General features: G+C 44.7%; 3 protein-coding genes, 1 non-coding gene and 1 pseudogene across 4 annotated transcripts; 2 read left to right on the forward strand and 3 right to left on the reverse strand.

Annotated features, from left to right (window-relative positions):
- Positions 1-25,550: 25,550 nt before the first annotated feature.
- On the reverse strand, positions 25,551-42,255 carry SLC5A5 (solute carrier family 5 member 5). Its single transcript, XM_072601685.1, has 15 exons — positions 41,363-42,255; positions 40,471-40,536; positions 39,861-39,912; positions 39,471-39,538; positions 38,540-38,694; positions 34,653-34,793; positions 34,126-34,255; positions 31,353-31,441; positions 30,624-30,736; positions 30,273-30,343; positions 29,647-29,733; positions 29,086-29,291; positions 28,582-28,685; positions 27,804-27,925; positions 25,551-26,234 (listed from the first exon to the last, which is right to left on the reverse strand). The coding sequence occupies exons 1-15, from the start codon at positions 41,714-41,716 to the stop codon at positions 26,112-26,114; spliced, it is 1,881 nt and encodes a 626-aa protein (XP_072457786.1). The 5' UTR covers positions 41,717-42,255; the 3' UTR covers positions 25,551-26,111.
- A 6,637-nt stretch (positions 42,256-48,892) lies between these two features.
- Positions 48,893-56,013, reverse strand: RPL18A (ribosomal protein L18a). The gene is made up of 5 exons (XM_072601686.1): positions 55,859-56,013; positions 54,498-54,677; positions 54,156-54,285; positions 49,879-49,988; positions 48,893-49,053 (listed from the first exon to the last, which is right to left on the reverse strand). The coding sequence occupies exons 1-5, from the start codon at positions 55,874-55,876 to the stop codon at positions 48,961-48,963; spliced, it is 531 nt and encodes a 176-aa protein (XP_072457787.1). The 5' UTR covers positions 55,877-56,013; the 3' UTR covers positions 48,893-48,960.
- LOC140502907 (small nucleolar RNA SNORA68) lies at positions 50,738-50,873 on the reverse strand. The gene has a single exon (XR_011966630.1). It is a non-coding gene; the product is annotated as a small nucleolar RNA SNORA68 (small nucleolar RNA).
- A 1,585-nt stretch (positions 56,014-57,598) lies between the features above and the next one.
- Positions 57,599-65,911, forward strand: LOC140502229 (IST1 homolog pseudogene; annotated as a pseudogene).
- A 7,810-nt stretch (positions 65,912-73,721) lies between these two features.
- On the forward strand, positions 73,722-121,673 carry JAK3 (Janus kinase 3). Its single transcript, XM_072601687.1, has 25 exons — positions 73,722-73,944; positions 74,356-74,518; positions 75,431-75,627; positions 76,259-76,382; positions 77,160-77,271; positions 78,785-78,930; positions 96,246-96,540; positions 96,653-96,775; positions 99,335-99,492; positions 100,178-100,289; positions 100,826-101,012; positions 101,130-101,275; positions 101,612-101,743; positions 104,221-104,305; positions 104,508-104,635; positions 104,886-105,018; positions 105,208-105,359; positions 106,536-106,686; positions 107,941-108,080; positions 109,128-109,317; positions 110,718-110,842; positions 111,201-111,373; positions 114,698-114,815; positions 117,943-118,053; positions 118,258-121,673. Exons 3-25 carry the CDS (start codon positions 75,444-75,446, stop codon positions 118,363-118,365), a joined length of 3,333 nt encoding a protein of 1,110 aa, XP_072457788.1. The 5' UTR covers positions 73,722-73,944; positions 74,356-74,518; positions 75,431-75,443; the 3' UTR covers positions 118,366-121,673.
- The last annotated feature ends 223 nt before the right edge of the window (positions 121,674-121,896 follow it).

Consider the following 121,896-nt stretch of genomic DNA (forward strand, 5'->3'; position numbering starts at 1 on the left):
GGATGCCATCAATTGGCTCCACGATGGCCCCATTCCCCAACATTGTAACTTTCTGGGCCAAAGTGCCCCTCCTTCTGATTGTCTAGCCTTACTGGAATGCAAGGGACTCTCTGCTTTGGGATTTGTACCCCCGACACTTAGCACAGCGCTTGACACTTTGTGATTGTTAACCACTTTTCCATTCATTCATTTATTCATTCATCCTGAGTCTGGCATCTACTATGCTAACTATGCTTCCCAACTCTGCTGCAGCTACATATTTGATTGCTGTATTGCCCTTATCTTTACTCAAGTAATTGATTTTTTTAAGAAAAATCGACCAGCATAAGAGAAATGACCGAATGGGTCAGGATCCAACTAGGGATCTCCTTCCAAGCTGACATCAAACTATCAATATGACTTTTGAGGTATGTCTACTCAACACATTATGACTACACATAACCATATGCTGTCTCTCCATCTTGTCCCTGAGACACTAGAAAAGCATAAAAATCTCTGTCAGATGCTTTGCTCCAAAATCATGGTAAGCCATATCTATAACATTCCTTGGATCTACCAGTTAGAAAAGGAAAAGGGAGGCTAGCCTCAAATGCCTTGATAAAGCCGCACTGGCTTTTTGTAACCATTTTCTTTTCCAGAGGGTCTCACTAGCATTCTCATTAATAACACATTCTGGAATTTTTCTCAAAAATCAAAGTCAAATCCATCAGCAATAAGTTTTTGGATTATTTTCCCTTGTGGGTGGAGGTAAAAATTAGATGTATGTCTTTAGAATTTTAGCTAACAATTCTAGATAGGGGGAGGGTAAGAAAGTAGTAAATATTGTCAGTTGAGAAGAGAGGGAAGATTCTTGATCCTGAGATACAAGTAAGGCCAGAGAGAACCCAGGATACCATGTGGTCACTGCTAGGAAGGTCACTGCTGGGGCATGGAACCAATTAGATTAGAAAGAGCTCAAATTAGGTGCCACTATGGAGAGAAAGTATAGGTCATCTGGTCTAACTAACAGGTCTAACAGGTCATCCTGTTCTAACTGATTATTTTTTATTGAAAAAGCACTTGTCTTATTTGTTTCTACTGCAGAAGGTATAAAAAGACTGTCAGTATTCTCTGAATTTATGTGCTCTGGGATATAGCCCTAATCACCCCACCCTAGTTGCACCTCTGTTTGCTTTTCTCCAGTTCTGGAGAACCTCTCTCTCTGTGCTCTTTCAAAACTCAATGAGAGTGGCTTAATGGTTCTTTCAGTGTCCTGGAATGTTGCTCATCTAGTCCTGGTGATTTGTATTCATTAAGAGCAATTAGAGACTTTCTTTTTAACTCCTTACTTATCTTTGGTATCAATTCCCTGGTCATCATTTTTGGGGCAAGTCTTACTAATTTAAAGATTCTTCTTCACCTCAAAGGAAATAGAAGTGATGATGATGATCCCATTTGGGAATGGGGTAGGAGTGATTTGTATATAAGTATGGGTTTGACTAAAAGGTGGTCTATGGCAGTATTTGGAGTTGCAAGACCTGAGTTCAAGTCCTGAAATTCTGTATTCTAGCCAGCTCTGACATCCTGGGTTCTAAGGCCTTCCCAACTCTGATATCCTGGGTTCTAAGGACCCTCCCAGCTCTGACATTCTGGGTTCTAAGGGAAGTTAGGAGGTTCCATAGTGCACAGAGTGATTGACCTGTCATCGGGAAGTTTTTTGGTGTTTTCAGGAAGACCTGAAAATCTCAGACATTTATTTACTGTGTGACCCCAGGCATTTCACTTTATATCTCTTTGACTAAGCACCTTCATCTGTAAAATGGGGCTACCTGATGAGCTGTGAGAATCAAATGAGATAATATTTGTATAATGCTTTGCTCGTTTTAAAGTGTTTCATAGATACTAGTTATTGTTATCATCACCATAGTCATTATTGATGAGCTAATCAGCTCCCATGTGTTCAGTGATTGTCTCTACAGAGGAAGCTCCTCCAACCATAGATCCAGTTCAGGTTGCTCTCTTGAACTGGATCCATTTTCCCATTTCCTTCTCTATAGTCATGTCCTCAGTCTTACCTTGACTCACTCTCTGGAATCTTCTTTTCCTCCTGGTCAGCTGAGTATCCTCCCTGTATCAATGAGGATTTCTAACTTCCTTTCAGGGTTTGTCTTCCCCCATTAGAATATAATCCCTCTAAGGATAGGGAAAGTTATATTTGCTAGTATTTGTATCCCCAACATTTAGCACAGTGCCTGGCACATAGTAAGCATTGAACGAATGCTTTTGTAGTCAATATATTCAAATATTCCCCCTCTGCCTTGAATATATTGACTACAAAAGCATTTATTCAGTGTTTACTGTGTGCCAGGTCAGGTGCTGTGCTAAATGTTGCAGGGGGGTAGGTATGTTTTTGTATGCCTCTCCTTGCTATATCTTCTCAGTAAATATCCCTTGTAAAAGCAAAAAGATGTTAATTGTTAAATGATATTCAGCAATAAATAATGGTATTTGATGTTGGGGAAAACTTAAAATAATAATACCTAGTATTTATATGAAATTTTAAGGTTTGCAATGCAGTTTACACATAGTGACTTACTTTAAGCAATCCTGGGAGGTAGGTGAGCTGCTACTGCCAATATCATTAGAAAGATATATCCTTAACCCTTCAAAGGTATCATTAGAACCTTGAGGGAAAGAGAGAACCTTGCTCTGAAAATTCTACCTCTGTAGAGATCTACAGTCTCTGGAATAGACTCTAGGTCTTAGAGCCCTGGCATTCTCCTGGCATCTCCTGAGAAGTAGATGTGGTTACAGCCTAGTCCATTCTGTTTTCAATACTCTTTTGTCTAAAGCAGGAAAGAATAGATCTAACGGCAGCAGGTGTACTATCTGAGCCATGTGTTCATGGTTCTGTGCTGACCAAGGCTGGGAAAATAGACAATTGGTGCTTGCTTTTTCTGTCCACCCAAAGACTTCTAGTATTTGTTGCTTCCTCACCTCAAGTGCAGCCAGGCAGGAAAGAGAACAAGTCAAGTGACTGGAACCTTTTCCTCATTATACTTTCTCTCTCTCTCTCTCCCCTCTGGAACCACAGAGGTCAAGAACATTCCTCCAAAGTACCTTTGATTTCCAATTCCATTCAATAAATACCATAAGCTATAATGTAAATATGTGGAACACTTCATAGAAGAGAAACCAGAAGGGTGTAGAAGTATAGTAAACAATAGCTAAGTACTGAAATCAATGTTCTTATGTTTTTAGAACAAGACAAAGCAACTGTAAAAAATGAAAAGCAAAACACAAAACCCCTCACAATGGTAAATGGTTGAACAGAAAACCAGGAAATAAGCACTTAGGGACAAGAGAACTAAAGATTCTAAATAATTTAGGATTAAAAAAGAATGAGGAAGAATTGAACTGACATTTCATAGACTAACGTCCAAACTCCCCTGTAAGTAAATCACTAATTTGCGTGGAGGTGGGAGGTGGGGTGAGAGAAAAGTCACTCAAATAGGAAAGAAGGAAGGCAATAAAGGGAGTTGCGGGTTCACTTTCACTGGGTTCAACAGGAAAAAAAATAAAAAGGAAGTGACTTCTATCTCTTGCCCAGCCTGGGTATAAGAGAATACTCAAAGAGCAACAGGGGTAAGAGATTCAAAGGGGAAAAGAGGGTGGTGGGTGACCTATGGAGAGTCGTTGAGGTATTTCACTAATGTTGAGGTCATTTCTTTTTTCCTCATCTCATATCACTCATATACCTTCAGGCACTATCTCCTGTCTCACCTCTGTCTCACATGAAGGAATAGCCCCTCTTCTTGCTAAAGCAAACCCTTCTCCACGCACGAGTATGAGTGATTGATCCCCTTCCATCCTGTCTTCTCCAGCAGGTTGCCTCCTCCAACTTTTATGCTCTCTCACTAATTCTCCATGTCTCCTTGTCTACTAGTTACTTCCCTAACACCTACAAACAAGTCCTTGCTCCCCCACCACTAAAATACCTTCACTTGATATTCCTACCCCCACCAGCTATTCCTCTTCCCTTTCATACTTAAACTCTTCTGCCTTTCCTTAATTCTCCTTTTCTAAACTTTGATGTCTGACTGCTGTCTTCATCCTTCGACTGACACTGCTCTCTCCAAAAGGACCCATGATCTCTTACTCGTCAAATCCCATGGTCTTTTCTCAATAGAATGAGGCTGTGCCCTATGTGAAGCAGAGGGTATCATTGTGTGGCTTAGAGGGATGGGGATTAGATATTTTGAGTCTCTTCTCCCCCAACTCTTCTTCCAGGGACACAAATTCCTGCTGGGGGCAGGGGAAGTGGGAGGTTGGGACTGAAAGCTTGGTTATTCCATTCTGCCCAGAGAAGTGGGGAACTCAACTAGAATTCTATCTATCTATCTGCTCTCTTAAATATTATTAAGTATTATTGGTCTAGGCAGGGGTGGTAAACCTGCACCCTTGAGGCCCTCTAAGACCTCAGGTGTGGCCTTTTGGACTGAATCTAAACTTCACAGAAGACACTTACTCACTGTGTGACCCTGGACAAGTCACTTAACTCTGCTTGCCTCCATATCCTCATCTGTAAAAAGAAATGGTAAAACCACTGTAGTATCTTTGCCAAGAAAACCCCAAAAGAGTTGAACAAGACTGAACAGCAACAAAAATCCCACCTTCTGTAAGAAATCTTTCTACATCCTCTTTACTGGTAGTGCTTTCCCTCTGAGCTTACCTCTAATTTATCCTGTCTTTAGCTTGTGTGTCCATAGTTGTTTGCACATTGTCTCCCCCATTAGACTGTGCACTTAAAGGCACTTAATAGACTCATTGATTGGATGAAATAAAATATTTTCCAATTTTTTTTTTTTTTACTTAAGAACTTGTTGCTACATAGTCTGACATGGTTTTTTTCTTTCTTTCTAATTCCTTTTAGTTTGACTTTTGAGGGAATTGTGGGAACTGAGGGAACCGCACTGACTCTATCTTGTGACTCAGTTCTGGAGCTAGCTTAGTTCCCTTTCTATTCAGTTATGATTCTAGTCCAATTTCTGTCTTGTGAGAAAACTTTATTTAATTTTGGATTTGTGAGAAAAATAATCGCATTATTTGAGCCTAGCCCCAAGTGGCTGAGAAGCTGGTCACTCCTTTTTGTTCAGTTGTTTTCAGTCATGTCCAAGTCTTTGTGACCCTATTTGGGATTTTCTTGACAAAGATAACTGGAGTAGTTTTGACATTTCTTTCTCATTATACAGATGAGGAAACTGAGGCAAATAGGGTTAAGTGACTTGCACAAGGTCACACAGCTAGTAAATATCTGAGACCAGATTTGAACTCAGGAAGATGAGTTCCTGACTCCAGTCCCAACATTCTACCTGCTGTGCCACCTTGCTGCCCTACCTGTTCCTTAGAGACCTTTAACTAAGGACCTAGATTACACTGACCAGAAACCCAGTCAGATCCATAGATTGATGCAAGCAGTTTTCTCACAATTGTATATCTCAAGCAACCCATAAGTCTTATCTGAAATCTGGCCCCATCCTGGTCAATCAATATTGTTTCCATGTTCCTTTGATAGTTCACAGACATTTGTGGGGAGCGGGATACCTCTTTTTCTGATTTCAGGGAACTGGATTTTTTTGCTCTCTCCCTCCCAATGGAAAGTCCTTAATCTTTCTTCCAATTAGAAATCAGATTATCTAATTTTGTATCCTGACTAATTGTTTTCTTTTGATTTATTGGCCTTATTTGATTATCTTTAATGCATAAAAATCTGTCTGTCCCTGGGTTTGGGGTCCAGCCATAAGAGGAGGAGACCTGATCCCAATTTGTTATGGAATTGGCATGCATTGCTTAATTTATTGATATGCACAGAAGCTCCAACTTTTGTTTCCTGAGTCATCACAGTCAATTGACACATCGCGCTTTGTTTCTAAGATTCTAGTTAATTAAAAAATTATTCAACTTTGTGGAGAGACAGGTTCAAATCTTCTAAGACTGAAGTATTGCCTCTTCCACAAATGGTATTTCACTGAGTGTTTGCCTCAACTTTCCCGTACCTTAGACCATTTTCTAAGTTAAAAGATAAGTGTCCCTTTCCAAGTTGAAGACCAAAACAAAACAAAAATGAAAAAGCCAATATTTGCCAAGCAAATATCTTAATCACGAAATCTTCAAACTTTTTCCACTTCCGAAGTCACTAAAAATAAACCTTAAAAACCTTCAGTTCTTTTAGGGGCTTAAAACCTTTTAACCCCAGCACCACCACCACCTCGCCCCATTTTTTACCTGAACTGATTTCATTTTAGACATATAGAAAGGATATAAAAGAGTGTTTCTGTCCACAATCATTCATTTGCCCAATGCACTTCTGTTGAATATGCTATTTTTTTAATCAAAGAATTTATTTTGAGGACTTTTTAGCCTAGTGATACCTAGCATCCCAATTCTGTTTGTGCAAGGATTTTCAAGTTTTTGTTTCTGTAATATCTGGGTGTGTATAAAATGCTAACCTTTCTTGGATCACATAATGACAGTAGTGATAATAACTAGCATTTCTACAGTATGTTAAGGTTTGCAAAGCACTTTCCAGATGTGATCTCATTTGATCCCCACATCAGCCTTGGGAGGGAGGTGCTGTCATTATCATCCTCACTTTACAGATGAGGAAACTGAGGCACAGAGAGACTAAATGACTTGTCCAGCTATTACTGGAAGCTAGATTTGAAGGCATGTCTAACTGATTCCATGACCAGACAGAGCTATTCTGATCCTTAGATCCTCATTTCCCATCCTGTCAACTCTTACAACTTTTTCATTCTGACTTCATCTGAATAGTAGGGAGTGTAGCCTCAAAACTCACCAGCCCACAAGATCCTGATTCAGACCTCACCCACTTGGTAAATTTGGTTTTTGATCTATTTTAAAGACTGGAAACCTAATTCTTGACTTCACTGTGTAGCAGGAACCTGGTACCAACCTCACCTGAGTAACGGAACTGGTCCTTTGTACTCATTGAGGTTCTGCTGAATTTCTTGCAGAGTGTGCCAGCTCTTTGTGGGGACAGTCGTAATGCCCTTGCCATTATCTGTATCCGGACCCAGAGCAGGTGTACAGAGGCCAAACAAGCCATCAAAAACAGTGTGGGGAGAAAGGCAAGCTTGCCATTTCTGTGTCCATTGGGAAACCTTGGACAGAGAACCATGAATTTCATAGAATCCCCAGAAAAAATTGAAAGAAGTTATGCTCCTGATCACTGACTGTAGTCACTAACTCCAGGTTTGATCTCCATTCAATGCGGAGATAAAGAGGGGAAAGAGTCTCCATCACCTATTCATGAAGCTGGTCCAATCTCCCTTTGACTTCAGATTCAATCCTTACCCTAATGGTATCACAAATAGTCCAGTATGGCTGAAACTGTCTCAGTCTTGGATAGGTGAGCTATCACTTGGCATTACTTAGACCTTCCAATGTACGTACATAAGTCAAGCCAATCAGTCAAGAAATATTTTGTTAAGCGCCTACTATGTGCCAGACACTATTCTGAGCATGCAAAAAAGAGGCGAAAGGGAGTTCCTGCCCTCAAGAGAACGAGCAGTCTAATAGACAGCAAACAAATACATACAGAAAGCCAATAATAATAAGCAAATCAATATGTGCAAATAAGGAAATAATTAAGAGAATCTCATAAGGTGACTCCAGGTGCTGTCATGGACAGAAACATGGTCTGACAGCCCAGAGCCTCTGGGGAACTTGGCTTTTCTTTTTAGATTCACCAGATTCCCTGAGATTAAAGGAAAGGTCAGCAAGACAGGTATTTCTACTTGGAAATAAACTCCTTGGGGATCTTTAAAAAGATCCTTATTTCTATTCAGTTGGCTATGAAGTTTTTGAAGTTCAAGACCAGACTGACTCCCATCAAGCACTGGCATCCAGGTTGCAGGGCACTGCCATTTAACTGTGGGAGAAAAAGTCAGTACTCTGCATTTTAGCCATTCATTATCTGTCAGAGACCAATTATTCACACACTAGAAACTGCTTGGAAGGACATATAAAAATTTATATTTTTTATTATATATTTTTATTTATACATATTTAATATGTATATTTTTGTTATATATTTTTCAAGGCAAAAATTTCCCTTGATAATTGGAATTTTCTCCCTACTCAAGCCATGTCTTCTTGCATTTTACAGTGATCAAGAAACAAAAGACAAAACTCCCCCAGAAAGATAAAACAAAACATCAAGTTTAGAATTTCCGTGTTTAACAAACAGAACAATAATAAGTTAATGCTGGTGCATCCTTGCAGAAAATATTTCAACCAATCACTCCTGTAGGTAGTCAAATGAATAAAGTTCTGAATTTGGAGTCAGGAACAACTGAGCTCAAATCCTGCCTCAGATGCTTAGCAGCTATGGGACCCTAGGCATGTTACTTAATCTCTGTCTGATTCAATGTCCTCATTTGTAAAATGAGATTATAATAGCTCTTATCTTCCAGAGTTGTAATAAATATGATACGATATTTCTGAAGTATTTTACAAACTTTAATTTGCTGTTATTGACTAACTCCCTTGAAATACAGTCAAAGGTAAACAAAGAGAGCCTTCTCTTAGTTGAATTAAATGAAGGCATTTCTACTCCTAGTTTGGTCACCATAAATTAGACTAGCTCGTTGTTTCAGACAATCAGTGTCTCTTCCTGAACTTGACTGTCTTCTATTAGATTAAAAACAAAAACAAACTGATTGCATCTTTGATTCCATGGAAATCCAAACACTTCAGAGTAGGACATTATCTCCTTGGCAGTGATAGTATTTTTCAAAGATTACTAAGGGTTTTTTTTTATCTTTGAGATTAGATCAAACCTATGATATTGTCATCACTTCTACCCACGCCTGGAGAAGTTTCGATGAGGGACAAACCCATCAGACTGTATCCTGTTAATCCATAGGTGTAAGAGAACAGGATTCTTGATTGACTAAGAGAACTCTGAGGCCAAGATGCTATGTAACCTTGTGTGACAGAAATGTGAATTCAGATTGTTGTCAGACTTTAGAAGAGGTGACCAAGAAATGCCTCTAAAATGGCAGCCCTCCCCAGAACTTCGGGAAATCATCTTATACCATGTCCCTGTTTTTCAACACTTGCAACTCCCTCCACCCCCTCCCTCATCCCTAGATCCTTCTCTCCTTGGTTGAGTTCAGATTTTTATCTTGCTTCAGAGCTGAAGAGTTAATCGACACTGGTGCATTGATTCCTTACTCTGATTCGTATAACTTCTCTGATTTCTTTTCAATGTTTATTTTGACAAAGATGTTTGCTCACTTTTCATGATGATCTTTTGTATAACCACAGTGTTTAATCAGTCAACAAGCATTCATTAAGCTCCTGCTATGTGCCGGGACCTGACAAAGCCAACCCTAATCCCTGATCACATAGCTGGTGACAGGAAGTACAGTGCTCCCCTCCCCTTGAGAGTGATCAGAAAAAGTGCTTTTTATTCCAGACCTTAGCTAAAAATAGCTGATAGATGGAGGAGAGATACAATTCTTTCCCAACAACACTTTAGGAGACAGGAGATTTTAGGAGAGAGAGCCTGGCCAAGGCAATACCAGAGCCTGCTGCCTCTCCCTGTCTAAATGCAAGTTTGGCCATCCACTTGTTGCCCACAAGGCTGAAATTGCAGTCTTTGGAAATGCGGTGAGTCAGATCCCAAATTGGAGAGCCATCCATGCTTCACATGAGCCAGCCTTATCTATGTAGCAGAGAGCTACCCATACACAAGACTGTAATGATGCAACTCTGCAATGATAATTCTTAAGATTTTATAACACTGAACTTGGGTCAGAAATGACATAGATTCTAATGGCATACATTCAAACAGGGCAACAGGTAACTGGCTGACTGACTGTTCTTAGGTTAGAAGTTTATGGGGGAACATAATTGAGGAAGCAATGGTGAGGTCCTGCCTCATAGTAGGGCCAGTGAGCCATAAATTGCGTCTTGTAATGGTCTCAGTGTGTTTTGAATGTATTAGAGAAGTAGATATATAGCCTTCTTAATTGACTAACCAGGGGTGGGGAACCTGATGTGTCGAGGTCATATGTGGTCCTCTAGGTCCTCAAGTGCAGCCCTTTGATTGAATCCAAACATCACAGAACAAATCCCCTTAATAAAAGGATTTGTTCTGTAAAACTTGGACTCAGTCAAAAGGCCGCACCCAAGTTCCTGGAAGGTGAGGTCACAAGTTCCCTACTTCTGGACTAAGTAAAGTAGAAGATGACATAACTTCTATTGTCTCTAAAATGGTTAACCAAATGACGTATTGTCTCACTTTGGGAGTAAAAGAGTATTTCAGAAATGGAGAGCCAGTTGAATGATATAGGATGAACAAGGAAAATCACCTCAAGAGGTTGAGATCAGAGAGGTTCAAGCTCTGAGAAGTCACACCAAGGATAAAACCTAAAAGGTGGTGCATAATTTGCAGTCATCAGCATAGCACAATGTACCTCCTGGAAAGTACACTACCAAGGTAGGAGAATTTATCCACAGCATTCATTCTAGGTTTCTAGGAGGATGTGCCTGATGTTCTCTATGGACAATCAGTCAACATTTATTAAGCACCTCTTATGTTTCAGGCACCATGCTAAACCCTGAAGATACAAAATGAGGCAAAAGACAGTCTCTGCCTTTAAGGAGTTCACTGTTTTAAAGGGGAGACAATATGAAAACAAATTGGTTGCTTGGTTATTGTCTTTCATTCTAGAAGAGGACCAAAATGACATCACTATGCTAGAGTCAAGTTATAGTGTGCCCTACTGTGGCTGATCAGACCAATATGAGCTCGGGATGTTCTACCACAAGTCAGGCACAAATAGTCCATGTGAACATTTGGGGTGGATACTCTAAATTTGTTCATATCATGTTTCTTTTGAGCTACTTCAATTTTGCTTTGCTCATAGAGCACAACACCTTCTCTAAAGTTGGCATGCCATGTTGAGTGTCCTGTGCCAGCATCTGCCATCTCACGTAATCAAATCCAAAGTTCTTTAGAGAGACCTTGAGAGTGTCCTTGTTTCACTTCTTCTGACCACCATGTGAGCGCTTGCCCTGTGTGAGTTCTCTATAAAATAGTCTTTTTGGCAAGTGTATGTTTTGCATTTGAACAACAAGGCCAGCTACTTGGAGTTGTACTCTCTGAAGCAGAGTTTGAATGCTTGGCAGTTTAATTCCAGTAACAATCTCAGTGTCTGGTACCTTATCTTATCAATTGATCTTTAGAAGATTCCTAAGACAATTCAAAGGGAAGTGATTCAGTTTCCTGGCATGGCGCTGGTCCAGGTTTTGTAGGCATACAACAATGACATCAGCACAATGACTTTAGTCTAATACCTCTTCTCCCTCACATTTTCCTTCAGAGTCTCTCAAACACTGATGTAGCTCTGGCAATGCATGCATCAGTCTCATCATCTCTGTGTACATCCCTGAAAAGTACACTACTATTGTAAGTGAACTTATCCACAGCATTCAAAACTTCTCCATTTGTTGTAACCAGTGGTTCCACGTAGAGATGATGTGGTGGTGGCTGATGGAGCCCCTGGCAAGAATCATTAATCAATGTGACTCCATCAGCATTGAATAGTTGAAATGCAGCATAGGTCTTTAGCCCCTAAATAGCCTTGAGGGTATCATAAAAATGCTTTGGATTGTTACCATCAGTATAAAACTGAATTTTATCTGCCTTCTTACTGATCCAAGAATCCTGAATCTCTCTCACCTTTGCTTGCACCTTACTTTTGATGGAATTAAATGCCACCTTCTTAGAGATGGATGAACTATCCTGTTGGTAAACCCTGTGAAGTGCTCATTTTTCATTAAGCAGCTTCTGAATTTCCTCATCATTCTCATCAAACCGGTCTTGATGTTTGTGAGTGTTCTGACCCAGATGAGCAAATGCAGTGCTGTACACCAAATCTCTGAAAGCTGCCCACTGTTGCCAACTGTGTATTGGCTCAACTTTCCCTCCAAGTTAGCAACAAACTGTTTACACTCAGAGAAGAGCTCTAATTTGTTGACATTAATTCTTCTGATAGTCATTTTGCCATGAGGCTGCTGCTCTTGTTGAATGAGAATATTTAACCTGGAGAGGATAAGTCTGTGATCAGTCCATCACTCTGAACCACACATTGCCCTTGTCACTCTCACATCTTGTCTATCTCTTCTCTTTACAGTCACATAGTCTACTAAATGTCAATGTTTGCTGTGAGACTGTATCCATGAAGTTTTATTGTGTTTAGGAAAACAGAAGACAGTGTTAGTGATGAGAAGATGCACAAGTCTTTAGTAGTAAATGACCATTGCTGTTGCTGTTTCCAACTTCATCCTTCCCTAGGACACACTGCCAACAATATTTTTTTTTGCAGACAAATACATACAAAGTAAACTACATAGAAGATAAATAGGAGATAATTAATAGAAGAAAGGCGCTAGAAGTAAGAGGGAAGGCTTCCTGTAGAAGATTGGATTTTAATTGGGACTTGAAATCAGGGAGGTCTGAGTAATCTGAGTATAAAATCTGAGTAATCTGAAGATAAAAAGAAGAGCTTAGAAGGAAGGTAGGATTTCTAGGAGGTGAAACGATAGTGCATTCTAAGCTTGAGAAAAAACCTGGACAAAGGTACCAAGATGGGAAAGAAGATGGACTGTTACCTATGGGAGGGTAGCAGAATGAACCATGGAGTGTATAAAGGAGTATAGTATGAAAAGGTAGACTGAAGCCAGACTGTGAAAGACTTTAAAAGCCAAACAGAGAAGTTTGCATTTTATCCTAAAAGCAAGGAAGAGCTGCTGGATTTTTTCCAAAATTGAACCAAAGAAGGGCACAGTGTGAGCCACACTTTCATCAGTTCTCATGCTGTGGTCTATTCTTTCCTTCAGTTAGGATGCAAAATAGGAAGGAGGAGGGAACGAGCATTCATTAAGCTCCTACTATGTACCAGGCATTGTGCTCTTTGGTTTTCAATCATTATTTCTTTTGACCCTCACAACAGTTCTACGTGAGAGATGGTATTATTATCCACATTTTACAGTTGAAGAAACTGGAGCAAAACTAAGGTGAAGTGACTTTCCCAGAGTCACACAGCTAGTAAGTTTCCGAGGCCAGATTTGAAAATGGGTCTTTCTTGACTCCATGTCCATCTCTCTATCCACTGGGTCCCCTTGCTGCCTCTAAAAGGCGGAAAATAACCGTAACTCTCACATGTTAAAACAACTCTTCACCTTTCACTGGCCCAAGATGTTAGTAGTGGGAGTCTGACCTTATTATCACTTGTCATTGTACTGGTGTTCCTTTGCTGGAGGACCCCTTTCCTATCACCTGTGGCCTTCTAGTTGGCTTCTTCTGCAGTTCTGGGGTGGAAGAACTCAGTGACTATAGTTTCTTTTTGGATGCCATGACCATTCTGCAGCATGGTGTGATTTTGAGGTTTTTTGTGGAGTAGGGGAATGGGACCTGAATGGCCTGCTTTCCATTAAGGCAACCATCTTGGCCAGAAGTCTTGCTTAGTCATTTTCCATGCTGGGAACTCCTCACAGTATTTGAGAGGTAGTGTTTATTAGAAGGAAGTGGGACCCTCCAGACTCTGAATTACTGCTTGAATAGTTGTATTTTAAGTCCCACCCCCGTCCCCTGAACCAACTTATCAGTTTTAGACACCTGTCAGACATCTGAGATTAAAGGCAGTATATCATTATGAAATACACCCTTCCACATACATCTTTCCAGGAGCAAAGGTTTTTGCATGGATGCTGGAGTTCCTGGCATCTGTGGGGAACATGTTGTTCCCTGCAACAGTCGTGGGAAGGTATTGCTCTGGTAGCATTGAGTATTGCTCTGTACATGTAAGACACAGAAATTCTCTCCACAAGAGCAATTAATTGCCTTCCACGTCCACCAAGAACGATGATGTGAAGTGGAAGATAGAATGACCACTCAGTGTGATCTCAGCATCAACCACCAGGTGGTGCTTGAGCTGCTCCCACTCCCTGGTCCCCTACAATCCTTTTTGTACATGCAAGGTTATGGACTGCCTACCTGGATACCATTTGGGTCTCCATGACAAACTCAAGCTTCCTGCCTACCCATCTTCACTGGTGGGAATCTCAGCAACCTGGGTTCTCCATGGCTTCCAGACTCTGAGTACCTTGGCTCAGATTCTATTTCATTTCATTTAGTCTAGAACTTCTTAAACTGTGGGTTGCAACCCAGTATGGGGTCACAAAAAATTTGGCAACAGTAAAAGGTTTCTGAACACGCAATGACCAAAAATGAATTAAAAATCAAAGGGATAATGAATCTGAGGTGTTTTTGGTAGCACTTGTCCATGGTGCATTGCGCAACTTCATTGCAGCCTTGGTTCTGAACACAAAGCATGCATACTTTAGACTGCTCATGCCCTCTGGCCACATAATGCCAACTAAGCTGCCAGGTTGGGAGTAGAAAAAGATAAAATAACCCTGGTCTAGAACAGGAATTTAATAAGGCTGCTAGATGGCTCAGAGAGTAGCATGCCAGCCCTGGAGTCAGAAAGAACTAATCAGAAAGACCTCTGTTCTACTCTGGTCTCAGACACTTACTAGTTGTGTGACCCTGGGCAAGTCACGTCACCCTGCTTACCTCAGTTTCTTCATCTGTAAAATGAGATGGAGAAGGAAATTGTAAGCCACCCTAGTGTCTTTGCCAAGAAAACACTAAATGGGGTCACCAAGAGTCAGACAAGACTCAACACCAACAAGCCTTTCATACCAAGATTATAATAATTTATTTGTCCCTTTTTGCCCCCATTCTCTTTAAGATTCTTGGTGCCTTCCCATCCTACAAGGACTATACACACACACATTCCAGATTGGAGTACTCTACACTTAATGAATGGAACTAAAATTAAAGATACATTAACATTCCTGAGCGGCTGAAAAAAGAAGGGTCCCAGGGCCATGTAAAGTCTAAACTCCCAAATCCCCAGCACCTACAGCTGCTCCCTGAATCTCTGAGTTCTCAAATTCACTTTCACCAGTGGAACAGATGTGCCCAGAGGCTATTTGTACAGAAGAGAAATCAAGTATCCTCTCTCCATCAAAGTCACAAAGAAGGGAAAGAAAAGATTCAAGTCAATTGGATGACGAATCCCATCTCAATCTCAGGTAGCCCTAGCCACCATTTTCTTGTTTATGAACAGCTGCCGCAGGAGTCCCATAGTCACTTCAGAGTCTTGTTGATATCCCCAGCATGATCCTGTCCTGAGCTCATGATCTCAACCTCATTATCTCAAGCTGCAAGTTCACAGTCAGGTACGTTTCTCTCATTCATCCTCTGGGCTCCTTCTGATCGCTATAAAACGATCAACTGTATTCTTTTTTAACATCCCAAGAACTTTAGGATGTTTCTTTTAAGTGAAAATTCTCTGGACAATTTAACTACTACCCTTCAGTTCCTTTTCTGATGCCTAAAAGATCCAGGAAATTAAAGGGGAGAGAACTCAAGCTTCTTCCAACACAGACTACAGGTATCATTGTAATGGATCTTGTACACTCTTGGGACAAAGGAAGGGAGGCTCTCCAGATGTTGGAGCATTTCTCAAGATACTTATGAAGCATTGCATTCTACCTGGGTGTGGGCAGGTATGATCAGTAGCATGAGTGGAGTTTGACCCCCTCACTTTCAGAGAGGCAGTGTGGCACAGTAGATAGAGTACAAGATTCAAAGTCAGGAAGAACTGGGAGGTAGTGGAGAGAATCCTTACCATGGAGTCAGAAAGACCTGGGTTCAAATCTTGCCTCTAACTCTTACTAGCTGTGTGACTCTGGAAGAGTTACCTAACCTCTCTCAGTTTCAATTTCCTCATTCATAAAGTGGAGGTCATATTATTAGAGCCTACTTGTGTTGTGTCCCACTCTTTGTGACTTTATTTGGGTGAAGTATCTTGGTGAAGATACTGGAGTGATTTGCCATTTCCTTCTCCAGCTTATTTTACAGATGAGGAAACTGAGGCAAATAGGGTTAAGTGATATGTCCAGGGTCACACAGCTAGTAAGTGTCTGAGGCCAGATTTAAGCATAGGAAGATGAGTCATTCTGACTCTAGACCTGACACTCTATGCAGAATGGTGTCACCTAGCTGCCTAGCTTTGCTCATATTAAATGCTTCATATATGTTGATTTCTATTTCAGGCACCATTTCCTTTCCCCTCACCATGGATGACAACCTCAGAATCATCTTCAACTCTTCCTCCTCCCTTGACCCCCATTAGCTCATGATCTTGTCAATTCAGCCTCCGCAGTGTCTCCTGCCTCCATTGCCTTCTCTCCCTTTCCATATCTAATAAGTGTGCTAGTTCATGCACTCATCATTCCTCAACTCAACTGTTACAATAGTCTCAGAATGAGGAATTTGGAGTCATGGATTCCAATTCTGATACTATCCCTTTCCAGCTTGTGGGTGCTTGATTAAGTAATGTAGCCTCTTTGGGTTTCATTTTCCTTTTCTGTAAAATTAGGGAGATAGAAGAGAATTGGACCAGATGACTTCTAAGGTCACTTTTAGCTCTAAATCTATGATTTTATAATTATATGGGTGAGGGGAGGGCAGTTAGGTGGCAGTGGATAAGAGTTCTGTGCCTGGAGTCAGGAACACTCACTTCTCTTCCTGTGTTCAAATCCAGCTTCAGATGCTTACTAGCTGTGTAAACCTGGGCAAGTAACTTCACTCTGTTTGCCTCAGTTTCCTCATCTATAAAATGAGGTGGAGAAGGAAATAGCAAACTGCTCCAGTATCTCTGCCAAGAAAACGTCAAATGGGGTCATGAAAGAGTTGGATGCAGCTGAACAAACAACAGATAATTATTTGGTTTCCTTGCTTCCAATGTTTCTCCTCTTCCATTCATCCTCCACATGACTTCCAAAATAACCTTCCTAAAGCACAGGTGTGACTATGTCATTTCCCAGCTTAAGAATTTTTAGTGGTTCCCCTGCTGCCTCTAAACTCAGCTTACCAGTTCAAGTCTTTCCCAATCTGATTCCAGCCTGGCTTTCCAGATTTCTTTTGCATTAGTCCTCTTCCCAGGCCCTGTTTCAGCAAAATAAGTCTGGACATTGTCATAATCAATTTAAAGAAGGAATGAACCTTAGAGGAAATACAGTCCCAGCCCTTAGGTTTGTGGAGGAGGAAACAGAGACCTGCAAAGATGAGGTGCTTTGCCCAAGGTCACGCAACAGTAAATGCCAGAGTTGGAATTGAACTGAAGTCTCCTGTCTCCCACTCCAGTTTTCCCTAGCTCATCCCCACCCCTACCAGAACATGTTCCTTGCCATTTCCCAAACCCAAGGACATTTCCTGCCCACACACCTTTGCCCGGGCTGGCACTCCCTTCTCTCCTCTGCCTCTAAGAATGCATTGTCTTCCGAGGCTTACTTCTTACATGAAGCTCTTACTGATCCCCCATTTTAATATTTGTGGCCTCGTCAAATGATCTTGGTGTTACCTTTCAGCTTAAAGGACGAATGTAAGTTCTTTGACGGTAAAGACTGCAATTAATTTTTTGTATAGTATCCCCAATGCCCAGTACAGTGCCTGACTTGGATAGCAGCAGGTATTTGTAAATATGTGTTGAATTTAATCGAATGCAAAGTGTCAGAACTACAGGTGACCTCAGAGACCATTAAACCCAACTCTTTTGTTTATCAGAAGGGGAAACTGAGACCTTGAAAGGGGAAGGGACTTGAATAAGGTCACTCAAACAGTGTTAAGACAAAACCTGTTTTCCTTGTTTTGGGGCCTGGGGAGAAGAGGCCATCGGAGCAGAGCCTCTGAAGAGATCCCCGGGGTAGAAGAAGGAGCTCTTTTTCCAAACACCTGCACACTTTACTCTTTCTACTTCGAAAGCTGCCAGACTCCCAGGGGGGTCCCAGAAAGGGAGAGGCTGAAGTAGGGTTTGGGGGATGGGAGGATACTAGGATTTTGTAGGAAAAGACTCCTCCAGGCTAAAGATGGGAAAGGAGTAGACACATTTGGACTCGATTAAAGGAATTGTATGCAAATGAGATGCAAAAATTTCTATTTCTTCATAAGCAGTCCTGGGCAAGTCGAGAACCCCTTGGCACCCCAGGGCCCCACTCAGCTGCTGGACCTAGTGCTCTGGGTCCGCCTTGTCAGGAATCTGCTAACACTGACATCGTTCCCTGGCCAGTAGCCAGGAGATATGGGGTTCTCAAGGCTCTATCCCCACCCCTACCCTCACTGAACTACTGTTTGACCTTGGGGAAGTCCCTTTCATTTCTGAACCTCTAGTTTCCTCCTGTATAAAATGGGGGCAGGGAGGAGGAGATAGGGACGAATGGGGCCAACCCTCATTCATGCTCCTTGAAAGTCTCTTCCTGCTAGTATTTTGATTCCAGCAGTTTCTCAGTGGGGGACAGCATAGGTGAATGGTCATGGACAACCGTTGCTTCCTGGGATGGCTTCAGGAGACTTGTAACCTCCTCCTGAACTCCCTCAGGGGCATCGACCTGAAAGTCAAGTTCTCCTCAAGTCCAGGGGACAAGTCCCCAAAGCCTCAGTCCAGCCCCTCCTTCTCCTACTCCTCCCTCTTCCTCTCCTCTTGAGCCCCCCCCCCCTTCCTTCCCTTTTTTACCCATCCACTGTTTTTTGAGGTGAAATATGTTAGTAAAGAATCTGAAACAAGAAGAAAGGAACCTTGGGGTCTGTCAGATCCATAGTAAGTAAGTGCTTAATAAATACTTATTCATTCATTCAAACGCTCTACCAGATGTTGTAGGAAGGCATTAGAATTCCATGCTCTATGTTCTAAGGTCCCTCCTGGTTCTAATAGCCCATGTTCTATGTCCTAAGAGCTCACCTAGCTCTGACAGTTTGTTTTAGGTACTGATATCCTATGATTCAAGGACCCTCAGATGCTCAGAGAGGATGACTTGTTGGAAGTCTCAGATATTTCAGGGGACAGAGTTTTCCTTTATCCAATGTTTCACAATCTACAAGGGGTCTTCACAATAGAACATATTTTTCCTTTTTTTGTAAGAGAAAAAATTGACACTGAGGGAAGAGAATTTACCTGCCTTGGGACATGGAACGGGGATCATTAAGGATAGGAACTCAGCTTTTATATAGGGCTTCAGTGCTTACAAAATGCTCTCAAGATGCCCCAAGGCAAGTGGTACAAGGGTTATCTTCAGTTTAAATATGAGGGAACTGAGGCTCAGAGAGGTAACAGCAAAGCCTGGGGCCCAGGACTTTGGACTCCCAACCCAGAGCTCTTCCCTAGACAAATGAGTTGGCTTTTTAGGATGGGATCAAATGATCACCAATGCTGAGGAAACCCTGGGGGGAGAGGTCAAAAGATAGGCAGGGAGGAGAGGTCCCCAATTTCAGATCTGAAGGGGGGAACTCAGGGAGGGTTGGAGTTTCAGGGGCTGCTCTGAAGGTGATCCTCACCAGGAAATACTGTGGATGTCATCACCTGGGCCCTAGCATAACTAAGCTGCCTGAGGGGCAAACCCAGCCCAGGTATTTGCTGGCTGAACTGGATTCTTTAACAATCCCTCCCTTCCTCCCCCAGCCTCTGCTCTGATGTCACACCTTCCTTCAGTCTGGGAGGCCAAGGTCCTTATCTCCTCTGAGATGCTGAGAAATCCCTCTTCTAGGCTTCACAGAGATATTCCCAAAGATTTCCTGGAGCTAAGGCTAACCCAAAGGACTCCTGGGCTTGAAGTGCTGAGGAAAAGAGGCCAGAGATTACTCCCTTCCATCTCCTGAGATCTTCTCTCTCTCTCTCTCTCACCCTCCCTCCCTCCCTTCCTCCCTCCCTTCCTTCCTTCCTTCCTCCCTTCCTTCCTCCCTTCCTCCCTCCCTTCCTTCCTTCCTTCCTTCCTTCCTTCCTTCCTTCCTTCCTTCCTTCCTTCCTTCCTTCCTTCCTTCCTTCCTTCCTTCCTTCTTTCCTTCCTAGGTTAGGGGGAGTAAAAAGGAAGGACAGAATGGAGAGAGTGCTCTCCAGCTCCACCCCTAATCGTCCATGTGACCTTAGGCAAGTCCCATTCTACCTTACCTCCTCCACCCTATGCAGTTAATTGAGGAAAAAAGGGTATCAGAGAAGTGAAGATACTTGTCCAAGATCACACAACTTCAGTGTCAAGAGTTAGCATCTTAAATGAGATCTGACTCTAAGCTAAGTATCTGAACCCCAGGTGGAGACCTGTCTGGTTCTTCTCTTTACTAGTTCTGTTAGACCTTGAGCAAGTTTCTTCCTCTCTCTGGGCCTTATTTGCAAAATGAGGGGGTTGTATTCAATGATCCCTAAGATGCCTTGAGGTTCAGATGGTTCCAGTAGAATCCATTGATCCAAGGGGGTCAGTGATGGAAATTCATGGAGTCTTCCATGGACTGGGGTGGGGAGAAGAATAAGGTAGAAACTGTCTTTTCCCTTTTCAATATTCTTCTGATTCCCCTAGGCACCAAACCTGGTTCCTTGAACTTTGGAAAGATGGCCTTATCATAGCATCCTAGCTCTGATTCCCTGTGTAACCTTGCCAAGTTCCTTCCCTCTCCCTAACGTTTCAGTTTTCCTTCTGTAAAGTGAAGGGATTGGACAAAGAAAATCACTCAGTAAGTCAACAAGCATTTATTATGCACCTACTATTTACCAGGTACTGTGATAAGCACTAATGATACTTCAAGGAGTATACCTTCTAGTGGGGAGGACAACATACAGACAAATATGTAGATGCAGATATAGATATATACAAGCAAGTTGGAGGTAATATCAGAAAGAAGACTAGCATGAAATGAGATGGGGGAAGGACAGGGAAAGGCCTCTTGTAAAGAGAGATGAGGCTTGAAGAAATCAGGAAGGTCAGGAGGAAGAGGGGGAGAGGGAGTATTCCAGGCATGGGGGATAGTCAGTGAAAATGTACAGTCAGAGGATGGAATGTCTTGTGTGAGGAACAACAAAGAAGTCTGTGTCACTGTATTGAAAAGTATATGGTGGGGAATAAAGTGTAACAAGACTGGAAAGGGACAGGTTGCAAGATGCTTTAAAAGCCAAGCAGAGATTTTTATATTTGGTCCTGGAGGTCACAAGGGAGTCACTGGATTATATTGAATAGGGGAGAGGGGGGATAACATAGTTAGTTCTGCACTTTGGAAAGAGCCTTTTGACAGCTGAGTGGAGGATAGACTAAAGAGAGGAGAACCTTAAGGCTGGAAAATCAGCCAGCAGGCTGTTGAAATAGTCTAGGCACAAGGGGATGAGGGCCCAAATCAAGATGGTAGCAGTGTGGAAAGAAGTGGTGTATACTATGGGAAGAAGGTGGTGTATACTATGGAAAAAGTGGTGTTTATCATGGAAGGAAGGTGGTGTATACCATGGAAAGAAGGTGGTGTATAGCATGGAAAGAGTAAAGATTAGGCAACAAATTGGATCTGGGAGACAAGAAAAAAAGAGGAGCTGAGGCTGTCACCTAGGTTGTGAGTCTGAAGTAGGGAGGATGGTGGTTTCCTGCACAGTAATAAAGAAGTTAGGAAGAGAGGAAGGTTTGGGAGAAAAGATGATGAATTCAGTTCTACTCATGTTGAGTTTTAGATAATTATGAGACATTCAATTTGAGATGTGTAAGAGGCAGTTGGAAATAAGAGACTGGAGCTTGAAAAGAGATTATGCTGGATAAGTATGCAAGAAGTGTGTGTGCATGTGTATGTTGGGGGGGAACTGTATTGTTTCATCCATGTAGGTTATATGTATCTGCATAGGTCTGTCTAGATATGACTTTCTACCCTTCTCCAAGGGAGATTTTTTCATCTTGCCTAGAGGGGAAATGGAGAGAGAGGGGTTACCAAGATAGAGTTATATCTATCTGCTTCCTTAAATAATATTAGTGAGAAGAAAAGGAAGTAGAGGCATCCATTTAGATGGATAGACCAAGTGAGGGTTTAGGTTGTCTTGCTGGAGTAAGGGTTCAGTTGGGATGATGAAACATAAATTGGTAGTGGACCCAGGCAGCATGGTTTCATGATTTCCTCTACTTTATTTTGGCAACATATGAGTAGGAGTAAAGGCAGCAGACGGAAGGAGTAATCCAAGGTTTAGGTTTGGCAGGGCAAGACTGGTGATGAGATAAGAGGTCAAGGGGTAGAGAGGACAGCATAGAGTTGAACTGATTCACCAAGGGAGTCAAGATGGGTAAGAGAGGAGAGTGTAGCTATTACAGGGGTGATGGCCTGGGAAAGACTGAAGGGACTGAGGAAGACAAAAAACAGGCATAGGGTTGAAAAACATAGGGAGAGGTGGGATGACAATAAATTGGGATCAGAGAAGGACATTTTAGAGTCCATGAACATGGAAGTGGATGATGGCAAGATAATTGGTGTGACTATTTCTGTGTGTAGCTAAGGTGGGGTAGAAGAGTAGATCATGGAAAATGAGTAAATTGAGGAACTGAGAGGTTAGAGTGTTTGGAAGAGTATCTATCTACCTATCTACCCATCTACCCATCTATCCATCTATCCATCTATCCATCTATCTGTCTGTCTATCTATCTATCTATCTATCTATCTATCTATCTATCTATCTATCTATCTGTATCTATGTATGTATGTATGTTGAAGTTCTCAAGTATGAGGGCAGTTGGGGAAGAAAGAAAGATTGTGAGCACTAAACTCACCGAGGAATGAAGGGGATTGCCCTGGAAGTCAGTAGACAACAGTTACCAGAATTTTGACTCGGTGTTGTTGGTGTTTGTCCTTCGTTTTCAAAGAGGACCAATGACATCATGGGGCAATGTTTTAACTTGCACATTAATTTGATTTAAGCAAGGCAGAACTGCACAAAGTTGTGAGCCTCACCCTCTCTTTCTGAGTCATCAAAGAGGCAAGAGAATGGCAAGAGAAAAGTCAGGATGACTGGTTATAGCTCAAGATGCAGTGGATGACCTTGGAGTCTTTGATATCTGACCAAGCTCTAAGCGCTCCCCAGTGTCTGCTTCAGCCGCCTTCATGAACCATTGGAACAAATTGTTTTCACCCACCCATTCAGGCAAGGGAAGTCTTTATGTGCTTGATGCAGATAGCTCCCTAATTTACCAATGGATTTGAGGCCTGAGATTGGATGGTACATATGCATTGAATGAACTTCAAAGGAAGAGAGTTACTGAATGATGGTGTTGGAGAGATAATTTGGACATGGCAAAGGGAAGCAAGGAATATTTCAATTCCTGCACTTTGACCAGTGAGTAAGTGTGGGGGTGATGATGAGCGAAAGTGCAAACAATACTGAAAAAGGTAGCTAGGGAGGCTACCTCATCAGGAGGGAGCTAGGCTTCAGTGAGAGCCAGAAGAGGGAAGGAGTGGGAAAGGAAATGTTTAAAGATATTTGTTACCCATGGTATTCCAGGGTGAGAGTTAGGACTTGAGGATTATATTGAGGTTGGGAGACTAGTGACTGGAAGTTACCCTCCATAGTAATTAGGAAGGGTCCCTTGGAAAGAGGGGAGAGTTATTTTTTGTTTTTTTAAATAATTATACTTTCTTTTTTGGAAGCAATCAGGGCTAAGTGACTTGCCCAGGGTCACATCTAGTAAGTGTCGGAGGCTGGATTTGAATTCAAGTCCTCCTGACTCCAGTGTCAGTGCTCCATCCACTGTACCACTAACTGCCCCTTGAACATTCGTTTTTAAAATTTTTGAATTTCCAAATTTCTCCTTTCCTCCTGCCCATCTCTCCCTCATTGAGAAGGCAAGCAATATGTCACCTCTACATGTGAAGTCATGCAAAACAGATTTCCATATTAGCCATGTTGCAAAAAAAAAAAAAGCAAGAAAAATTAAAAAGTAAAAAAGTATGCTTCAATCTGCTCCCAGAGTTCATCAGTTCTCTCTCTTAATATAGATAGCATTTTTCTTCAGGGGGCCTTTGGAATTGTCTTGGATCATTATATTAATCTGAGTAGCTAAGTCTTTCATAGCTTGACCACCATTGCACTATTGTTGCTACAACATATGATGATCTCCTTGTTCTTTTCACTTCACTTTGCATCAGTTCTTGGAAGTCTTCCCAGGTTTTTCTGAAACCATCCCAGAGGGGAGAGTTTGAAGGGAAAGGTAATGAGTTCTGTTTAGGAAATATTGAGACACCCAGTTCAAGATATCCAATAAGCAGTCATTCGAGACCATAAAGCTTAGGAAAGAGTTTAGGGCTAGATAAATGGATCTGAGAACCGTCTGTGTAGAGATGATAATTGAACCCAGGTGAGCTGATGAAATTACCAAGTGAAATAGTATAGAAGGAGAAGAGAAGAGATTTCAGGACAGTGTTGGGGGACACCCATAGTTAGTAGTTAGTGATCCAGAGGAAGATTGAGCTAAGGAGACTAAAGACCAGTCAGCCAGGTAAGCCAGGAGAACCAGGGGAGAGTGTGTCCAAACTCAATGAGCCATATAATTCTAATGACCAAGCTTGGCTCTGAAGAAGAGACATAATACTCCCTTACTGTTAAGACTCCATTGTGCTTGTTGGTTTGCTCAATTTACTGGGGATGGGGAAAGGGGAAAATCATATGAACACAGAAACAAGATACGGATGTATTTTTAAAATTCCCCCAAATAAAAGGGTCACTTCCAGCTTTAAAATCCTAGGAATCCTTAGTTTTCTCTGGGCTTCCCTTTTCAGTCCCAAGCCTGATAAAGATACATCCTCAACCCCTCAAAATAAGCAAGCTGAATTAGATTCACTGTACCTTGGGACCCTGAGGTGGGGCAGACAGTTCACTTCAGGAGGCCCCAGGGGAGATGGCACCACAGTGTGCTTCAGAGAGTCAGGATGAATGGGATCACCAGACTGTTAACACCTGCATTGTCTGAGTCCTAACAAATGCCCAGGACTGTACTAGGTATAGTGGGGGAAGGGATGCCAAAGGGGAAGAAAGCTCAGTTCCCTTCTAACAATTTCCTGAGACAGCACACACATATAAACAAACACAATGAAGTATAAACAACCACAGAGAGCAAATGCTTATGTGGTCAGCAAGTGGGAGCTGACCCAGGAAAGTTGTTTCAATTGGGACTCCCTCCGAGGTTGAGTATGCCATGGAATCTGCTTCCAGGCAGGACCTGTTTGAAAGGTGGGTGGGATTGGGAAGGAGGCAGGAGCCCACTGTGTACCAGGCACTGTGCCAAATAATATCTCATCTGATCCTTGTTACAGCTCTGGGAGTGAATTACTATTCTTATCGTCCCTATTTTGCAGATGAAGCAACTGAGGCAGGCAGTGGGTGGTTAAGTGAACAACTCAGAGTCCTGCCGCTAGTGTCTGAGGCTGGATTTGAACTTGGGTCCTCTTGACTCTAGGCCCAGAGCTCTATCCAGTTCCCTTAAGTAATAGTGGGGGTGGACTGGGGATGGGGCAGTCTGATAAGGCTGGATGATCTCCAAGATGTAGCTTCTTTTGGAGCTAGGACCAGTATTCCACCCATCCTTTGCCCCATTCCTTCCTTCCTACCCCATTCAATTCAATTCAATTCAATTTGACAAGCATTTATTAATCACACAGTAGGCCCCAGAGATTCACTGACGAAAACAAATTAGTCCCCGTCCTCAGAGAGCTTTCTTTGTACCAGAAGAAAACCAGTGTCTACACAGATAATCAAAACCAAAATATTAAATACAAAATGATTCTGGGAGAAGGTGCAGGGGAGGGAGAAGGCCTATGGAAGAAGCAGGGAAGGCATCTTGTAGGAAACTTTGAGCCTAGAAGATGAACTTGAGGTTCTAAGTGCAGCTGACGAGGAGAGTGGATGCATGGAGTGTGCAGGGGACAGGAAGATACTCTCCTCCCCTTATTATACACACAAACTTGACCCAAACCCACAGCTTTCTCTGTGCAGGAAAGGTTCAGATCAAAGAAAGGTTCATGAGTCGAGGAGGGCCCAGCTCTTTCTCCTCCATCCTTCATTCTAGAAGATTCAGAGGGCTCCCTGACCAATCAGAGACATCGAGAGCAGGTTCTTGGCCAGGCCAAAGTTCTGGCCTAAGCCCCTCAGGTTGGGTTTTTCAGTCTCTCAGTCCACGTATGAGTCGACTTAGATGTCAGTTTCTCTAAGCAGGTTGCTTTCCTCCGCCTCCTTTTGTAACAGCTGATCTTGGGGCCAGAAGGTTGGGGGGCCTGGGAGCTTCTTGACCTCATGTGGGTACTCATTGGAATCCTGCAAGGGAGAAGAGTGAGAAGATCAGAAACAGGTCTAGCCCTGAGTAGGGGTCCTGAGGATGCTCTATCGGTGTTAATTCTTTTAGGGTGTCCCAAAACACCTACTGCGGTTTTAGAAGATTATTTGCCCTGTCTTTCTTTCAAGCTATTATGAAAAATCAGAAGAAAGAATAGAGAGAAAGATGCTTCAGAAACTGTAAGTAGAATTCAGATTGTCCATTTCTCCAAGGCCTAGATGAGCCCCTATGGGAATGGCCAATATGTCTCTTCCAGAATTCTTCCCCTCAAAGGTCCCTCATGAGGCAAGTAAGGCATAGGGACAGGGGTGTGGAGCCTGTGGCCTTGAATCCATTCAGTCAAAGGGCTGTATTTGAGGACCTAGAGGGCCACATGTGGCTTCAAGTCTGCAGGTTCCCTACCCTAGGGATAGGGGAAGGGTTAATAAACGGAGTATTTATCTGGTAGGCAAGACAGGTGGAATTTCCAGTCTCCTAGGAGCTCTATCATCTCTGAGGACTTAAGCTCTGGTCACCAAGGGTGGGTTTTGGCCAGAGACAGCCCACCCTACGCTGTGACCAGATTGCTTCCATAGAATCAGGATAAACAAGTATCCACAAGGCCGAGACTCAGTAGAAAATTAACCATGTGAAAAACAATGTTATAAAATGGGAGAGGGGGAGAGTCGAGAGACAATGAGCCTGGTATCCCCTAGACCCAGTCACCAAGCTTCTCCTCCCCTTTCAGCTGTCTCACCATGTGTGCTTCGATCCAGTGCCTCGGTCTCCTGGCTGTTCCATGAACAAGACCCTGCATCTCTGGGCCCCAAGCCTTTTCTCTGGCTGACCCCCATGTCTGGTGTGCTCTCCCCTCATCTCCACCTCCTGCTTCTCCTGGCTTTCTGAAAGCTTATCTTCGGTGCCTTCCTTCTCTTCTGTCTATCCTGTATATAGCTGGTTTGTACATGTTTATTTGCTTATCTCTCCCCTTAGATCATGAACTCTTTGAGGGCAGGGGCCTTTGTAGCTCAGAGTTTAGCACAATGCCTGGCACAACATAGGCTCTTAGTCAATGCTTGTTGACTGACTGAATGACACAAACCCTGCTTTGACGATTGCCTGAGTGACCTCTAGGCCAATGTGCCATGATGTGTTTGGGGGAATAAAAGCAATCGAAGGGTCAGGGTCATTACTTTTATGACCTAGGGAGACCCTCACCATCCATGCAGGCTATGACTGGGGTACAAAGTGAGTCTGTGAGGAACTGAGAGAGGCAAGGGGAGCCTCTTCTGACTATCACTGGGAGCAGGTCTGAATTTGGATCTGTATATTAATGGCTAATATTCTTATATCCTTTGATGATTATCACAAAGGTATAATCAGCACTGCTGTCATCTGAAAATTTCGTTCTTGGGTAGATCCTAAACCTGAGGTTCACAGGGACTCATTCAACAGCCATCCCAGAGGCTATGGGGCAGCCTTGGCACTTCAGTCCAGGCCCAGACCCAGTGCATCCCCCTCCACTGTGCCACCCCAGCACCTCCTGATTGTTGGATGGATCTGGTTTTTACCTTGGAATTAGACAAGCCATCCTCCAGGGGCATCGACTTCCTCATGGGTGCCACAGAGGATGTCTGCTTCATGACATCCCACCACAGAAGGCCAGGACCCAGGTCGTTACGTTTGGTGGGGCCTGTGGAAGAGGGAGGAAAAGGATAAAATATGTAGCCCAAACCAAAGCCCCAGCAGCTTGCAGGACAGGAAGGTACAGACCCTCCCCACCTCCTACTGACCACAATGACCACTGAGGTAAGCACACCATTTATGACCAGTTGGGTAGAGGTTGGACTCTTAAGACATTAAGGTTCTTCCCAGCCCTGACAGGCTAACTTTTAGAAAGTTCACCTTTGATCTCTGCCATTCTGTGTTCTAAAGCAGAACTGGGGAACCTTCAGCCTTGGGGCCTAGTCTAAAGTCTCTCTCAAAGCCATCTAAGACATAGTTTCTTAACCTGAGGTCTGTGAATTTTGTTTTTTTATTATTTAAAAAAGTATCTTGACAGGTGTATCTCAATATAATTGATTCCTTTTGTAACCCTATGTATTTTGCTGCATGCATTTTGAAACATAGATTTTTGCCAGTCTCCTGGAAAGGTTCAGGACACACAATAAAGTCTAAGCTCTTATTTGATGACATTGATATCTGTCACAGATGACTCAGATACTTCCTTTCCTGGAAGCAGGCTGATGGCTGAGAAGACCTGCACAACACCAGAAGTGGTCTGGATGACCTCTAACATGCTCCCAAGACGCTGTTGCCTCCAGGAAGCCTGGCCCAAGGCTGTGTTACCTGTCAGGTAGCTGACAAGAATGCCACTCAGCACTGTGGTCAGCGTGCCTAGGGCCCCATAGTACAGGTATGAGATGGCGTAGAAGTCATCAGCAATAGCAGGCCTGTGTGGAGAGGACTGTCATCAGCTCAGCCACCCCTCGCCCCTTCTACCCACCACCTTGTCCAAGGTACGGCCCTGACCCCATTCCACTGCGGCTTCCAGCCCCAGATATCCCCTGCCTGTTTCCTCTCAAATTCAATCAACAAACTTTTTTTTCCCCATCTTTTCTTGAAACTGGAAGATCTCTGAGGGCAAGGCCATGTCTAGGAATGGACTGGGTTGCCTTCAGTAATATTGAATGGCCTGTCTTTGGACTTCTCCCAGCAGAGACTGAATGACCACGTATGGAGAATGTTGGAGAGGTGACTGCTGAGGTTCCTTCTCACTGATATTTTATTATTCTGTTTCTCTCTCTCAGACTACGGACTGTTTGAGACTTGGGCCACCTCTCCTTTCCTCACCTGTCTCCTGGGGCAGACACAGTCCTTGGTGGCAGTGTCCCCATGATCACAGTGATATTTAGGTCCTTGGTGGCATTGTAGAGTGCACAGTGATCTGTGAATGTAGGTAACACACCCATGGTCTGTGCGCTCGGTGGGTACAAAGTGGCTCCCACAGCTACCCAAAAGGACAGCAGGAAGCCTGCACCCAGGCCTGAGAAGACACCCTGGAAGAGAATTACATTATTTAAAACTACAAGCACCCTTAGAGATCATCTAAGCCAACTTCCCCCATTTTACATATGAGAAAACTGAGACCAGCTGAAATGATTGATCTATTATTGAGACCCTCTACCAGGGACATTCCATTCTGTGTAGGTACCCCTAAACCCTAAAATTCCACCTTGGGAGTCAGACTTGGTAAATAGAAGGGTAGATTTTAGTTTAGTATCTTGGACTTGAGCTAGACTTCTCCCTTTCCTGAGCCTCAGTTTTCCCATCTTTCAAATAAGAGCCTTGGACCCAATGCTTTTCAAGGTGCTATCCTACCTGACCAGACTTGTGGGTGTAGAAACAACTTACTGCAGTGTTGCAGGCTGGAATGAACATGCCCAAGATGAAGGCTCCAAGCAGTGGACCACTGATCACCCCCATAACAGTGAAAGATCCCTGGGGAGGGAAGAGGGTGGTCAGATTTTGGACCTTGGTCTCCCCTCTCCCCCTCTTCACTACCTGAGAGATGGGCTCTGCCCTCAGAAAGAGCAGGGTCTGGCATCAGGGAAAGAGCCTTGGGCTCCTGGGAATCAAGAGACTGGAATGCCTTCATTTCAATAAATAGTAAAGGTTTGTATAATTGAATAGAATGAAATTAGTCCTGTCTGCCATTGTTTCTTTGAGATTTAAGGTAAATCCATTCCCTTCCCTTCCCTTCTCCTCAGTTTCTTTGGGCATGGTGTTCCTCCCATGGTTGAGAGAACTAAACAGGAAAAAAAAATGGACAAGAAATCACTTTGTGAATCCATGGTTCAAGGGTGGGAGCTGCTCCCTGACCAAAGAGTCACACTGGGGGCTCCCCGTGGACAGGACAGTGGCTCTCCCTCTTCCTTCCTGGGGGCTGAGAGTTGGATTCAGGGTCTAGCTCCTTCTGGTTGTTGAGAGCCAGCACCAGCCTGCTGGGGCATGGACCATCCCCAGGGCAAGGGGCTCACCTGAAGGACACCACCTCCAAGCAAGGAGGACAGGGCAGCCACTGTCAGACAGGATGAACCATAGATGAGAGCTGGTAAATGTCAGAGACAAGGAGGAAGGGCCATTAGCAGGGTTGCCCATCAGAGAGGAGACTTCTGGACTGCTAGGATTCCCTTCTAGTGTCTGAGTCTCACTCCCAGCCAGCTGCCAGGGGTCTCCCACTTTGATTTGGGGGATCTGATGCCTGGAGGCCTCCAATGGTCTAACCTTCAACCATCATGCCCAGGATGAGACCCAGACGCATAGTCTACCCCTTTCCCTTTGCTTCCAGAGAGCTTATCCCTTCCTGCTTGCCTCCAGTCAGAACTTACACAGCCCTTTGGAGATCAGAGTCAGTTTTCGAGGACTGAGGTTTGGTAGACGGGGTTTGATCAGATCCTCCACAGTGACAGCAGCCATGGCATTGATGCTGGTGGATGCCGTGCTGGGGAGACATTGGGAATGAGAGCAGGCTACCTATTCTCCTCCCCCCAAATCTGGAGCCCCTTCCTAGCCCACTAACCACAAAAGAACCTAGAATACCACTGCAAAAAAAACCGAAACAAAACACCTGAGAACTCAAAACCCAGACTATTGTACCTAAGAGAGTCCTTAGTATCTAGAACATTAGGACATCAGAGCTTAGAACACAGAATATCAGATCTGGAAGGAATCTTAGTGCCTAGAATATAGCAGGTTAGATTTGGGAGTGCCCTTAATACCTAGAACATAGAATGTCAGATCTAGGAGGGCTATTAGAGCTCAGAGGACCCCTAGAATATACATTGTCACAGCTGGGAGGAATTTTAGAAAGCAGAATGTCAGAGTTAGGAGGGAGGACTCTTAGGATACAGAATGTCAGAGCTAGGAGGGACCTCAGAAAACAGAATTTCAGGGCTTGGGAGTGCCTTTAGAACATGGAATGACTGAGTTGGGGATGGAACTTCCAGACTGTGGAATCGGAGACAGCCCTCCTAAAGGTACTTGTCTATATGGAGTTTGTGAGATATTGTAAAAGTTGGGGCCCCTGCCTGTTCCACCTAGGGGATTTTAAATCTTACCTTAAGGTACCACTGTAGGCACAGGCAAGGAAGAGTCCAGGAACACCCGGGTAATCCTGGAAGATGTCCAGCACCAGGTAGGGCACGTACTGAGGGGAAGAGAGGAAATGTGAGAAGGTCCAGAGCTTATCTGCTCTTCCTATTTGGACACACAGCAAACTCTCTTGTTCTCTCCCAGGATGTCCGTGCCCACACCCTCCCGGAGGGAGAAGGATGAACAGAGAGATTCAAGATGGGAGGGAGAGGGGGGGCTGGCCATAGAATCTGTGTATAATGAACTGGGAGACAAGGTCAGAAAAAGCACCTGCTGACTTGGGGGCTCAGAGAAACCCATGAAAAAGAGGCAGACCATGGACCGTAGGAGGCCATCGCAGAATTACAAGCACCAGGAGAAGACCTTCTCATTTTACAAATGAAGAAACCGAGGCAAAAAGAGGTGAGTGAAACAATGACTTGCCAAGGATACACAACTAGTGCATAGAAAAGGCTGGATTCCAACCCAGGTTTTTTGACTCCAAATTCATTTCTCTGCACATGTTGCCTCCCACTAGCTGCGTGACCTTGGGTACCATAGATTTCTGCTCATTCATCTATGAAACAGGAATAATAATATTTTTTCTCTCTGTCTCATAGGACCTGCCTGGAGGGCAAATGGAGCCTTATCCCTTCATTCCTCAGTGTTCTGGGTAACTATAAGACTAGGAGGTTGGAGGATTCCCATTCTTGGAGGAGGGAGCCAGAATCCCTCAGCAGGAGTGAAATCACAGGTCCAAACCCAAGTTACCACCAATAGTCATAATACTAATTAATAGCAATGAAAACATTGAAATCTGCCTCCTGGGGACTTTTCCAGCACCGACACTGTCCCTAGTTCTGCCCCCTGGGGTCACAGATCAAGTTTTCTCCCCACGGACGCTGCCTACAACGTCCAGGAGGGAAGAATTCTTAGAACACAGAAGTCCATCCTGGCTGGGCAGCTGGTTTACACATTGAAGGAGTCTAGCACTTAGAGGTGTCTTGATGGAACAGAGTAGGGAAACTTTGGGTTCAAATACCACCTTTGTGACACTTGCTGCCTCTCTGGGCAAACAGCCTACCCTCTCTGGGAATTTAATTTTCTCCTCTTCCAAATGGGGAGAATGACTGACGCTAAAGCCTCTCTGGCTACTATGGGGTTCAAGTGAGATAATGCAAACCTTGAAGGGCTATGTAAAGTCCGTTACTATTATGAAGAAGAGGGCTGCTCCCTCTGCACCAGACAGCCCCATATTGTGAAGACACAGACCTGCCTTTCCCCTCACCCCATCCCCCACCACATCTCTTTTCCAGCCCAAATAACACTAGTCTCTGTAGCCGATCCTGACATGTTTTGTTGTCCAAACCTCTAATATCCCACTTGCCTTCCTTTGGACACAGAATCATAGATTTAGGTCTGGAAGGAACCTCAGAGGTCATTGAGTCTGACACCCCAATTTTACAGACGAGGAAACTGAGGGATTTGTCCAAGGTCCCACAGGCAGTTAGCATCAGAGATGGGCTTCGAAACTTGGGGCCTCTGACTACAGGCTTTTCCTGCTGGGCTCCCATCCTGGCAAAAGGAGGACCAGAGGACTGACCTCTATGCTCTAGATAGACTCAGAACAGGACAGAAGATTCGGGGAGCAGGCCTTCCTCATTCCAGAGGCCTCACACAGCCTAAGCTCACAAGAGTCTTTCTGCCTACTGGCCAGACCAGCTGAACTGACACTCAAGAATTCACTCCAATAGATGAGCTGTCCTCTTGAGAATGGTGACTTGTTAAAGGAAGGAAGGAAGGATTATGGGGTAAGCCAGGTGTGAGGCAGCCAGATGGTCCAGTGGTTAGAGCTCTGGGCCTGGAGTCAGGAAGACCTGAATTCAAATGTGAACTCACACACTTATTAGCTGTGGGACCCTGGGCAAGTCATTTAACCTCAACTTGCTTCAGCTTCCTTAACTGTAAACTGGGGATCATAATAGGACCTAACCCAAAAGGGCTGTTGTGAGGATCAAATGAGAGAATACTTATAAAGTACTTCGCCCAGATCTTGGCACATAGTGAATACTTCATCGAGTCTGACTGCCTGATCTTACCCAAGGAAGCAGGACTGAAAAGGCTAGGTGACATGTTTAACATCACCAGCTGGGAATTAGCAGGGATGGGATTTGAACTGAAGACCTGAGACTCCCAGTCTAGGGCTCTTTCCACTGTACCACACTTCTTCCCTGTTGGACAAGGCAGGATTGGAGGAATCTGTATGTCACTGAGAACAAGGCCAAATTTGGGGCTGTCTGCTTTTGTTTTTCCCTCAACCAAAGAATGGTTTTTGCAATTTTCATTCAAGTTGTAGAAGAGCAAAGCAACTGGCCAGATCTGGCCCTCATGCCACAGTGTGCCAACCCCTGATCTAGCAGAGGGAGAAAATGAAGGTTAGAGAGCACCTCTGTATACCTCTAATGTCAAGCTTAGTGGAGGCCTTTCTATAGCTCATACCCACCTACTTAACTGCCAGCTATCTCTTCCAGGTGGCACAATGGATAGAGTACCAAGCCTGGAGTCAGGAAGACCTGAGCTCAGATTTGTTCTCAGACACCTACTAGCTCTGACATTGTTCTCCAAGGACCCTTCATCCCTGACATTCTATGTTTTTAAAATCTTCCCATTTCAAAGACTACTGCCCGCCCTGGCTCATCTGGGCAATTTCTTCACCACCTCAGCGCCCCAGGGACTGGGCCATTTTCCAGGACAGTTTACCTGGTCAGGAGCAGAGATGTACCCAGCCTGCAGCGGGTCACAGTCTCTGTACAGGGCAAACATGATGGTACCACAGGCTGCTGCGCTGCCCACAATGAGGAAGAGACCCGTCTGGTTGATTAGCAGTGACCTGGAGTTGGAGATGGAAGTGGGCATGTCAGCAACATTGGGTAACCAGTGGACTGGAGAACCCACCCTTATGGGAGCCAGATGGGGGGAAAGGGCTGGAAGGATCAGAAACATGGACATCCAAGAATCAGAGCTCTGAGATGGGGACCAAAAACCCTGAGTTTAGGAGAACATGATTATTTTCTGCCAGGATCTGACTGGGAAAGGAATGTGTATGGTTTGCTTGGCTCTGAGATAGGGCAAGTCCTGGAACAATGGGGCTATGTGACAAAGTGGTCCATTTAGGTAAAATGTAAGGGAGAATTTCCTAAAGATTAGAGCTGCTCTGATGAGATACTGGCTGTTTTGTGGCGCTGATCTCCTCCCTTATCTCCCAGCCACTGGACCCAGAGACTTACAGTTTGGCCTCTCGCTCACTCCTACAGGCCACGTAGCGCTGGACCTGGGCCTGGTTCACCCCATACATGGACAGCCACACCAGAGTGCCTCCCACCACAAAGGTCCAGAAGGTGTAGCGTCTTCTTGGGTCCAGGTCAAAGCTGTAGGGAGAAGTTTGGGGTGATGGGGAGAGAGTAGGTTCAGAGCTATTCACTAGCAAGACTGAGAGGCGAGTAGGGCATGGAGCCCAGGGACTGCTCCTCATCAGAGGCAGCCTCCAGGCAAGGGCTCTGGCCATAGCCAGATCCTGCAAGGGGCCCCCATCCCCAGCCTCCAACCTCCTAAAGAAGCATCAGATATTAGCTCTGCTGAGTGACAGACTCAGAGCTGGAAGTGGCCTCAGAGGCCTTTGGGTCCAACCCCCTCATTTACCATATGGGGAAACTGAGGCATAGAGCATTTAAGGCATTCATTCAGAGTCCCACAGCTAGTGAGTGTGACAGGAAGAATCTGGGCCAGATCTGGCATTCACTTCACTATGCCCCATTGTCTTTGCCTCATCTGGGTCCTTGTCTTTTGGGGGGTGGGGGGAGAGAGAAGAGATGGAGAAGAAGCCTGATTGGAAGGAAAGGTGGGGGTACATGGAGGGTACATGGGGTCAGCAGTCTGCAGGCCCCAGTTGCCCTGACATCAGCCTGGCTCCCACCCTGACTAGCTGTCTCTAAGGACAGCTCTCTGACCTCAGTCCTCAAGAGACTCTAAATCCATCCAGGATTAATTCTTTTTCTCAACAGTGCTCTTTTTATAATCCCAGATGGGGTCACAAAGAGTTAGACATGACTGAAACAAGTCAACCACACCAACACTCCTTGTTGACTCCCAGTTCAAAACAATAATCCACTCCCTTGTAACCAAGTGCCTGAACAAAATAAATCAACATATTGACCATGTGAGAAGATAGGTCCATCACCTGAATTCAGAAAGGAAGGAGCTCTTTCCTCACCTGTCCCTAATCAAGGTTGAAACCCCAAAATTCATCCCTAATCAAAGTCTTAACCTACCTCCAAACTCAAGGCCCAAACCATTTCTTTATCCACCCTAGCCCAAACTCCCAACTCATTCCTCACCTCAAACCCTAAATTCATTCCATGATCTTAAAGTAATTTAATAAACTTATATTTAGTCCCTGTTCTACATGAAGTTTGGAGCCAACCTACCCTTTGACCTAATGTCAAACCTGGTTTGGACCTTTATCTCCTGTCTCCTGGGTTATTATGCTAGCTTCCTAATGGGACTCACCACTTCCCATCTCTCCCTGCTACAATCCAACCCATCCACTACACAGCTGCCAAAATAATCTTGAATGGAATTTCTTTTTCTGTCTTCCCCCTCTTGGGCTTTGTTATTCCTCTAAAGAAAAGTTGATGATTTTTCCAGGACTATTTTTTTCGTCCTGAAACTCTACCGAGACTATTATTTCAATTAATTGTTTCATCGAATCCCTAGGATCCTTTAAGCAAACCACTGGGTCCTCTGCAAAGAGATAATTTTGCCTTTGGTCTTTCTACACGTATTAGTCTCTTTTTCTTCTCTTGTTGTTATAGCTGGGATTTCTACATCTCTATCAAATAATAACAGGACCAATTAATGTTCTTGCTTCACCTTTGATATGTCAAGCTAATTTTTCTAAGGTGCTCGTCAGGGTGATATTCAAAACTCATCAGTGACTCCCTATTACCTCTAGGTCAAGGATTTAAACTCCTTACCCCAACATTTAAAGACCTTTACATTCTGGTTTGGACGTTGTTCCCTACCAGTCAAACTTTAGATTTTTTTTCAGTATTTACACAGCCCTTTAAGATTTCTGAAGCACTTTACAAATATTCTGATTCTCACAACAACTCTGGGAGGTAAGTGCTATTATGATCTTCATTTTACAATGAATTTTACAATGAAGAAACTGAGGCAGACAGCAGTTAGGTGACTTTGTCTTGGCTCATACCAAGGGTTGTCATATTTAGAGCAGGAGTCCTTCACCTTTATGGTGCGTGGACCCCTTTGAAGTCTATGAGCCTCTTCTCAGAACATATGACTTTAAAATCCGTCATTGAAGGAAATACTAAGTTTGAGTTAGATGTTAGTGAAAATAAAGATGTCATTTTTGGTTCCCTTGGACCATGGCCAGCCCCAAACTCATTCCTTAATCTTCACACTAACCCTCAAACCATGTCCTTCTTTATCTCTAACATTGGCTCTGGCTCCTGTCCTTAATCCCTTGGAGTAGAGGCTCTCCAAACTCCGAGTGCAGCCCAAAGCAGATTAAAATCTAACAGGGAAATGTTGAACAAAAATAAATAAAAACACACTGCAACAGAGAAAATGTTAGTTTGTGGTTTCCTAAATCAAGTCTGTCACAGGGAAACATCTCTACTGAAATTCAACACCCTTGCCTTGGAGCTACCAGCATTCCAGTGGTGGTCATGTTCTCTCACAACATTCTGAGACCTGGAATACTTTTTCATTTTAAAATATGAAGCCAAATGGCCATCTCCAGTTGTCCTGATCTATATCTTCACTGGACCCAGATGGCTCTGGAGGAGAAAGGGAGGCTGGTAACCTTGCGCAGCCCTCCCCCACTGAAATTCAAGTCATTCGCAAGTCATGGCCTTATCTTCCTGATGTCATGGTCCTTTTCAGGAACAAAGGACAAAAACAGATGAAGCAATGTGTATATTCCACATCCTTCTCATATACAGCAGTTTTTAATATGAGAACTGGTTAACTTTCCCTTCTTTTGCTCCAAAGATTCCACTATTCCTCTTGTCTGTGGGGTCCCATGCTCCCCTCCCTCCAAGACCCCAAGACACATATTGCTGGATTCTGTCAGTAGATTTCAAAACTCTTCTATTTCCCAGAGCCAAATTGGCTGGGGAGGACTTGCCTTCTCCATCTTCACATCTCTTGCATCCATCCCCTTCTCTCCATCTGCACAGTTTATCATATTAGACCCCTATCACCTCTCTCCTGGACCTGTTATAATAATCTAGTTAAAAGAAATACAAAAGCCAAAAAACAAAACCTTCCCCTCTCAAATCCATCCTCCAACCAGTTACCAAATAGATAATCCTAAAGCAAAAGACTAACCAGATTACTCCTTCTCACAGAAGCTTCAATGTCCCCCCTTTACTCTACATTCCAGCGTAGACTTGCTCTTCTCCATAGAAGACATGCTGTCATCCACTTATGCATCTCTGCGCAGGCTTTGTTCATTCTGAAGCTTGCTCTGCCCATGCCCATTCCCATTTCCTGGAATATGTGCCATCCTCACTTCCTGCCTCTTGGAATTCCTATTTTCCTCTCAAGTTCAGCCCAGCTGCTACAGCTCCATGAAGCCTTTGGCCTATCCTCCACCACCACTCCCCCCACTCCCCCAAGTGCTTTGTACTCTCTCTAAAAATTTTACTTTGCCTTAAAAAAATTATTTCATATTTATTTCTGTCTAGATGCTCTCCACTGCAGAAGGTACACTCTGAAGGGAGGTTGATGGTTTTGTCTCCCTATACCTAGAGTCTAGCACAGTGTGGGGTGTATTATATGAATGAATTAAAAAAAAGGATTGATTAAGAGCTCACTACATGGCAGGCACTGGAGATGCAAATACAGAGAAACATAATCTGTTACCTCAAAGAGCACCCATTCTAATGGAGGGAGATAGCATCTAAAGGGGAGGGCATTTTGGTCTGGGAAGTCACAGGAATGTTGAGTCAAGCCATTGGGCAGTAGATTGGATTAATAGCCAATTATTGAATCGAATTTTCCCTCAATTCAATTTCCTCCTCCCCTGGGGTTCACTCCCACCCTCTTCATCATTGGCATGAAGAGTTCTAGAAGTAAGGGGAACACTCACTCAAGCAGGTTGATCCGGGAGTGATTGTGGGCAATATCCATCACCTGCTGGACACCACCAACCAAAAGTGTGCCCTGGATCAAGATGGAGATGAACCCAGAGAGCATCACAAACACCTGAAAGACGTCTGTCCAGATGACAGCCTTCATGCCTCCCTGTAGGGCAAGTGTGGGGAAAGCAGAAGAGAGAGAGATAGGGCTTGTTCAATACCCCAAACCTGCTGGGGAAGATGGGGCACATGGGAGGATGGAGGTGGGAGGAGGCAAAGGATGTGCATCCCAGGATCTTCCTAGAGGGAAGAAATGACCATGCCCCTCCACTGCCCCTTCCTGTGCCTGGCATGAGGGGCGTGGGCCTGAACAGCTTGAGGAAAGAGGTCCCACTTCGGTAGAAATTCATCCAATGAAGAAGCCCCTGACCACTGGTATTCCAGATGGTGCCCCAGTATCTTGGCCCTTGAAATGTCCTGACTTACTTGCTCAGAAGAATCCCTTGCATTATTTTAACCCTTTACACAGGATTTAGAAATGGAAGAAATCTTTGAGTTCACCTAATACAGCTCCAGTTTACAAATGGCTATTTCCTCCTATGTGTTATTTATTCTAATTCTTGTGACAGTCCTTAGAGAGAAGTGGGAGGTTGTTAGCCCTATTTTACAGACGGGGAAATTGAGGCCCAGAGACAAGACATGATTTGTCTGAGGTCACACAGCCAGTCAAAAGTAGAAGCCTAGGTCTCTTCAGTACCAGTCCAGGGCTCATCAAGGAGCCCTGGATGTCTCTTGACAATCAACAGACACTTTTTCTCTGGTGACACCGAAGACACCCCAAGTTTTTGGAGAATACATCAGCATGAGGTGGGGGGAGTGGGGAGGAGTTTGGAATGATCAGGGTTACTATTGGGCTGGGCTGGGTCCCCTAGGGATACTTACCACAGTGGTGTAAAAGGTGCAGATGGCCCCAGTCGAAAGGAGAGATGCCCAGATATCCAGCCCTGTTACTGGAAGCAAGAGAGTCACAGTGGGCAGACTGTCTGAGGGAGAGAAGAAGTCATGCTGCCCCACCCCCCAGACTGGGGGCTCTCCAAAGCTAGGGGTCATGTCTGTCTTCAGCCAATGTCCAGCCTCAGCAGGACCGTATCTCCCTTCAAACTGGGGACTCTCTGAGGTCAGGGCTATATCTCCCCTCAAACTGGAGACCCTATGAGGGCAGGGTCATATCTCCCCTCAGATTGGGGGTTGCCTGAAGTCAGGGTCATATTTCTCAGCCTGAGGTCTTCCGGGAGGGCAGGAGACACCTGTAGATCTCACTCTGGGTCATACCTTGATTGAGAATCAGGGCAGGAGCATAGATGACAATTCCTGTGTATAGCATCTGTCCAGGACGGCAGGGAAATGAGCCCCAGTTATGCCTAATGGAGACTGGATAGAAGGACCCCACTCCATTCCTCCCCTCCCCCCATCCCCATCAGGGACCTTCCTGTTAAACATCAGCCCTCATCCACAACATGGGCTGGAAGTGATCTCCCAGGCACCCCACCTTTGGGAGTAATGAGCATCTCAGCCATCCTTTGGCCATCCCTGGGGGCCTTGCACATGTTCAAACAGGAATTTCTGATGTCTGCCCTCACTTCCTATCCCTTCTGGTTCTCCCACTTCCATTGACCTGTCCTGACCTCAGCCTCCAAGGGTTTTAGAAGCTGGGGCAAGAAGGAGCCACGTGGAAGTGGGAGAATTTCACTGGGACTTTCTTGGCCTTGCTCAAAGCCCTGAACACCTTTTCTCCACTGTGGAACCAAGAGGTAACTCAAAGGGAAGGACCCGGAGTGACTCATCTGGAAGACCCAGGGAATAAAAGCTTAGGAGACAGAGTGAGCAAAGGGATAGGTTTGGGACTGGGGACTGCAGAGGGAAGGGACAGAGGGTGGCTCACCGTGGCAATGATGTACTGGATGGTGCCACACAGACGAACACAGCGGCTAAATCTCAGCTCCAGGTACTGAAAGGGGTATGAGAAGGCAAGGTCATATTCCCTCCACCACCCTGGGACAGGACCCAAAGCCATTAGGCCTGCCTTGCCTTGAAGAACATTCACCAGCTCTCTCCACTCTGCTCTCTAATGAGAGGGCCTCTGCGCTGGAGCAACAAAACAGAGACCTTTAAGCCCCAGAATAACCCCATCTAGCAGAGGAAACAGCTGAGGCCGGGAGAAAGGAACCCTCACTTGAGGTTACCCAGCTGGGAACAGACCTGAGATTTCTTGTCTCTTGGCCCTGGTTCAGATCCTTTTTCATACCACTAGCTTGCCTCTCGCACCCTTGTGCATACATCCAGGAAGACACATCAGTCATATCACGTCCCAGCCCCTCCCTGGGCCTGCACAAAGCTATCGGCACACAGATGACTCATGTGCACCTCTCCATACATGTGCACGGATCAAACTTTCCTTCTCCTGCCCAGTGGTGATGGGGTTCATGCGTCAGGGAATGCCATCAGGCGAATGGACTGTATATAGACCGATGTCTTGCCCATAGACAGCTGAAGCAAGGGTGGCCTCTGGGATGCCTCCGCCTCCCAGGAGTACTATTCTCTTGCCTATCTGGGCTCCAGTGCAATCTTCAACACTCATCCTTGCCCATTCTAACCCTAACGTGGGCACTGATTCCAGACCCTCCCGGGATCGCAGGCTGGGTTGACCACAGAGCACTGTTGGCCAGGTGCCAGGCCTGGAGGCTGAGGAAGGTGGCCATTGGACAGTGAGAGGAGAGGGCCAGTCTCTAAGAGTGCTCCTCATCCCCAGGGATCCCTCTGCCCTCCCTGGTTACCTGGTACGTGCTGGTGAGGCCCAGGCGGTAGAAGATGGGGAGGAAGAGGTAGGTGGTGAGAAGGGTGTTGAGCAGCTGACCCAGGCACATCCAGAGGAATTTGAGCCCATAACGGTAAGCCTCAGCGGGCACTCCTAGCACCTGGATGGCTGACATGAAGCTGGCTGCCAGGGAGAGGCCCACTGGCACAGCTCCCATCTGCCGTCCGCCTGTGAAGAAGTCCTCTGCTGTCTTCTGCCCACCCCGGGCCAGACCGAAGAAGAGTCCAATGGCCGTGGAGACCAGCAGCATGAGACTAAAGACACCATAGTCCCAGAAGCCAAAAGTAGGCCGCTCAGGGGTCCAGGCCTCCATCCCCACTGGTCTACCAGCCAGGGCACCTGGTTCCTTGCCTTCCCTGTCTACACCTCTTGCCTTCTAAGTCCAGTCTCCCTTCCAGTTGACTTGGCTAAAGACTTGGCAGGAAGGAAGCAGGAAGAATCAGCCCAAAGAAAGTAAACAGGGAGAAACAAGGGGACAGGCAGCAGAGTGGGGCTCCCCTGCTTGACTAAGGGGCTCCTCTAAGCTCAGCCAGAGGAAGGATGCTTAAAGACCCACCTCTAGATAAGGATCTTGGAGTCCTCACCCTAGGAGAGAGCTCCCTCCCTGATTCCCCACTCTCCAGGTCCTGGATACCACTCAGCCCACCCTGTCTAGGAACCGTACTGGCTCCCAATCTGTCAACTCTGGGAAGGGGGTGCCCTGAAGGGAGAAAGGTTGGCTCTTGGAGTCCCCCAATTGTCTCTGGGGCCGGTAAATACCAGCTGTCCTGCTGGCTGACAGCCTTCCTACACACCAGTCTGAAAGAATGGGGCTGAAGCTGAAGTCAGAGCTGGGAATTCCAAGGACTCAGGGAAGGGAAAGGGCCCCAGAGCTTTAGTAGTCCTCTTAGGGGTTACTCAGACCCCGCCCACTCATGACATCCCAAGGAGAGGGTGTCTCCCTGGGGGGAGGCGGGGTGACAGGCACCCTTTAGGTCCTGAAATTGAGACAGACTGTCCTGGAGCAAGAGGTGGGGGAGGAGACAGGTAGTCCACAAGGAAGGGTGTGTGTGTGTGTGTGTGTGTGTGTGTGTGTGTGTGTGTGTGTGTGTGTGTGTGTGTGTGTGTGTGTGTTTGTGTGTGTGTGTGTGTGTGTGCGCGTGCATGGTGTAAGAGGAAAGGGAAAAGGAAGAAATAAATGCTCTGAGATTTCTTCTTCCATCTCCATACTCTGTGTATTCCCAGGTCCTGGGACTCCATCCCTAGGGGCAAGGATTTCCAGAGAACAGACTGGGGAGTGGGTATGTGTGTGGCAGCGTGGGAGGCAGGCAAACAGACCAGACTGAGAGATGGTAAGGTCTCATCCATGACCTTCGGGTCACAGAAGGGTCATTTGACCACTGTCCTCTTCTCTCACTCCCCCACCTCAGGGTTTCCCAGAGCCTACCTAACTGTCCACACCACCAAAGTTCCTGTCGGAGGGGATCTTCTCCCACAACCTGTCGGGTCCTTTTGCTCCATGCCAGGCCAGCAGAGCAGGCTCAGAGACAGAGATTTGGAAGGGCTCTTAGAAGTCAATGAGGAAACTGGCACATCAGTTAAGTCCAAGGGCCCATTTGGCCATTAACTTGTTTGGGCCTGATTGAGGCCCTTCTCTAGGGTCTATTCTCATCCAGGCTGTAGGGAAAATAACCCTGGGGTGTCCTCCCACATCTCAGGGCTGGCTAAACACTGGATGAGGGGATGGAAGGGGAAGGTGCCCAGAATCCTGGGCAGTACAGGGTTCTGTGTGGACCTCAACGTCCCAGGCGTGTGTGGACACTACAAGGAGCTAGTTTTCCTCTCCATGTGTCTCCGCTGCCCCCTTCTGGGAAAAAGGGTGAGAGCTAGAAGGTCTGACAAAAAAAGATTACAGAGCCATTAAAGTGTCAGAGTTGTAAGGACCCTGAGAACAGAGTCAGAGCTGGGAGTGCTTTAGAATCCAGGAGGTCAGATCTAGGAGGGCTCTTAGAACACTGAATGTCAGAGCTGGGAGGGCCCTTAGAACCCAAGGTGTCAGAACCAGAAGGTCCTTTAGAGCAGCGTCGATGACAGGAAGGATCTTGGGACAGAGAATGTCAATTCAAGGAAAATACTTAAAACATATAATGTCAGAGCCAGGAGGGACCTTAGAACACAAACTTTCAGAGTTTGGAGGGCCTTTATCTCTCACCTAATTCAATCCCCTTGTTTTACATCAGAAGAAACTGAGACTCAAAGAGGAATTGTGAGTTGCCCAAGATCCCAGGGAAGAGAGCTTTGGTGGAAGGCTTCCATTCGGCTCTGTCCTCACTGTAACAATCCTTACATGGCTTTGATCCAACTCATACTTGGGCTGGTGGGCGACAGGGAAGGACAGCCTTTTTTCAGTGTTTCCTAATCTCCCCCACTCCATGCCTCTGCTCACAGCTTGGGCTCAGTTGAGCCAGCCAACTCAAAGTTGGAAAGGTGCCTGCAAGGCTGAACAGAGCTAGTGATGGACAAGTCCTGACTCTGGAGCCTCTCAGCTCATCTGTCTGGATGAGGACAAGGCAAAGGGAAGGCTGTGCACCTGGGAACCCAAAGCCCTGCTCATGCAGTGCCCATCAGCATCTTGCCTGGTACCTCCTAAGGTGAGTGGGCAGGTCAGCACAGAGCAGAGGGGAAAGAGGACCAGTCAACAACTTCCCAAGGATCAGAGGCTCCATTGAGGTAGACCAGTGTCCAACACGCACCTTATCTGAGTGGAGGCAGGGAAAGGGGGAATTGGAAAGACCAAAGTGGGGACACAGAATATAGACTATCAGAGCTAGGAGGGCCTCTTAGAGATCATATAGTCCAAACCTGCCATTTTTCAGATGGAGAAACTGAGACCCAAAGAGGGGAATCAACTGGGCCTCAACATGAGAAACTTGCAAGCCTTGGGACTCTTAGATGCAAACTTGGGAAGCCCCAGCACCCACAGGAACCATCAAAGACTGGGACACAGATGAGAGAAGATGGAGGCAGACTGAAGTACCATGAATGCATGATACTCAGACTTGAATTAAGGATGATTTTATTTCCCTCTCAACACCAGATCCTACAGGAATCCTTCCCAGATTGCAGCCAGGTGACATCTTATTGCAGTGGCCCTAAGTTGTTTTGGACAAACCCAGAAGTGGGATCAGGGAATATTTCTTGGGTGCAATGAATGGTAACTGCGAGTCTCCAAACAACCTTTATTTCAGAGGGGTTGGAATGCTGGGAGCGGAAGGAAGGTGAGTGGCAACAGGGCCAACAGGCACTGTTTAAGGGAGGCAGTGTATTTCAGCAGAACGAACGATGGGTATGGAGTTACGGGAGGAGGGTATAAACCCTACCTCCCCCTACCTCCTATGTGATCTTCACTGCCCTGGGCCTCTTTCTTCATCTGTAAATGAGGGGATTGGACTAGTTAGACTCTCATGTTGCCTTCGAGCTCTAAGGTTATGATATTATGAATCCCATAATTTTCCATTTTAAAGATGAGGAAACTTGTGACCTCAGAGAAGAGACAGTTCTGGCCCAAGGTCACAGAGTGAGTTGTTGGCATGGCCCAGCCTGGAATTCCGGCCTCCTTGCTCCCTGGCAAGCTTCCTCTCCCTCACTCTCCCCAGAGCACACAGAGAAAAGCTGAGCAGTGCCTTCTGAGGAGTGAACTGCTTGCCCTGGGCCTGGAACCCAGGGGACTCTCACCTATCTCTTGACAGTAGTTTTTGGAGAAGCTGCCAAGCCCTGGGGTATTGGACCAGTACCCAAAAGGAAGCTAGGGTGTGGTTTTGGCTAACCTCAGGATCCTATCTTCCTCCCTTCTGCCCTTCTCCTAGGTGGTGCCTCTATGGGGGTGAACACCTGATAAGGATGTATAAGACTGAAGAATGTATGAGACTTGCTTATAAAGTATAAGGGAAGGTGGACATGCTGTCTGAATAGACACCAGCCTACTCTGCCTCTTGCCAACTGGACAGAACCAGCCTCTAATCTTGGGTGGCCAAAACTGAACAGAGCAGGCTAGAGACAGGAGAGTCAGGAATCTGACAGAAGTTTGATTTCAGAGTGAGGGAAACGGCTTGCAAGCAAGTAGGGAATCTAGACATAGGTGCCAGAGCCCCATTCCTACTGGGGGCACCCAGTTTAATGCAGACAGTTCTCAATACTTACCCCTATGGCTATGTAGTGAGCTGCAGCCCTGACAATGAAGACAAGTGGGATTCATAATAGGGGGTTCATGATCCAAACATGGGTACTTACTTGGATCAAAGCAATACAATTATGTTATTTTGCTAGAGGGTGAGCGCAAAGGATTGTTGTGATGCCAAGCTGAGGGCACAGCTTGCTTGCTGGGCCTTAGTTCTGGAAAACGAGATGTCTCCTAATACCTTGACACCCTCTACCCTTTCTTCTCTTCCTTCACTGGGCTGTGGTCTCAAGTCAAGGAAAAAGTTGATCAAGGAAGGGCCAGTGTTGGGAGGTAGAAGAGAGAAAGAAAAAACCCACAGGGAGAAAATCTATTAGGATCAGATTAAGCCTCATCTCAGCTAATACTCCTGTTTTTTCTTTTATAGCTTGGATCCTGCCTAAAATTCCCCATTAATCAGAAACAGATTTTGACAGTTGTCAGGACCTTAGAACCCAGAATGTCAGAACTGGGAGGATCCTTAGAACACAGAATGTCAGAGCTGGGAAGACCTTTAGGTTATAGAACGTCATAACTGGGATGACCCTTAGAATGTAGAATGTCAATGCTGGGAGGGCCCTTACGACACTAGATGTCAACAGATGGAAGGGTTCTTAGAACAAAAAGCTAAAATCAGATATTAAAAATCTTATTCAGAAACTTAAAAACTTTATTCTGAAAAGAAACCTGCCCACAGGCTTCACCAGATTACCAAAAGCATTCAGAACACAAAACAGGACAAGAACCACCACTATCACTCCAATTAAGAGAAGGAAAGTAATTTGTCCAAGAATATAGTTAGCAATGGCTGCGCCAGGTCCACAGTCTGCCACTGGTCTGGGACTCTTTACACTAAACCCACTTCTCCCCTGCAACATGCCACTTTCCTTCAGGTTTAGGATCCAGGAAACCAACAGGGGATGGATTAGCCAGGTTCTGGAATGAGGGACTTCGTGTTTGGAATTCCTCATGGAGTAAAGCCGATTTAACGGGACCAGAATCAGCCCCCTCTAGGTTCAACTCCTGTTGGGTAAGTATGCTCCAGCCTCTGATTCCAGTTCTCCATGCACAAGGTCCTGTGAGTCCAGGGGACTGCTTCCCTCCTAATTCCTCCCCTTCCCAGTATCCAGCTGGACATGGGCCTAGAATACTCTGTATCTGGAGGCTTTGTCTTAAAGGTGCCAACACTTCAAAATAGCTGGGGATTTGTTGGTGTAGATTCCCTTCCCCAACCAACCCCCTCTACAACTTCTATGACAATTCTATTGTAGTGGAGAGCAATTTGGAGCTGGAATCATGAAGACCCAAGTTCGAATCCCACCCCATCTGTTTACCTCCTGTGATGCCAGTCTCTGATCGTTTTTTTAAATTGGTAAAATTAGGTTAGAATGCCCCCTGTTGTAAGCATAGAATAATCATATAGAATTTAATGAGCTATTATCACTTTATTATTTAGTATTTGTTATTATTATATCATTTATTTAAGATTTTTTTTTCTAGAGAAGAGCTTCTTCACAATCCCCAGAAAATGGACCTACAGTCTATCATGAGACCTGTTTGAATTCTGCTGGATGAGGACCTTGGCTAGGCCAGCAGGTGCGGGGGAAGCTAAGGCGGGGGGATCACTTGAGTTCAGGGGTTCCAAGTTACAGTGAAAATAGGGTACAAATATGGTAAGCCCCTTTTCCTTCTTGGGAGGGGAAGAGAGGAGAGACAAACTGGCCTTGGTCAGATGGATAGATGAGATTGATTTATATAAAGATATGTAGATATATTAGTATACATCCATATAAACAAACATACATGCACATTATACACAAACATGTATGCATACACATGTGTATATTATACACATATATGTATAAGCGTGCACATCTATATGCATACATGGATGTGTATAAATGCAGAAAATTTATTAAATATTAAATACTATAAATTAAATTAAAATTTGATGACATTTATGAGAATATCAAATGCATTTATATTCAATACAGCAAAACAGAGGGGAAGTTTCAGTATTAACTGTTAGGTAACATTCTGACTTCATAAATGAAAGCAGGTGGGGTGGAGAGATTAAATGATTTGCCCTGGAATCACCCAGCAGATCAGAAGCCTGCCAGAGACCCCTGCCTTTGGTCTGACCCATTCCAGGAGGCCTCCCCACCCAAGGCTGCCTAATCTGGCTTATTTTCTCATAGGATGGATTGTGAAATGATGTACTCTTTGTTCCTATACACCTTCTGCTATGATTCACACAAGGAAAATTAGATTGGATCCTAACAGCTCTTCCTTCAGTTGGAGGAGGGGAGTGAGGAGTAAGGAATTTCTATACAGCAATTGGAACCCAAGCAGGACCCCTGGAGACCAGGGGGTCGTAACTATCACAGGCTGGTCCCACTGTGACTCTGTGAGTTGTGGGTGGATAAGGTAAGGGGGTTGAGCAGATCACTCCCTCTGCCTAAGGCACTCACTCACACCTAAGCTCCTTTGACAGCCAAAGGGCAGAACCACTAGGGTTCCCCTTTCAATGAGAGGAAAAGACACCCTCAAGGAAAGACCAAGGAGCAGGTTTCAGGAGGTCAGTCTAATGTTCTGGGAGGTTGAGGTGTCCAAGATCACCTAAGTGTCAGGGTCAGGATTGAAGCAGTATGATGTAGAGGAAAGAATGCTCTATTTGGAGTCACAAATCCAAGGTCAAATCCCAAATCCTGTCACTTACTGTAACCTTCCCTGGATCTCAGCTTCCCAGAGCTGTAAAGTAAGGGAGTTTCACACACACAAAAAATGTTAAGAGCAGCTCTTTTTGTGGTGGTTAAAAAGAACTGAAAACTAAAACAGGGTGCTCATCAATGGAAGAATGGCTGAACAGATTATGGTACATAAATGTAATGGAAAACTTAAAAGAAATTTAAAAAAAGGTTTTTTTTTTAAGAGAAACCTGAGACTCGTATGAACCATTCAGAAGGAAGTGAGAACCAGGAGAATAATTTATACAATAACACCGTAAAGACAAACAACCTTCCTGTCTTAAGGGAACTTGGTAGGCGGCCTAAATTGGTACACTTCCCCCATTTCCCTCCTACGTCCTTTATCTCTGAAATCATGCCAGGAAAGTTGGAGATGATCAGCCCCAGAACAGGAAACCACCTGTATGACCCACAAGAAGGAGCTGAATCAGTGATATTCCAGTGGAAAGAGTTTGAGATCCTAGGGCAATAGTCACTTCATCTGTCTTCTAGTAAGAAGCCCTCTCCCCACCCCCCCAAGCTAACAATGTTCTAAAAATCAGTCCGCTTTGGGTTTCCAATTGAGAAGTTTATTTAAACAGATCAAATAAAACAGGTGCCTCCGTGTTTCTGCACTTAGAAGAAGGTGTTGGGCCTCTTGGTAGTAAAGCGTGGTTTGTGTTGGCGGCGCAGAACTCTGTGGGGCAGAGGGAACTTGATTTTGGAGTCCTGCAAACCAAAGAGATTGTTAAAGAGGGCTCCCTTAGCCTCATCCCACCCTCACACATGGAGGGGAAGAGGTGGCACGAAGCTCTTCAATTAGACTTTAGTAGCACTCTCACTATCAAGTCACATTTACTTATCAGGGCAGGTGGCTGCTGGTCCAGTCAGCTTACTCTGTGCCAGGCACTGTGTTAAACATTTGAGGATACAAAGAAAAGTAAAAATGGTCACCCACCCCCAATTTGTCTCATCTCACCCTTCTTGGTTCCCCACTTTCAATTTAAAGGGTTACAAACCACACACAGTTCAGGCTTGGCCTTGTCACCTGACCAAGTCCCTAGCTGCACCCTGGGTTTGCTGTGTGGACCCTGGACACACTACCCTGACTCTGGGAATGTTTCCTCATTGGTTAGCTGGGTGTGGTGCACTACCTTCCTCCTCTTTGGGCCACCAAGAATGGGTGTCAAGATTGTAAAAATACTTTGTAATCAGAAAATATGGCAGGGTGAGGTGTTACTGCCACATGACCTGCCACTCACTAAGTCTGTTTACTGTCTCAGGAGAAGCCTTTTCATATAGACTGATCAACACTGCAGTGACCAAGGGTTAGCTGATCCAGTATTTTCTCAGTATCCATTTCGTAACATGTAATTCTATCCGCACAGTCACACTGATAAACAGCCTCACAAAAACACCCACTACATACTGCTCAATAAGGCCTTAGAAATCACTTACTGTAAGCCTGGCCATTTAATCAAGGTCCTAGAGAAGTGGAAAGCTTAGAAACTACCCCCTTCAGGGAAATCCTGATATATCCCAGTTTTCACTTACGTGAAACTGCTTGACTGCGGGCCGGCGGCACTTGCTGGCAGGAATTTCTTCCACTTTCATGATCTGGATGGAGTGGGCCCGGGCACGGTGACGGGCTCCCATATCTCGGTCTGCCAAGATAACCAAAAATGGGTTGAAAATAGGTACTAACCTATTTTCCTATCTTCAAACCAGGCCACCATGATATTCACTTTTAAAATAAAAAGAGAAGTCTCATACACACACTTGCGACACAATCAGGGTTAAGTGACTTGCCCAGGGTCACACAGCTTCTAAGTACCAAGTGTCTGAGACCACATTTGATCTCAGGTCCTCATGACTAGTGCTGCAGCTCTACCCACTGCACCAACTAGCTGCCTCACTCGTACTTTTTGACATTTTCTGTGACCAGTTCTACTAAGTTCTCATATTAACCACTTGGGGGAAGGAGCTGCATCGGACCACTAGGACAGCTGCAGCCACAGTCTGGCCCACCCCAGAAGACACACTGCTGACCCCTCCCCTTGATATAATCCAAGCCCAGATCAAACACCTTTTCCATTAAGCCTTCATCCCCCCTTCCACCCCAGAGTTGTGGCACAGGACTAATTTCCTCATCTGCACTTGTTTCTTTTGCTCCATGCTAACCACATGTGGACGGTCAGCTACACAAGGACACAGACTAAGTCGAATTTTTCAGTTTCCTTCCTGACAGGGCTCTGCACACAGGCAATTCACAGTATTCTCAGCTGACCTGCAAGAAGGATTTTTCCAGTTCTGCCTTCATGGAGATGAATGAGAGAAATAAGTGCAATCAGGACAAATACTGCCTGTACCTGACAAGCCTGGGGTAAGCCCCAGAAGGACCACAGTCTCTTAGGAGTGTAGAACCTACCATTTCACTTTCTGGAGCACTTTCGTAAGCTCCAGAAAGGCGACGAGGCCCACTTACTGTCTGCACCCAAGATAAGATCATTGTTAAGGAGAAACAAAGGTCTTTGGGGTTTGGGTGCAATGTACAGGAGAAAGCCCCTGTGGTCTGTGCACTCAGCAGTAGCAAAGAAAAAAAAGCCCATCAGGCTGGCAGCCCTGGCTACCAACTAGCTGTAGTTCAAAGGGCCTCTCCCAAGGGGCAGCACCTTCCTTGATCCTCATCTCCCTCACCCCCTCCCCAGACTGGTAAACAGACAACATAAAACGTGCCCCTCTTCTCTCAATCATCTCTTACTGAACTGTTATCCAACTTTCAAGGGAAAGCAATGCCAGTAGCCTCTTGGTCACAGAACAGATCTGACTACATATGCCTTCCTGCTATTCTAGGGCAGGGGGCTGTTTAGCTCATTTTTCTTCCACGTGACAGATATTCCTCCCACAGAATGGTGAAGGCATTGTTACTGCTGTCTCATCTCAGCACAGAATGTGGGCAGGTACGATTTATTGTCGGAAGCTGTGTCAGTTAAGACGCTGGATGGTCATTTGGGGGCTGAAATTTTCCCAGTGTACAATATAAGTCTATAAATCTGCATTCCTGTCTGTAAAGCTAAAGCTGTGAGAATGCGAACTGCTGCATCTGGCCTGCAGAGACTGCCACCAAAGTCAATGACACCAACTTCACAGAGCCTTTGAAGCATCTATAAAATCAGCAGGTGTCCAAGCAAGGGAACAACTTCTGCTGAGACACCTGTGGTCCTGTGCCAGGGACCGGAAGGACACAGAACAGATACAGGAAGACACTTCCAGCCTTTAAATCTTGTGAGCAACAATAACCCTCAGGTTAGTGAAAAATGTCCCAAGTCCTTGCTGTCCCCTTCAGGCTTACTAGCTCAACTTGGGTCTCAGTTTCCTCATCAAGGGCTTGTGGTGCTCAGCTATGGGGTTGCCCCAAGAACTGTCTTGAGACAGCACATAAAGCCCCCTACCAGGCTTGAAGCATCCCTCAACTTCTCTTACTTTGGGAACTACTCCTTTAATTGTTATCAGGAAACCCCCCAGGACTCAAGTCATCCCCATGAGGGTCCATAAACACTAGCCCTGAGAGGTCAGTGCCAGGCTTTTAAAATGATATTCCTGTCACTGAGAATCCAGCTTTCTTTTCTACTCCCACAATGTCCTTCCCTACGAGATTTGAAGGTTCAAAGGGAGGCTACAAAAGCGGGTCCTGTATTTATGACGTAGCTACAAACTAATACCCAACTGCTGATCCTGTCATCAACTTGGAAACTACTGCCTAAACTGTAAAAAGTAGAACTTGCCAGGTGAGCTAGTGCCTCCTGGCATCTTAAGAGGTATCCGGCTTACTACTTATACCTCAGTTGCTGAGTAATCATCAACCTCCTCCACAGGGGAGACTTAGAAGGCCTGCTTTGAGTGGCCACCCAAGGTCACAGGTGTAGGGGGTGATGGTGGTAGTGAGGTGTCCACTGGATCACTGAACAGGTGATGCCCCAGTCCTGGCCTCTCCTAAGCATTCCCCTTTGTTCAAGAGGAAAAGTATCCCTTCCTGCTGGCACGCAGTACACAATTAATGTTTCTTGAATTCATCTGACTGTTCTTGAAATCTTGGTACATAAAAGGTCCCAGACAAAAATCAGATCCCCCAAAAATCTGGATTGAAGTGGAGGAACATTTGGGAACACTCACTCTGCCTTTCAGACTGAGACCTGACCATATACATATAGCATTTCTGTGAGATGCCTCCTTCCCCTCTTAACAGTAAATCCTCCAACTGCTTCAGGAGACTCTCCCGAACATGTTATGATAAATATTAGAGCCAGTCTATGGCTTCTTGTGTTAAACATTCTTAAATTGTTCTATGCACAAATCCTCAAAAGAACATGTAATGGAGTATGATCCAAGAAACTGGTGATCAATAATTTAAAAACACTCATAGAGCAACTGCTGTGAAATGAAGTAAATAAATGGATAGGAGAACCCAATCCATTGACCTTTTGGAGTATGATTAGACCCCAAATAACACTAATTCTTAGTGTCCACTAACTTCATTCATTCTGTGAAAGGTACCAGGCATCCTGTTACCCAAGCTCCAAGAGTGTTTTTCACATTTTTGGGTATCAGGGACCCCTTCTCAAAATGTTGTCTCCTAAATGAATAACTGAAGGAAAATACTAAGGAAAATACTAACTTTCACTTAAAGGTTAATGAAAATTTAAAAAGTTACTTCCCCTATCCAACTGCAAAGACTTCCTGAAGTCAGGGTCCAATGGACGCCAGATGAAGAATCCCTTCTCAGAGCACTGAGCTCCTCCTTTCCTTTGTTCCCCACAATCCAAATAGGTGCCAAATCCTCTACTGGAACAGATCCCTGACTTTTTGTCTTATGCTCCAAACCCTTCTTTCTTGAACTACGACAACTGCCAAAACTGTGTGTCCCCGCTAACACCAACAACTCCCTGACTCTTAACAGTCCCTTCAAGGATCTCATCATCATCTGCCCCCAACCTGCTGTGAATGGAGTCAGACAGTGATCACTCCCTTTTGCCCAAATGTTCTTACAACATTCTATCACATCCTCTAAGCTTCACCTCAAATGCCATCCCGCCCCAAGCCTTTCCTACACAAAATGATTTATTTCTTCCTCACCAAAATTTTTATACCTTCTCCATCACAATGATTCCAATTATTTTTGTGTCTAACACTGGGCAGGCAGGTGGCTTGGAGGACAGGAGTCCTGGGTTCAGATCCTGCCTCAAACTTCCTCACCATGTAACCCAGGCAAGTCAGTTAACCTGTCATCTGCAACCCTGGTTTTGTGTTGCAAACTTAAAAGTATGACCTAAGTGTAAGCTACGATAACCATCATCAGCCTGTGAGCTCCTAGCATGCAGAGGCTATGTCTGAATGATTACTGTTTCTTCACTTAGGTTTCATGTAACATGAACACATACTAAATGACTCAACATGCATCTGTCCAGCAGTACATAAAAATGTGCTAGCTTCATTTCCTCAATGACAGGATAAGCTGCCTGGAGCATCTTTAACAACCTTTAACACTTTTCAGGTAATAAATAAGCATGTAACTGAAACCCTAGGCATTCAGCACAAGACTAAGATGGGAAACCCTGGGTCCCCAGGAGACCAGGTTTTTTAGGGAAAATGTCTCCAATAAAAAAAGACCCACGCGACCACTTGGGTCCACTTAAGCAACTCCCTCCCTCTTCCCTTCCAAGAGGCAGACTGGCAAGGTGCCAGAGCCCTGCCCACAAAAGCTAACGTTAGCTTGATTTAATGCCCACTTATCCTCCCAATCCCAAACATGGATCAGCTTAGAATGTCCTTACAGCACTGAGTGACGGCACCAGCAGTGGTCAGGTCCCTGTACTCCCTGTACATGTTGTGGGTCCCACTCCTGGAATCATAGCGCAGCCAGATGCCAAAATTTTTCACCCTAAGAGGGGACTTTTCAAAGACCTATTAAATAAAAGCAAATAATACAAGAAAAACTCACTAAGAATCTTTAATTACTTTTCACTTACCCCAGCACCAAACCTTCCCTGAAAGAAGGCTCCTCTAGGGAAAGAAAAGTCAAGCTAACTTGGGAGGGCAGGAGTGCCATCTACAGGAACAGGAAAGATGCCACAGTGGCTCCACCCACTCCAAGTTTCTCCAGGGAGGTCAGGTACCTGTCCGCAGTACACGATTTCTCCAGAAGACTTCTTCATCTTTTTCAACTGGGAAACGAAGTACCAGAACCGGGACTTTGCCACAACGTGGTTAGGAGCAAAGATCCGCATGCGATAAAGAGGCGGCACAGGACTCTTGGGAGTAGGCAGGCAGCGGCCAACTACCTTATACTCTCTCAGCTGGAATGACAGGGGACAACAAGGTGTAACCACGTCCCTCCCATGCCCCCTCAAGGGAGAAGTCTGGAGTCAAGGCGTTTATTTGGTATAAACAGCACAGGCAATGCCAAGTGGGCCTCCTGGATTCCTAAGATACAGGGCCTGAACTGACCTTAGAAATCAAACTCCCCCCCTCCTCCAGAAGAAGATGCTATAAAATCACAGGGCCAAATACAAATCCAGTGGGCTTTCCGTCTGGGGTTCTACCCCTTACCAGCCTGGGGAACATCACCCAAAAAGCCCTCTTCTGCAAAATGGGGATCAAACCACCTCGGTAACTGGTTTGTGCGGAGTACAACGTCCATCAGTCGTGATACTCTCCCAGAATGTTGTACAGCGATCCCAGGAGGGGGCCTTGCACTAGGAGACCATGTTGTAACACAACCCTGGCAAGATCCGGGCTTTCCCTACCCCTTCGCTTCCTAATGGGTTTAGCTGTTTCTCCCCTGAGATGAAGTTACAGGTTTGGCAGGTTATAGTCACTAAAACAGGGCAGGACAAAGCTGCAGCACCTCCCCCCTTCATGCCCGGGGTGCCCCATCGGAAAACACCAGGGCTGGCGAGGAATGACTCCCAACAAGCCGTGGGCCTGTCGCCTTCTCTATACGGACCCAGAAGGGGCTCAGGTCTGACCCCCGCCCAGCCCAGGACCCGCCTCTTCTCCCGCCTCGTCCTATGGGAGCCATCCCTGCCCAGCGCGTCCTCCCCCCAACTCCCCCTCCCCCTCCCACCGCCCCCTGATGGTGAGGGGACGCCGGGGCTACGACTCGGATTCAGCACTCTAAGCGGAGACCTCTCGGTGATGCACGTACAGGGACGGGGCGGACCCAGGGCCCAAGGGGAGGCCTCGGACTCCGGGGCCGCAGCAGCCCGTGGCTCTCCGCGGAGCTCCCCAGCCTGACGAGGGGAAGGGGTTCCCCAGGACCCGCCGCCTCCACGCGGAGCCGCCATGTTGGCCCGCACCCTAGGAACCCTCGTGCGCAAGCGCGACCAGGGAGTCCGAGGTGCCTGCCGCGTGGGCCGGCCCGTTCACCTCAGCACAAGCCGGCCTGTCCGATCGGCCGGACTCCAGGAAGGTTTCCCTCCTTTTCCCTCCGGACCCGACCCCAGTCCCAGTCCCAGCCAAGATGCAGGACGCTTACGGTGCCCGAGGCCTTCATGGTGCTGCCACCTCACTCCCCGCCAACCCGCAAAAGGAAGTAATGCTCTGGCGTGCAGCGTCTCACCACCCTTACGCTACAGGAAATCCCGCCCTTTTCGGCAGGAATACGGGCATCCTTATTCTCATAGGTGGGAATGCCCGCCTCTCAAGACAACTGCTCTTCTTATTGGGTCCTCTTCTCACCGCCCATTCAGAAGAGACTACAATTCCCGTCATGCAGCTCCGCCCACGAGACTTGATTGCAGCTCCTTCCAGCAGGCAACGGGGCACTGACGAAAGGAAAACTCAAAGGCTAATACGCTCCCATCCTCCAACCAACTCCTGTCCCCTCCCTCTTTCTCCAGTGCCGGAAGAGGCGTGAACCTTCACGGCATCCCGGGAGGAGTAGTCTTCCCTTCCCTTTCTCTTCCCTTCCCTTTCTCTTCCCATTCCCTCCTCCCACCGCACGTGGCTCTGCCTTCCCGGCACACAGTTTAGGATTCCCAGGACGGTAACCCTGCTGGGTGGTGTCAAAACTAGTAGGATTCTATGGATTTACACGGGGATGGCATCTATTGTACAGACGGGGAAACAGGCCCAGCGACTTTACAGCCGCCATGGCATTTAGGAAGCACTAAGCCGTGCCCTAAAGGGCCGCTAGGTGGCGCTGTGGACGGAGTGCTGGGCTTGGAACCGAGAACGCTCCAGCCTCAGACGCTGGCTCTGCGATCCTGGGCAAGGCGCTTCACCTCGTGTGCCTCAGTTTCCTTATCTGTAAAATGAGAAGCAAATGACGAATCCCTCCAGCGTCTCTGCCAAGAGAAAGCCCAAGTGAGGCCAGTGAGAGTAGGACACGCCTGAACAATGACCCAGGACAAACAACCACCCCGTCCTAGGCACTGTGAGCTGAAAACGTTTACGTTGGAGGTGGGGGGGAAGGGCCAGAAGCACCTACTACCTGTGAGGCCCCCTGCTGAGCCTCCAGAGAGACCCACCACGGTCCCTGTCCACCAGGAGCTTTGTTGTGTGTTTGTCCTGCATTCTCCAAGAGGACCATGACATCAAGATGATGACATGACTTGCAGTTGACTTTGTTTTGAGTGAAGGAGGGCTGTGCAGGTCACCAGCCTCACTTCTCCTCCAGAGCCAGCTGGGTCCAGTGACCAGATATTGATCGGGATGACTGGAGATGGCCCAGGATGCACTGGGAGACCCTGGCCCTTTCAGGCTAAGTCTTAACACATTCTCACTTTCAGTGAGATACACCCATTCAATGAATACACTTCTTAAATTACTCAAGGGATGACCCCTTTAATTTAAAAGAAAGAAGCTTATCATCCAAGGGGAAAGCCAAGGCCTGGAACACTTCTGCTCCTGGGTCCTGTGGAGTCCTGGGCTGGCTGTACCCTGCTCTGAAGGGAGATGGCCATGAAGCAGTGGTTTGACCTAGCCCACAAACACTGCCTCCTTTCCCTCCAGAGACCCAGCTCCTTCGACTTGGCTTGTATCTGTCCTTCTGGCCAGTTTGGACTCAAAGCATTTATTAAGTATTTACTATATGATGGGCACTCTGATAAATGCTAGGGATATAAAAACCAAAATAAACCCCAAGATAGTTCCTTCACTCCAGAAGTTTATGTTTCTAATGATGAAAAATTGAAAATATAAGAAGGGAGAACAGGAGAAGGAACCCAAACGATATTGTGAGCCATGGGGAACCATGGAAGGTGACTAAGCAGGGATGGAACTATTACAGCTGGACTTTTTTTGGAAACTGGTGACCTCTGAAGAAGGTATGGAGGAAGAGAGGCTAGAGGTAGGGAAAATGGTTAGGCTTCTTTCCTTCCCGCACTAACCTGCTCCGGGGCTTGGAGCTCTTCTCCTTCTGTAGAGGCACCTCTAGAAGACTCTTCCTGATATTAGGCAGCACACCCTAAAAATTAATGGAGGGTGCCCCCTCTTCTCTTTGCTACTTCCAAGGCCTTGTTCGGCAGCACCTCTTCCAGATGGTTTTATTGTTCATCCACGACTATCCCTGTCTAACAATCTCCTGCCACCTGTTTCATTCTCTCTCCTTATGTTACTCAGTCATAGGAGCCACCTAGGAGCAAACCAACCCTCATATACCCCCTTTCTATAATCTCATCCTCATCTTTCTCAACTCTATACTACTTATGGCCCATTCCATTCACTGTGCCCTCTGGAATTCCTGTTCTATGATAAACAAATCTTCTGGATGCTTTTCTCTCTCATTTCTACCGGCCAGCTAGCTTTTCCTGACAATGCCCCATTTTGGGCCACTTTTCTCCTTTTCCAAATTGTACTCTTTAGTTAGCCAATCCAATCCACATGGGCCTTTACTCTCAAATCCCTCCACCCTTTTGTCCTATTGTCTGTTATTCCTTTCCAAATCTCAGTTCCACACTACTCCTATCATTCACCTCCTCTGCTCCTACCAGCTTGCTGCTAAACAGCTGGAAAAAGCCATACAATCTTGGTAATTGGTTACATTATAAATTAATGTTAAATAATTTCAATTCAGTAAATTCAATTTAAATAATTCCAAATGGACCCTCACTGCAGCAAAGCTGTTCTTTTCTGCTTTTCCTAATCCCCTCAACTGCTAAACTTCCAGACTATCTTGTATTTTAAAAGTTTATATTTCTTCTCTCTACAGGGTGTATCTTATATACAATCTTGTAGGATGTAAGCACCTTGAGAGCAGGATGGTTTCTTTCTTTACATTTGTAGTCTAAGGCCTAGCACAATGCCAGGCACATAGTAGGTGCTTGATCAATGTCTGTTGGTTGATTGATTGATTTGCTGATTGATATCATGATGAACCTTTCACAATCTGGCTCTAGTCTATCTTTCTAGGTTTATTTTTAATTTCCCTTCAAGCCCAACTGGTCTACTTAATGTTCTTCTAAATCCCCCAATTCAGCCTATCATCTCTGTCTTCAAGCCTTTTTATAGACAGCCCCTTCTACCTGAAGTACACTCCTCACCTCAGTGTCACAGAGTCCAGATTACCCAATTATGCTCCAACAGACATCTAAAAAGATACCAGATAGAACAGTGACCAAGATGAGAGACATGGTCAGTTCCTCCATGTATTCTAGGACTGCCCCAGATGCAGGTGGAGGGCAGAAGGAAGCCAGCATGAAGCCTGCAAAAGCTACGAACTCTCCAGGGACCTCAAACCCAACCTCATTCCATAGAGCCTAAGACATGTGGGTGCTCTGATCAGGGACACACCAAGAAAGGTAGAAGTCATTGTAAGCTGTGGGTAATCACAACCTGATGCCAGCAGGACCTTGGCACCGGTCTGTTGGGACAGCAGCAAGGAAGAGAGCCAGCCCCTGTTAGTCATTACCTAGGAAGGCAAGAGTTTGGGATTGGGGGGAGTGCACACTTCTGACAAGCAGAAGACAAGGGCATCTCGCCAACCATATACACATGCTGGGGGCTTTGTCGGAACCCTGAGCCAAGCAAGATTTCCAATGTGAGGGGACGGAACCAATTCTGGGTTGGAGATTGCATAAGGAGAGATAGTGATAAGGCCAACCACCCAAGTTGGGCCAAGAGAAACGAAGCAAAAGTCAGAGGTTTGGGCAGATGGCAGGGCCTGGTGCCAGCCATTCCAGCCAGGACTGCAGAAATGTTCAAACCACAGACGACAGAGTACCAACCAGGGCTGGCCTGCTCCATCTAAGACTGCAACTGTGGGGCAGCATCTGGCCCTAGCACAACGTTCCAATCCAGAAACTGAGGCTGAGGCTGGAGATTTGTGCAAACAAAAGAAAATATCAACCATGGTGAAGAAATATGATGGGTTAAGAGAAGCCCAGGAGATAAACCCAGAAGACAGCATCTTCACAAGAATAAGTAGAACCTCTGAGAAAGAATGACTTGGCCACAAAGACTCCAAGAGTGGCTGGAATGGAACTACAATTTAAATGAGAGCCTTGAAGAAAAACTTCGAAGGAGAAAAAATGGTTTAGAATAGAAAATGGAAATCTTTCCCAAGTAATGAGCTCCCTGAAAAACAGAATGAATCAAACAAAATTTAGTTAATCTATAAAACAACAAGAAATAGAATGATAATAAGAGAACTTTATGATTTATATGACACTTTAAGAATTACAGAGTACTTTACAGAAATTATCCCATTTGTTCCTCACCAACAACTCTCTGAGGAAATCTCCCATTTTACATATCTTACAACAACCCTGGAAGATAGGTGACCTTATAACTTCCATTTTATCATTGAGAAAACAGAGGGCAAATGACTTGCCCAGCACCGTAGGGGTAGTATGTGTTTGGGGCAGGATCTGAACTCATCTCCCTGACCGTAGGTCTAGTCCTCTATCCACTGTGCCGTATAAATGTCTCATTATTAGAACAAAGTCAAAAGATTGAAAAATTAGAAAAATATGTATCAAAAATAACTGACCTAGAAGGTGGGTCAGGAAGAGAATCCTTAAACTCTGTTGTAGGGCATATTACAATATGACTACTGTGATGCATTTAATAATTATAGTTTTGCTACTGTAAGTCCTGTCTTTTTTCACTCTGCAGAGTATAAATTAATATTATTTGCAATAAGCAGCTCTTTTTGTGGTGGCAAAGAACTGGAAATTGAGGGGATGCCCATCATTTGGGGAATGGTTGAACAAGTTGTGGTATATGAATGTAATGGAATACTATTGTGATCGTAAATAAGAAATAATGAGCAGGCAGATTTCAGAAAAACCTGGAAAGACTTACATGAACTGATGCTGAGTGAAGTAGCAGAACCAGGAGAACATCGTACACAGTAACAGCAACATTGTGTGATGGCTGACCTTGATAGACTTAGTTTTTCTCAGCAATGCAAGGACCTGAGACAACTCCAAAAGACTCAAGATGGAAAATGTTATCTACATCCAGAGAAAAAATTTTGGAGTCTGAATGGAGATGGAAGCAGACTCTTTTCACTTTTTTTTCCTTTCTCATAGTTTTTCCATTTTGTTCTAATGCTTTTTTCGTAACATGACTAATAGGACAATATGTTTAATATGATTGTACATGTATAAGCCATATCAGATTGCATGCTGTCTTAGAGTAAAGGGTAAAGGGGAGGGAGAAAAAATTTGGAACTCAAAATCTTATGAAAGTGAGTGCTGAAAACTATTTTTATATCTAATTGGAAAAATATATTAAGTAGGGAAAAAAATCCAATAAAATATTACTTGTTATAAAATACATGAAACATAAATTAATCAATATTACTTGCTATAGGTCATGTATATTATACACACATATTATATATGCATGTGTGTATATATATACATATATAAACATATACATACATATATGCCAGTGTGTATGTTTTTATGGAAGCACATTTATACATAGCTGTATAAGTGTGTCCTTTGTGTATTAGAAGTCCACTGTGTATTAGTCTTTGTGTATTAGAAGTTCATTCCCAAAAACTGTGGCCATGCCTTTTAGGATGGAAGTACCACGCTTTGGGGATGGAAATACATGTCTATAACATGAGCAGAAGGGTCCACTAGGTGGCGCCATAGTGCCTACTGTACTGGGCCTGGAGTCAGGAAGTCTCATCTTCTTGAGTTCAAATCCAGCCTCAGACACTTAGTTGCTGTATGACCCTGAGCTAGTCATTTAACTCTGTTTGCCTCAGTTTCATCATCTGTAAAATGAGCTGGAAAAGGAAATGGTGGACCACTCCAGTCTCTTTGCCAAGTAAACCCTAAATGAGGTCATGAAGACTGAACAACAACACATGAGCAGATCTCATCACCTTCATTGGCCAATGCAAGCTCTCCACATGGAGAACACTAGGGAGCTTGATTCTGGGAGAATTATGATAAAGTATGAGAGAAATGCCTTAGAGAGATGTGGAGCAGGTGTAGACAATTCTGCAATTGGTTCCCAATCAGCTAACCGTTTTGGGGAAAGGCTTTGGAAGCATTCAGCATTCTCTTCATCCTCTTCAGTCATGGCTTCTTTTGTCACAGTTACTCTTTTTTAGAAAATTATTTAGTATTTTATTTTTCTGCAATTACATGTAAAAATAATTTTTAACATTCCTTTTTAAAACTTTGAGTTCCAAATTCTCTCCCTTGCTCCATTCCCCCCACCCCCGCATTGAGAACATAGGCAATTCAATAAAGGTTATACATGTGTAGTCATGCAAAACATATACATAATAGTCTTGTAAAAGGAAACAGATAAAAAAGGCTCAAGAAAAATAAAGTTAAAAAAAAAGTATGCTTCAATCTGTATTCAGACATATGAGTTCTTTCTCTGGGGATGCATAGCATTTTTCATCCTAAGTCCTTTAGAGTAGTCTTGGATCATTGTACTAAGTCATTTATAGATGAATATCTTACACTATTGCTGTTATGGTGTACAATGTTCTTCTGGTTCTGCTCATTTCACTTTGCATCAGTTCATGTAAGTCTTTCTAGGTTTTTCTATGCCTCAGTTACTCCAGGAGGGTCTCAGTAATTCCCTTTCTTACTGCATCTAGTGAAAGATCATGGGAGAAGGAGAAGAAAGGACCTTAAGGCCTTCTCCCCTCAGAGGTGATGTGGAACCAAGAAACAGACCTCAGTGCTTGGCTTTTTTAATTTGGTCTTTTCTTTGTTCTAGGTGAAGAGAGTGGAGCCTCAGGACCTAGTGAGTTTTAAAGGTCCTTGTGCCCACTTGTTGTCCTCAGCCTAGCATCAGTACCCTGAGGATGAAAGAGTGACCTTCTGGTCCTAGGCCATCAGAAACTGAGACAAGGATTCATCTGGAATTCTTGATGTATCTGGATATGAACTTGGCACAAATAGTGCTATGTAGGAACTGAGTTAAGTTGAACCTACTCTCCTCCAGAGACCGAGGTGTTCTAAGGAAGTATATGTCCTAGTTGTACTTCTGTTCTTGCTATAGTGTCCCAAAATTCTCAGAACAGTTTTAAGCTAATATACCAAATTGTGCAGCCTTAAGACTTTTGAACACCCTGTGACTTTGAAGTAAATTTCCCTTTATAAAAGTATAATGCGTCTGACTGTGGCTGATCAGACCAATATGAGCTTGGAAGGCTCTACCACAAGTTGAGTACAAACAGTTCAATCAGAAACACTTCCTTGACCCCAACATAGTGATGTCATTTTGGTCCTCTTCGAGCATGAAGGACAACAACCAACCAACCAACCCTTTGTAAAAACTAATTGATATTAAGTGGTTAAATGGAACTGGGGCTACTAAACAAAGGCCCCTAATGATGCAGAGGAAAAAGCTGGTGAAGGAGAGAAAAGCTACCCCCCAAAATCCTTTAGGAAGCCTAAGGGGTTGTAGCCTAGTCCTGGTAAATGAGGCCAAAGCATATGTACCATACTAATTTCTGGGTTGGAAGCTGAATGCTTAAGAATCAATTTGCATCTGGTCTTAATTCACCTCAAACTGCTGGGAAAAATAAAAATGGAACTGGCCCAGCAAGCAAGGAAGCAGCTTGTAGATTATGTAGCGGGCTTGGAGCCATGTGGAGCACATGATTAAGGGAAGATTCTCTTGCGAAGGGCATTGAGGTATTAGACCTCAACAGTGACCTGCTCTTGACCTCATTCGGCCTGGTCTGGTACATGAAGGAATTAGATTCTGGGCTGGCTAAATCTGCATCCACATTGATCTTCCGCTTCTGGACTCCAATCTGAAACAGCTGAGCTGAAAATAGCTGTGGATCAGCTTTGTGCTGAGTATAGCAAGGAATGTGATAGATTGTGTAGCACTGACCAGAGGGGAAGAACGAATGACAGGCTAACACACAAATGAAATGTGGAGGTTCCACCCAAAATTCTGATAGAGAGATACTTGCTTGAGATTTCCCCAAACTACAGTGTTCTTTATAATCCTGACTGTTGTCATGGCAGAAGCTCCTCCAGGAGTGGAGACAGATTTTATCAATGTTGGATTCACAGATAATGTGAAAAAAAGAGATGGTCATGTCAACATTTTACACTTTATAATACTAAGACAAACTCCAAATGGATTCATGACTTAGACATAAAAGGTGATATCACAAGCAAAAAGAAAATCATGGAAGAAATTGCCTTTCAGATCTGTGGATAAGGCAAGAGTTCATTTTTTGTTGTTCAGTCTGTCTCGCTCTTCTTGACCCCATTTGGGGTTTTCTTGGCAGAGACACTAGAGTGGTTTGCCATTTCCCTTTTCATCTTATTTTGCAGATGAGGAAACTGAAGCAAATATGGTTAAATGATATACCCAGGGTCAAACAGCTAGTAAGTGTTTTGGACTGGATTTGAACTCAGGAAAATGAGTCTACGTAACTCCAGGCCTAGAATTTTATCCATTGAGCCACCAACTTCCCCCAAAGAGTTCGTTACCAAAAGAAACAGAGAGGATCATCCGTAAAATAGAAAATTTCCATTATATAAAATGTAAAAGGTTCTGTACAAACAAATCTAATACAGTTAAAAGTGAGAAGAGAAATCTGGTAAATGGGAAAAAAATCTTTGCATCAAGTTTCTCTGATAAAGGTCTCATATACAAGATATATAAGAAACTTGTTGATTTTATTTATCATAAAACATTCAAAAAGTCTTTCTCCCCTTTCCTAATAATATCATTAGATAAAGTGTTGATCTTGACCCAAACAGTCCCATAGCAAATGACATCAGAGATAAGACTCTCCACAGCCCCCCTGTTAGTCAATCTTAAGCAAATCCAACTTTTAAGCAAAGCCACTTTCTGATAATCAAAGCATGTAACCAGGCAGTTTTTGAAGAAAGAAATCCAAACTATCAATACCCAGGTGAAAAAAATGCCCTAAATTGCTAATAATTAGAGAAATGCAAATAAAAGCAACTTTGGGGTTCTTCCTCATACCTATAAGACAGGCAAAGATGACAAACAGTGTCGATGACAAAAGATGTCAGTGACAAATATTGGCAGCGCTGAGGGAAAACAGGCGCACTAATGCCTTGTTGGTGCATTGTATTGATCTAGCCCAGGAGCGGGGGAACCTGTAGCCTTGAGGCAATGCCTCCAGCTATTCTAGAAAGCAATTTGAACCATGTACAAAAAGTTACTAAACTGACCCATTCATACCACTATTAGGCCTATACCTCAAAGAGATCAAAAAATGAGGAAAGGGACTGATAAGTGCAAAAATATTTCTAGCAGCTCTTTTTATGGTAGCCCAGAAACTAAGTGGAGGTCCTCTTTTTGAGAATAGTTAAACAAATAAATATGAATGGAATGGAATATTATGATAGCCATAAGAAATTACAAAAGAGACAATTTCAGAGGTAACAGGGAAGAACTCTATGGTGTGTGGGAGGAACAGATTATAAATTCATGTAAAAATGTACCTTTTTTTTTTTTTACAAAAGAAAATAAGCTAGTCATAAAAGAGGAAGAGAAGGAGGTAGTAGGTTTACAGTACCAGTTGTTGAGTCCCAGTGGAACAGAATCTATGCCTATTTCTAGGCCCATGCCATTACCAAGTTTTCCTTTCTTATAGCCCACCTCTAAAGGGTCTATCAGATTTTGCCATTGGAGACTTATCAGTCATTTCCAGAGTCCTGCCACCTCTGATACCAGCAGCCCCCTTGCCCCCAAGATATGAATTTGTTGAGGAAGTTAATGCTGATAAGAATGTTCCTTCTGCATGAGCTGTTCTTTGTGGCCCTGAACCAGAATCTCCTGCAAGATCCTCCTTAAAAACTAGATATCTTTGACTCGGTGTTGCCTGAGTTGTCATCTGTCCCAAACATACAACCAACCAAATGGGCTGATGCCGACACCTCAGTACCTGAGAATATTGACTTTGATCTTTCCCAGAGATTTGAAGGACTGAAGAAAAAAAGGTAGATTTTTTTCATCCATTGCACCTCTGTCTCTCTCTGTCTGTCTCCTCTTTCTCTGTCCCTGTCTCCCTGTCTCTGTCTCTCTGTCCCTGTCTCTCTGTCTCTGTGTCTGTCTGTCTGTCTGTCTGTCTCTCTCTCTCTGTCTCTCTCTCTTTATTGTTATACAACTCCAGGATTTGGGAGCTGGGACTGAGTACTTCTTGGAATGAAGATTCCATTTCCTATATTTACAAATGTCTGTTTCTTCCTAAACTCTTTTCCGGCCATGCCAAATTCTGCCACATTCCAGCTCTTCATGACTACAAATGGAAACGGAAATCCTACAAGAACAAAACAGAAAATGGCTCCTGTCAGGGATGGGCAGCTCCTTAAAATACATTTTATCTCCTGTGAGTGAGATTACAGGTTTTATTCTTAGCTGTTCTGGAGACATTCCATAGGGGAAAAGGAAAGGGAAAACACTGTGTGAGAAACAAGGCTTTGTTAGACAATGGTAAAGAGAGTATGTGAGTGAGGCTTTGCATCCCCAGGCTGGGGGCTTAAACTCAGAAAGCCATTCGTAAAGAGGGCAATGTATAAGAATGAGAGGCAATTCACACACACACACACACACACACACACACACATATACATATTATATGTCACACACATCACAATACACACATGCATGTATATATAACACACATACACGCATACACACATGTGTGCACACATACACATTATACATTTATATACACAACACATACATACATATGTATATATACACACATACATTTACATATATATGTAAATACACACACACTGCCTGTGAAATGCTATTGTATCTGGATCCAGTATCTGGAACCTTTTTGGGGAAAGGTGATGGATGGCCTCTCCTAATTCTCCTGGTTTCTAGAGGGAGCCCACCCAAAAGAATCTTTTATTGCTTTAGCTGGAACATTGCCTTTCCCTTCCACAAGAGGGCATCCTTAGACAACTCCATGCCTTTTCCTATAGTTTATCATGTTGGAAGTTTGTCTCCGTGTTCTTCACACTGGTATCTGATGACAATTTATAGATGAGGCAGAGAATGCCGGTTCCAGGATTCTACTCGCCTTAATACGAGCATTCCAGCCTGTCCTAGAGTGGTGTGATCTGGGAATAAGACGGGAATCCATGAAGATTATGTGGAACCTTCAATAATTTAATCTTAGATAACTTTGTTGATATGGTTGGTCTCTGCTTTTTCCAGACTGGAGCTTCTGACATTCTAACTCTTACATTCTACTTCCTTCTATTAGCCAGTGCTGCTTTCTCCAAGTGGGAGAAAGATGAGACCATTTCTCTTTGTACGTAATCATGTATGCATAAGTTTCAAATAGAGTTTCTTGAATTTTTGATGGAAGTACTAACATGGGTTAGTAATGCCTAAAAAAAAAAAAAAGGTAGGGACTTTTTAAAAAATTCACTTTTCCTCCCCTATGAAGTGTAAGCATTTCATATGTAAACTCTCAAGGGTAGAAAAAGCTGCATAAGCACCTCAATAAGGCACTTGAAAGATTAACCTAAGGTCATTCTTCTGGCATTTGCCAAATAGCTTAAGAGAACTCCCTGGGAAGATTATGTCTGTATCATTTTTGCATGTATCCTATAAGTATTAATCGCCCCTCTTTTCCTAACAATAACCCAATAAAGTGTCCATCGTGGCTCAAACAGCCCCATAGCAACTGCCATCAGAGATAAAACCCTCCTTATCCCCCTTGTTAGTCAACTTTGAGTAAATCAGGGAACATTCCCCTTTCGTCATCCCCTTCAGCCTGTTACTATACTCAAAGATCCCAAAGTGTAGTTCTAAAAGCAAAGGTATCAGATAACCTTGCTTTCTACCAGTCACCATCTTGGAGTCCACCCTCATCCCCTCAGATCTGTTACACACATTATAGATGGAACTTTTACTATATAGAAAGTGTAGCTGGAAGGATATCTGTGGAGCTGTCACACCACCATCCCAATCTGTACACAGCTTTGGAGGACTGTATCAGTGAGCTCATTCTTTAGCCCTTCTATGGTCACAGTTAGCTGTGCAGAATACCCTTCAGTAAATTTTTTGTTGCTGAACACATAAGGCATGCATACATGCTTTCCTAGTCTTTCTAGTGTGGACACTGAGTTCTCACATGATCATTCATTTGGAGAGGTCTTTACTACCAAATGTAGGAAGTTAATAGGGGACCATCAATTACATTGAGTGATGTCTAATTGAGATTCCCTGGAAACCAAGAGCAAACCAAAAAAAAAATCCAAACCTAGATACCATTATTTCAAGAATCCTAAGAAAATCTTATTTTTCAGATGTATTAGAAACAGAAGAAAAAATGAAAATAGAAATGGTCCACCAATCACCTCCTGAAACTCCAAACTGAAAACATCTAACAATGCCATTACCAAAATCCAGAGCTTCCTATCCAAAGAAAAAAATGCTGTAAGTAGCCAGAAAAGGGGCACCAAGGAATATAGTCAGGATCACACAAGACTATGCTGCAACTGCTATAAGAAAGAGAAAATTTTGAAGCAGTAGATTTAAAATTCTCTGCTTTTCTTTCTGGACAATTACCAACTCTGCTATGTCTTTCTCTCTCCCTCTCTCCACAAGTCCTTAAGTGGATATCAAAGTTGGTAATGGTTTTAGGCTTCCTGGAGGCCCTTTATGTATGAGCATCCCAGATGCTTTGCTGTCTCATTTTCTGAGCTGCCAGCTACTGTGCAATGGTTGGCACTAACGTCTTCTGTGTCTCTGAGAGAGCACTGGCTTCTCAGAAACCCCTGGAAGCATGAGTCCACTGCCTGGCTCTATTTCTGTGTGCAGAAGCTTATTGATGACAGTCATCTCTGATTGGCCCTCCCAAAGGCCAAGGCCAAGATTTTACTGGTTTGGGGCCATATTTACAAGAAATTTGGCTGATTTGGGGCCCCATGGCACATCTTTGCTCAGAGTGCCCTCAGGCTGCCAGACATCTTTTGCAGCTCTTACTTATATAGAGGGATTTGTCAGTGTTTCCCTTTGGTTTTCCTGATTATTGCCTCAATGACACCCATTTAAATTGTCATTGGGATGTTTAGCAGGAGAATTTGTCTTTACTAAGGACTTTTATGTCAATATCTTAACCAGAAGTCTCTGGACCTCATCTTTCTTAACATAAGGCATCACATTTTTATTACTAGAAGATGAGAACACTATTTATCCCTACAGATATGTCAGTTATGTGTTTATATACTTTATACAAAGCATTAAGGGCCCTAGGGGACTAAAGAATGACTCATTGTCAATTCGTTGAATATTTCGTTGAGAAGCACCATAATAAAACACCCTACCTTTATTGACTATTGCAAAACTTTCAGCTTAGTTCCATTCATGACGTTCTTAGTCATGTATTGCAAATATATGTAGCAGTGATTATCCTGGCCCCAAGTGCCTGAAGGTCAGCTCTTTTACATTTCATTACTCCCCCAGGGTTCTCTGGTACCCTTAAGGGGGGAGTATGGGGTGTTCAAGGAACACTAGCACCTCTGGTGTGAGGGCTTGCTGAGGCCCTTTTCAGGGCTGCTCATCCACCTTTGGTGTCCACCTTCACCCAACTCTTACCTGTGGCTCCAAGAAGCTGTAGTATTCACAGTGGCCACACCTCAATAAACTGTCTTGGTAAACAGGCTAAATAGGTTGAACGTAACCAGGGGCCCTCCGATCCATCAGTGAGTTAAGGGGAAGTCTATCTCAAGCATGTGAAGATTTCACCTAGTAGAATAGGTGGATGAGAACAATTTTTTCCAATGTTCAGGAAGGTGACTGGGGCAGACACTGTGGAGTGCTTAGAGCTTGGTCAGACATGGAAGATGCCAAGGTCATCCACTGCATCCTGGGCCATCTCCAGTTTCTTGACCTTTGCCTTGCCACTGGGTTTCAGTGACTCAGGATGAGAGAGTGAGGCTGAGGCTGACTATGTGCAACTCTGCCTCACTTAAATCCAGTTCATGCAGAAGTCAAGACACCACCCAGTGATGTTGTTGGTCCCCAAGCAGGTTTGCGTTTGGCCAGTCTTTCTGCCATTGGTTTATGTCTGCACCAATGGTGTCCCCCCCCCCCCACCAATTTTCGAGGTCCTTTGTGCCCTTAACAGTTAGCTTAGCTTTTACAATGGAATATTTACTTCAAAGGTATACCCCTCTAATACATAGGGATATAATCCCTCTCCCCCTGCCCTCATACCACCTCTATTTTTAGGGAGGGAAGGGGAATTAGGTTTGCAGCTTAACTCAGTTTCTATAGAACATCAGTCCTACCACATTCCCAGTCCAAAGCCCAAGGGCTTACCTTCTGGTACTCTGGCTTCTCAAGGCTTCCCTGTGGGACTTTCAGCAACATCTGGCCTGGAATCCTGCCTCCAAGACCACCATAGTTTGAACTTCCATTACCAGGGACTCCACTAGAGGTGTCTAGAATTGAAAAGGACAAGTGAAGCAGACCAAAACCTCAGACCCAGTTCTCAGGGCCTAAAAGGGGATGGAGGGGAGGTAGTCTTTCCCTCCATCCAGCTTAGTTCATGGTATTCATGCTGTAGATGAACAGGACCTTTACCCTTTGGATGTTGCTAGAAAGACAGCAAGACTGTCCCAGGCTGGTAGTTTGAAAAATGCAGCCTGTTCCAGTTAGACAGCCAGTGGAAAAGGCTGTCCCCACTCATGAGGTAGGGGAATGCTGAACATCTTCCAAAAGGTTCTTAGTGTTCTTCACATGGCACTATCACCTTAAGAGATATGAGTATGCATGAAATACACACACATGTATATTACATACATAAAATGAATTCAGGCATTCTGAGAATGCTATCATGTTTCATATCTACTAACCCTATTCTATTAAGTACAGCATACATGGATAACATTGACTCCTATGACTCCACTAAAAAGCACATTAAGTAGCCACTTCTCTTACAATATCAAAACATCATTTGGAATCAAGTTTCAAATTAATGTGCACCAAGCAAAAACAGAGCTTGAAGGCCCTGAATTTAAATCAGGAGACCAATCAAGAGAGTAATGGATGAAGGAGATGCTTACAAATAGCTTATTCTTCTCCATGCATGACATACTGAGCATAAACTATCAGGGAGAAAACTGAGGTTGTGTTTGTTAAGAGAATAACTGGCATCCTCAAGTCAAACCTAACACATTTAGAATTATTAACACCTGTGAAGGGGCAGCCTGGTGGTGTCATGGATAGACTGCTGGCTCTGGTGTCAGGAGGATCTGAGTTCAAATTTAACCTCAGACTAGCTGTGTGACCCGGGGCAAGTTACTTAACCCTGATTGCCACACAAAACAGAACAAAAAAAATCCCAAATATCTGTGTACTAGTAGTCTTAATTTATACATTTGGTATAGTAAAAAAGGTAACAACTAATCTCAGAGTTGTGCAAATAAAACCTGCACAATGTTAATAATGTTAATAAAACACAGGGCTCATTTACCAAGGCATCTATGGAAAGATTAATATTTTTTGTGAAAAAGGAAAAAGAGCAAGAGATGTTTTCAGAGCACACAAATTTTATAGAAATACATTTGAAGCGAACATACCTCACTTTATAAAGGAAAAACAAAATCAGACAACAGATAGATACCTCCGTATTTTTTCTAATACAACTGAAAGTGTCGTTTTGCTTTGGAAAAAAAGAAGTGCTCCAAGTGTGAAATCAAAAGGTCCTCCACAGAAAACATTCCCATGAACTCTACCAATAACATATCAACAAAGATTTTGACCAAATGGCTAAGTCAGACCAATTTGCTTTTAGAAATGGAGAGATTTATTTTGATCCAAGATCAGATCATTGCCACCAAAAATTGTAGAAAGTTTACCATACTGATTGATACAGATTATGCAATGAAGTTGCCTACCTGTGTAACTTATTACTGCAAGTTGCATAAATGTAGCACCCACCAGATACTTGATGGGATGACACGATGAGATGGCATGGCTAGAATGACTCACCAGAAGTTCACTATCTTTTCTAAACTAACAAACAACAAATTCCTCTACTACAAATACAACCCCCCCCTCCTCCAGTATATCCTTGAGAATTTAGCTGGTAAACTCTCCTAGAACCAGCACACTGTAACAAACAGCACTGTTGCCCACAACTGCCCAAACATAACGTTGATCCATAAAAAATTAAGAACAAAGAGTTTTTTTTTTACGAGTTGTCACCATACTAAATATTCAAACTGTGAAATGAGAAATGTTCCAGATATAGAGAACTAATCAAAAAAATTATAGCCGTAGGTGAACAAGACAGGGTATGTGTTATTCTTGTAATTTTGTTTTCTACCAGAGTTGCCAAAATACTTTTGAAACTACATCATGACACTCTATTCAATTATAAAAGTCTGTCCTCTGCTTCAGCTGTCCACAGGATGTTAAATATTGAAAAATGAGAGCAGGCCAGTGACTTGTCTTTGGACCACTTCTTTCTTTACATGCATAACTTCAATTTACCCTGGGAAGCAAATAAGGCAGTTATTCTCAGTCCTCCTAGGTGAGAAAACACATTCATAAGAATCAAGTGATACAGTGAACGTGTCAGAAATGAGATGATACGCTGGCTAACACCTTCACTGGGATCTCCCAGGTTTTCTCTAGCTCTTACTTTGCCTGTTCCAAGGTCTCTCTTCCAGCCTGATTCTAATCCAGCATCTTCTCCACTCCTGAGTTAGACGACCCAGATTCAAGTCCTTTCTTTGACAATGAATACATGTGTGACTTTGGATAATCACTTAGGGTTTCTAGATTTTACCTTCCTCACTTGTAAAATAAGGAAATGGGAAGAGATGGCCTCTGAGGTTCCCTTTCAGTCCTGGATCTAGGATCCAGTTATATTTATTCTCAGATTCCCAAATGGCAAAGCAATATCCCTAGGACTCTCACAGGTCCATGGTTTTCCATTTTTATACCCATCTTCCTTCTATATTTGGTTGGCTGGTTGTTGTCCTTTCTTGAAGAGGACCAAAATGGCATCACTGTGCTAGAGTCAAGTTACAGTGTGGATGACTGTGGCCAATCAGACCAATACGAGCTCGGAATGCTTTACCACAAGTCAGGCACATATAGCCCATGTAAACATTTTCCTCCTATCCTATGTAACTGCAAACCTTCCCTTCTCCTTATCTTGCCTCTCTCCTCAGTAATTCTCTTACTCCTGGTTTCTTACCTTTTTCTGGGGGGAACATTTCATCTATGTTTTAATACCAGAGGCCTCATCTCAAAGCCCACCTTAAATCCCATCCTTTTCCAGTGCTTATACCTTTCAGAGTTGCCCTTCCCCATACTGGACATTCCACAGAAAAATGTTGCAGCTCCACAGACTACCAATACAGGTTCTTCATGCCTCGCCCCCAATCTGCCTTTCCAGCCCCCTGCTCTTACTACATGCATTCTGTCCTACAGCTGTCTCACCTCTACTCCTTTGTTTACATAGTTCCCTCTGCCTGGAATGTCTTCCTTCTCATCTTGGGAAACACCAGAATGACAGAGTATTGCCTGCCACCCTTCCTTGACATCCTTCCTACTCTCCTTATTCCCATCCCAGGTAAAGGGACTCAGCCTAACCTGAGCTCCTGGATATTGCCCTCCAGGGCCCGACTGACCCCTGCACCTTGTTATTCTGCCTCCTCTAATGCCCTGGGCCTCCAGAATTTGACCAATATATTCCTTTTACAGCTGGGCCCTTTATACATAGCACATAGGAAGTGCTCAATAAAATTCTTGTGGATGGAATTCTATTCTAGAAGCCAAAATGCCTGAGTTCTGGTCTTCATTCTGTCCCTGACTCATTCTGACCTTGGGCAAGTACCTTCTCTGGGACTGTTGGTTTCCCCCTCTGTTGTTGAGGGGATAGGACTAGTTTGTGTGTAGGATGCCTTCCGGCCTTGATGTTCTGTGGCTCAGCTTCCTTTCAGACATGCTCCCCCACCCCCTGCAGACTTTCTGTAAGTCAAAGCCTTTAGGCAGGAAACTAAGTAGCGAGGGGGAAGGGGGAGTCCAGTCAGAGGCTAAAGGAAAAGAGCCCATGGGTTTGGAGGTTTTCTTCTCACTCAGTAAGAAGGGATCCACGGAGGTGTTCGCAGCTACCTTCTCCATAGGGATCGCCTCCCTTCGGGTAACCTCAGCCAGGTAGGTGGCCCAGGCCTGTCCTGTTGTGTGGTAGAAGCAGGCTTGGGTTAGGGCCCCATGATGGGGATGGGAGGGGATGTAGTGTGTAGCTGGGAGAAGAAAGACCTTGAAACCAAAAGCAAAAGTTATTCAGGTGGCAGTGGCTGTCCCTCAGTCTTGTGACTGGAGACTCCAAAGCAAAAGGGTCATGGAGTTCATATCTCTCATTTCAGGGATGCAGAAACTGAGGTCTGAGAGCTTAGGTGATTTGTTTGGTCCAAATCTGCCTTGCCCTGACTCGAGGTCTGGCCATCTCCCCACTGTCTGCGATCCACATAGTTTCAGTTTTACCTCTAGTTTCAAGAAAGGGGGAACTCCTCACTTAACCTTACTTACATACGATTCTCCTTCCTCTGCCTCATCCTTGGCTAGGTTGTAAGGTTCATGGGAACAGGGACTGTGTATTCTAGTAAACTGGGATCTTGGCAGTCCCAGAAGAGCACGACACAAGGAGCAGACACTCACCGTGTAGACGTCCTTCCCCGGCGAAGGCCACGCCGTCTGGAGCATGCCCTGTCTTGTGTTTGGTGAGAAGGTGAGCAGGGTTGGGTATGTGTGTGGGAGACGGTCTGGTGATATAGGGGGCTATAGGAGGCTTTGCCTCAGTAGCTTAAATTCTTTCAAATAGCTTCCGTAGGCTTCCTTAGCTTTTATTTCCTTTCCTATAAAAGGAGGGGATGGGACTAGACCTATAAGTTTCCTTATAGCTCTCAGTCTATGATCCTCTGACCACAGATGCTCAGAATTATCAGCCTCTCACTGTTTACTTCCTACACCCCAAACTCCTTCACCTTCTCCTCCTCCCCACCCCCATCCTATCATATATCAGCTTGCTTCTTGGACCCTCACTGCTTCTCTTTACTCCACTCATTCTTTGGCCAGCCTAAAACCTGGTTTGGTTGAGTCCAGATCATGGAGGTTTTGAATGCCAAACCCAGGGGTTTAGACTCTATCTGGCGGGGGCTGTCATAGAAGGTGTCTGAATGAGTAGGGAACTGACCGCAGCCACAGACTTGAAAGACCCAAAGGTGTAGACATAGTGTTCCTGGGACAGTGAGTAACTCCTGGATGGATGGGGTGGGTACCAACTTTGGCTGTTTATTATGTTTTGGTTTGTTCTCAAATCCTCTGTCTTCTTGCTTCCTGCCCAACTCACCTCCCTGGGATGCCATCTCCCTGGTCATGTTTCTCTTCCTGGTATGTGTTTCTGAGGAGGACAGGGGCCACCCTTGACTCAAAGGAGTGGGGAAACCCAAAACCCTAGCCAACACAAGGACTAGCCCTGTGGCTGAAAACCCAGAGGGAGGGCCTTGGTGCCCACAAAGTGAGAGGGAGGAGCTGTCCGCCCCCTTCTTCTCTTGGGTTTCCTACCCATTTGGGCATCGTTCCCTCCCTGGCTGAGGCCAGGGCAGAGGGTGCCTCTATTTTCTGCTCTCCCTTTTCCCAGGCTTGAAGCTGTCATGGCGCCTCTGGGGGAGGACACCCCACTGATTGAGCAGCGGTCCTACAGCCTGTCCTCCAGTGAGGCTGGCTCTCTGCAAGTGTTCCTGTGTCCCCGAAACCCAGGATCCCCACAGGTCCTCACCTTCTCTTTCGGGGAATACTCTGCTGAGCAGCTTTGTGTGCAGGCTGCCAAGGCCTGTGGTAAGCACAGGGGGGAAGCATCAAGGTGGGAGGGCTGTTGATTCCAAATTGGAAGAGGAGCAGATTTAGGAAAACTATGATCCCCTCAATGAGTCCCCATCCCCCCTAACCGAGCCTCCATCTCCCTACTGAGCTCCCATCCCTTTGGTGAGACTCCATCCTCCCCCCTAACCAAATCCTCCATCTCCCCACTTGATGCTCTCCCCTACTATTGCACTCCCAATCCCCTGGGAGCTGAGGCCCTACCCCATTTTCTGAACTCTGTTCTCAGCCCCCATAACCTTACTGAGCCCTATGCCTCACTGAAGTCCTATGATCCACACTAAAGCCCTGTCCTCTCACTGAGCTCCGATTTTCCTTACTCTAGTGCTAAGCACAGTAGCTGGCATACAGGAGGCACTTAATGAATGCTTGTTGATTTTGCTTGACTTACTGAGCCTCCATTTCCCTCCTGAGTCCCACTGAGCTCCCCCCCCTTTTCTTGAGCTTTCCCTCCAGTGTCCCTATCCCATCACCAATACTGTCCCTCTCCCCCTGCCCAGCCCTGTGTTCCTCTTTGAGGTCAAGGTAGGTCTCCCTTCTCTCTCTCTAGCCTCCAGTCTGACTGGCCTAACCCTCTGCCTCTTTGCAGGGATACTACCTGTATGCCATTCTCTCTTTGCCCTGGCTACTGAAGACCTGTCCTGCTGGTTCCCACCTAACCACATTTTCACAGTGGAAGACTCTACAATCCAAGTCCTCCTTTACAGGATCCGGTATATGATTGGGGTGGGCGGGGACAGAACAAGTAGGCAGAAGGGAGGCTGTGAGGGAAGGGTCTGAGGTTTCCTCCAGATGCTATCTGCATAGATGCCTTCATCACACAATCCTGCCCCTAGTCTTTGCTTGTTATGTAGGCCAAAATGTCACCCACTACCTTAAATCATAAAGCACTCTTGATTTGGGGGAGGGGAGTGCAATCAGAACATAGAATATCAGGGATGGGAGTACTCTCAAAACATAGACTGTTAGAGCTGGGAGGGCCCTTAGAACCCAGGACGTCAGTGTTGGGAGGACCCTTACAACACAGGATGTCAGGGATGGGAGGAACTTTAGGACATGAAACATAAAGTATCTTCGATAACTCCTTTAAGCATGGAATGTCTGACTTGGAAGGAACCTTAGGACACAGAATTTCAAAGCTGGAAGGTCCTTTAGGAATCATTAAGCTCAACTCCCTCATCTTATAGATAAAGAAACAGAGGTCCAGGGTGGAGAGGAGACTCGCCCAGGATTGGGTCATCTCAGCAGTATGGAGTGTCTCCCAGCGCATGGGGGCACCGGGAATGGTGCTTCAGGAGAGACCTGGACATCTCCCCTCCTTTCCCTAGCTTCCAGTAAATGACACGGCCTCTCTTCTCCCCTCTGAGGTGGGGGCTCAGGGGCTCTAAATGACCATTGCTGGCCCCCTCAGGATCTACAGACCAGGTAGAACAGGATTCTATCTCACTCCTCCCTGCCATGACTCAGGCTTTGTCTTGCTCTTCCATCAGCTTTTTCTTCCCAAACTGGCTTGGCCTGGAGAAATGTTATCGCTTTGGGCTGCAGAAGGACAGAGCCAACGCCATCCTGGACTTCCCAGTCCTCGAGTATCTCTTTGCTCAGGTCAGTTCCTCTTCTTCAAGTCCTTTTCTGGTACAAGGCAGGAATCACTTGTGAGACATCAGTGACCCTCCCCAGGGTCTTCCTCAGAATGCCTCTAAAGAAATTTCCCAGCAGGATGGAGGTACTACAACAAGCCATTCAAGTCTTGTAGGCCTGGGTCCAAGATCAGGGCTCAGCCTTCATTAGATATGTAATACTGGTATGCATGGATTGACTTCTTAGTTCTGCTAAGATATGATTGACAACTTTTAAAGAAGCTCATACATTGATGAGAAACTCATTGAAGAAAAAATAAAATAAAGGAACTTGAACAGTAACCATAAATACCCTAGAATTCAGTTGAGTAGAGAGGTCCAATGATTGCTGCAGGGGAGTACTTGCCCTGATCTCAAGGGGAATGTGTGTCTCCAACCCTAGCAGGCAGCCCACTGAGCTGGCCATGGTCACATCAGCATAGAGTGAGATGGAGGTGAGGGTAGGGGAAACAGGAGACAGAGCAAGAGTCAGAGCAGTGAGACATTTGATAGATTTTGTAAGGGACAGGGAGATGGTAATGGTAATCTTGGCTTAGGGCAAATCACGGGAAAGAAACGTGCTCTACCACATATCAGCACCCTGTGACAAAGTCTTGATGGCCACACACTAGTCACGGTTGTAATGGCAGCCTTGAAAGCCTAAAGTATCAGAATGAATTTCTGATGCAAATACTAATTCAGTTTTCCTCTTCGTAAAATGGGTATAATAATGCTTGACCCACCAACTTCAAAAGTTTATTATAAGGAAGTGCTTTGAAAATCTTTAAGAAATAGGAGTAATTGTCATCATCATCATCATCTACAGCAACAAAGTCAAGCCGCCACTTCAGGTTCTAGTCAGGATTTCAGGGCTCCCAGACTCTGATCACATTTTTCTTCTCAGCCCAGCCCCAGCATGTAGGGGAGAAGGACTTTGTCTACACTATGGTCAGGATGGAAAAAGGAGCTGGTACAGGCCAAGGTGTCTCAGGCTATTGCTGCCTCAGTGCCCTGGATGGGAGTGTGGTTGGTAGGCACAGGTCAAGGGTAATAAGAAGCTTAAAATAAAAATGAGGAAGCCAAGACCATAGAGGTCATAGGATCCGAGGTCTCAAGCTGAAAGAGACTTCAGAAGTCATTCAGTTCCACCTCATTTTACAAATGAGAGAACAAAGGCCCAGGGAGGGGAAGTAATTTGCCCAAGGTCACATAGAAAGTAAATGAGTCAGTGGAGTGTATGTATGTGTGTGTGTGTGTTTGTGTGTATGTATGTGTGTGTTTGTGTGTGTGTATCTGTGTATGTGTGTATGTTTGTGTGTGTGTATGTATGTATGTGTGTATGTGTGTGTCTGTGTGTGTGTGTATGTGTGTGTCTGTGTGTGAAGCCAGGTCAGCTAACTCCAAACCCAGAGTTCTATCTGGAGGAGGAGTTCAGAAGGACATGGGTCCAGAGGGCTCCTGCCTCTTTCCCTTGGAAAGTGAGGGGTTTCTTCCCACAGTCCCGCAGTGACTTGATCAGTGGGAGGATGAATCTGACGCTGAGCCTCAAGGAGCAGGGAGAGTGCCTGAGCCTGGCAGTGTTGGATCTGACTCGGATGGCGCAGGAACAGGGCCTGTGCCCCAGGGAGATCCTCAGGAGCATCAGGTGAGGACTTCCTCCCTCCCCAATGAAGGCTGAGCTCTGGCCTGTGCTATCTTCTCTAGTAATCAGTCTGTGGCTCCTTCAAGAGTCGGTTAGCTCGTCCCCCCTGCCTGCTCACCGTCCTCCTCTTCCACAATAAGCTTAGTCAGGGCTGCAGTAAGTCCTGAAAAAGGAGAGAGATGGAAGAGGAGATACAGATCTCTAGAGAATGGGAAAGAAATATGGTCCGCCTTTTGAAAAAGATAGGAAAGCTGTAATGAATCAATCAGCACACATTTATTACACACTTGAAATGTGCCAGGCCCTGTGCTAAATGCTAGGGATATAAAGAAAGACAAAAGCACCATCTCTGCCCTCAAGAAGCTCACATTTTAATGGGGGAGACAACATGTAAATTACAAGTTATGTATGCAGAATATACAGAAGGAAATCTCAAAGGGACTGCACTAAGAATGGTAAAGGGAGGGGAAGGGGGAAGATGGACCAGAAAGGCTTAGTTCAGAAGGTGGGATCCTGAGTCTTTAAGGAAGCCAGGGGAGCTATGAGGCAGAAGGGAGGAAGAAAAGCATTCCAGGCATGGGGGACAGCCAGTGCAAAGGTATGGAGGTGGGAGATGGAGCATCATGTATGAGGAATAGCAAGGAGCCTAGTTGGATTAGAGACTATGTGGAAAAGAGTTGAGTATAAGAATATGAGAAAGGTGGGAAGGGGCTGGCTTATGAAGGACCTTTGTAAAAGAGAACTTAAAAAATATCTTTTTTAAAAGTTAATTTATTTGTTTTCAGTTTTCAACAATCACTTCCATAAATCTTGGATTTTCTCCCCTCCCTCCTCACCCTTCCCCAAGATGGCAGGCAATCTTATATAGATTCTACACATGCATTCTTACTAAATACATTTTCACCTTAGTCATGTTGCATGGAAGAATTAAAATGATTGGGAGAAACCATGAGAAAAACCAAAACAAAACATAACAAGAGAAAATATTCTGCTTCATTCTGCGATCTACTTCCATGATTCTTTCTCTGGATGTGGAAAATATTTTGCCTCAAGAATAAATTGGGAATTTTTTAGATTCTTGCATTGCTGTGAAGTGCTAAGTCTACCAGAAAAATTCCTCACACACTGTGGTTGTTGCTGTGTACAAAGTTCTCCTGGTTCTGCTCCTTTCACTCAGCATCAGTGCATATAAGTCCTTCCAGGCCTCTCTGAAGTCTTCCTGTTCATCATTTCTTATAGCGCAATAGTATTCCCTTACATTCATATACCATAATTTATTCAGCCATTCCACAATTGATGGACATTCCCTTGATTTCCAGTTCTTGGCTACCACAATGAGAGCTGCTATAAATATTTTTGTACATGTGGGACCCTTTCCCATTTTTATGATCTCTTGGGGATACAGTCCTAGAAGCTATATTGCTGGGTCAAAGGATATGCATGTTTTTGTAGTCCTTTGGCATAGTTCCAAATTGCTCTCCAAAAGGGTTGGATCAGCCCATAGCTCCACCAACAACGAATTCATGTTCCAACTCTCCCACATCCTCTCCAACACTTACCATCTTCCTGTCTTGTCATGTTAGCAAATCTGATAGGTGTGATGTGGTACCTCAGCATTGTTTTGATTTGAATCTCTGTAATCAATAGTGATTTAGAGCATTTTTTCATGTGACTATAAATAGCTTTAATTTCTTCCTCTGAAAACTGCCTGTGCATATCCTTTGACCATTTATCAGTTGGGGAATGACTTGTATTCTTGACTCAGTGCTCTATATATTTTAGAAATGAGGCCTTTATCACAGATACTAGTTGCAAAAGTTCTTTCCCAGTTTTCTGCTTTCCTTCTAATCTTGGTTGCATTGGATTTGTTTGTGCAAAATCTTTTCAATTTAACGTAATCAAAATTATCCACTTTGTATTTCTCTATCTTTTGTTTGGTCAAAAATTTCTCCATTCTCTATAAATCTGACAAATACAATATTCCTTGCTCCCAGAATTTGTTTATAGTATCAATCTTCACATCTAGATCATGTAACCATTTGGACTTTATTCACGTGTACCATGTCAGACATTGGTCTATGCCCAGTTTCCACCACACTGTTATCCAGTTTTCCCAGAAGTTTTTATCAAACAGTGAGTTCTTATCCCAGAAGTTGGGTCCTTGGGTTTATCACACAGTAGATTGCTATATTCATTGACTACTGTGTCTTGAGTATCTAACCCATTCCACTGGTCTACTCCTCAGTTTCTTAGCCAGTACCAAATGATTTTGATGATTGCTGTTTTATATTACAATTTGAGATCTGGTAGGGCTAGCCCATCTTTCCTAGCATTTCTTTTCATTAGTTCCCTTGATATTCTGGACCTTTTGTTCTTCCAGATGAATTTTGATATTATTTTTTCTAGCTCTGGAAAATAATTATCTGGTAGTTTGATTGCTATGGCATTGAATAAGTAAATTAATTTAGGTAGAATTGTCATTTTTATTATATTAGCTTGGCCTACACATGAGCAACTGATGTTTTCCCACTTACTTAGATCTGACTTCATTTGTGTGAAAAGTGTTTTGTAATTGTGTTCATATAGTCCCTGGGTTTGTTTTGGCAGGACTCCCAGATATTTTATAGTGCCTACTATAGCTTTAAATGGGATTTCTCTTTCTATCTTTTTGCTGTTGTACTTTATTAGTAATATATAGAAATGTAGATGATTTATGTAGGTTTATTTTGTAACCTGCAACTTTGCCAAAGTTGTTTATTATTTCAGGTAGTTTTTCTCTCTGGAATTCTCTAAGTATATCATCATATCATCTGCAGAGTGATAACTTAGTTTCTTCTTTGCCTATTCAAATTCCTTCAATTTCTTTTTCTTTTCTTATTGCTAAAGCTAACATTTCTAGTACGATATAGAATAGCAGTGGTAAAAATGAACATCCTTGTATCACCCTTGATCTTATTGGAAATGCATCTAGCTTAGAGGAAGACAGAAGAGGAGGAGGTGAGGTACCCAGCTAGCATTCAACCAGCTGCATCTACTCACAAGAATGTGTCCATCCTTCATTGCCGAAGAAGATCATGCCATCAAAGAAATGATGATATGACTTGCACTTGACTTTGTTTTGAGTGAAGGAGGGCTGTGCAGGTCATCAGCCTCACTTCTCCTCCAGAAGCATCTGAATCCAGTGACCAGATATTCATCAAGATGACTGGAGATGGCCCAGGATGCACTGGGAGACCTTGGGTCCTTTAGGCCAAGGTCTTTGCAGGTACTCTCTTAGGGTGAGGCAATGCCATTCATTGAACTGGGACTCTAAGGGGCCCCTGTCAAGGGCTCCTGGACCCCTCTAGCTTTTCAGTGATTATCAGTAGTAAGTGTTGCTTTTTTCCACCCAGCCTGATGTCTTTGTTTTTCTTGACCTCATTAAAGGGGCCATGCCCTGGCTACTTCTTAAACAGGCCTATTCAATTCAATATTATTCAATTCAAATAATACTGCTTTTCTTTATGAAAGGTTTCATTTAGTCCTATGTTCTCCAGAGTTTTCAGTAGGAATGGGTGTTGTATTTTGTCAAAAGCTTTTTCTGCATCTATTGAGATAATCATGTGGTTTCTGTTAGTTTTTTTGTAGATATGATCAATAATACTGATAGTTTTCCTAATATTAAACCAGCCCTACATTCCTGGTATAAATCCTACTTGATCATACTGCATTATTCTCATGATAAGTTGCTGTATTCTTTTTGCTAATATCTTATTTAAAATTTTTGCATCTATATTCATTAGAGAAATTGGCCTATAATTTTCTTTCTGCTTTGACTCTTCCTGGTTTAGGTATCAGAACCATGTTTGTATCATAAAAAGAATTTAGTAGGACTCCTTCTTCACCAATTTTCCCAAATAGTTTATATAGTATTGGAACGAACTGTTCTTTAAGTGTTTGGTAGAATTCACTTGTAAATCCATCTGGCCCTGGAGATTTTTTTCTAGAGAGGTCATTGATGGCTTGTTCAATTTTTTTTTTTCTGAGATGAGGTTATTTAAGTATTCAACTTGCTCTTCTGTTAATCTGGGTAATTTATATTTTTTTAAAATATTCATTCATCTCACTTAGATTGTCAAATTTATGAGTGTGCTCTTGGGCAAAGTAGTTTCTAATTATTGTTTTTAATTTCCACTTCATTGGAGGTGAGTTCACCCTTTTCATTTTTGATATTGGTAATTTGGTTTTCTTCTTTTTTTAAATCAAATTGATCAAAGGTTTATCAATTTTATTGATTTTTTTCATAAAACCAACACTTAGTTTTATTTATTAGTTCAATAGTTTTCTTAATTTCAATTTTATTAATTTCTCCTTTGTTTTTCAATATTTTTAATTTGGTATTTACTTGGGGATTTTCAATTTGTTCTTTTTCTATTTTTTTCAGTTACATGCCAATTCATTGATCTCCTCCTTCTCTATTTTATTCATGTAGGTGTTCGATGATATAAAACTTCCCCTAAGAACTGCTTTTTCAGTATCCCATAAGTTTTGATAGATTGTCTCGTTACTGACATTCTCTTGAGTGAAGTTGTTGATTGTTTCTATGATTTGTTGTTTAACCCACTCATTCTTTAGGATTAGATTATTTAGTTCCCAATTAATTTTTGGTCTACCTTTCCATGGCATTTTATTACATATAATTTTTATTGCATTATGATATGAGAAGGATGCACTGACTATCTCTGCCTTTCTGCACTGGACTGTGAGGGTTTTATGCCCTAGTACACGGTCAGTTTTTGTATATGTGCCATGTACCTCTGAGAAAAAGGTATATTCCTTTCTATCCCCATTCAGTTTTCTCCAGAGATCTATCATATCTACCTTATCCAGAGTTTTATTCACCTCCTTAACTTCTTTCTTGTTTATTTTGAGGTTAGATTTATCAAATCCAGAGAGGGGGAGGGTCCCCCAATGGTATAATTTTGCTCTCCATTTCTTCCTGTAGCAAGAACTTCTTCTCTAAGAATTTGAATGCTATACCAGTTGGTGCATATATGTTTAGTAATGATATTGCTTCATTGTCTAGGGTCTATGCCTATAGCCTTTTAGTAGGATATAGTTTCCTTTCTTATCTCTTTTGATTAGATCTATTTTTGCTTTTGCTTTATCTGAGATTAGAATTTCTACCCCTGCTTTTTTTTACATCATCTAAAGCATAATATATTCTGCTCCAACCTTTTACCTTTACCTTGTGTGTATCCCCCCATTTCAAATGTGTTTCTTGTAAACAACATATTGTTGGATTATAGTTTTAATCCATTCTGCTATCTGCCTCTGTTTTATGGGAGAGTTCATCCCATTCACATTCACAGTTATGATTACTATCTGTGTCTTTCCCTCCATCCTACTTCCCCCATTTATGCTTTTAGTTCTCCCTTCTCCCTTCCCCTCCACCAGGGAGGTTTTAATTTTTGACCACTGCCTCCCTCAGTCTTTCCTTCCTTCTTTCAGCTCCCCTCCCTTTTACTCCCCTTTTCACTTACTACTTCATCCCTCCCTTTTAGCCTCCCCTCCCTTTTCTTTCCCTTTTTCCCTCCTACTATATAGCTAGTTAGATTTCTATATTTAACTGAGTTTGTGGTTCCCTCCTTGAACCAAATCAGAGGAGAGTAAATCTCAAACAGTTCCCCTCTTTCTCTCTACTGTAATATGCTTCTGTGCCTCTTCCTGTGATGCAATTTACCTTTTTCTGCCTCCTCCTTTTCACATTTCCCATTACAATTCCTTCACATCCTTAAATCATATTTTTTTATCATCACATAATTTAATTTATACCCACTCCCTCTATCTATGTATATCCTTTTTAAATATCATAATAAATATACAGTTCTCAAGATTAACAAGTATCATCTTCCCTTATAGGGATGTAAACAGTTTGCCCATATTGAATGACAGGTTTTGTTTGTTTGTTTGTTTTCCCCCTTGTTTACCTTTTTATGCTTCTCTTGAGACTTGTGTTTGAAAACAGAATTTTCTATTGTGCTCTGGCCTTTTCGTCAGGAAAGTCTGGAAATCCCTTATTTCATTGAATGTCCATCTCCTTACCTGAAATATTATGATCACTTTTGCTGGATAATGGATCCTTAGTTGTAGTCCCAGCTCCTTTGCCTTATGGAATAATATATTACAGTCCCTCCGATCTTTTAATGTAGAAGCAACAAGGTCCTGTGTGGTCCTGACTATATAGTTCCTCAATATTTGAATTGGTTCTTTCTGGCTGCTTGTAGTATTTTCCCCTTCATTTGATAGTTCTGGAATTTGGCAACGATATTCCTTTATGTTTTCAGTTTGAGATCTCTTTCAGGAGGTGATCAGTGGATTCTTTCGATGACTATTTTGCCTTCTGGATCTAGGACCTCTGGACAGTTTTCCTTGATTATTTCTTGGAAGATGTTGTCAAGGCTCTGTTTTTCATCATGGCTTTCTGGTAGACCAATAATTCTTAGATTTCCTCTCCTGGATCTATTTTCCAGGTCAGTTGTTTTTCCAAAGAGATATTTTACATTTTCTTCTATTTTTCATTCTTTAGATTCTATCTGACTGACTCTTGATGTCTCATAGAGTCATTAGCTTCTACTTGCCCAATTCTAATTTTTAATAGATTGCTTTTTTCAGTTAACTTTTGCATCTCTCTTTCCATTCGTTCAGTTGTTCCTTTTAAGGAGTTATTTTCTCCAGTTAGGTTTTGCACTTCCTTTTCTGTTTGTCCAGTTTTTCCAGTTAGGTTTTGTGCTTCCTTTTCAATTTGTCCAATTTTCCTTTTTAAGGAGTTGTTCTGTTCAGTGAATTCTTTTTTCATATTTTTAAAATCATTGGCCAATTTTTCTTCTACTTTTCTAATTTGGCTTTTAAAACCCATCTTGAGCTCTTCCAAAAATGCTCTTTGGGTTTGAGACCTGTTCATATTCCTTTCTGAAGTTTCAGATGGGAATACAGTCTCAGTGCTGCCCTCTTTGGTATTTGTGTTTTGATTTTTGTTCCCATAGTAAGATTTTATGGTCTTTTCTTTTCTAGTTTGCTTTCTGCTCATGATGATTGCCTTTTTCCTGGCTTTTAAAGTGGATTTCTGCTTCCAGGGCACAGGGGCTCTGTCTCCCAGTTTGAAACATCAGGCTTTATGTATTGTGACCTCTGGTTCTTTCAGCTAGAAGCTAAAGTGCTACAGCTTACCTGGTGCTGAGCTGGCTGGTGTGTCAAAGCAGAGGCCAGGTGAAATCTTTCTGAGTTTCTCCAGAGTTATCCTAGAGCGACATGTGGGGGAGGGGTGGTCTGGCCACAGGAGGTCTCCTCTCCTGAGCTAGAGCACAGGTAGCCTCAGCAGTTGGTGAACCCCATCTGCAACCCCATCCTGATTTCCCTGGCTGTGCTGAGGCACTCCTGGGGTCCTGGTGTTGGCACTTGGGGGCTCCACACCCCCTGGGACTCAGGATCTCCTCCCAGTTCATTGAGATGGGGCTGTCTGGGGACCTGCACTGGTCCCTTTCAGCTACAGCAAGAGGGACCCCTACTTTGCAATTTTTTCTGGCCTCATGGGCTAAGAGACTGTTTACCCCTTTGGCTTGCCTTACTATTCCAGAATTTTTCCTGGGGAAATATTCTCTGGGTCTTTCAAGGTCAACAAGGGGAGGAGGGTAGCGTTTACAGATCACTCCACCATCTTGACTCCTAGATTAAAAAAAATTCTTAGTGGTAATACAGAGACACTAGACCTTATTGGGTGGAAGGAGGAGTAACATGGACAGACTTGTGCTCTAGAAAAATCTCCTTGGCTGCTGAGCAGTGGGTGGACTGCAGTGGGGAGAGATTTGAAGCAGGGAGACCCACCAGTAGGCTAACACAGTGGTCCAGACAAAAGGGGATGAGAGCCTGACACCAGAATGGTAGCCATGTGAGTATGGAAATAATAAGATTTGGTAACAGACTGGCTGTGCAAGGCGAGTGAGAATGAGGAGGTGAGAGTGACAATAAGATTGTATAGATGAGGCAAGCTTCTCAGCTAGGAGAGTGAAAGGAGGGGTACCATGGGAGGACCAAAGAAAAGGTTTGAAATAGATGCTGTGGATAACAGGATAGGAAATCAATTAGGAAGAAATAGAATACTTGCCTTGCTGTGGTGAGAACTTGGTTGAGATTAGATGACACAAGTTTACAGCAGACCCAGTAGACATAGTTTCATGATTTTCTTCTCTGTTCAAGAGCACATGAGGCAGATGGTGGGAGTAATCCAAGCTGGGGTTGGCAAAGCATGATCAATGATAGAACAAGGGACAAGGGATGAGAATAAGAGTTCTTAATCTTTTGACCTGTTTAGCAATTTGGTGAAGCCCATAATCCCTTTTTCAGAAAAATGTTTTTTAAATGCATGAAATAAATTTATTACATAACAAAACATAATATAACACAATATAACATGACATGACATGACATAATATAATACAACGTAACATTATATAATATAATATAGCATAATATAACATAACATAATATAATATAATGTAACATAATACAATATAACATCATAATATAACATAACATAACATAATATGATATGATATGATATGTAATAGCATATTACAAAGGAAACCAATTATATTGAAAAACAACTATCAAAATATTTAAAAAATAAAATAAAATAAAAAATATTTTCTAAAAAATTCAACAAGTCCAGGTGCCCAGGTTAAGAACACCTAGTAGAGAGGATAGTTTAGAGTTTAACTAGTTTACCAAGGGGTCAAGATGGGAAAGGGAGGGAAGGATTTAGCTAGCTGGATTTACTAGTTTAGCAGGATGATGTACTGGGAAAGAACTGACTTGTGGAGAACATGAATGGCACGGAGAGGACAAAGGACAGGTGTAGAAGTCGTAAGGAAGAGGAAAAATATGGAGTAATAAAAGATTATGATCAAATAAAATAGTTCTGAAGTTTGTGAAAGAGGAAAGGAAATCCTCATAGGCAATGATAAGGTCAAAGGCGTTTCTGCTTGTAACTGAGGTGGAGTGGGTCATGGAAATGGAATAGATTAAGAAATTGGGAAATCAAAGTACTGCAGAGTGCATTGATATCTATGTTGAAGTCTCAAAGTATGAAGGCAAGAAATGGGGAGGAAAGAAAGATTGTGAGGCGGCACTAAACTCGTGGAAGAAGGAAAAGAATGTGCTCTAATCCAATTAGGTTTACTCTGATCATCCCCTAACCCACTACTTACAAGTCATGGGAAAAACAGACCACCAGCATATGAAATAAGGTTGTTGTTGTTGTTCAATTGTGTCAGACTCTTTGGGACCCTGTGGACCACACCATCTAAGGGGTTTTCTTGGTAAAGATACTGGAATGGTTTGTCATTTCCTTCTCCAGTGGATTAAAGTAAACAGAGTGACTTGCCCTGGGTCACACAACTGGATTTGAATTTAGAATTTGAATTCCTAACTCCAAGCCTGCCATTGTGCACTATGGCACCACTTAGCAGTCCCATGAAATAAAAAGTTAGGGGCCAGTGGAGAACTCCTATATACCTGGGATTAACCCAGGAAAACCTTCAAGGCAGGAATCTAGTCTGGTAAATGATAGGATTATAGGTCCAGAATTGGAAGGGCCCTCAGAGACAATCAAGACAGGATGAGGAATCTGAGACCCTGAGAGGTCAAGTCATTTTTCCCAAAGTCACACAGATAGTATGTATCAGAGGTGGTATTTGAACCCCAGGTCCATCAACTTCAGGGCCCAAGACCATTCTACTGCACCACATTGCCTCCCCATAGGGACCTAGAGAATCACTCCTTTATTTTAAGATATAGGAGTCCTAGAAGTTCGGAGGGAAAGTGGACTTCTCATTGTCCATGTGCATGTACTGACTATTGTGTGAGTAAGAGGTTGGTTGCTCCCTCTTACCGGATCCCTACCCTTCTTTTGCTCTTCTCTTTAGTCACTCTGTCCATCCTGCCCTCTAAAGGTATGGTTTACCTTTCAAACCTGATACAGGAAAAAAATGGAAAGGAAGAATGAGTTAAGCAGAACTTCTCAATCCATTTTTAACCAGTAAAACGTCTTAACCATTTGTCTAGAAAAGTATGGGTCCATATTTTCTTTCTCCCTGCTCTGGAAAATAATAAAAACAAGTCATTCATTCTCTTTTGTTCAGTCAAGCTCTCAGTCAGAGAGAACTCTTTCCAGCAAATATAAATACTGAAGTTTAAAACAAAACAAAATGCCAACCCTCTATTTCTCTCAAGCTTTCCCTCTATTGTCTGTCTCAGGCAAGTTTACTCAAGGACACATACAGATTAGAGATGCAGTGGCTAACTATACTTATCTTAGAAAATGGATTTTAAAACAAAAAGGAAACAGGAAACAAAGTCTTAAGGATGGAGATGGGAGAGAAAAGGCATATCTGTCTCGGGAAGAGGGGAGGAAGAAGGGTTGTGAGAAATCATCATCTTTGACATTAGTAGTACAAAGGCCTCAGCAAACTCAGGGTCTGCTCCATGATGATGACTCATGGCTCTGTCATAAGGTCCCTGCCCTAGAGCCCAGCATGGCTTGGGTTCTCTCTCCACAGACTCTGGGGTGCGTGTATGTGTGTGTGTGTGTGTGTGTTACTGTGTGGATGCACCTGTTCCCTAACACAGCAGCTGGGGGTGGGGTGGAGACTGGGAGGGGTTTCACTTCCCTTGATGGTCCTGGGCTTTAGGGTGAGGGTTTACTAAGCTCATTTTAGGTACTCCAGTTGCAGGGCATGACATCAGCCTCTCTGCCTCCTGCCTGGTGACTCATGAGCCAACTCTGCATGTCCTCTCATCCTCCCTTAAAAATCAGATATGATAGATTGTCAGTCCCTGGGGACAATAGAGTCGGATCATTTCCCTGGTGAGTGGAGGTTAGGAAAGCTGTGGACTTTCCATTCCCCAGTGAGCATCAGTCACCCCAATTAACCAGTGTAGAACCCTTTTTATAAATATTCAATTTAGGATCATAGATTCAGAGCTGAAAAGGAACTTGGAGGCCATCTTATCCATCTCTTCCCCATTTTACAGATGAGGAAACTGAATTACGTGAACTTCTAGATGCTCAGCTCTGTGATGTGTGTGCATATACTCACATACACACATGGGTGCAGAAGTTCCAGTCCTGGATTTAAGGTCATACAGTTTTAAGTCCTTCTTAAAGATGACTGATGAGACCTTTGCCTTTGACACCAGGGACCCAGGTTTTTCACAGTCACTGCTTTCTAAATCTTCTCCGGTCTTTAAACCTCAGCCTGAGGCACCCAAACATTCTATCCTTGACTTCTACACCTGTCTCTCTAGGTTCAGTCCTGAATCTCCTTTTTCTGCGTTGGACTGCTACCACCATAACTGGGTGTTCAGTTATAAAGTCCATTATTTTCCACTTAATAGTATTTTTTCCAAATTACATGTAAAGATAGTTTTCAACATTCACTTTTATAAGATTTTGAGTTCCAAATTTGTTTTCTTCCACCCCAAGATGGCATGCAATTTCATATATAATCCTACTAAACATATTTCCACATTAGTCATGTTGTGAAGGAAGAATCAGAACAAAGAGGAAAAAAGAAGAGAGAAAATGGTGTGCTTCAACCTGCATTCAGATTCCATGGTTCTTTCTCTGGAGGTAGATAGCATTTTTCATCATGAGTCTTTTGGAACTGTCCTAGATCATTGCATTGCTGAGAAGAGCTAAGTCATTCACAGTTGGCCATTGTTACAATGTTGCTGTTACTGTGTACAATGTTCTCCTGGTTCTGCTCACTTCACTCAGCATCACTTCATGTAAGTCTTCCCAGGTTTTTCTGAAATTGACCTGCTCATTATTTTTTATAGAACAGTAGTATTCCATTACATTTGTATACCATATTACTATTATTATTGATGACCATTCCCTCTCTGTCTTACCTTACCTGAGTTGATGTTCAGTTAGGGTCTTTATTTTTAAGGGGAAAGAGAAATTCAGTCCAGAAATAAGACACCAGAGGAAGGGACTTTAGAGGCACAAGTAAAAGATTTCTACCAAGGATGAGTGGGGGAGAGGGGTTCCTTACTTATCTCCCCCAGACTCCTAGAGCTGGGAGATGTATCATACTAGGGCCCAAGATCTCACCTGGGTGGAGAGTTCCCTGGCTGGATAGTTCCCTACCTAAAATTTTGAGCTTTTATCATAAGTCCTGTGCCCTGATGCATCTCAGAATAAATCCCCAAAGTCTATGAAGAAACGGAATTAAAAGCATGTGCCCCAAATGGTACAGGTGTGGTGGTGGCTGGAGATCTGACCTTAGTCAGAAAGTCCTGGACACAGTCCTGCCTCCCACACATGCTGGCTGGCTGGCTGGCCTGGGCAGATGGCAACCTTCCTGGGCAATTGTCTAAGATTGGAAGTTGCTGAATAATCATCCATCAGCATTGAGGGGGAGGGAGTTTCCAGTCAGTTCACAACTGAGTTTCCTAGATTGGTAGCTTCTCTGTCATTTAGAGATTTAGAAAGATGCCCAAGATCACAGAACTAGAATGTGTCAGAGGACTTGAACCCAGGTCTTTTTGACTCCTGCTGGACCACATAGTCACTGTCTCCAAATAAATGTGCACACACACATTGTATAATATATACATGTATGTATATTACATGGTTATGTATATATTGTATTAATATAACATAATGTATAGCATATATTATATAATATGCAATATGTGTATATATATCTATTGTATAATATATAGTATATAATAGGTTATATATAACATAAATGATATAATGTGTAATATACAAAGAGTACAAGTATAAGAGATGGGACAGCTAGGTGGTGCAGTGGACAGAGCACCAGTGCAGGAGTCAGGAGGACTTGAGTTCAAATCTCACCTCACACACTTGACACTCACTAGCTGTGTGACCTTGGGCAAGTCACTTAACCCCAACTGCCTCATCCTGGGTCATCTCTAGTCATCCTGATGAATATCTGGTCACTGGATTCAGATGGCTCTGAAGGAGAAGTGAAGCTGGTGACCTGCACAGCCCTCCCTCACTCAAAACAAAGTCAAGTCCCCATCATGTCATTATTTTTCTGATGGCAGGGTCTTCTTTGGCAACAAAGGACAAACACACACCCACAGAAGAGATGTTGCAAATGGGGTCTGACCAGGACTGATGCCAGCATGACCATCCCTAGCTAGGCCTCTCTTGCTTTCCTGGTTGTAGTATCATTCTTTTGTCTCATCTCGAACGTGCAGCCCACCAATGCACCACCATGATCTTTTTTTATGTAATTTAAAATTTTCAACTAACAAGCATTCTTTTTCCTCCCCTTAATCTCCCCCCATTGGAAAAACAAAACAAAATAAAGAAAAATCAAACCCTCATAACAAACGCACACAGACAAATGAAACAAATCCCTGTGTTGGTTGCATCCAAAAATATATGTTATCATTCTGCCTCTTAGTCTATTACCTTTGCATTAGAAAGCAGATAGCATTCTTCATCAATGGCTTCTTGCAATGGTGGTTTGTCATTTTGTTCATCAGAGATCTTAAGTCTTTAAAAGGTATCTCTGTTATTATTGCTTAACTTGTTTTCCTGGTTCTGCTCATTTCACTTTGCGTCAGATCATACAAGTCTTCCCAGGTTTCTCTGAATCCATCCTCTTCATCATTTCTTGCAGCACAATTATATTAATATACCAGTTTGTGGGCTTTTATAGTTTCCAGTTTTTGCACCTACAAAAAAAGTTGCTATAAAGATTTTTGCACATATAGGTTCTTTTTTCTTTTTCAATCTCTGTAGTCATCAGTCCATAGGCATTTATTAAGTTCCTACAATTTTTCAGGCACTTTTCTAAGTTCTGAGGATTCAAAGAGACAAAAGGAAGTCCCTGCCCTCAGGGAGCTCACTATCTAATGGACAAGATAAAAAGCTAACAAATATGTACACACAGGCTATATACAGGATGTTGTTTGTCCTTCATTTTTGAACAGGCCCAGTGACACCATAGGGTGAACTCTTGACTCATGAGTGAATTGGATTTAAGTGAGGCAAAGTTGCACAAATCTATCAACTCCCTCTATGACTCTAGAAGAGAGAGTGAGGCCATACACAAGATAAATAGGAGATAATTCACAGAGGGAAGGCAGTGGAATTAAGACGGGTTGGGAAAGGCTTCCTGTAGCAGATGGGAGTTTAGTTAGAACTTGAAGGTCAGTGGGGAGGTCAGTAGACAGAGATAAGGAGGAAGAGTATTCCAGACTTGGGGACACGATATTGCTGGATCAAAAGTTAATGATTTTAGGAGGCCCCAGTTCCAAATTTTAGAATGACTATACCAATTCACTGTCTTACCACCCCTTTCCTGTCTTTTTCATAGGAACTGTTATCTAGCCAACCCTTCCACACATTTTGTACCCGGTGCTCCCCTGTGTTGTGAATAAAATGGTGCCCTCATTTCCTCTCCTCTAAGTTGTCAGCAGTGTGACTTCTGTCCCCATTATTCCATTGAAATGGCTCTTTCCAACATTACCAATGATCTCTTAGTTGCTAAATCCAGTGACCTTTTCTCCAAGCTCATTCTCCTTGACTTCTCTGTTGCTGTGGATCACTGTCTCTTCATACTCTCTCCTCTCTAGGTTTTCAAGATCTGGCTCTCCTAGTTCTCCTTCTACCTCTCTGCCTATCCCTTCTCTGTCTCCTTTGTTGGATCCTCCTCCAGATTCCACCCTCTAACCATAACTTGTCCCACAGGATTCTGTCCTGGGCCCTCTTCTCTTCCTCTATACTGCTTCACTGGGTGACCTAACTTCTTCTGGTGGATTTAATGGTCATTTCTCTGCTAATGATTCTCAGATCTATTTATCCAGACCTAACCTCTTTGCTGACCTCCTGTCTCATATCTCCAGCTTCCTATTACACGTTTTGTGGTGGATAACCTGCAGACATCTGAAACCAAAAGCACTTAAAACTGACCTCATTCTCTTTCTCTTAAATCCTTGCCCCCTCTTCTTCTTAACTTTCCTATATTTGTTGAGAGCACCACCATCCTGCCATTCTCCCAAGCTTGAAACCAACATGTCTCTGTTTCTGTCTCTCTCTCAACACCCCCTTCCCCCCAATATTCAATCAGTTACTAAGATCTATCAGTTTTGCCTTTGTCACATCTTCCAAATACATTGCCTTCTCTCCTCTGATACCACCACCCCTCCAGTGCTGGTCTTCGTCAGCTCACACCTGGATTATTGCAAGAGCTGTTGGTGGGTCTGTCTGCCTCAAGTCTCTCCTCACTCCAATCCATTTTCTACTCATCCACCTAAGTGATATTCCTGAAGAACACTGATAGAAAGGAAGCCTTTAGTCTAATCAGGTCATTTCCCTACTCAGTAAACTCCTCTAGTTCCCAGTTACCACTAGGATCTAATATAAAACACTCTATTTGGCATTGAAAGCTTTCCATAATTTGGCTCCTTCCTACCTTTCTAGACTTACCCTTTACACCCCTCTAAGTATTTTACTATCTGGCAACACTAACCTCCTTGCTGCACTTCACACATGACACTCCATCTCTCAACTTTGTACCTTTTAATTAGTTGGCTGCCATGTTTGAAATGTTCTCCTTTGCTCATCTTCACCTCCTGACTTCCCTGGCTTCCTTCAAGACTCAACTCAAAAATTCTGCAGGAGTCCTTTAAAGATCTTCCTCAAAGGTAGTGCCTTTTCTCTAAGATTATTTCTAATTTCCCACATCTATCTATCTGTCTGTCTATCTATCTATCTATCTATCTATCTGTCTATCTATCTATCTGTCTGTCCGTCTGCCTGATCAATCTATTTATTTCTCTCTATCTCTTGCATGTACATAGGTACAGTACTTGTTTACTTACAATGGAAGCTCCTTGACTTTCTTTGTATCCTCAATGATGAGCACAGTGCCTGGTGTTTAGTTAGTTCTAATTCTTGAAAAAATGCTTGCTGCCTCATATATGATGAATAAAAAGACATTTATTAAGTATTTACCATGTGTAATGTGTATACTGCCCATATAAAATGTATGTGTCTATGTGGAATGTCTAAACATGTAGACAGGCAGTTCATCAGGGAGACACTAGTAGATATCTCTAGAATCTTTTCCACCAAGTGTCTGTGGCAGACTGAGATTCCCGCCTTGAGGGGAGCAGAAGAAGGGACAATGAGATTGACTGCTCTGTTCTCTGAGAAAGGGTATCCTGGATTTGAATTATATATGTCTACTTCCCTAGATATTACTGGTATTGAGGTACATAAAGCTTCCAGGTTCTCTGATCACTATCCCTTAAAGGGAGGAGGCAACCAAAGATACAACCCTGAGTTTACTCCCGCCAGCTTGACTCCTTGCCACCAAATTCTAGTTATGTAAATGATCATCATAAACCATGAATAAACATTGAGTAAGCCCAATTACCTAAACAAATGCAAACAGAAGTGGATGAAGTTACAAATGAAGTCACACCTTCAAGAATGAGTGAATGAGTTTTCTATCTGGGAGCGAGGTATCTCAGATCAATCAAAATCAGCCAAAGGGAAATGCCTTGCTGTTTCTAGAGAGGTGAGCTGGAAATTGAGGACATGTTAAGGAGCCAGACTCCCCTACATGTCTATAAGAGATTCTCTTTTTTCTCCCTGGAGTCATTCCCAAAGAGTCTGGAACCACATGTGTCTCTCAAAGAGAAGAATCTATCTTCTCCAAAGCTTGGAGAGTCTCAGGCAAAATGTACCAGGCTTGACGGGAGATGCAGGTTTCATATGTGGGAGACTGTGCTAACCACTAGGGATGCAAGTAAAAATGCAATACAATTCCTACTCTCATGGAGCTTACATTATAATTGGAGGATATCAGACATAGAACAGGGTTCATCTGGAGAGTCTATGGAAAGGATGGTGGTCTTTGAGCTTTCCTAAGGTTGAAGTAATAGGGAAGAAGGCAAGTCCCAGGGGCTTAGGGTACATTGGTAAGTCAGATGGCAGTGCCCAGGTATCCAGAGGGCATAGTGTCAAGGCAGATGGTAGGGTCAAGTCTTACCAGTTGGTGACTCCCTGTTCATCTATGTGGGATGAACAGTAATGTCCATTTGAGGAAGTAGAGGAGAGGAGGGTAGGGTCAGTATCCAGCCAGAAATAAGGGAAGGAGCAAGGAACCCTGGTAGAAATGAAGCCTTAGGCAGCATACCACCTTGCTCTGAAGACCACTCCCCAGCCCCTACCTTATAAGGCCTCTGGATATGGGTCATGTATGTAAATGGCTTCTCTTCCCCAGCTATAAATCCTGTATCCCAGGAAGCTTCCGACGCTTGATTCAGAGTCTCAGTTTCATGACTCGAAAACGTTATCGTCAGATGGTGCGCCGAGCCCTGAAGAGAGTGGCTTCCTGCCAGGCAGATGTGCACTTCATCATGCTTAAATACCTCATGGACCTGGAGAGGCTGAAACCTACTCGGGCTTCAGAGACCTTCGAGGGCCGGACGCCAGGGGCTGCATCTGGTCAGGACCCCAGCTGTCTCATCCACGTGGTTGGAGACAGTGGCATCTCCTGGACCCCTGGAGGCAGTGAGGTGCTGCTGTTGGGTCCCCCTTTGCTTTGAGAGTGGGATGGGGGATGAATGGCTCTGATGAGGGACCCCTCATCTGATCACCCTTGCCTCTCTTAATTTCTACTCTGGCCAGAGCCCCCAGCCTTTCTGCGATTTCCCTGAAATCGTTGATATCAGCATCAAGCAGGCCTGCAGGGAAGGTCATCTCAGTGAGAACCGGTTGGTCACTGTTACCAAGACCGACAACAGGATCCTGGTGAGTGCCACAGAAGGCAGCACTCCATGCTGCTGAACTATAGGGCAGAGGTGGCTGGCTGTAAAGTGTGGGCCAAGAGGCAAAGGGGAGGGAACATCTCTGTGCCTCACTTTCCTCATCTGTAAGATGTCAGGAAAGAAGATGAACTAGATGTTCCTCTATACTCTTCCCAGCTCTGGCATTCTCTGTTCTTAGGTCCCTCTCTCCCCTTACATTCTCAGTCAATCAATTAGCACTTATTAAGCATCTACTGTATTTCAGGAACAAGAATATACAGTCAGTTCTGTTATAACATTTGTTTTGAAAACATGAAATTGTTCTAAAACGATGGATATATTGGGAAATAATTTGAACAAGATCTGAAATTTTGGGTTAACTTATGCTCAATTTTGTCAGCAAGAAATGGAAAATTGTACCCAGCTGAGCAGGGCATAAAACACATACACACACACGCACGCACACGCACATGCACACACTCAGATACATGTATACATATTTATATGTATATACACACACTCACACACACACTTCAAACATATGCCAGTGGGATGACACCATTTTACAGTAATTTACAAGCTATATAACCCTTTCCAGTTTTCATAAGAAAACTTAAGGTCTATTTCAAGGTCTATTTATTCTGATTCAGTAGGAGCTGTGGGTGGAAGACAGCTGGTCCAAACCCACTCAATCCTTACTTCCTCCTCCTTACCTTCTGCTATCTCTGTCCCCGCTTCCTGGGATTGCTACCCACCAAGGCCACCCTGGGGCCCCATGAACTGGGGGTGCAGACACAGCATTAGTCAGAGGCTACTGGTATTACCACCATTTATGGTGTTTATGTATTTCTTAACTATTTAACATACAGTTGTGCTACCATTTTTATTAGATTCCTATCTTCTTTATGGGACAGCTAGATATAGCAGTGAATAAATAGAAGGCTGTGCCTGGAATCAGGAAGATTCATCTTCCTGAGTTCAAATCTAGCCTCAGACACTTCCTAGCAGTGTGACCCTGTACAAGTCACTTAACTGTTTGCCTCAGTTCCCCATCTGTAAAATGAGCTGGAGAAGGAAATGGCAAGAAAATCCCAAATGGGGTCATGAAAAGTGGGACACAACTGAGAAACAACTAAACATCTTCTCTATGTGTCACCAAGGAAGGTTTTGAATGTATTCCCCATAAGGCCTATGGCTTTTATTGCTCAATTTTGCATAGCATGACAATTTTTAGGGATTTGTACATCGAGTTAGAGTAGAACAATTCCTTCTCTTAGGGAGCTCACAGTTTAATGGAGGAGACAGTGAGCAGACAGCTATACGCAAACAATATACATGCAGGGTAAGTTGGGGGGCGTCTTGGAGGGAAGACACTATAATTAAGGACTGGGAAAGATAGGACTTCAGCTGAGACTCGAAGGAGGCCAGGGAAGCCAGGAGGAGAGTATGGAGGAGAAGAGCATCCCAGGTTTGGGAAACAGCCAGTGAAAATACTTAGAGTCAGGAACCTTGCTCATGTAACAACCAGGAGGCCAGCATCACTGGGTCAGAGAGTACATGGAGGTGGGAGAAGACTGGAAAGGTAGGAAGGGGCCAGGAGATTTTCTATTTGATTCTAGAGGTTGTAGGGAGTCTCTGGAGATTATTGAATGAGGAGGTATGTCACCCTCCTCCCCCAAGTGATGGTGTCAGAACTGAGATGGAGAAAAATCACTCTGAATGGAAGGAAGAGGGACTGGAGTGGGGAGGGCTTGAGACATATTTCAAATCATGGCAGCTGATGAGATCACTAAGTAAAACAGTATAGGGAGAGATGAGAAGAGAAGAGGAGAGGAGAGAAGAGAAGAGGAGAGGAGAGAAGAGAAAAGGAGAAGAGAGAGGAGGAGAGAGGGTAGGAGAGGGGAGGGGAGGAGAGGAGAGAGCCCAGGGTAGAGCCTTTGAGAGACCCTTACTGTTAGTGGTATGACATGGTGGAAGAGCCAGGGAAAGAGATAGAAAAGGAACAATCAGATATGGAGGGTGAGAACCAGGAGAGAATTGAGTATCAAGAAGAAAGTGAGCCAGTGTCAATGGCTGCAGGGAGGTTGAGGAAAATGAGGACCAAGAAAAGACCTTTAGATCTGGCAACCAAGCGTTTGCTGATAACTTTGGAGAGAGTAGTTTCAGTTAAATATGGGCAGAAGCCAGATTGCATAGAGTTAAGAAAAGAGTGAGAGGAAAGGAAGTAGAGGCATCTGTTACACAGATCACCTTCTCAAGCAGTTTAGCCACTAAAAAGAAAGTGAGATTTAAGGCAGTGGGGATCATGGGAAAGGTTTTTGAGGATGGAGAACACACAGGCATGTTTGTTTTTGTTTTTGTTTTCAGAATGGAGAGGCAAGACAGTCAGGGTTGTGACTTGCCTAAGGTCACACTGCTTGTGTGACCCCTCCCAGCTCTGACATTCTAGGTTCTGTGTTCTAAGGGCCCTCCCAGCTCTGACATCCTGAGTTCTAAGGGCTCTCCCAGCTCTGACATTCTAGGTTCTAAGGTTTTTTCTATCACTGACATTCTATATTTGTAGGAAGTTGAATTTCCAACTCTAAGGGAGGCCCTGTCCTTTGTCTCTCTGGTTGATGGCTACTATCGACTCACCACTGATGCCCACCACTACTTCTGCAAAGAGGTGGCCCCACCCCAGCTCTTGGAGAACATTGCAAACCAATGCCACGGTCCCATCACGTGAGAAACAACCACCCCAGCCCTTCCTCAGATCTCAACCTTTTCTTGGGCTGTGAGCTCCTGAGATTACATAAGCCTGTCCAAAAAAACACCAGGACCAAGAATTCTCCCTTTCAACCTAGAGGCAGCCATGTGCCCAATCTCTTTTGGACTTGGAAATCAGGAGCAATAACTTTGGGAAAGTCAACAGAGGCCTTAAGGGACCAAAGATAGCCCTGAGGCTTTGTAGCGCTTGGTTCCTAAAGAGTGATAAAGGGTAATAGTTGTATCAGTGAGTTTGATCCTGGGGGGAGGCAATGGGATGTAGTGGAAAAAACCCAGGTTAAGGCATGTGGGTCAGAATCCCCACCCTGTATATCTTTGTGACTTTGGCCAAGTCATTTGTCCTTTTTTGTGTCTCAGTTTCTTCATCTGTAAAATGAGAGGTTTCAACAACATGACCTTTAAGATTGTTTCCAGCTTTAAATTCTGGGGTCCTAATCTGAAAAGAGTGTAGAAGCAATAGGCCTGAAGATGGGAAGGCAGAGGGTTGGGCCTGGGCCTGGATCTGGATGCTCTTCAGGTCGACAAGCTTCAGGGCTGGACAAGGAAATGATGATGACCTTTTGCCTCTTTCTGTCTCTCAATCTTTCCATCTCTGCTTTTCTCTGCATTTCCTGCTGTTTTTCTGTCTCTCTCTCTGTAGGTCCGAGTTTGCTGTGAACAAGCTGAAGATGGGGGGGTCAGTTCCAGGATCCTATGTCCTTCGGCAAAGTCCCCAAGACTTTGATAGCTTCCTTCTCACTGTGTGTATCCAGGTCAGACCCAACAGCCATCGCCCACTTTTTTCCTCTGCCTAGCAGGGAAACTATAACTTGGGTCCCCAGGGGACTTGTTATACCTGTATTTTTATCCGCCTTCTCAGCTGTTTGCTCCACAGTGGAGCATAGACAGCAGGCTTTTTTTGGACTCTTTAAACCACAGACATGGGCAGCTGAGTAGTGTGGTAGATAGAAGGCTAGGCCTGGAGTCAGGAAGACTCATCTTCATGTGGTCAAATCTAACCTGAGACACTACTAGCTATGTGGCCCTTGACAAGTTACTTAACCCTGTTTGCCTCAGTTTCCTTGTCTGTAAAATGAGCTGGAGAAAGAAATGACAAACCACTCCAGTATCTTTGCCAAGAAAACCTCAAATGGGATCACAAAGAGTCACACACAACAACAAAGCTCACAGATACGTTCACATAAAGGAGGACTTTGGGATAGAACAAATCACATTGACCTCCTGGGACCCATAGCATCTAGACTAGCCAGCCCTACCGAGAGTCCCTTTCTCCTGCCTCCCCTTCCAGACACCCCTGGGCCCAGACTACAAGGGCTGCTTAATCCACCGGGACCTTTCAGGGAACCTCTTCTTGTCTGGGCTGAGCCGGGCCCACAGCAGCCTACGGCAGCTGCTGGCATCCTCCTGGGGCTGCGGGCTCCTTGTAGATGGGACTGCTCTGAGCCTTAGTAGCTGCTGCCCCCCCAGGCCCAAAGGTGAGTGAACTTCCTGGCACCGGCTCCACCTCTTGCTTTCCATTGTCTGAGGCTGGAGCTTGGGGATGAAGGAGAGGACCTAATGGAAATTTACCTCTTTTTAATCTCAACCCACAGAAAAGTCCAACTTGATCATAGTAAGGAGAGATTGCAACCAGTTACCGCCATCCCCAGCCTTAACCCCAGCCCAGGCCTGGCCTCAACCTCAGCGCCAACTCAGTCAAATGATGTTCCACAAAATCCCTGCTGACAGCTTGGAGTGGGTGAGTACAGGGAGGGGGAGTAGAGAGGAGGGGAGGGAATGGAGTAAGGCAGAGGAAAAAAGGTGGGGGAGAAGGTAGGATAGATTAGTGGAAGGAACCTCAGACTCTGGGTTCTAGTCCTGATTCTGGCACTGACCTGATGAGAGAGCTTCTACAAGTCTCTTCCCAATCTGAAACTCAGTTTTCTCATCTGGAAAATAGGAATAGGTATGACTCCCCAGGTCTGGGTATAGGCGCACTGTAGGAAGGTCCTACACAAATCCATGAGGTGAGTCCTGTTCCCTCCACCCCCCACCACAGACAAGCCCTCATCCCTATTTCTCTCCCTCTCCTCAGCATGAGAACCTGGGTCACGGCTCTTTCACCAAAATCTACCGTGGGAGCCGCCTGGACAAGGTGGATGGGGAGACCCACAAGGTAGAGGTTCTACTCAAAGTGATGGATGGCGCACACCAGAACTGCATTGAGGTGAGTGTCCTCGGTCCTGGCCCTGCTCCCTGCTTCCCCACAGCGTCTGCCCCCTGCCCGTATTCACAAGGCAGCCTTTGGCAGTCAGCCAGGCATTTATCCCAGCACCCCAGCATTCCTCACCTCTCGGGTAGCCAAGGCCCTATTGAGGTATCTTCTCTGGGCCTCCTGCCAGACCACACTCTTCTGAGAAGCACAAAAAGCAAGGTCAGCAGCCCTACAACCTCCCCAAAGTGCATGATGTTTGTACAAATGCCACAGTCAAGGGACTGCCCTCTGTTCTAATGAAGCAGGCCAGTCCCCTTCCGAGAAAAGAACATTCCTCCACTCTCTGGGATCTTGGGGAAGATGAAGTCTTCCTGGGGGCTGGGCGGGGAATGGGAATGAAGGAAGAGCTTTAAGACAGAAACAAAGATGAGACAGAGCTCTGGAGAGGCAGAAGGGCAGCCTGCCCTGTCAGGAGGACAGAGCATAGAATTCAGCCCAGAGAAAGAACAGAAGAACCTTGAACTCTTGGAGTTACTTTTAAGAGAGGAGCCTCTTCCTGGAGAGGAGCGAGCTGGAGCTTCTCAGGTGGAGGCAGTTTCTTACGCTTCAAGCAAAGATGGTGTGAATGCCCAGGTGCCATCACGAGGGCAAAGACATCCAGCACTGGTCAGGGAAAGCGAGGACAAGGAGCGGGGGCTGGAGACCCCCAATCAGGGGCTGCCGAGCCAGTCTGACGTTAGCCAGTGAGAGACCACATGTCTGGGATGTCACAGAGAACTGCTCCAGACAGAGCTGGCAATGTCCAAGCTGGGTGACCCAGGGCTGGAGAGGAAAGGGTAGAAGGACTGTGCTGACCCTTCCAGCTTCGATTCTGAAGTCTTAGGTTCTCCTGTTGGTTTCCCTTCATTCATCTGCCCTTTTGTCTTTCATACTTTGGATCCTAGGAGGAAGCGGAGGCAGGGGGGGGTGGGGGGGGGGGTGGGGGGGGGTGGGGGGGGTGGAGGTTGGGAGAGAAAGATCTGGGCTGAGGATTGTGACATTTGGGTTCTAGCCCCAACTCTGCTCTGACTTCTTAAATGATGTTGGAAATATCATTTCTTTTATTCTTCTATAAAATGATGGAGCTGAACTAGAGAGCCTGTAAGGCTCTATCCAGCTCTGACATCCTGTGTCTGAAAAGGAAAGATGTTCTGTGTTCTAAGGGCCCTCCCAGCTCTGACATCCTGTGTCTGCAAAGGAAAGATGTTCTGTGTTCTAAGGGCCTTCCCAGCTCTGACATCCTGTGTCTGCAAAGGAAAGATGTTCTGTGTTCTAAGGGCCTTCCCAGCTCTGACATCCTGTGTCTGCAAAGGAAAGATGTTCTGTGTTCTAAGGGCCCTCCCAGCTCTGACATCCTGTGTCTGCAAAGGAAAGATGTTCTGTGTTCTAAGGGCCCTCCCAGCTCTGACATCCTGTGTCTGCAAAGGAAAGATGTTCTGTGTTCTAAGGGCCCTCCCAGCTCTGACATCCTGTGTCTGCAAAGGAAAGATGTTCTGTGTTCTAAGGGCCCTCCCAGCTCTGACATCCTGTGTCTGCAAAGGAAAGATGTTCTGTGTTCTAAGGGCCCTCCTAACCCTGACCTCCTGTGTTGTAAGGGCCTTTGACATTTTATGTTTGAAAATCCCTTCCAACTTAAATGTTTCATATTCTAGGAGCCTATAAGTGGGTGTCTAAAGTCCTCATTTCACATGATGATTTTCTCATCACCACCACCACCCTCCTTCCTCCTAAAAGCTCCTATAACACTATGTGCCATACAACTGGACACCCAAGTACATGTCTAGGCCCACAGAAGCCTCAGAGGGACATCCTACTGCTCCTCTCTGTTTCAGTATCTCTCAGGCTTCTCACGGGAAATCTCTCATCTCAGATCATGGCCTGATGTAGCCTCACAGCATATCATCCACTTAGCTTCTAGTTCCGACAATAGACATCTCCACTCCCCACCTTGCGAGCACCTCTCACCCTTCCCTCTGATCCTTTTAATGTCAGACCCTTTTGCTCTGTGACTTGGGAATGGGAGTAGTCACATGCAGACAGAGAACAGCTGTTCTGTCAAGAGGGCCCTGAGGACAGAGTTTAGGCCAGAATCACAAAGCTGTCAGAATGATTCATTATTGGGAGGGATGTGTGTGTGTGTGTGTGTGTGTGTGTGTGTGTGTGTGTGTGTGTGAGAGAGAGAGAGAGAGAGAGAGAGAGAGAGAGAGAGAGAGAGAGAGAGAGAGAGAGAGAGAGAGAGAGAGCGAGCTCCTGTTCAGAGATGGGGAGACTAGATTATCCACTCAGCTGACATTCTGGCCTGATGACAGAATGACTCAAACCCATGCCCCTTCCTCCCATGTGGCAGTGACTGCTTGCTGGGCCCAGGCCCTTGGAAGAGAATGGAGTGGGGGGAGGGAATGCCCCAGGAGTCTGAGGAATCCTTGTTTCCATACCTTTCTCCCTCTCAGTCCTTTCTGGAGGCTGCCAGTATCATGAGTCAAGTGTCCCACCAGCATCTGGTGCTGCTGCATGGTGTCTGCATGGCAGGAGACAGTGAGTTCCCAGCCCCAGGGCCCTTCCCCCATTTCCTCAGCCCAGGGCTCTAAGCTTTCTCCCATTCCCCCAGCCCTGGTCACAGCCTCTCCCAACCTTCCTTCCCCATCACTCCCTATCTCCCCCTCCCCATACCTCTCATCCCTCCTTTCCCATTCTTTCTCCCCTCATCTGTCCTGCTTGTGTTCTAACGCCTCTCCAGGTATCATGGTACAGGAGTTTGTGAGATGGGGAGCACTTGACACCCACTTACGGAAGTGTGGTCCTCTTGTACCTGCCAGTTGGAAGCTCCAAGTAGCCAAGCAACTTTCTTATGCTCTCAACTATCTGGTGAGCTTAGGAGAGAGGGGGGTGGCCTGAGCTGAGCTTCCAGCTCTGGAGACTGTGGCTCCCCCTGATATGACCTCTGTGGGTGTGATGGGCACTGTCCTCCCTGCCCACCCTGAGAATCTAAGCTTCCTATCCATTTCCCACCTCCCTCATCTGCTGCCTAGCTTTGGTTTCCAGTTATGGGCAGTTACCTGATGGGGGTGTCCCTCTACCACCCTATTCACTGTCCTGATCTTTGCCTCCAATCTAGGAAGACAAAGGCATCATCCATGGCAATATCTCCTCCAAGAAAGTCCTCCTGGCGAGGGAGGGGGCTGGGGGAAGCCCCCCCTTCATCAAGCTCAGCGACCCTGGGGTCAGTCCCACTGTGCTGACCAAAGAGAGTGAGTATGAAGGAGGAAACTGTCCAGTCCTTGCACCTGATTGACCACAGCCCTAATTCTCCTTGTGGGCCTTCAGGAAGTCAGGGACTGTTCAGTCTAGGATGGGGTGAGAGGTGGAAGTGGAGAATGGCTGGCCCCTGGCAGGAGGGGCATGGGGCTTAAGGCATCACTGTGATCTTTCCCTTTTAGTGCTCACTGACCGGATCCCCTGGGTGGCTCCCGAGTGCCTATGGGATGCCAAGCTGCTGAGCCTGGAGTCTGACAAGTGGAGCTTTGGGGCAACCCTCTGGGAGATATTCAGTGGGGGCACCATGCCCCTAAGTACTCTGGAGCCTGCCAAGGTGAGGGCAGAACCACGGGGAGGCAGAATGCTTCAGTTCTGAAGCCAGCCTGTTACTGATTGGTCCTCTGGTGTTGTGCAAGTCTCCTCCCCTCCCTACACTGACTCAGTTTCCCCTGTCAAAAATGAGAGAGATGACTTTGAAGACATCTCTGAAATCCCTCTCAGCCCTGACAATTTGTGTTCTAATATCCATTATTCTGTGCTTTTAAGGTCCCTCCCAGCTCTGATACTCAGTCAATCAATCAATGAAAATTTATGATTCTCCACTGTTTGTCAGACACTGTGCTAAGCAAGGGGGATACAAAGACACAAATGAAACTATCCTTGCCTTCAGGGAACTTGCATTCCATCAAGGAAGATAACATGAGCTTCCCTGATGAGATAAAAAAATACGAAGTTCATAGTTCGAAGCAGCTGGGTAGCGGAGTGGTTGGAGCAATGAAGATCTGACTCACACTCACACTTACCAGACGTGTGATCTTGAGCAAGTCACTTCACTTTGCCTGCCTCAGTTTCCTCAGCTGGAAAAATGGAGATGATAATAGCACCTCCATCACAGTTTTGTTGTGAGGATCAAATGAGATATTGATAAAGCTGTTAGCACAGTGCTTGGCACACATTAGGTGCTTGATAAGCGCTTGTTCCCTTCCTCTTTCTCTTCTCTAATTTCATTCTAAAGGTCCTTTCCTTTGTTTCATGTTCTAACATCTGTCTCAGCTCTGACATCCCGGGTTCTAAGGGCCCTCCCAGCTTTGACATCCTGGGTTCTAGGGGCCCTCCCAGCTCTGACATCCTGGGTTCTAGGGGCCCTCCCAGCTCTGACACCCTGGGTTCTAAGGGCCCTCCCAGCTCTGACATCCTGGGTTCTAAGGGCCCTCCCAGCTCTGACATCCTGGGTTCTAAGGGGCCTCCCTGCCCTATTTGGTCATAGGCAGTTACCCAATAATATGCTTTACTATCTTCTGTAATATAACTATTTTCTTAGCTCTGATATTCCATGTTCTAAGTACTCTCCCTTCTCTGACATTCTATCTCTAATCTAAGGATGTCCCAGTCCCTTTCTGGTATCCTCTGATCTCTAAAATGCCTCTGATGAGGAATACCAATGGGCTAGGCAACCAAAGTAGGGGCCCTAGCTTGGTGGTCCTGTCTCATCCCTCCCTCCCCGCCTCAGAAACTCCAGTTCTACAAGGAGAAGCAGCAGCTACCAGCCCTGAAATGGACGGAGCTAGCCACCTTGATTGGCCAGTGCATGGAGTACACCCCTAATCTGCGGCCCTCCTTCCGAGCCATTATCCGAGATCTCAATAGCCTCATCACCTCAGGTACTCCTAAGGAGCTGGACACAGGATGGTCCCTGGGATGGGAGGGAACACATACGCAATACATGGTCAGGGCAGTATGGAAAACTCAGACCCCATTGGACATAATCAATTAGTTGGCAAGCATCTGTGAATCAACTCTAATGGGTCAAGCATTGTGCTAGGTAACTCATCAGGGAAGCAGCCTCTCCCTACTGGACCGGTTCTGTCCAGAGGAGTCAATAATACTAATATATGTGCTATGTCCCTTGGGAGATGAGAACTGCCAGAGTGCTTTGTGAGCACCCTAAAGATGGGGGCTAGTCCTTATCTTGGACCCCAGGCTCCAATCAAGTTGGGCTCTCATTCCTAAGGGTCATACTGAGGGCCCAGCCAAGGGAATCCAAGTCCTGGAAGAGTCTACCAACCCAAAAAGGCATCCAATGTGGGCCCAGGGATGTATCACCACATGCCCACCATGTAAGGATTGGCTTAACTAAATATGGAGGCTTATGGAAGCAAACAAGTGCTTGCTATGTGCCAGGTATGTCTGGGACTTTGTAGCAGAGAGAGAAGACCACCTCCTTGGGCACTGAGGGCTTACCATCGAGGTTAGTGGGGGAAGGAGTGAGCTTCCAGGAAATCCTATAGCCTTTAAGTTTCCAAGACCTGGTTCCCTGGGGAGTTTGGAGACCTGAGTTTCAAGCTCTGTTCTGTTATCCCTCCTGGGGGAACTTGAGCAAGTTCCTTGACCTTCTGGGACTGACTTTGTCTCTGAGGATCCTTTCAGCTCAAAATGCTGTGACTCAGTGAAGTAGAACCAGGGCAGAGAGGCAGATTTGGACTCAGTTTAAGAAACTAACCATATCCTACCATCAGAGCTCTCCAGCAAATGCACCCTAGCTCACAGGAGATGTGAGGTCCCTATGGGCAGTGGAGCACCAAGCAGGGACTGAATGATCACTTGTCAGAATTGATGCAGGGGCAGGGAATCTGAGACCTCGAGACATGTGTCCTTGAGGTCCTCAAGTGCGGCCCTTTGACTGAATCAGTCTGCACTTGAGGACCTAGAGGGGCCCATGTGGCCTCAAGACTACAGGTTGCCTAGCCCTGAAGAGGGAATAATTCCCTTTTCGGGTGGGGGTTGAGGTAGGCAACTCTGAGATCTTTTCCAGCTCTGAGGTTCTGAACAAAATGACATAAGAGCATCTTGTAAAATGTTTTGCAAACTTCAAGGCCCTATATAAATATGAGTGAATATGATTATTATCCTTCTAGATTATGAGCTCCTCTCAGATCTCTCGCCTAGTGCCATGACAGTTCGGGATGGACTCTGGAGTAGCACTCACTTGATGGCTGGCCAGGACCCCACCCTCTTTGAGGAGAGACACCTTAAATATATCTCCCTCCTGGGCAAGGTGAGGAGCATATGGAACAGGGATGGGGAGATGAAGCCCACAGGCTTAGCCTTAGTGGCATCTGACTTAGCCTATGCTCCATCTCCTGATCCCTGCAGATTCTGCTTCCTTGGGCAGACCTCCCAATGGTACCTAAAGCCTCCTGGATCATGCCCTGCAGCTGATATCTCTGTTTGCTATCTTCCTGGATAGTTTCAGTTATCAGTACATCAGACCTTTAGACTGAGGGTTCAAGATTCTGTTTGGGCAGAAGTTAATAGCTTGGTGTAGTAGAAAAGGTAAATGGTTCTGGAGGCTGAAGACTTGAGTTCACTTCTGACCTTGGATATATCTTAATCTCCCTAAACCTCGGTTTCCTTAACTGTACAAAATGATGAAATGGGACCAAATGGCTTCTCAGGTTTGTCTCACTTCTGGATTGAGGCTCTTATGAACCCTCAATTAGACCATAAGCACTTTGAGAGCAGGGGGCAGCTAAGTGGTGCAGTGGATAGTGCAGGAGTCAGGAGGACCTGAGTTCAAATCTCACCTCAGACACTTGACACTCACTAGCTGTGTGACCTTGGGCAAGTCACTTAACCCCAACTGCCTCACCCTGGGTCATCTCTGGTCATCCTGATGAATATCTGGTCACTGGATTCAGATGGCTCTAGAGGAGAAGTGAGGCTGGTGACCTGCACAGCCCTCCTTCCCTCAAAACAAAGTCAAGTGCAAGTCATGTCATTATTTCTCTGATGGCATGACCTTCTTTGGCAACAAAGGATGAACACACACACCTTGAGAGCAGGCATTGTCTTCTTTCCTCTTATATCCCCAACACTTAACACATGGGAAGGACTTAAATTCTTTTTCTTTCATTTATTCATTGTGTCTTTTAAATATATATTACATATGTTATATACAACATGTATGTGTTATATGTGTTAACATATATATTAACATAACAAAATACATTGTTTCTTGTTTAAGCTGTGAGATCCTTTGATCTCAGACACAGTGTTTGCACTTTGTTGACATTTAATAAATGTTGGTTGATCTGAACCACAGGGCAACTTTGGCAGTGTGGAATTGTGCCGCTATGACCCACTGGGAGATAACACTGGAGCACTGGTGGCCGTCAAGCAACTACAGAATAGTGGGCCCCAGCAGCTTCGGGACTTCCAGAGAGAGGTGCAGATTCTGAAAGCATTGCACAGTGACTTCATAGTCAAGTACCGTGGCGTCTGCTATGGCCCGGGTGAGTCCTGACTGGGAGGGGTGGTCCATGAGGAGATTGCAGTGATGGGAGCGGGGAGGTCATCAGATGTGCACTTAGAAGGGATCTTCGGCTAGTCCACCTTTCTTCATTTTAAAAATGAACAACTAGAGAGCAAGAGAGAGGATTTCTTCTTCCCAGGTCATACCTTGGTAGGGTTGGGATTCACACCCAGGGCTCCTGACTCCTAATCTAGTGGTCTTTTCAGTAATATCACACTCTCCAGGGCTTGAGCTCCCTGCCGCTAGAACTGCTCAGAGAGAAGCTGGTTGTCCACTTGTCAGAATGTCCTAGAGAAGGTTCCCCCACCAGACAGCAGGGCAGAGCAGATGACTGAGTCGATTCAGCTTATTTTAACAGTTTTTTTTTATTAAATCCCTCCTGTGTACCCAGGCACCCTGCTAGGTGCTAGAACTACAAAGATAATAGTGAAACAAACTCTACCCTCAAGGAGCTTATATTCCACTGGGGGAGGGGTGAGAGGGAGAGATGCAAAATATGCACAAATAAGGAAATATAGATAAAAATAAATCCAAGGTAATTTTTATGGGGAAGAAGCATTAGCAACTAGGGGATCTGAATAGGAGGCTGAGCCTTGAAGGGATATTGGGATTCCAAGAGGCAGAAGTGAAGAAGGTGAGAGTACATGGCATGGGGGTACAGCCTGGGCAAAAGCATAGAGGTAGGAGATGGAAGGTTATATGCAGGAAACAGAAAATAGTCCATTTGGTTGGAATATAGAGTGTATGAGGGGGAAATAATGTGTTATCAGCCTGGAAAGATAGGTTGAGGGAGGAAGTTCAAAGAAATTTAAATGACAAAGGGATGAGGGAGTTACATAATGTAATACATTATGTACATACTTGAGGAGATACCAGGGGATGAGGACAGTCTTTCTGTAGGAGATGGTACTTGGTTTGAACCTTGATGAATGCTCAAGATTCTAAGAGGCAGAGGCGAGCCTGAAGCCAGGTGCTGAATAGGACAGCTACCTTGTCTAGGGGCTTTAAAACACCCAAAGAAATCTTTTTCTCCCAATAGTCCTGTGAGGAAGGAGGCTCTCCTGATTATACCGCTGAGAATGCTGAGTTTAGAGAGAGGTAGTCATTAGCTCAGGGTCCCACAGTCAGGAAATGTTAGCACCTAGATTCAAACCCAGGGATGCTGACGCCAGATCTAGAGCTCTCTCTCTTCCATCCCATTCTTCTCTGCCTGTTGACCTTCAAGGCCCCTCCTATTGCCTGATTCTGTGGTTCTCAAATTCTCTGACCTTGGGGTTCTCCCAGGGGAGCAGGGGAAAGCTGGGGCAGAGGGGAGCGGGTCAGGGAGGGATGGGTGAGGAACAGAAGGATGGATGGCAGATGTTGTTCCCTCTCTCTCAGGCCGACAGAGTCTGCGCCTTGTGATGGAGTACCTCCCCAATGGCTGCCTTCGGGACTACCTACAGCGTCACCGGGCCCATCTAGACCCCAGCTTCCTCCTCCTCTATGCTTCCCAGATCTGCAAGGTTCCATGGGGCAGAGGAGCTGGGAGGAGGGAGGGTAGAGGCAGGACCAGAGAGATCTCTGGGTACAGGACTGGTTCCCATTTTTTGTCGAGCCAGTTGGGATTGTACCTGAATGCCAAGCCAGCCGACAGAGGTTGGGGAGAAGGTGGAGAAGAAAACTCAGGGCTATGGTATTCCCTCTCCAGAACATGTTGACAGGCCTTGACTGGTGGGGTCTTGGAAAGGATCAGGGTCCGAGTCAGGGTAGAGGGATCATGATTGGGACAGGGACCACATACTAGCTCTAAAGATTTAGGGTCAGAGGGGGATCATCACAATCAGCACTGGGGTCCTCCCTGACCTTCAACCCTTCTTCCAGGGGATGGAGTACCTGGGCTCTCAGCGATATGTTCACAGAGACCTAGCCAACAGGAACATCTTGGTGGAGAGTGAGAGCCATGTGAAGATTGGAGACTTTGGCCTGGCCAAACTTCTTCCCCAGGACAAAGAATACTATGTGGTCAGAGAGCCTGGCCAGAGCCCCATCTTCTGGTGGGTGCCAGGGACTCCTAGCTTGCCCTTTGCCCCTGCCTCCTGCCTCATGTGTCCTGATGAGTGTCATAGAATCCATCCTTCATCCTGTTCTAGTCCTTGGAGAGCCTGAGTGGTCTTGGGAGATGACTTTAGTAATGAGTGTGTGTATGTGTGTGTGTGTGTGTGTGTGTCTGTGTGTGTGTGTCTCTGTGTGTCTCTGTGTGTGTGTCTGTGTGTGTCTGTATGTGTGTCTGTGTGTGTGTCTGTATGTGTGTCTATGTGTCTGTGCGTGTCTCTCTGTGTGTCTGTGTGTGTGTGTCTGTGTGTGTGCGTGTCTATGTGTGTGTGTGTTCACCTTGTATTTCTGTCTTTGTGTCCCTCACACATACATTTCTCTTCCTCTCTGCTCCACTGACCTTTCCCCAGAAGAAAGGAATAGTCACGATACACAACAAACCTCTCTTAAGCACCTACTAGGCGTCACAAAGTCCTGAGCTCTGAGCTGGGCCCTTGTCTTTATGGAGATACCAGTTTCTTAGGGGCACCCAACACCAGTACACAGCATTCAGCTCAACAGTCCAGGCGCTGAGCTAGGCTATGGTGAGAGGATGTATGAACTAGACAGGCATGGACAAGCAACTGGACTCTAGTCTTGGACAGTCATTTGGGAAAGCTGCCTGGAGGAGGGAGCACTGGAATTGTGCTTTAAAGGATGGGTGGAAATCCAGAGGAGCGATAATTATAGTAAGAATATTGGCTAGGATTTAGACAGTACTTCAAGGTTTGCAAAGCATTTTACAAATATAACCTCATTTGATCCTCACAACACTTCTAGGAAGTTGGTGTTCTTATTATCCCCATTTTACAGATGGGAAAACTGAGACCTAAGGCATTTAAGTGGTTTATCCAGGATCACACAGCTAGTAAGTGACTGAGGCTGGGTTTGAGCTCAGGTCTCCCTGATTCCAAGTTCAGCCCTCTGTCCACTGGGCCACCTAGGGGTGATAGACTTCAGGAAACAAGGAAAGCCTTGGCAAAGGTATAGAGGCAGAGGAATTGTACAATTTGGCTGGAGCATAAAGAAAGTAAAATGGAGTAATTTGAGATAAATCTGAAAAAGGATTATAGATTTAGCATCAGAAAGCAACTCCTTGGTCACCTAATCCTCTCATTTTACAGATGAAAAATCTCAGGCCTAGAGAAGTGGTGATTTGCCCAGGTTTGCTCAAGGTAACAGTGTGGGAAAGAGTCAGGATTTGAACCTAGCTCCTTCCAACCTTTGAACCCCAGCCCTCCTTCCATGGAGCCACAACATGATTCCTGAAGATGACTGTAGCAGACCTTGAAGAACTAGGTGGAACATTTCTAACTTTACCCAGGAGGCAGTAGGGAGCTTTACAAGATTTCTGACCCAAAGAGGGACAGGTCTAGGCATCTGAAAAATGATTCCAGCAGCAGTATGAAGATGGGAAAGGGAGATCCAGAGGGGAAAGCTTTGGAAGGAGGCTAGAGCATCAGTTCAGGGAAGTGGTGATGAGGACGCATCCTCAGAGATGGTCTTGGAAAGTGAGAGGACGTTGCTTCTGCTAGGATGGGGATATTGATCTCTTGTTGGACTTGAGAGAGAAGCAAGAGTCAAAGATAGCACAAGGCTATGGAAAAGGGAGCCCTGGGGCCTAGATGGGGCCATAGACAGAAAGTACAAAATCATTAGGAAGATTGGAGTTGGGGGGAAAGACAATAGTCTGGTTTGGAAGTGGTGGTGGGATGCCCATTGGAGGTGTCCTGGAGACAGTGGGAAGTGCAGAGCTAAAGAGGATGTAGGACTAGAGATAAGAGACTTGAGTGCCAAGGGCAGCTAGGTGGTGCAGTGGATGGAAAACCTGCCTTAGAGTCAGGGGAACCTGTGTGTGTGACCCTGGGCAAGTCACTTACCCCCAATTGCTCAGAAGAAGAAGTAAAGAAAGATATTTGGGAGCCATCTTCAAAGAGGAGAGTGTTTGAAGCTAGGGATGTACAGATCTCCCAGAGAGGGAGTGTAAGAAGCTAAGAGGAGAAACTCTGGGACAGGACCTTGAGGACCACTCATGTTAAGGGCTCAGAAAGAGAATGAAGAGACAGAGAAGGGGTTAGGGAAACAAGAGAACTAGGATGGTCACAGGAGTGGGAGTAAGAGCTCACCCCCAGGAGGTGAGCAGCAGCAGAGAGGGGGGCAGGGGGCGAGAAGGAGGAGGCAGACAAATAGATTCATCAGACTTTTTCAAGATGTTTATTATGGGAGGGAAAGAAGAGAGGGAAAGATCAAGGGAAGGCTTTTCTTTAGAGGAGAGACAGCCGGGAGCCAGCGTCAAGGAAGGAAAGACTGGAAAGTGCTCCTGTGCTAACGCCCAGGAGGAGGCAGGGGCAGTGGGGCTGATCAGCCTTAACCTCTTCTTCTGAGACTGGGATGGGGCAAGGAAGTGGAGGAAAGTGGCAATAATGAACAAACATTAATTGTCCATATGCTAGGCAGTGGCAAACCAATCTGTGCCTTCAAGGAGTTTTCATTCTATGACAAACATTTGGATAAACAAGGAATTGTAAGCTAGATGATACAAAGCCATTGTAAACAGGGAAAGCTCTGGCACTTCGGGTGCGGAGAATAAGGAAAGGCCTCCTGTGGAACGAGGCCCAGGAGTTGAATCTTCATAGAAGCTGGGTGTGGAGAAGGTATGAAGGCAGCTGACAATGTTCTCATCCTAGGACTCAAGGTCTTCCAATGGGATCTTAGGCCACCCTGCTATGGGGATGAGGGTGGGGTGAGAGTGAGAGGAAAAGATTGGGAACATTTGATCATAAGGAGTGGACTAGGGTGGAGAAGAAGGCTAACCCAGCTGAGGTTATAATTCATAACTTAGCATTGGAATGATTATAATAAATCTTATAGAGCTTTAAGACTTAGAAGATGAGCAGCTCTGCAAGGGGGTGGAGATACACTTAATTCTTATTTCCTTTCCTTTTGTCTCCTATCCCTCTTCCCTTTGCCATCAGACCCTGTCCTCTTCTCCTTTATCTTCTCCCTTTGTGGAGCTGTGGATAGCAATGTTTTACTCAGTACAAGTGGCTTCTGGGTTTGGGGGTTGGCTCATATGTCATGGGGGGGGGGGTGTTTGGTGATGCCATAAAGTTCCTAAGTTGCTGAAAGAGGAGGAAATGTGTTCCGGGATAAACAATGATGGAAATTTATCCTGGGATAGCACTATAAAATTTTCCACAGTGAGTCAGAGCCCTGGTGTCCAGTTTACCCTTCTTACAATGCCGTTCTCCTTCCTCCCTCTCTTCTCCTTCTTTCTACCTGACCAGGTATGCCCCAGAGTCCTTATCAGACAACATCTTCTCAAGAGAGTCTGACGTCTGGAGTTTTGGTGTGGTCCTCTATGAGCTCTATACCTATAGTGACAAAGCCCACAGCCCTTCAGAAGTGAGTACTTTTCTTCCTTACCCCCTGGCCTTACCCCCACCAGGCTGAGATACTCTCTGGACATGGGGTTGCCTGCCTCCATCCTGACCTTCATCCACCCTGCCTCTGGACCATATCTCAGTCCTTCACCCTCCCATTTCTCTCCTTCCTTCCCTGTGACCCTTTGGAATGGGCCACTAGTCTGTCCCCTTAAGGTTGTCTCCACCCCTTCCCTCTCACCTCCGATGCTGTAAAGAGGAAAGAGTGCTGACTTTGGTGTGAGAAGGTCATTCCTGGGACTTTTGACCCCAAAGGACTTTTGACAAGTCATCAGCTCTGTGGGCTTCAGTTTCCTTAAGTATAAAATGAAGGGATTGAATGAGATGATCATAACATCCCTTCCAGGACTAAATCTGTGATCCTATGACCTGGCTCAGAATCCTTGCTCTTCCACTTATTAGCTATGTGACCTTGGATCGGTCACTTAGCCACTTTATGCCTCAGTTTCCTCATGTGTAAGAGACATTAATATTTGGCGCTACTTACTTTGTGTTGGGTTTTTGAGAATCATGTAAACTATAGGTCAGTAAAGAACCTTAGGGCAAACTAGTCCAACCTCCACATTTTACAGAAAGACCTGACTTCAGATTCCTTCTCTGACACATATTAGCTGTGTGACCCTGGGCAAGTGCCCCAAGAAACTCATTAATGTTCTGAGTTACAGAACAGTTGCTGATCTTCCTGTTGGTGTAACTCCTCAGGAGTTCCCTACACCAAAGAAATCACAGGTCTGATTTAAAAAATGTATACACACACATACATGTATGTATACACACATGTGTATGTGTATACACATATGCATGTATGTGTGTATATGTGTGTGTGTATATTTCCTCCAAACTCTAGCTTTCCTTAGGTCTAGGCAATCCATTCCTCCCTATGACTCAGTTTCCCCATCTATAAAAGGAGAGACTGTGGCATAGTGGAAAAAGCACAGGATTTGAATGTAGTCTCTGCTAGAAGCTTTGGGCAATTCACATAACCTATATGGGACTCAGTTTCTTTATCTGTAAAATGAAGCTGTTGTATCTGCCTCTACCCCACCCCCAGTCTACCTTCACTCCATTTTAGGCATTCTTAACCTCTTTTTGTGAGAGGGAGCCCTTAAATAATTAAAGGAAATTCTAACATTCAGTGAGAGGTAAGTAAATATGAAGATGTCATTTTTTTTCCCCATCCAAGTTCATGGACCCCCACCACCACCAGGTCATGGGTTCTTGACATTATACGTATGTGTGTATGTGTGTATATATGTTTCTATGTATATATATTTACACATGTATATATACATACATATACATATACTTGAAGTACCATTTATATATGAAAGGATGGGGACTTTTACTTGATGTATGTTTTAGTACCCCCACCTTAGGATGCCCCTTTCCTCAACTGTTTTCTGGTCACACAATCATTCAGGAACAGACCCAGAACTTAAGCCCAGATCTCCTGACCCCCAGTTCCAGACTCTTGCCTCCATACAGTTCTTTCCCATCCTCCAGGATTCCGCTATATCTGTGACCTCATTCTCGCAGACGTCCCTTGCTGAGAAGCAGCTCAAACCTTGACTTGTTCTTCTCTTGTCCATATGCCCTCCCTTTGTCCTCAGGATAGCCTCCTGATGTGTTGGGGCTTTCCTCTCCTCCTCTTGACATTACGTGACATTAATGGGGCACCCAGCTATTCATTAAAGTTATCCCTTGATCTTGGCATGGGACCAGTATATCTCTCTGCTACATCCCTCTCACTCTGACACTCATAAATGAAACCAAGACTTATCTAAGCAACATTCATTTATTCAACAAGTGTTTATTTAGTACAGTGCTCTCTGGTAGGCACGAGGGGAGAGAGTTAGACAAATAAATACAGGTAGTATGTTATAAGGGAAGGTCCCAACTTTTGGAGTCAGAGACCTCGGGTTCTTCAGAAAGTCCTGTCTCTGCCACAATCTATGTGAAATGAAAGTGTTGCATAAAGTCAGGGGTTCTTAAATTTCTTTTTCGTGCCATGGACCCCACTGACAGTGTAGTGGAACCTAAAGACTCTTTCTCAGAATGTTTTTAAGACATAAAATAAAACCAGTCATTTTGAAATAGAAAGTTGAATGGGGTGGTGCATGCATGTCTGTGATGCAAGATACTGGAAAGGAGACTGAGGTTGGTGAGTTAGGAGGACTGAGAGTGGCTGGTTGCTGGGCTTGCACAACCTGTGAGACAAGGAGACCCAGACTCCTCCCTACCATAAAAAGAAATAGTTATCAAAAGTTTTTAAAAACTAGTTCATGGATTCATGCAGGTTAAATACCCTGCACTATAGAAGTCTCAAAGCTTGCTTTCAGCTCAAAATCTAAATCTAAATAAATCAATTATTAGGCTGATATAAATATATTGATACAAACCGATCTAGATAAGATCCTGTCACTGCCCTCACAGATATCTTGGCCTCCTTGGAGAGGTGACTAGACCAACAATCGCTGATCCAAATGTGTATATTAGCACATAGCTGGGGTAGGAATGAGGTGTGTCTGGGGATTAGAGAATGTCTTGAAAGAAGAGGCTCTGACAGGATGAATGTTATGGTGTCACCGTGGTGAAAGGCCAGGCGTAGGAAGGCCTCATTCTGGGCCAGCCCCACTCAGTTAGTTCTCCCTCGGCCCCTCACCTCCACCCAGGGTCTTAGCACTGCCCTGGGACCCTGCTCCCTGGCTCCTCATCCCAAAATCATCCCCAAAAGAGGAGGCTTTGCCCTGTCATATGCCCCAGTGCCTGGAGGGACATCAGATGAGGGATCTTGGCATGTCTCCAGCTAGAAGCTTGTTCAGTGGGATCAATCCCAGCATGGGGGAGCAGAATGGGTCTCTTCTGTCCTTTAGACCTAAGAGACCCTTGCCTTCTGTTCATCCATTCTTTCACCCCACTCCAGGACCTCTCTGCACCTCTTCTGACTCATTGATGAGATCCCTATATGAACTGATACGTTCTCATCATGTGTGAGACCTCGGGCCTCCCCTTGATGGACGTTACCCTTCCTTCCACCCCACCCATCTGTTGTGTCTCCCCCTAAACTTCTCCTCCCCTCACCCCACCAGGAGTTTTTCCAAATGATGGCTTGTGACCGCTCCATGCCCATCCTGTGCCACCTCTTGGAGCTGCTCACAGAGGGCAGGAGGCTGCCCACTCCTCCTGGCTGCCCAGGAGAGGTAAGCCAATATCCCCCTGTCCACCAACAGGGACCTGAGCTGGAGGAGCTGAGAAGGGATGAAGACCAGCTTAGGTATTCCCTTACTGGTGAGAGGAGACTCATCCTGGAGGAAAAACCTGGGGAGGAGCTGGGGATGAGGGATGAGTTCCCACTTAGGAAGGTCTGTCTATAAAGCTAAGCCCAGCTTTTTCTACACCTGCAGGTTCGAGAGATCATGAGGAACTGTTGGGCCTATAACCCCAAGGAACGGCCCTCCTTCTGTGCCTTGGGCCCCCGGCTTGATGCTTTGTGGGCTGGGCGCAGAGGATAGTACCTGATGGCAGAATAGGGGATACTGGAGAAAAGTCCTCCATTTAGGAATTGTAAGGCCTGGTTTCAAATCCTGACTTGGCTACGGATATACTATTGGGCCTTGGGCAAGTCTTTTCTCCTTCTCTTAAGCTCAATTTCTCCATTGGTCTAGTTGACTCAAAGTTCTTCTCTAGCTCTCAAGTCCAATCATCTTAAGAAGAGAAAAGGCTTCCTTCCCTCTCTTCCTGCTGAAGGGCAAGGTTGATTGTCACTACCTCTCAGGTGGAGAAAAGGGACACAAGAATCCAAGATGGACAGTGGCAGCTCAGGACAGGCCAGAAGTGGGGAATTCACGTGTACCCTTCTTGAGGAGATTCTTTACTCGTGCTGGACGTGGAAGGAGGGAAGAGGGGACCTTGTTTGTTCAGTCCCCGGACCCCACCCTACCCCATTTTCCTTCCTCCACTGCAGTGCCACTCCCAATTCCGCCTTCCCAAAGTGGTTTTGCCAATATTTAAGGAGCCTAAAACAACATTTAATTAGAAAACAGAATTACTGAACTATGGACTCCGGGTCTGCTTTTGAAGTACCTTTGTTCTGTCCACATAGGTCTGGGTCATCAGCCCCCCTCACTTACTTGGTTGGCCATCAGAGAATTTCCCCCCCTTAAACACAACACCAAATATCCTCTGGCCCCCTCTCAATTCCCTCCCTGTCTTTCCAGTCATGACAGCAGATCTTTGTCTTTTGTTCAGTATCCAGGCTGTTTCAAAATAGGTTGCCTTGAGAGGTAGTGAGTTCCCCATCAACATAGTTCTCTTAAGTGGCCAATAGACAGATGATAATGATATGTCTGGTATGCTTGAGGGGTAATTTGTTCTGTAAGAGTTGGATTAAGTGATTTTGAAGGTGCCTCTGAGATCTTATAAGACTGAGGAACAGATACCATGTAAGTTTATAGAAGCCTCCCTTCTTATATAACAGGAACTTTGGGGAGGGAGGTGATGGAGGATGGGAGTGACCAAAGCCTTGGATTAGGAGTCAGAAGCCTGGACTTCAATCCTCTGCTTACTTACTTACTCCATCAAGTTAGCTCCCTTCCCAGAGATACTTTTAAAAACTAGCCTATTTGCTACACCTCCTGTCCCCAGGACTCTGAACAAGTTGTCTATCCCACCCAGAATGCCCTCCTCACTCTTTCCCTGTCTACCTCATAAGGAGGTTATAAAGCCTGGAGTGCTGCAGAAATAGGAGCTGATGACTTGTTTCACTCCTAACCTGCTATCTGGGGAGCAGGGGCCCCAGGGAGAAGGAGACCCAGCACCACAGCCAGGTCTAGAGATCAAGGGTCCCCTCCTATGGCCCTGTGGACAGAAGTCAAAGAGATAAAAGGATTCCCTTTCTAGGGGCCAGGAATCTGGAGAGGAGATGGGTAATGGCCATGTGGAGAATTGTTTCCTGTGGGAGATTCATCCCAGGTCCCTCCAGGGGGCCCCCCTCATCCCTTCCTCATCCCTTCCCAACTTTGAAGGCCCGATAACAGAAGATACTAAACAAACATCCCCAGAGCCGCCAACGGGTCTGACAAGAGGCTGCTCAAAGACCTGGGTGCATTGTGAGGGGAGAAAGCTGTTAAAAAAAAAAAAGCTCAAGATATTTCCAAAGGTTTTCTTTACCTTGGGAGGGAGCCACAGAAGAAATTTCAATGATTAACAAACAATGAGCAGAAGGCAGAACGTACAGCTCTGGAGTGAATGGTGGGGAATCGGAGATGCAAGGGATCACGGGAGGGAGCAGGGGCAGTCTGTGGTTTCTCGGGGCCCTCCCATGTGTGGGAAAGTACCAAAAGGGGTTGTGAGGAGAGTCACATTTCCAAAAATGATTGTACCTGGAGCTTCTTTAGATTTTGTTTGCTTGTTTACTGAACATTTTGTCTGCAAAATCATTGTCATATGAAATAATGTTAAGGTAGTGGGGACTTGTGTTGTTGCTTCTAGAACAAATTACCTCAACAGAAATTCTAATGGACCAATGATGGCCAGAGATTCAACACCGCCCTTGTGCAGAGTCTCGGTGCTGGGGATACAGAAGTGAGCAGTGACAGTCTCTGCCCTCAGGGATTCCAGTATCCATCCATCAGTCCATCAGCAAGCCAGCATGGATTAAAGGCTATTTGCCAGGCATTCTGCTACCTAGGTTCTGGGGATTGTTGTGCCACCTGAAAGAAAGACTCAGAAACAGTCACTAGTCAGTAGCCTTTTTTGTTTTGCTTGCAATGCTAGGGAGATGCACACAGAGCTATTATAGCCGAGTACAAACTCACTTTGATTTTTCTATAGGGTCTCTTCAATCAATAGTCATCAGACCTTATTCAAAACTCAATAAATGCTTATTAAGGGCCAGGCACTAGTGATGGGGATGCAAAAAGAAGCAAAAGAGAGCCCCTGTCCTCAAGCACCTCACAGTCTAATGGTGGAGAGAACATGCAAATGACTATTTACAAATGAATTTTGGACAGGCTAATTTGGAAATAATCAACAGATGGAAGACTCTAGCAATTAAGGGGGATTGAGTAAAGCTTCCTGTAGAAGGCAGGATTTTAGCTGGGACTTGAAAGAATCCAGGGAAGGCAGGAGGCACAGATGAGGAGGGAGGTATTCCATGCATGGGAGAGAGCCAGAGAAAATGCACAGAGCTGAAAGATGGAGTGTCTTGTTCATGGGGTGGCAAGGAGGCCAGTGTCACTAGATCCTGGGTACATGAAGGAGAATAAGGTGTCAAAAAACCAAAACAAAAGGTAGGAAGGGTCCTGGTTATACAAAATCAAAGCAAAGGTGACAACCAGAAGGTGTAAGAATTTCTGGGAGTACAGGAAAACAAGTTCACAGTTAGGGAAAGTAATAAGCATTTGCTAAGTGAAATGAGCAGAAGCAGGAGATCATTGTACACAGTAACAACCACAGTGTTCAAGGCATTTTTCTGGTAGACATAGCCCTTCGCAGCAATGCAAGGACCTAAAACATTCCCAAAGGACTCTTGAGGCAAAATACCATCCAATCCAGAGAAAGAACTATGACATTGGAAAGCAGAATGAAGCAGAATATTTTCTGTGTTATGTTTTGTTTTGTTTGGGTTTTTCTCATGGTTTCTCCCATTCATTTTAATTCTTCAGTGCAACATGACTAATGTGAAAATGTATTTAATAAGAATGTATGTGTAGATCCCATATAAGATCACATGTCATCTCTGGAGGGAGGGGGAAAAAAATCTAAGACTTATGGAAGTGATTGTAGAAAACTGAAAATAAATTTTTAAAAAATTTTAAAACAGTAATAAGCATTTATATAACCCCTACTATGTGCTATGCACCTTACAACTATTATTTCATCCTCACAACAACCCTCAGATGTGGATGCCATTATTATCCCCATTTGACATGTTACCAATTATATACATTCAATCATGTAAAAAATATTACCATATTAGTCATTGTGAAAGAAGACACAGACCCACAGGGGGAAAAACAACCATGAGAAAAGTTACTGAAAGT

The sequence above is a fragment of the Notamacropus eugenii genome, chromosome 4, assembly GCF_028372415.1.
Source record: "Notamacropus eugenii isolate mMacEug1 chromosome 4, mMacEug1.pri_v2, whole genome shotgun sequence".
Classification (NCBI taxonomy): domain Eukaryota; kingdom Metazoa; phylum Chordata; class Mammalia; order Diprotodontia; family Macropodidae; genus Notamacropus; species Notamacropus eugenii.

Excerpts from the sequence above, each read along its gene's own strand:
- SLC5A5 (XM_072601685.1), bottom strand. The coding sequence starts at position 41,716 with ATGGAGGCCTGGACCCCTGAGCGGCCTACTTTTGGCTTCTGGGACTAT. Across the intron at positions 40,537-41,362 it reads GCCTCACCAGCACGTACCAG|TACCTGGAGCTGAGATTTAG; the intron begins GTAACCAGGGAG and ends TACCCCTTTCAG. Across the intron at positions 39,539-39,860 it reads TGCCCTGATTCTCAATCAAG|TAACAGGGCTGGATATCTGG; the intron begins GTATGACCCAGA and ends TCTTGCTTCCAG.
- RPL18A (XM_072601686.1), bottom strand. Across the intron at positions 54,286-54,497 it reads AAATCGTGTACTGCGGACAG|GTCTTTGAAAAGTCCCCTCT; the intron begins GTACCTGACCTC and ends TTTATTTAATAG. Across the intron at positions 49,054-49,878 it reads CCGCAGTCAAGCAGTTTCAC|GACTCCAAAATCAAGTTCCC; the intron begins GTAAGTGAAAAC and ends TTTGGTTTGCAG.
- JAK3 (XM_072601687.1), top strand. The coding sequence starts at position 75,444 with ATGGCGCCTCTGGGGGAGGACACCCCACTGATTGAGCAGCGGTCCTAC. Across the intron at positions 99,493-100,177 it reads CAATGCCACGGTCCCATCAC|GTCCGAGTTTGCTGTGAACA; the intron begins GTGAGAAACAAC and ends CTCTCTCTGTAG. Across the intron at positions 100,290-100,825 it reads TTCTCACTGTGTGTATCCAG|ACACCCCTGGGCCCAGACTA; the intron begins GTCAGACCCAAC and ends CTCCCCTTCCAG.